The sequence below is a fragment of the Heterodontus francisci genome, chromosome 17 (assembly GCF_036365525.1).
Source record: "Heterodontus francisci isolate sHetFra1 chromosome 17, sHetFra1.hap1, whole genome shotgun sequence".
Classification (NCBI taxonomy): domain Eukaryota; kingdom Metazoa; phylum Chordata; class Chondrichthyes; order Heterodontiformes; family Heterodontidae; genus Heterodontus; species Heterodontus francisci.
In genome coordinates this window covers 40737579-40881757 of record NC_090387.1, presented here as the reverse complement: position 1 = coordinate 40881757, position 144179 = coordinate 40737579, and the positions used below count along the sequence as shown (strand labels likewise).

The following is a 144179-nucleotide window of genomic DNA, read 5'->3' as shown; positions in this document are numbered from 1 at the left end:
CAAGGTCAACACCACTTGTTGTGTAAAAATGTTCTTCCTCATGTCCCCACTGTACATCTTTCCCAAAACCTTAAAACTGTATCCCCTAGTCCTTATAGCATCAGCTAATGAGAACAGTCTTTCTTATCTAAACCTGTCATAATCTTGTGGACCTGTATCAGATCTCCCTCAATCTCCTTTGCTTCAAGGAGAACAACCACAGCTTCTCCAATCCAACTTTGTAGCTAAAATCCCTCATCCCTGGAAACATGCTGGTAAATCTCCTCTGCACCTTCTCAAGGACCTTCACATCTTTCCTAAAGTGTGGTGGCCAGAACTGGATGCAATACTCTAGTTGGGGCCTAACCAAAGCTTTATAAAGGTTCGGCATAATTGCACTGTTTTTGTACTCAATACCTCTATTTATGAAGCCCAAGATCCCATATGCTTTCCTAACCACTCTCTCAATATATCCTGCCACCTTCAAAGGCATATGCACATGTACCCCCACCCCCACCCCAGGTCCCTCTGCCCCTGCACACTCTCAGAACTGTGCCATTAAGAAAATATTGCCTCTCCCTATCCCTTTTTCCAAAATGCATCACCTCATACATGTTTGTATTAAATTTCATCTGCCACTTGTCTGCTCATTCTGCGAGCCTATCTATCTCCTGATTGCAGGCAGTTCATATCATCGTCACTGTTTGCCACACCTCTAAGTTCGATATCATGAGCAAATTTTGAAATTCTACTCTGTATTCCAATATCTAAGCCATTTATATATATCAAAAAAGCAGTGGTCCCAACACTTAACCTTAGGGAACACGACTGTCAACCATCCGCCAGTCTGAAAAACAATCATTTACCATAACTTGCTGTTTTCTGTCTTTAAGCCAATTTTTTATCCAAGCTGACACTGATTCCTCCTATTCCATGTGCTTCAATTTTGTTAACCAGCCTTTCATGAGATACTTTCTCAAACGCTTTTTTAAAATACATATAGACAACGTCCACTGCATTCCCTTCATCAACCTTCTCTGTTACCTCATCAAAAGATTCAATTAGATTAGTCAAACATGATCTTGAAGAAGGTGTCACATTTGCCACTCTCCAATCCTCTGGCACCTTCTCCATACCGAGGGAAGATTGGAAGATTATGCAAGCCCTTCCTCTATCTCCACCCCCACTTCCCTTAGCAACTGGAGATGCAAACTATCCAGACCAGGTGACTTGTCCACTCTAAGCCTGGCCAGCCTTTCCAGGATATTGTGCCTATCAATTTTCACCCCATCTATTATCGCTCCAATCTCCACTTCAGCTGCTATTTTGCCAGCATCCTCTTAGTAAACACCGGTACAATGTACTATTATTAACACTGGGATTTGTAATATGATTATGTTTTAAAAATTGTGATTTTTAAAAAAAAGTTTAAGATAGAGTCCGGAAAGTTAGGTTACCTTACACCACTTCGCAAAAGGATAAAGACAGAAGACTTGATTACCAGGACAACAGAGAACACAGAACAAAGACTTTTTCTTTGAAAAAAAACAGAGACTGCAGGAGTAACACCTGAAGAACAAAGGGTTTCACCCTCCCAGACTTTCAGATTGTAAACAAGAAGGTCAGTGATTCTGAAGATGCAAATGTACCAAGCAGCTGCTAACACCTGGGAACAATGGAAGGCCCCATTGGCTCTGGACTTTGCATATTGGAACAGGACAATAAACCATTGACTTTTGGATCCAGATAAATTTAACAGATTTTCTGAAGGCAGACAGGCAGTCAGAGAGGAAACCAGCAATTGCATCTTCAAGGCCGGCTGTAAGAAGGGAACTCAGTGGTTGCAGCCTCACAGCAGGCTGTAAGGAAGACAACCATGGTGGTAGCCTCAAGACAGAGAGAGAGAGGACAACTGCGCTCAGAAGCCTGACACAGCAAAAAGCTGTGAAGACTTGAATCTGTTTTGAAAGTTTAAGCTTGCAGAGAAGTAGAAGATCAGTAGGATTACTAGGAGTCACCTTATTCATGGACGTCAAGGTCAAACGTGCTCGGAGAAGTGAGCGAAGAGGACATTGAATTTTGAAAAGTCTGGGAGATTCAATACATTGCTACTGTGAGGACTTTGGGACTTCTAACCACAAAGGAATTTGCCATCGAAATGGACTGTGCAACATTTAAGTGTGGTGTGAGGTTTTCAAGTATTTTAATAAGTAACGAAAATACCTTTCATTGTAATTTGGGGTATTGGCTACATGCAAAGTACTATTTAGTTAATGGGGATTTCTTTTAGTTTAGTCGTCATAACAAAAGTCTTAAAACACAAAATCTTGTCATGTAATTCTTTAAATTGGTCTTTAAACGTATCTTGTATTTTTAACTTTCATGGTCTCACTGAGGTCGTAACAGTACTCTTTAAGTAGTCTAGCCTTGACCTGCGCCTCTAAGTGTATATCACCTTCTTTGTCCTTAATGGGACCCACTCTGGCTCTTACTACTCATTTACTATTTACATGCTGGTAGAAGATTAGTGGGTTATCTTTTATGTTAACTGTCATTCTATTCTTATATTCCCTCTTTTCCAGTCTGCTGCCACGGACCTCAATCCTTATATAATGTGATGCACCTGTCTGATAGTCACCCTCACCAAATGCCCTACATCCATTGAGTGAATACGTGACCTTCAGTCACTCAGAGATCTATTTTTTCACCTCTTTGTGGAAATAGGAGTACAAAACACAAGGGAGAGAGAGGAGACTGGAAGTGGCTTGTCACAAATTGTGCAGCATACAGATGCAGAACAGGAAGCCATGAAGATGAGGCACACATCTGTGTTCCTCTTAATTGGAGATTGTGATGGTGTCTTCTTGTGCAGATTGTGTTCCATATAACTGACCTGTTGAATGGACTGTTAGATGCTATGACTTTGGATTCAAAGATTGTGGTTTTTTTTGAGTCATTCACTGGAAATGAAACTGAAAGCCACAGAGGGTTCCAGAAGGACAAGGATGGTCAAAACAAGTTTGAAACACACGGTCTTATGATCAGAGACATGTGACTGGAGCTCAGGTTTCAGTTTAGAACACTGCAGTGTGTGTAAGAAAAAACAGCCAACTGTTATTTTAAAGAGACAAATTGGAAGCTGCAGAGAAGCTGCTTGGATTTGAAACAGGCTGCCAGCTGTGAGGACAGATTGCAAAGCAGCAGATTAGAGCTGCTGTTTTGTCTGCAAGCAGAGAAGCCTGGGCTATGAGCTGACCATTGATGAATATGACTTACAACAACTGTCTTGAATGATTTAAAGATTTATCTGTGGAACCATGCCATCAGGATGGTTGTGGGTGAGGCCAAGGTTGTTTGAGAGGCGGTAAGACTGAACCATCAAAGGAAAGATTACATAGCTCACTATTGACAGGACAATCATTACTTCCATATCTTAATCCTAGAGGACAGAACTTGGAAACCTAACTGAAGAAGTTCTTGATTTTGATGTACTTTGGGCCTGTTCAGCATCATCTTGCTGATAGGACTTCTCAGAGGACTCCTAAAGACTATTTTTGTTGCGTCACATGTAACCTTTAACATATATAGGTCGACTGTGATTTAACAGATAGTTCATGTTTAATTTATGTTGGGTTTTATTTGAGTGTTCAAGTAACATTTATAAAAGTGAAATCTTGTCCATTTAGCTTTTGTTTCCTAAATTGGGTTCAGTCGGTGGATTTGATTCTTTTGGTATGTTCGTGATCTCCACAGCAATCATAACAAGATGGATAGACTGGGAACTTGCAAATGTCTGGTAACAGAACTAAAAATATCTTTGGCACATATGCTGACTTAATTTCATCAATGACTGAACTATGAGAAGCCTGAATATGGGATCGTTAAGATTGTGACATAGCCACAACTAATTCATATCCCTTTTTATTTCCATGCATAGAGCAAGAATCATTGGAGATGTGAGGACAATTCCTGGGAGTACCTCATTCCTTCTGAGAGTGCACCATCACAGGTTGTGCAGCCACGCACTGGTGAAAATATTCATATTTCAAAGGTTCCAGGTCAAGCATTAGTTAGGTTTTCATCTGGTGATTCACAATTCACATGTGAACATGAGCAGACATTAGTGGGATGGTCAGCTGTGGAGAGTCTGCCTCAAGGAATGGCATCCTCTTTAAGCTCTGCTCAGCTGGACAGGCATGTTGATCTCCAAGGGTCATCATTGAGAAAGAGAATGATAGAGGTACAGAACAGCCATGTGAGTTACTGACAGATATGCCATGCACACTCTCTACAGCAGCAGAGTGGATGGAGGAGTCCAACTCAAACAGTAATGGATTGGTGGCGCAGATGATTGCAAGAATATCTGCTATGAAAGAGTGGCCACCACCATGGAGCTTCAGTAAGGCCTTCAGATGAGTCTATGCAGGCCATGATCATGATCATTTTAAATAGGATAACAGACACCTTATTGGTGGCCTTACAATGGGTCACTGATGTTCACCAAGCCCATCTCCAGCAGAGTGGTAGGATTGATGTGGCACTGGGTCAGGAGAGGGATGATGGTTGAAGGGCTGTTTAGTGCAAAGGGATGGGGCAGGGACAGAGGTGGGTGTTGATGGTGGTGGATTTCATTTGTTATTTTGTCCAGTCTGGCTAATTAAGCTCTTAGGGCATCCCTGGCATCCTGGACAGCAATGTACACCGCTAGTCTGGCACTGGGCGCCCCATCTTCATATTCTCCCTCCTCCTCTGCATCAATGTTCTCATCATCAGAAGATTCTTGATGAGTGCCTTGGTCATTCTCTACCTCTAATTCTCTTTGTTGTGCAATGTTGTGCTGGACAAAACACACAACTATGATTAACAAGTTAACATTGTTAACAAGTACTGACGGGTGCCTCCAGATCTATCTAGGCACCTGAGCACATCGTCAGCATGTCAATGGCTTGCTCGATGACACTCCTGGTGGTCATGTGGCTTTCATTGTGGCACTCCTGCATCTCATTGGTGGGATACCTCACCAGGAGTCATGAACCAAGTTTGAAGCAGGGTATCCCCTGTCTTCTATGAAAAGGTTTGGAATGTTGGACTGCCACATTATAAAAGCAACATGACAGCTTCTAGGGATTCTGACGCACAACTGCATAATCCTCTTCTGGTTGCACACCAGGTGTGCATTGACGGAATGAAATCCCTCTCTGCAAAACATTTGCTACAGGAAACTAATAAAGGAGCTGTAAGCCGTCCTTTTCAAAACATCCATGGCATCCCCCATCAGCAGCTGTAAGCAGTGAGGTTTTATTGATATCAGATGATCTGACCCCCGTGAAGAGCCAGTCAATTTTTCCTCCTTAATTTTCATTAGCGATTTTCCCAACCCCTGGAAAATCCATGATGGAGGCATTAAATTCAAAAGCCTGTTTAGATCAATTCAAAATTGTCTCATTACCATGTGTTAATAATGTAAATGGTTGTGCTAATTACCATCCAACTTGTCCCAATGATTGCATTGCCTCCGGTGAACATGTTACTCACCAACAGCCAAATGCACCTCCGCTAAACCCAGAAGTTGGTGCTTTGTAGATGGGTTACAGTCATGCTTCAAATGTCTACAATTTTTACATCCCACCCAAATCCTACCCACCCGCTCTTGGGGTTAAAATTACCCTTATGCCTCTATTTATAAAGCCAAGGATCCCGCATGCTTCAACTTGTCCTGCAACCTTCAAAGATTTGTGAACAGAAGCCCCCTTTTAGTTTATATTGCCTCTCCTCATTCTTCCTACCAAAATGAATCACTTCACACTCTTCTGTGTTAAATTTCATCTGCCATGTCACCAATCTACGTCAACAATATTCTTTTTGGAATTAAAATCGACACCTTTGTCAAATTTGATACTTTGGTCTATAGTTTTTATTACAGTATCTTAGTCTGTATTGTGAGAACATCATTGACATAGAAATTGGCTGAATGGTCTCAATGTTCTTTTATGCAGAATCAAAGAAATGGTGAAGGGGTGTAAAGGACTATTGGTGCTGAGAGGCTTTTCTGACTTTTCAGCTAAGGAGAATGAGGTCACCAAGATGTTTTTCTATCAACTGCTCCCTGGCCTCCATCTGCAATGCCTTATGTTCCCTGTCTTTCACGTGGTTATCGCTCAGCTAAATCCAATTCTATCTCTTCCAAAGAGGCCTCTTTGTGTTTCTGTGCCTCCTCCAATTCTAATCATCCTTGCATTGCCAGGGTGTGCAGAATGCAACAAACTACAATGATGCAGCTGCGTTTGCTTGGACCATATTATAGGGAATCCCCAGAGAAATCTAGGCACCTGAACCTTTGCTTCAAAATGCCAATGATATGCTCTATGATGTTCCTGGTGGTCTCAGGTCTCTCACTATACCTATGCTGTTCAGGTGTGGGGAGGTCACACATAGGTGACATCCATCTCTGTAGAACATATCCCTTGGTCCCCTAGCAGCCTTCCTCTGACATTCCTGGATAGGTGAAAAAGTGGGGAGATGGATAAGTTGTGCAGAATCAAGGTACCATGGCACTCTTAACCGATGAACACTGTGGGCTGAGTAAAGCATTCTACAAGCAAATTCCCTCATCTACTATCATCTAATAAATCCACTTGCTGCATACCCTGGTTACTCAAGCAGCTGCTGCTCCTCTTCTTCAAATGTTCATCTATCTAAAGGAGGAGGTGGTGTAGTGGTAATGTCACTGGACTAGTAATCTAATGCTCAGGCTAATGCTCGAGGGCCATGGGTTTGAATCCCACCATGGCAGATGGTGAAATATAAATTCAATTAATAAATCTGGAATTAAAAAACCTAGTCTAATGGTGACCATGAAACCATTGTTGATTGTTGTAAAAACCCATCTGCTTCACTAATGCCCTTTAGGGAAGGAAATCTGCCGTCCTTACCTGGTCTAGCCTACATGTGACTCAAACCCCCAGCAATGCGGTTAACTCTTAAATGCTCTCTGAAATGGCCTAGCAAGACGTTCATTTCAAGGGCAATTAGGGATGGGCAATAAATGCTGGCCTAGTCAGCAATGCCCACATCCCACAAATGAATTTAAAAAATTTTTTAAAACAGCTCCCATGATAATCAGTGAGAGCTTAATGAGAGTAGGTAAAGGGAACAAAAACAGAAAGAGGAAAACTAGAAGCTCCGAACTGTCTTAAAAATGCACTACTCACAATACCACACAGATCCTAGTGACTTGTATGCCTGCAGGTGAGTGGCCTTTTAAATATAACTTTTAGTTATGTCTGTTAGTTTGAGAAGTCAATCCCACTAGATTTTACAGCAGGTTTGCCACTGAGTGAGACTTCTAACCCAGCCAGTTAAAAAAAGAAAAAGTTTTATTCAAATGATGAAAGCAAAGCTTAGAAAGCTGACAGTTACTGTCGAAAACACTGCAAAACAATGCAAGTTTACAATTAATAAGAAGCAGTTTTGATAGCATTCTTTTGACTCTAATGTGTGCTATGGAACCAGAATGCGTTCGCTGAGCAAATTCTAAAGCAGATGAGGGATCTGATACAATTGCATTCTCAAAGGTAGCAGAACTCCCTCTTATCGACAAAGAAGGTTCTTATAAATCATTTGTATAAATGAGAAGACCTCCTCCTGACTCAACAAATTATTACAATGCCTCACCTCCCTTTTCATTACTGTTGTATTGATTTGTCAGGAGCAGAACCATGATTTATTAGTGCTTTTGAAAAAAAAGAGAGTACGTCATCCTAATATATTCTTGCTTTTGCTTTCATTGGCATACCATGAGTGTAAGAAATCAGTAAATCCGAATCTGACCCCAGACAGAATGACTTTCATACATACACTTATGTTCCTGTGTTTTTTCAAAGTACTGATTCAAGCTTCCTCTGCGGCTCCTTGACTAAATACTAAGTGACTGACATACAAACAAAACCCAGTTTCTGACCCTACTAACACTGTTCATTTTAAACAGTGTGGGAGCCCATGTCCGTCATCACCACTCTTCCACTGGGGCTACACATTTGCACTGTCCACTGTACACTCAAATTGGGCATGGTCTGGGAAAATGCAACAGAGATACAGCAGGTGCAAAATGATAGGAAACCAGACACCAGATGGAAGATGATAGGGAAGCAGGTGGCAGCACTTGAGGGTGTGGAGCTATAACTACAGAGATCTTGGTGGAGGGTTTACCTCAAGGTTCATTCCAGTTTTTCTCTGTATGCAAATGCATAGGGATTTAGGTAGTTCCTGTTGTTCATAACATCTGTGTTGGGAATTTGTCTTGTAACTTCCTTCTGAGGTAATCAGTCAAGAACCCAAACTTCTACAAACAGTGATAAAGCAGATTCACATTATTTAATCAGGGTATATAAATCTTTGTTTGTTGAATAGATTTTATTAATTATTTGTAGAACAAATACAAATAAGAACACATTGAAAGCCACCATCTTGGCTCCTATGAAAGAATGCACTTTCACTTTAAGAGAATCAGTTAGTCATATCATTTGGGTGAAAAGTTAAGTAAATCATGCAGTTATCTGTGGAGGACAAAATTTCTCCATCCATCTAAATTCAAGCCACCTGAAAGTTTAAACTTCAGTCAGCCATCACTTCTGTCAGCAAAGAAGGAAAGATTTCCACGGTTCAGTGACAAAATTTCAGAAAGAAGATGGTGATGCTTAGGTTAGAATATGAGGCAAGAACAAGAGCACATATACTAACATTTCACATTTGGGTTGGTAGACCAGGAAAAAAATTCTGCCACTGTGAAATTTGCCCCCGGTGAGCAGAGATAAACGTTCCGGTCTCTGAATGCAACCTTTGTTCAGTGCAATCTCGTCTGCTTGCTTATCATATTGGACATGCTCCTTCCTCTTCCTCATCCTGGACACTCCTCTTCATACTGATAAATTCTAAAGCACACACCTCCACAAAGTGAGAAACCATATCAAGATTGTATACAGAGCACAGCTTGTTGTGTTTTCTTCTCCTTGTGCCTAAGATTTCAGACATCAAGGCACTAACCACGCATCGGGGTCAGTTAACACACTTATTTATTTATTTTATTTAGAGATACAGCACTGAAACAGGCCCTTTGGCCCACCGAGTCTGTGCCGACCAACAACCACCCATTTATACTAACCCTACAGTAATCCCATATTCCCTACCACCCACCTACACTAGGGGCAATTTATAATGGCCAATTTACCTATCAACCTGCAAATCTTTGGCTGTGGGAGGAAACCGGAGTACCTGGCGAAAACCCACGCGCACTTATATATGGGTTCCTTATTTGAGGGTAGTGGCGTGGCATTACACTACAAGAGAACATCTGTACATGTCTGGTGTTCAGTAGCAGGCTCCCAATAAGACTCAGTCACGTGGTATGTTACATAATTTCCGCTCTAGCAAGGTGTACTGAAAATGTAACCACACCCACCTAAAGGTGTACTACAAGACTGCCAATCTGGCAACGCATTCTTTCACAATTCCAATTATCTGCTCTATGGCAATTCTAATAGATGCAGAGGCCTCACCTTGGATATAAGGAACTGTAAACTGTTGTTGCAGAGAATAGACCCCATCTCCAAGGTGTCATCTAGACACGTACCTTTCAGCAACAAAGAGTATTGGTATTTTGTACTGCCCCAAAATAAAGAAAGCATGACAACTACCTGTGTACTGAGAATTTGCAAACAATATAATGGGGGGATTTTATGTGGGTGACAGTGGTCTCGGCCACCGTCTCAAGTGCTGGCAAGAGCCCCGCATCACCTCCTCTTGGGAAGGCCTGCCACATTATGTGCCAATTAGGCACTTAAATGGTCAGCGGCGGGCTTTCCCCGGGATTAAGGACCCCGGCATTGGAAGTCCAGCCCACAGAGAGCTGTTGGCCAATCAGAGGCCAGCAGCTCTTTTAATGAGCAGCCCACTGCAGAAGCGGAGGTTGCTGCCAGTATTGGACCCACCAGAGGCGAGGGACCCAGGCCACAGATGAGACAGTGTGGGAGGGGTTTCGCAGGATGGGGGTCGCAGGGGAGGTGGATACAGGGGAAGTTGGCAGCAAGGCTAAGGGGGTGGATCTCAGCAGCTCCCCACTTCACGATGCCAGGTCCCTTGATCAGGCACTGTGCCTTTTAATGAGGGACCCCGCCGGGAGCCAGCAAGCAATCAGCACAGGTTCGGCCACTGCTGGGCTAATACTGGCAGAGGTGGGCCTCAAATGGCAACAGGCAGGAAGGCTATCCACAGGCTGTCCCGTTACAGACTTAATTGGGGTGGAGGCGGGAAGGTGGTGGAGTCTGGAAGGTGGTGGAGCCCTTCCCCCCAGCGCACCCCCCTCCCCCCCGCGCCCCCCCCCCACCCCAACCCCGTCACCATCCTGCCAATTATATGCTATCCCCGCCTCCAAACCCACCAAGGGTGAGAGCATAAAATTCTCCCCAATGTGTTGCAAATCACCACCAAACTGAATATTAATAGACTGAAACCTTTTATTTTCAGGGAGTTGATGGCATTTTAAAAAGGGGTTAATATGAAGGCACACAGACAATGACCCCCTGATACTATGGAAATTCTGTTAATCAAGCAGTCAGCCTCTCTTAGTGATGGACAATATCCATATGGAAGGTGATGAATGTGAGAAAACAATCAGTAATATGTTTAACACAATGATATACAGTCAATTGCCTTAGATGGAAAATGTGGACTGTGTGTAGGGAAAGCATGTGGCACAACTCAGTGCAACCTTCTCATGTATTACTTATTACTGAAGTTCAGATATCAGCATCTTCCTAGGCAGTAAATTTCCATGTGTGGGTAACTGCAGGTGAGTGCTAAATGCCTCCTATTATGTCTGATGAACCAGGCATTCCTTGTGGAGTGTCTCCTTATCATTCTCTCCCTCGTCAATGGATGAAATGATGGGGAATCATTATTGTTTCCTGCGGTGAATGTATTTAAAAATAAAGGAACATGGTACCATCAGCAATGCTGAGATTAGTTTCAAACTGTACCTTGTAAAAAATAAATGGTCTTGAGCCCTCAGTAGAAAACCAAACTCAAAGGATAGATTTACAACACTGAGACATCAATTCTCTGATCCTTAGAACCACAGAGGTCTACAGCACAGAAGGAAACCATTCTTTCCATTGTCTCCATCTACCTCTTTATTAACTTAATCCCACTGCCCTTCTATCGCCCCATAGCCCAGTAACTTCAATTGCTTCAAACATTTACCCATTTCCCCCTTAAACAATGCAATGGTGTCTGTCTCAAATATTCCCTGTGGCAATGAATTCTAACCTCCAATAATTCTCCAGGTAATGAAACTTTTTTCCCTTTGTTCTCTTGGACACTTAGATAAATGACCTCTTGTCACTGACACCCCAACTTTCAAGAACAGCTTCCCACTGGGAATTTGGGATTATTAAATTTACCGTAATATTATTATTACATCTTATTGGAGGGGTTTACTCAAAAAGAGTGCAAGGAACATCTGAAAGGCGTACCATGATCCCAATCCTGGGTTCTACAAAGACCTAGAAAGAAAGAAAAAGAAAAAAGATACTGAAAACTTAAATAGTAACAGAAAATGCAGGAAATGCACAATTGTCAGCATCTGTAAATATAAAAGTTGGGATAATATTTCAGGTGTAGCACTTTGTTGTTTTAAATGTAGATCCTTCAAAAAATTAATCCATGTTTGCTCTTTATGATGAAAACAACCTGTATACTCACAGCATTTTCAATTTTTATTTCAAGCACTAGAACAGGTATAAATAAAAGCAAAATACTGCGGATGCTGGAAATCTGAAATAAAAACAAGAAATGCTGGAAATACTCAGCAGGTCTGGCAGCATCTGTGGAAAGAGAAGCAGAGTTAACGTTTTGGGTCAGTGACCCTTCTTCGGAACTGGCAAATATTAGAAATGTCAAAGGTTATAAGCAAGTGAGGTGGGGGTGGGGCAAGAGACTCACTAAGCCCACCAACTCCCACAGCTACCTCGACTACACTTCTTCACACCCTACCTCCTGTAAGGACTCCGTTCCATTCTCCCAGTTTCTCCGTCTCCGAAGCATCTGCTCTGATGACAGGGTGGATGTGGCAAGGATGTTTCCTCTTGTGGGAGAATCTAGAACTAGGGGCCACTGTTTAAAAATAAGGGATTGCCCATTTAAGACAGAGATGAGGAGAAATTTTTCTCTCTAGAGGGTCGTGAGTCTTTGGAACTCTCTTCCTCAAAAGGCAGTGAAAGCAGAGACTTGGAATATTTTTAAGGTAGTGGTAGATAGATTCTTGATAAGCAAGGGGGTGAAAGGTTATTGGGGGTAGGCAGGAATGTGGAGTTGAGGTTACAATCAGATCAGCCATGAGCTTGTTGAATGGCGGAGCAAGCTCAAGGGGTCGAGTGGTCTAATCTTGCTCCTAATTCGTACGTTTGTATGTTCAACCTAGACATGAGCAACATGATTAGCAGACAAGAGCAGAAATAATGGGCTGGATTTTATTGGCCCCCCTGAGATGGGGTCAGAGGCGGGGGGTGGGGAACCCATAGAATTGCAATAGATGGCAGGGGCGGAGTGCCTTTTCGGCCTGGCACCGGGAGCCCCGCCTCCTCCACAAAATCTAGCCCAATGTCAGGCCTCATCTTGGTGGCAGCAAATGGGTATTTTCCAGTCATAACGGTGCTGACCTGCCTCAGTTAAATATCTTCTGTTCATTTCCCTGCAAGAACAAAGTCGAACTGTTAAAAAGGTGTTCCTTAATGGAGGTGAGAATATATGCTAGAAATTAAATATCTATTATGTATTTTTCATGGATTTACTCTGTGTTCAGTTATAAGTAAAGGAATGCTTGCAGGAGCAGCAGGTGAGTATGAAAGGTCTTGTAGTAACTCCTGCACATTGCTGGTATGTTGCAGATTGGGTTTTGCGTAGTAAGGGTAAGGCAGTTGCAACTGAGAAACATGATTATTACAGTACACTGTTGCAAACTATTTTATGTAGAAGAGATTAATAGCATTGTATAATACAGCACATAGTTCCATATATTACTGGGGATTAATTGTACATCCACAACTTCAACCACATAAATAAGAAACAATTCACACTTCAAGAATTTTAACTTCAGAAATACTCCTTTTACTAATGAATTACAATATTAGGTATTGAAAGTAATAAATCTATAGTGTAAGTTAATATTTGCACATTGAGGAATCAATCAGAAGAATTTAATCAGAAAAATCAAGCACAGGTAATGCTGGGACTTCTCAATCTTCTGTGTCTATAACAATTCTTTCAAACTAAAATCCCTAGAAGCAACACTTCATCAATTGAGCCACAGAATATTCTAACATTTATATTTTCCTGTATATCTTCAGATCTGGTGGCAACCATCTACATCACTCTAGTACCTATATTCCCTAGTACCTACTGTAACATCTAATCCATAAATTACAACTTCATGTTGGATTTTATGACCTTCATGAAGGTGTGATTTTTACATCAATGCAGCCAATAAATTGCCTTTTATACTACATCATTCATGAGACTTCACTGAAGAAGAATTAAGTACTGCTGAAAAAAATGAAACTAGTTTGTAATAAATTTAAATGTTACCCGACACATTATAATGAATAAAAAATACCTGGTAGATTTATAAGACAGTAATTGAATCTCAAAGTTCTAATGATATTAAAGTCACCCAGCTTTGGTTTATGAAGCGATTGATGGTCATCAGAGTACCCTTGATTTTCTTCTATCTCTGCCAGCCATCAAATATGTTTTGTTAAAAAATTACGAATAATATTACCTTACCTTGATGACACTAGCTACAATCAAACACCTAAAACTTTATGGGTGCTGCAGGTTGTTTTTATTCAATATGCTTCTGTTGCCACTAGATGGAGTCTGTGGACTAAGCTGCCACGAACTCAAAAGTATCATTTCATCCAGTTTTTGCAGTTTTGTGGTGAAGTTCTGTGTTAGCAGAATGAATCTGGAAGAATCACTCGACACTCAGGTCTGCTCCAAACGTCAAACAGTTTATTAAGTTACGTCGGCAGGGAGCAGGTCACTGGGCAGTCCAGATGCCTCTCCGCCGAACAAAGGAAAATCATCAATACTTATACATTTTCGAACAGTTACTCAGCCCATCCCGGCTGGACACTGTCCAATCATAGTGATTATAGATTATATACATTGATTATTAGAGCCAATGGAAGTGGTTACTCGGCATGGAGGGGCTGCATGGCCAGCCCATGAACAGATAGGGGATTACTCATGATGTTTTCCATTCCTTCTAATTCATCTACGCATACCACCTTATCTGGCCCTTGTTACAGGCTGGTATCTTTGTCAGCATTCCACAAGGACATCTGCTTTCCATTTAATGAGCCTTTATTCAGCTCCTGTGTGGAATGTGGTCAACTTAGCTAAGCCCCATGGTGCCTTGCAACCCCTCCACCGTTCGCTAAGATTATGTGTTAGTTTATTAATATAATATTCATATAATGTGTTGCAGGTGCCTCTGCACTGGGAATGGCCTTCAACACCCTGACATTGTATATAACTTGGTGAAAGACAAAATCATTTCCACATTTGATGCATACAATTATCATTTGTAAAACCAGACATGTTGGTAACTCTACCAACTTCAGCAGCCCCCAGCGTAGGAAATCAATGATGGTCTCCTTGTCAGATACATGGTTCTATTTGTGCTGGTTATATTTATGCTTTTTCACTTAAGATATTTTCTCTGATTCAGCTCCTTAGACCACTTCCATAGGTGAATGCTTTTGCTTACATTTCCAGAGCTTTCCTTTCTTTGCCTCCCCAATGTCTAGGTAAGTGTAGTGAGCCCCCAGGAATCTGACAGAAAACCCTTGTAGACTACTTTTGGCTTATAGATGTTATCATATGCACTCACATGATTTTTCTCAACATTGGAAGGCATTGGAATACTACATTAGACCATTGCTTAACCTATAAACTGCAGTAATGCCTTTCTTAGTGCCACACAGCCAGCTGGGTCAGACTGCCCTGGCCCACATCAAGATGCTGCAATCTGCCGCCAGGCCCTCACGCCAAAAGCTGTCAACGCAATCCACAATGGCCCTGCTCTCCTCTATCAAAACAACTGACAACTCCAGGATCACTATGGAATGAAAAGACAACCCCTGGCTTCTTTTACTACCAACCATCTCCTTAAAATCCTCTCCCTTGCCCCCACTACCTTACCTCTAAAAACAGTGAGAAGAGTTCATGAACTCCTTTGTCACTGTGATTGGAACCATCATTCAGCTGTCTCTGCTGTATCCCTCCTTTTTCCCTTGCCCACCAAAGTTCCACTAGCTTCCCACAAAGTTCTTTCTGCCCTGGCTCTGAATCCATGTCTTTCTGTAATCTCTCTCCTATCGCCCCATCATGCCCTCCCAAACTTGTCCGTAACCTTCTGCTGTCTTAAACATATTCTCACTAAACTGCTAACATCCCAACTTCCCTTCCTGGCCCCATGCTAACTGATATTGTAAAGGGTTACCTCTTCTTCAGCTATTGGCCCCCTCTCCTTCAAATCTGCTATCACCACCCCCTACTCAAAACAACCCTTGATCCCTCTTCCCCTGAAAACTACCACACTCTACTTACTCCATCATTGGCAATCATGCCCATCCACCTTTCAATCCTCAGTTTAACCTACCTCTTCAACCAAGATTTTAGTCAGCCCTCCTAATATTTCCTGCTTTGGCATGGTGTCAATTTTTGTCTGAAGACATTTCCCTGTGCTAAAGGCGCTAAATAAATGCACGTTATTGTGAATGGCTGAGGCAGTTGGGGGGATGGGGTGAGGCAAGTAGAAATGGAAGCACAAAAAACTGGGAAAGTGGTCAGGATCCTGAAGCCCAGGAGCACTGGAAAAGAAGAAAGCAGGTCAACTTGGGAGACAGGGGACAATTTTAAAATTTGCAGATGGCATGAAACTTTGAAGTGTAGTAAAAAATGAGGAAAATAGTAACAGCCTCCAAGAGGATATAGACAGGCTGGTGGAGTGGGTGTACACACGGAAATAAAATTCAACGCAGAAAAGTGTGAGGATATCGTTTGATTGGAAAAATGAGGAGACAATACAAGCTAAATAGTACAATTTTAAGGGGGGGGGGGTGGTTTTCAAGAACAGTGAGATCTTTGAAGGTGGCATTACAGGTTAATAAATCAGTTAATAAAGCAAAAACAAAATACTGCAGATGCTCAAAATCAGAAATAAAAACAGAAAATGCTGAAATATTCATATCCAAACAGTCATCGGCCTGAAAGATTAGATTAGATTAGATTAGAGATACAGCACTGAAACAGGCCCTTCGGCCCACCGAGTCAGTGCCGACCATCAACCACCCATTTATACCAATCCTACATTCCTACCAAACATCCCCACCTGTCCCTATATTTCCCTACCACCTACCTATACTAGTGACAATTTATAATGGCCAATTTACCTATCAACCTGCAAGTCTTTTGGCTTGTGGGAGGAAACCGGAGCACCCGGAGAAAACCCACGCAGACACAGGGAGAACTTGCAAACTCCACACAGGCAGTACCCAGAATCGAACCCGGGTCCCTGGAGCTGTGAGGCTGCAGTGCTAACCACTGCGCCACTGTGCCGCCCTTTGTTAACTTTGTTTCTTTCTCCACAGATGCAGCTGGACCTGCTGAGTATTTTCAGTGAATAAAGCATAATGGATCCTTGGCTTTATAAATCGAGGCATTGAGTACAAAAGCAAGGAAGTTATGCTATCCCTATATAAGAAACTAGTCTGGTCTCAGCTGGAGTATTGTATCCAATTCTGGGCACCGCACTTTAGGAAGGATGTGAAGACTTTGGAGAGGATACATAAGAGATTTACGAGAATGGTTCCAGGGATTAGGAATTGTAACTAAGTGGATAGACTAGAAAAGCTGGGGTTGTTCTCCTTATAGCAGAGAATACTAAGAGGAGATTTGATAGGTCATTAAAATTATGAAGGGTTTAGATAGAGTAAATAAAGACAAACTGTATCCAATGGCTGAAAGGTCGATAACCAGAGGGTGATTTAAGGTGATTAGCAAAAGAACCAGATCAAACATAAGGAAAAACTTTTATATGGAATATGTAGTTAGGATTTGAAATGTGCTGCTTGATAGGGTGGTGGATACAAATTCAATAGTAGCCTTCAAAAAGGATTTTTTTTATATTCATTCACAGGATGTGTGCATCGCTGGTTAGGCCAGCATTTATTGCCCACCCTAATTGCCCGAGAAGGTGGTAGTGAGCCACCTTCTTGAATAACTGAGTGGCTTGCTAGGCCATTTCAGAGGGCAATTAAGAGACTACTACATCGCTGTGGTTCCGTAGACACATGTAGGCCAGATGGAGTAAGGACGGCAGATTTTGTTCCCTAAAGGACATTAGTGAACCAGATGACATTTTATAACAATCTGGTAGTTTCATTGTCACCATTACTTATACTAGGGTTTTGTTCCACCATTTTTTATTAACTGAATTTAAGTTCCGCAGCTGCTGTGGTGGGATTTGAACTCATGTCTTCAAATCATTAGTCTGGGCCACTGGATCACTAGTCTAGTAACATAAACTCTATGCTACTGTACCTGTAATTGGATTACTACTTGAAAGGGGAAAAATTGCAGGGGTATGGGGAAGAGCAGAGGAGTGGAGCTAACTGGATTGCTCTTCGAAAGAGCCAGCGCAAACTCAATGGGTCAAATGGCCTCCTTCTGTGCTGTACTGTTCTATGACACCAAGGGTGCATACTGCTCCATTGACACAGTGGCCTGACAGAGGGTCCCCAACCCAAGAAACAACCAATTATTCCAATTCTCTCCTGGATGGCTTCAATTCCTCCCCCCTTCATAAACTTTAGCTAATCCTAAAACTTCTTGTTTATATACTGTACTGCACCACCCACATGCCCATCATCCATCTTCATTAACCTGCATTAAGTCTCAATTCCCCAACACCTCAAATTTAAAACTTGCATCTTTGTGTTTAAATCCTTCTTTGGCCTTGCTACTCCCTATCTCTGTAATCTTCTACAACCCTATAACCTCCTCCTTCAATTCTCCAACCTGGTGTATTCGTCCTCCCTTCACATCACCATTGACAGGCTAGCAGACAGACTGCGGTAGTTTCAAAAGTAGTTTCATCTTTTTTCAGCAGTACTTAATTCTTCTTCAGTGAATTCTATGGAGTATAAAAGGCAATTTATTGATGCAGGTCAACTACTACAGCATTTATATCAGGCTGGGTCAGGCCAAGTGTAAGATTCAGTACAGATAATGTAGCAAATTCAGGCAACTCTAAAAGAGCGGGAGGGAAGAAGGAAGGTCAAAGAGAGCAATCCAGGTGACTATGACTAAGTGGCATCATAAAATATGTTGAATCAAAGTAAAATTCAGTTCAATTTTCTGCTACTGTAATATTACTTGTTATGATCCCGTTAGGGACCATTAACGTTTAAAAAAAGAAAATCGAATTCCCACTTATTACTGAAAGAAATACACCACAGGATTTCATGTTTTAAACAAAAAACTTTATTGCACAAGAGGTAAACAAGGGAAACCACCACTAACTTACGTGATTTGGAAACATATATTTTAGACTTAAAATCTTAACAGGACATGAAGTTGTTATGCTTTAAACCTAAATCTCAACAGAACACTCCTGTTTGACTGTTACTTCCACCCCAAAAGTCCTATACACGTTATACAGGATCTTGGTTTGTTCTTTTCTCCTGGGGCCAATCCAAAGTATACCACAGCTCTTAAGAATATACTTTGATTCCTTAGTTTCTCAGTTATCATTCAAGGTATGAAATTACCTCCCAAATCTGGACTTCCCACCTTGAGCAAGGGTTGACCTCAAAACAGAAACACCCCTGGTTCCTGATGGCCTCTTTGCTCCTGAGTCCAACTGACTTCCAAAAGCCAACTGCTTTCTCTGAATCCAACCGCTTTCCCAAAAAGCCAACTACTTGTCTATCAGCCAGCACACAGATCAAAACACCATCAGGCACTCACTGCACCATCTATCTCCATAGCAAGTGGTACATATGGGATGTCCCAGATAGCAATTTAAGCTAATTACCTCCCCAATTCCCCTAACATCTCTTTGATTTCTGATATTTGCATGAATAATTGATATTGCTAACAATGACACAGCATTTTTTTCTCAACTTTCTGATTCCAACTGCCCAAATAAACAAGCCCACCGGCGGTTTTAAGGCTCTCTATCTCTATAAGCACACATGGAGAGATTTTTGAACTTTAAATCTTCTCTTTGTTCTGGGAATTCATATGAATAATTTAAACTCCTGATTGCAACATCTGCAGAAACACCGGCTGAATTTTAATAGCTCACCGTCAAAAAGTCCGCGGTGCACGCACGAGACGTGCACCGCGGAGCCGCCACAATATTTCATGCGGCAGCTCATTAACATGGAGGGGCGGACCGCCTGCCCCTGATGACATAGAGAGAGCGGGCGCACCATCCCAGCAACAGCATCTGGCGCCACTGCACAGATGCTGGCACAATTTTTAAAGGGTTTCAAGCCCTTACAGGCAATTTGAATATTTAAACAGAAATGGAGGGAATATTAACAGTTATAAGTTTAATAAAAGATCAAAGTCCCTCTCCCAACACCCCCCCCCCATGACCAAACACTTAATTTATTGTCTTTCCCACAGAAAAAAACTATTTCTTCCCATCCCGAACTTTTCCCCCGAACTTCGTTACCTTTGCCCTTCAACCCCTTCCCACTATCCTTTCAACCAATAGTAGGAGTTTTCCCTGCTCCTCCCAACCACCCCCCCCCCCCCACCAACGCCCTCAAAATTTCACTCCTCCCCTCTCCCCAGCAGTGCTACACCTCGGATCTCCAAACGGAGATCCGAAGGCGCGGGATCTCCTTCAACCAGCGGAATATCGGCATGGGTCGGATGTTGTGATGAGGTAAGTAATTATTCTTCAATAATAATTTATTTACATATGTTAATTAGATTTTTTTTGCCAAGCGGTGGTGGGGGTGCTGCCCCGAGGTCTCCGATAAAATGGAGTGGGGCCTTCCCGGCGTCGAGGTCTGTGGCAGGCCTCTCCCAGAAGGATTTTCCGAGCCCCACCGCCACAACCCCTCACGTCGGGGGTCAGTAAATTTCACACATCAAGAAGTTCAGAAAGGTTCCCATTGTATCGGATCTTCACACTTCCCATTATGACCTTATTAAATAAACATGGGCCCCCCTTTGATTTGTAACCACCCTAGGTTTGTTTGCCAGCTTCTCAAACCAGGTGTTTTCATTCGTCTTGCATCAAAAAATTCAATTTCCAAATTAAAAGTTATCTCTAGAAAATTAATACAAACCATGAACCAGGTGATCATAACATACTATAAACCCCAATATTTGATTTAAGATATATTAATATAGCATTGTGAATGGTTAAGTGTGAATAAATATATTAGTTATGATTGACCACATCAAACCCAGTAAGGAGATTACTGCAATTGTTCATCCCTCAGGTTCACACCTCTCAGACGGACTATAGAAAAGGAACTTCTTCAGGATTGTAAGAACCAAATCTGCAACCAGGAATTGCTATTAAATCATTGAGAGGATCCTTTTTTTAAAAAAAAAGCATCATAACATGCCATTTAAACTGTGTCTCATTTCTTACCTAGTTTAGCTAGTGGCTGGGCTCTGGTTTATGCTATTTTATCAAGTCTTCACACTGTAGTCAGTAACTAGCCTTGAATGCTGAAAGCCAGGTGGCAGGAGAAGGTAACTGCCAACAAGTTCTAAATTCCGTGACAGCTGCTTCATTCCCTTCTTCAATTACATTCTAGTTTATTACTTGCAGTATTTTAACTGGTCAGAGCAAGTCAATGTCTTTTTTTACTTTACTTTTTTAAATTCTTTTTGCAGCCAATGCTTTTTGTTATTCCACACCATCCAGTCAACAGATAGAGATCGCCAAACAACACTTTGAATAGTTAATGTGGATTTGAGAGAAGCAAAAAAGAGTAAAAACAGACAAGATAAAGTTATGCTTGAATTTGCCGCCTCTCAACCAAAGCTGCAACGCACATTACTCATAACCTGTTATGAACATATATTTGGTTTGACCTAGTTGAAACTTTATTTGAGGCTGCCAAAAGGTTGAGAATTTCTTGTTGCTGTTGGGTTACTTTATATGCAATAGTTAATAAGGCTAAGCAAGCTGAACCATATTATTAATAAAAAATATTTTTGGGGGGTGGGAAAATTTAGTATAACCTTAATTGTCTTCAGCCATTTAACATCTAAATTGACTGGTTAATATAAATGATCTGGAACATGTGTATATTTTAGAAGATGATAATAGGATGATTGTGGAAAGTTTTTGTGAACATATTTAACATGAATATTTTTATTAATTTTGAAAGAGAATTGATCTTATGAAGGCTGATTTATAAAGACCAAAGTACAGAAATATTGAAAGACTGCCAAACCAGAAATACCCTAAGGCTGAAAATCTGAGAGTCATGAACATACAAATATACGAATTAGGAGCAGGAGTAAGGCCACACGACCCCTCGAGCCTGCTCTGCCATTCAAGAAGATCATGGCAGATCTGATTGTAACCTCAACTCTACATTCCTGCCTACCCGCAATTACCTTTCACCCCCTTGCATATCAAGAATCTATCTACCTGTGCCTTAAAAATATTCAAAGACTCTGCTTTCACTGCCTTTTGAGGAAGAGAGTTCCAAAGATTCACAACTCTTGAGAGAAAAAATTTCTCCGCATCTCTGTTTTAAATGGGCAATCCCTTATTGACCCAATGGTTAATTTGGGATCACGCTCACCAGAGCTGACCCTAACACAGTTTGTACTGTGTGTGGCAAGGCAACACATTACATGGAACTGGCAGTACTACAGATGTAACTCTGGTGCCTACCTGCCCCACACATCTAGAAAATAGAGCTGTCTGCCATTTGGGGAGGTAGACGTGAGACCAAGAACACCCCACCAAAATCCCAGCTGTTTTATTTTTTTTTTAAAATATCTTTTCTTTGGCGTCTAGGCCAGGGATAGGCACCAACATGTTGCACCATGGACATTAGACAAAATTATTGACTCAGCCAAGGACATGGGGCCAATTAATCTGTATATAAGGTGTATTGCCAACCTAATGCCATCAAAACACAGTCCGATTTAAAATGCATTTCCCCTATTTAGTGAGATACATGGCATTGTTTTTGCTTGCACAAGTAGTCAATGTCTGCCCGCACACTTGATGTAGCGATGTGGAGAATCCAGATAGATGTCCAATCTGTCAGGAGTGATCTTGATCTCTTACTCTCCCCTCTTGCTCCCTCTCTGTGTCAATCCCTATCCCCTCTCTGTGTCCATCTCTCACCACCTCTCTCTCCCCTGTCTGTGTCCATCTCACTATCCTCTCTCTCCCCTCTGTGTTCATCTCTCTCCTCCTCTCTCTGTCCCTCCCCCCTTTCTCCCCATCTCTCCCCCACCCCACTTTCTTCCCCCACACTCTCTCTCTCCCCCCCACTCTTCCCTCTCTCTGTTCCCCCACTCTCTCTCTCCCCCCATTTTCTCTCCCTCCCCCATTCTCTCTCCCTTTCTCTCACTCCCTCCCCACGCTCTCTCTCCCCCCCACTCTCTCTCTCTCCCCCCCCCCACTCTCTCTCTCTCCCCCCCCACTCTCTCTCTCTCCCCCCCCACTCTTTCTCTCTCCCCCCCCCCACTCTTCCTCTCTACCCCCCCCCACTCTTTCTCTCTACCCCCCCCACTCTTTCTCTCTACCCCCCCCCACTCTCTCTCCCCTCCCCCACCCCACTCTCTCTCTCTCTCCCCCCACTCGCTCTCTGACAGTTACTGAGAGCAGGAATATTAGTTTCTGAACTTCAGACAGATTTGGGCTTTCCGGCGGGCTTTTAAAAAATGTCGGAACCCCCCCAGAAAACCCTGAATCTGTCCAAAGTTCAGAAACTGCTGTTCCCTCTGTCAGCACCTGTCAGTTGTGAAACTGACAATTGCAATATTTTTTAAAGTCAATCTGGTCGTAAAGAAGAAGTCAATGGGAAATTTCTCATCCCTGAAGTTACCAGTCACGGACCCCAAAATCTTTTACCACAGAGACCGGTGTTTGTGTACAGACACATTGCCGATCCCTGGTCTAGGCTACTTCCCTTAGCAGGGCTCATTAGTGGGGCCTATTTATGCCCATCTGGAAGCCGACAAGCCTCATCTCTCGCAGCATACTGGCCTCCAGTAATATGCAACGTCTCTTCTATGCCAGGGAAACAGGATTTCCCAGTCTAAGGAAACCCGCCTCTTGACTTTGTAAGGGGTGAGAAAAAGTTCAGCCCCTTTTAAGGCCAATTAAAACTCTCAGAGTTGGTAGCGACATGGGTTAACAGGGTCCTGCCTTTTTTGATGGATTCCTCCCCACCCATACTGGAGTTATGGCTAAAATTTCAAAATTCAGTAAAGTTCTTGCGTAACTTTTAGGCCCCTATATGCAATTATTGTGCCTTCTATACATTAGCAAAGACAACAAACATGCTTTTTGACTGAACGATTGCTGCACTGATAAAATTTAATGTATATATTTGCTTTTCCTTGTTTTGAGTCATGCAAGGCCTCTGATCCCTGATGAGTTATTTACTGTCAACTTCTCCTAACCGTGCCCATATAAATCAACATAACTACTTATCATAACCATTAATAATAACCTATTCCCAACCGATTGTGAGCATTCAGACCTATTGTAGTATCAGTTTGGAACAGCTCCTCACTTAGCACTCATGGATTAAGCTTAAACTGGTGTGCATATCAAGTAATTGAAAGAAAAAAAACTTAGGTGTTAAATCTTACATTACTTTTTGAAGACCATCTTCTACTATGGAATTATCAGAATATAAATGTACACTTCTGAAAGTAGACATTCTGGGAGACACCTAATTTACTAAAGTATATGCCATATGTTGGCAATACTCCTTCGCAAGATCGTTATTGGTGGTAATCAGGGAACACCTAGCAGACCACAAACACTCCTCTATATTAACTTTCACTTACCAGTAAAACATTAATCCTAATGACAGATATAACCACATCTGCTATCTATAACTCAAACACACTGAATTTACTCTTATCAAATTTAATGGCCCAAATCTTGCTGGAACAATAATGGCAAGTTCACAATGCACTGTGTTATTAATGTGAGAGTCTGCCAGCAAGTTCAGGCAACGAACAGATACACTGTGAGTTGCAAATTACTATAACTTGTTGGTCGATTTATGCAACTCTGCCAGTTACCTGGCACAAATGGCAGCTTGCTCTTAAACTACCCATTATTTTTAAGAACTTCTTAGATTAGCACATTGAACTCAAACTAAATTAAACTTGCCACAGAAAGTTAGACCTGGTACTTAACAGCATGAGTACCCTTTTAACAACATGGTAATTGACAATGCAATGCAAATCAACCTCCACGGTTCAGAAATGGGAACTATTTAAAATTTAGAGTCTCATTCCTGCATGTCTTAAATCCTTAGAGCTTTAAAAATCTAAATTTAAACAAAAAGCTTAATTTTCCTTTCTGTCTATTTTCTCTCTCAATAGATGCAACTTCCTTTTATACAGCACCTTTAATGTAGGAAAACATCCCAAGGTGCTTCCCTGGAGCATTATCAAACAAAATCTGACACCGAGCCACATGAGAGGATATTAGCATAAAAGCAAAATGCTGCAGGTGCTGGAAATTTGAAATAAAAACAAAAAAATGCTGGAAATACTCAACAGTATTGGCAGCAGCTGTGGACAGAGAAGGAGAGTTAACATTTCAGGTCAGTGATCTTTCATCAGATCTATTCTGGGATCTGGGTGTCCTAGTGCATGAATCGCAAAAGGTTAGTATGCAGGTACAGCATGTAATTGGGAAAGCTAATAGAATGTTATCATTTATCATGAGGGGAATTGAATACAAAGGTAGGGAGGTTATGTTTCAGCTATACAGGGCACTGGTGAGACCACATCTGGAGTACTGTGTACAGTACTGGTCTCCTTACTTAAGGATGTAAATGCGTTGGAGGCAGTACAGAGAGGTTTACGAGACAAATACCTGGAATGGGTGGGCTGTCTTACGAGGAAAGATTGGACAGGCTAGGCTTGTATCCGCTGGAATTTAGAAAAGTAAGAGGCGACTTGATTGAAACATATAAGATAATATAACGGGTCTTGACAGGGTGGATGTGGAAAGGATGTTTCCCCTTGTGGGAGAATCTAGAACTAGGAGTCACTGTTTAAAAATAAGGGGTCGCCCATTTAAAACAGAGATGAGGAGAAATTTTTTCTCTCAGAGGGTCATGAGTCTTTGGAATTCTCTTCCTCAAAAGGCAGTGGAAGCAGAGTCTTTGAATATTTTTTAGATAGATTCTTGATAAGCAAGGGGGTGGAAGGTCATCATAATAATAGAGATACAGCACTGAAACAGGCCCTTCGGCCCACCAACAACCACCCATTTATACTAACCCTACAGTAATCCCATATTCCCTATCACCTACCTACACAAGGGGCAATTTACAACAGCCAATTTACCTATCACCTGCAAATCTTTGGCTGTGGGAGGAAACCGGAGCACCTGGCGGAAACCCACGCAGTCACAGGGAGAACTTACAAACTCCACACAGGCAGTACCCAGAATCGAACCCAGGTCGCTGGAGCTGTGAGGCTGCGGTGCTAACCACTGCGCTGCCCATCGGGGCATAGGTGGAAATGTGGAGTAATCAGTTTAGCGATGAACTTATTGAATGGCGGAGCAGGCTCGAAGGGTTGAGTGGCCTACTCCTTCTCCTAATTCGTATGCTCATAAAGGTGTATTACGCTTTGTTTACAGAAAGCTTCAGGGGAAGTCAAGCCACTTTCACACAAAAACATAGTGATTTGATCAGTTCTATTTATGACTGGCAGTATTGTTTGAATTGAGAATTATTTAAATCCAGCAACTATTTGAGGGGCATTTAAAGAGTTTGAACCTTTCAAATCATTCAGTACAAAACTGAGATAGAAAGCAACCAACAAAAAAGGCAAAAAAAAGTCCAGAGAGAACACAAAAACACTGACTGCAGTAGAACAACGTAAATGTAAGCTGGAAACCAAGTTCGCAATCCAGACATTTCCCCACGTTTGTGGAATTTTCTGAAGTGCTCATATGTCAGCTATGTTGTGTCATACTCAATGACCACTGTAGTTTGGTGACTGTGAAGCACTTTGGGATATCTTTGGGAAAAGAATTCTATAAATGGATGTTCTTTCTTCAGTAATAAAAACAAAAAATGCTGAAAACACTCAGGAAATCAGGCAGTATCACTGGAGAGGAAGGTTGAGTTCTTTGTTCAGTCTGGTCCTGTAGTTTTCAGCAGATCTCGAATGAACTGGTTCCACCAAATGTATAAAAAAATTGCTCTGTATCTGTGCAGACAGCAGCAAAGTGAATCCTGGGGATCATACTGACCAAGATTAACAGACCTTTGGAGATCCTTGCCTTGACCAAGGGAAACATGATCTGAAATCACTGGGGAACTAATCTAAATAGGGTAAGTTTCAAATAAGTGAAATAAGACCGAAATGCCAGCAGGTGGGGCAGCACCTTTAAAGGGAGTAGAAAGGTTGTTTTTTTTGGGAGTGGACCCTTGAAACTAACTGCCTCGGAGGTTGACGTGACCAGAATTCTTATCTTTAGTAGAACTGACTTCATGGATCAAATACCAGGAATCCCAGAGGTTGCACTTGATCAAGTTCAGAGACTGACCAGGAAAACTTAACTAAAAGCAAAATACTGCGGATGCTGGAAACCTGAAATAAAAACAGAAAGTGCTGGAAATACTCAGCAGATCTGGAAGCATCTGTGGAGAGAAACAGAGTTAATGTTTCAGCTCTCTGACCTTTCATTGGAACTGAACGGCTAACAACCAGCGTAAACCCCATCCCTCCTTAACGCTACGTTACTATGACAACTACAGCCCCGCTCCGGCCGCGCTCTCCGTGACGTATCCGAAAGGCTCGCGGTAGACGCGGTATCGCGAGATTCCAACTTGGTGCATGCGCAGTTGTGGTAAGTGGTGGCATTTTGTTCGGATTTGACGTGAACGTGGTTTTGGAGATAGGGTTTATCAGGTAAAAAAAAGAAAGCTTACTTTCTGTTTCAGCAAGTGCTACAGATAGTCCTGCCTTAAATTACAAGGAGCATCCTGAGAGAATACTCTCCTCTTCTCCCTGTAGGAGCACAGGGATACCCGTCCCCCAATCTCGGCCTCCCCGCGGCCTGTGGGTCCAAGTGACTGACGTGTGATGTGTGGGGCTGGAGTTAGAGTGACAGGCTGGGCGCTCTGTGCGGTGCAAGCCGCTGCAATGCAGCTCGGCCACAGCATGAACAGCTCCCTTTTGGTTCCAAAAGCTGTAAATCGAAAATGATTCCCATATGTAGAAATGAATGTGATCGGATTGGACTTGCCTATTGACCGCTTTGTTTTCTTATTGGAGTTATACTTTCTGCCGAAAGTTACTTTTAATGCACATTTGGTTTGGTGGAAGTATATCCTGCCATGCTGGCAGCGATTAAATGCATTACATCCAGTGTGTATCTTGTACATCGAATTGCGTGCATATCAATTTAGGGATTGCTAAACTTCTGTGAACTCCCAGGTGACAACTACATTTACGTTGGAAAAGAAACTCAATCCTGTTTTGAAATACGACATTTCAGATGTTGGGTTAATCTCTACCTTTTATACCTTTTAATTTATTTTGAAGAAATTTTAATGTTTGACATTGCATTTGAACAGGATGGTAGTTATGTAACTCTCTCAATGTGTCTCAAAAGTGACGAGATCCATTGGGTTAAAGTCTCAACACATGGAACAACACCTAGGACATCCTTGCAATAGTTGACCTTGTTTTTCAATAGGAAGAGTGTTTTTTTGATGTCAGTGGGTAGTTTAGGGTGTAACATAGTAACTATTTCGCTCTTAATCCGGCCTGCTCCTTTTAAGACTACAGCTTATAAACTACTGAGGTCAATCAGAGGATATTTGTAATTGTGCATTTTGGGCTGCATGTCAGTGTTTTTTTAAGTTATTTTTCATCTGTAATAGAATATGATAGAATGCCATAGACTCTTTTTAAAGCATTGAAATGATTGCTGCTGTGAGGACATGTATTAATCTGCCATCCCTCCTTAAATCTCCAGCTGTCCCCTCAACTCCTATAAGAAGTGTGACAGGTGTGGACTTGTCATTAAAATTGAAATCATCCATTTAGCTGCCTCTGTGCAACCTCCCCCACCCCTGGCCCCAACCACCATTTTCCCTTGCCACCAAACTTCCCTCGGGGGCCCCCACCCTAGTTGCAAACTGCATCTTTCTCGAGCTTCTCTCCTATCTCCCATCATATGCTCTCTGATTTCATCTTGTCTATGAGGCTCATGTCCTGCTCTCTCAACCCTATTCTCTGTACGCTGCTGACCACCCTACTTCCCTCCCTGGTCACCACGTTAGCTGACTTTGTAAATGGTGCGCTCACCTGAAGTATTGGCTCTTATGACACAAAACTAGGTTGAATTGTGAGTTGTGGGGAGGATGCAGAGAGGCTTCAAGAGGATTTGGATAGGCTAAATGAGTGTGGAAGAACATGGCAGATGGAATACAGCGTGGAAAAATGTAAAAGTTTTGCACTTTGTTAGGAAAAACAAATGCAGAGTATTTTTTCAATGATGAGAGATTGGAAGTGTTGATGTCTGATGTTGAGGGATCAGGGTGTCCTTGTTCATAAGTCACTGGAAACTAACATGCAGGTACAGCAAGCAATTAGGAAGACAAATGGTATGTTGGCTTTTATTTAAAGAGGATTTGAGTACAGGAGTAAAGAAGTCTTGTTGCAATTGTATAGAGCCTTGGCGAGACTGCACCTGGAGTATTGTGTACTGTTTTGGTCGTCTTACCTAAGGAAGAATATACTTGCCATAGAGGGAGTGCAGCGAAGGTTCACCAGACTGATTTCTGGTATGACGGGATTGTCCTATGAGGAGAGATTGAGGAAACTGGGCCTACATTCTCTAGAGTTTAGAAGAATGAGAGGTGATCTGATTGAAACTTACAAAATTCTTACAGGGTTTGACAAGGTTGATGCAGAAAGGAAGTTTCCCCTGGCTGAGGGTGGGAGGAGAGATCTACAACCAGGGACACAGTCTCCAAATAAGAGGTAGGCTATTTGGGGAGGCAGTTATGTACTGGTAATGTCACTGGACTGGTAATGTCACTGGACTAGTAATCCAGAGCTCAAGCTGATGCTCTGGGGGCATGGGTTCGAATCCCACCACGGCAGATGGTAAAATTTGAATTCAATTAATAAATCTGGAATTAAAAGCTAGTCTAATGGTGACCATGATTGTTGTAAAAACCCATCTGGTTCACTAATATCGATTAGAGAAGGAAATCTACTGTCCTTACCTAGTCTGGCACTGGCCTATATGTGACTGCAGACCCACAGCTATGTGGTTGACTCTTAAATGCTCTCTGAAATGATCTAGCAAGCCACTCAGTTCAAGGGCAATTAGGTATGAGCAGTAAGTACTGTACTCGCCAGCGACAACCACATCCCACAAAAGAATTTTTAAAAATTTAGGACTGAGATGAGGAGGAATTTCTTCACTCAGTGGGTGGTGAATCTGTGGAATTCTCTACCTCAGAGGGCTGTGGAGACTCAGTCATTGAGCATGTTTAAGACCGAGGTCAATCGATTCCACGGCACATTGGTTAGCACCGCAGCCTCACAGCTCCAGGGACCCGGTTTCGATTCTGGGTACTGCCTGTGCGGAGCTTGCAAGTTCTCCCTGTGACCGCGTGGGTTTCCGCCGGGTGCCCCGGTTTCCTCCCACAGTCAAAGACTTGCAGGTGATAGGTAAATTGGCCATTGTAAATTGCCCCTAGTGTAGGTAGGTGGTAGGGAATATGGGATTACTGTAGGGTTAGTATAAATGAGTGGTTGTTGGTTGGCACAGACTCGGTGTGCCGAAGGGCCTGTTTCAGTGCTGTATCTCGAAATAAATAAATAAATAAAAAGATATCAAGAAATATGGGGATAGTGCAGGAAGACCAGCCATAATCTACTTGAATGGTGGAGCAGGCTCGTGGAGCCAAATGGCCTACTCCTGCTTCAATGTTCCTTTTCCCCTTCAAAACTGCCATCATCACCTGCTTCCTAAAATCCACCCTGAACACACTGTCTCTGCAAATTACCACCTCCCCTTTCTTCTCAACTCTTTGAATACGTTGCCTCCCAAAGCCATGCACATCTTTGCAATTCCAAGTTTGAAATTCTCCAATGAGGTTTCTGCCACACCATAGTACAGAAACGGCGCTAAAAGTTTTGTCCTGTGATTGGACTATCCCTTCAAGACCTCTGCCTTTGACATGGTCGGTCACATTATCCTCCCCTCCGTACCGCTGCTCCACTGGCCGGCTGAGTGGGATTGCCCTAGTTTGGTTCCACTCTTGCATACGCAAAGCATCTCCAGCAATGGTTTCTCTCTCCACACCCACACCAGTACCTCTGAAGTAAAGGCCTGCTCAGGTCGGGAAAAAGAACCCAACCCGAACCCAACCGATCCACAGTGGACCCAAGCCCGACCCGGCCCAAGTCCCTCCAATTTCGCCCCGAGTCCAACCCCACCCCACCCCACTCAGCCTGACCTGAGCCCGACCGTCCCTTTACTTACTTTCTGACTAGGAAGCTCCATGAAGCTGCAGCGCGTGCGTGATGACGTCATAGTGACGTCACTCGCTCACTGTGCAGACTCCATTTCGCCTTGGACTCCCAGCTCAGTTAAGTTTTTTTTATTTTTAATACTTACCGGCAGGGCACTTGCCGTGTGTGTCCGGCCCGACCCAACCCAGCCCAAAAGCCAGACCCAGAAGAGGGGCCCAACCCAGCACGTCATTGGGTCCCATCGGGTTCAGGTTGGGTAGCAGGCCTTTACTCTGATGTCCCCTAAAAATCTCTCCTTGGCCTCTTCCTCATCTACATGCTACCCTTCAGCATCGTAACGTTAGGTTTCACATTTATGCCGACAGCATGCGTCTGCTTCAACTTTTCCTTTGACCCTCTCCACTGCCTCTTGTTGGACATACAATCCTAGATGAGCCACAGCTTCCTGCAGTTAAACATTGAAAGGTCCAAAGCCATAGCATTCAGCTTTAGCCATAAACTTGATACACTTACCTCTGATTCCATACCACAACTGGCTACTGTCTCACAGAATCGCAGAATTGTTACAGCAGAGAAGGAAGCCATTCGGTCCATCGTGTCTGCACCAGCTCTCCTGAGCATTTCACCTTAGTGCCACTCCCCTGCCTTCTCCCCGTAACCCTGCACAGTCTTCCTTTTCATATAACTGTCTAATTCCATTTTGCATGATTCAATTGGACTGCCCCCATCACACTCTCAGGCAGTGCATTCCAGACCTTAACCACACGCTGCGTGAAAAAGTTTTTCCTCATGTCGGCTTTTGCTGCTTTTACCAATTACTTTAAATCTGTGCCCTCTCATTCTCGATCCTTTCACGAGTGGGAACAGTTTCTCCCTATCTACTCTGTCCAGACCCCTCATGATTTTGAATACCTCTATCAAATCTCCTGTCGGCCTTCTCCAAGGACAACTGTCCCAACTTCTCCAATCTGTCTTCATAACTGAAGTTCCCCATCCCTGGAATCATTCTTGTGAATGGGAGAGGCTGTTTACAAGTAAAGAGACGTCTGGCAAGTGGGAGGCTTTTAAAAGTGAGATAGGAAGAGTTCACAGCTGGCATGTTCCTGTTAGATGGAAGGGCAAGGCTGGCAAGTTTAGGGAACCTTGGTTGACGAGGGATATTGAGGGTCTGGTCAGGACAAAGAAGGAGGCGTATGTCAGGTATAGGCAGTTGGGATCGAGCGAGTCCCTCGAGGAGTATAGGGGATGTAGGACTACACTTAAGGAAATTAGGAGGGCGAAAAGAGATTTCCCTGGCAGATAAGATAAAGGAGAATCCTAAAATATTCTATAAGTATATTGAGAGTAAAAGGGTAGGTAGGGAGAGAAAAGGTCCCCTTAAGGATCAGTGTGGTATATCTATGTGTGGAGCCACGGGAAATGGGCGAGGTCTTAAATGAATTCAGACGAGAAGTATTTACCGTGGAGAAGGTCATGGAAGCTGGTGAGTTCAAGGGAGGGAACAGCGATATCCTGGAGCATATCAACATTACAAAGGAGGAGGTGTTGGAGGTTTTGTTGGGGCCCTGGCAGAGATTTTTGTATCATCATTAGCCAGGGGTGAGGTACTGGAAGACAGGAGGATAGCTAATGTTGTGCCTTTATTTAAGAAGGGCAGCAGGGATAAGCCAGGGAACTACAGGCCGGTGAGCCTTACATCAATTGTGGGAAAGTTATTGAAAGGGATTCTGAGAGACAGGATTTATATGCATTTGGAAAGGCATGGTCTTATTAGGGATAGTCAGCATGGCTTTGTGCGTGAGAAATCATGTCTCACAAATTTGATTGAGTTTTTCGAGGAGGTGACCAAGAGGATTGACGAGGGCAGGGCGATGGATGTTGTCTACATAGACTTTAGCAAGGCCTTTGACAATGTCCCGCATGGTAGGCTGGTCCAGAAGGTTCGAACACGTGGGATCCAGGGTGAGCTAGCCAAATGGATACAAAATTGGCTTGGTGATAGGAGGCAGAGGGTGGTAGTGGAGGATTGTTTTTCAGATTGGAGGCCAGTGACCAGTGGTGTGCCGCAGGGATCAGTGCTGGGCCCTCTGTTGTTTGTCATATATATTAATGACTTGGATGTGAATCTAAGGGGCATGATTAGTAAGTTTGCAGATGACACCAAAATTGGTGGTATAGTGGACTGTGAAGAAGGTTGTCTAAGGTTACAACAGGATATAGGTAAACTGGGAAAGTGGGCAAGGGATTGACAAATGGAATTTAATGCAGACAAGTGTGAAGTGATGCATTTTGGGGAAGTTAAACCAGAGCAGGACATATACAGTGAATGGCAGGGCCCTGGGGAGTGTTGTTGAGCAGAGAGACCTTGGGGTGCAAGTACATAGTTCCCTGAAAGTGGCAACATAAGTAGATAGGGTGGTGAAGAAGGAATATGGCATGCTTGCCTTCATCAGCCGTGGCATTGAGTCCAAGTGTTGGGACGTCATGTAACAGTTGGTTCGGCCGCATTTGGAGTACTGTGTGCTGTTCTGGTCGCTGCACTACAGGAAAGATGTGATTAAGCTGGGGAGGGTGCAGAAAAGATTACAAGGATGTTGCCTGGTTTGGAGGGCTTGAGTTCTAAAGAGAGATTGGATAGGCTGGGTCTGTTTTCCCTGGAGCGAAGGAGACTGAGAGGGGACATGATAGAGGTATATAAAATTATGAGGCATAGATAGGGTAGATAGCCAGAGTCTGTTTCCCATGGTAGGAGTGACTAAAATGAGAGGGCATAGATTTAAGGTGAGAGGGAGGAGGTTTAAAGGGGATCAAAGGGGTAAATTTTTCACACAAAGAATAGTGGGTATCTGGAATGAGCTGCATGAGGAGGTGGTGGAGGCAGGAACAGTAGCAACATTTAAGAGACATCTGGACAGGTACTCGAATGAGCAAGGCATAGAGGGATATGGAATTCATGCAGGCAGGTGGGATTAGTATAGATAGGCATTATGATTGGCATGGACGCGGTGGGCCGAAGGGCCTGTTTCTATGCTTTACGACTCTATAAATCTTTCCTGCACCCTCTCTCATGCCTTCACATCTTTCTTAAAGCACGGCACACATAACTGGACACAATACTCCAGTTGAGGCCGAACTCAGTCTGATACATGTTCAGCATAACCTCATTGCTTTTGTACGCTGTGCCCCTTTAATAAAGCTCAGGATACTGTATGCTTTATTAACTGCTCTCTCAACTTGTCCTGCCATCTTCAATGACTTAGGTGCAAATACACCTAGGTCCCTCTGCTCCTGCACCCCTTTTAGAATTGTACTCTTTATTTTGTATTGTCTCTCCGTGTTCTTCCTACCACATTTCTCCACATTGAACTTCATCTGCGACCTGTCCGCCCATTCCACCAATTTGGCTCTGTCCTTTTAAAGTTTTACGCTATCCTCACAGTTCACAAGCTTCCAAGTTTCGTGTCATCTGCAAACTTTGATATTGGGCCCTGTACACCAAGGTCTTGGTCATTAATATATATCAGGAAAAGCAAGGGTCCCAACAATGACCCTGGGGAGCTCCACTACAAACTTTCCTCCAGCCCAGAAAGCATCCATTAACCACTACTCTTTGTATCCTGTCACTCAGCCAGTTCCATATCTATGTTGCTACTGTCCCGTTTATTCTATGAACTACAACTTTACTCACAAGTCTGTTGTGTGGCATTGTAGCAAATGCCACATCAACTGCATTGCCCTCATCAACCCCCTCTGTTCCCTCTTCAAAAAACTCCATCAAGTTAAACATAATTTTCCCTTAAAAAATCCATGCTGGCTTTCTTTAATTAACCCACATTTGTTTGTCCATGTGACTATTAACTTTGTTCCGAATTATTCTTTCTAGAATTTTCCCCACCACCGAAATTAAACTGACTGGCCTGTAGATGCTGGGCTTATCTTTACACCCTTTTTTGAACAAGGGTGTAATGCTTGCAATTCTCCAGTCCTCTGGCACCACCCCTGCATCTAAGGAAGACTGAAAAAATTCTGGCCAGTGCTTCTGCAATTTCCAGTCTCACTTCCTTCAGTATCCTTGAATACATCTCATCAGGTCCTGGTGCCTTATCCATTTGAAGTACAGCCTACCCAATGCCACCTCCTAATCAATTTTAAATCCTTTAAATGTCTGAATTACCTCCTCTTTCACCATTGCCTGGGTTGCACCTTCTTCTTTAGTAAAGACAGATGTAAAGTCTTCATTTAATACCTGAGCTATGCCATCTACCTCCGTGCGCAAATACCCTTTTTGGTCCCTAATCAGCCACACTCCTCCTTTTATTACCCTTTTACCATTCATGTATCTATAGAACACTTTGGGGTTCCCTTTTATGTTAACTGCCAGTCTCTTTTCATACTCTCTCTTTGCTTCTCTTATTTGCTTTTTCACTTCCCCTCTGAATCTTCTATATTCAGCCTGGTTTTCAATGGTATTTTCTATCTGGCATCTGTCGTAAGCACACTTTATCTTAATCTCTATCTCTCTTGTCATCCAAGGAGCTCTGGATTTGTTTACCCTGCCTTTCCCCTTCGAGGAAACATACCTTGACTGTGTCCAAACTGTCTCTTTGAAGAGATAGTTTGACTTCAATTTATTCATCCCAGATCCATTCTTACACCATTGAAGTTGGCTTTCCCCCAGTTAATTAATCTTACTCTGTATTGTTCTTTTCCACAGTCAGCATAAACCTTGTGATACAATGATCACTGTCCCCGAAATGCCCTCCTACTGACACTTGATCCACTCATTCCCAGGAACCAGGTCCAGCAGTGTCTCCTTTCTCATTGGACTAGAAGCATACTTTTGTAGAAAGTTTTCCTGCACAGACTCTAGGAACTCTTGCCCCTCACTGCCCTTTACACTACTATTATTCCAGTCTGTGTTTGGATAATTAAAGTCCCCCATTATAACTACCCTATAATGTTTGCACCTCTCTGTAATTTTCTTGCAAATTTGTTCCTCTACATCCTTCCCACTAGTTGGTAGCCTCTAGACAGTACTGAGCAATGTAACTGCACCTTTTTTGTTCCGTAGCTCTTGCCAAATAGATTCTGTCCTCGACCCCTCAGGGACATCTTTTTTCTCCAGCACTGCAATGCCCTCCTTAATCAATACTGCCCCCCCCCTCCCCCTTTTCTCCCTTTCCTGTCTTTCCTGAGCACCTTGTATCCAGCAATATTTAACAGCCAGTCCTGCCCTTCTTTGAGCCAGGTCTCCATAATAGCCAGAACATCATATTTCCACATGTCAGTCTGTGCCTGTAACTCACCAATCTTATTAGCAACACTCCGTGCATTCACATACATGCAAGTTAACCCTGACTTAGACTTTATTACTTTCTCCCTTACTCTGACCGCACCTAATAATTAACTATTCCCTACTCTTGTGCTATATATCTCTTTCCCTATTCTGTGCACCTCTCTGATATTTCGTCCTGGTTCCCACACCCCTGCCAAGTTAGTTTAAATGCTCCCCAAAAGCACGAGCAAATCACCCCACGAGGAAATTTGGCCCAGCTCTGTTCAGGTGCAACCCATCCGGCCTGTACAGGTCCCAGTGTCCCAGGCATCTAAAGCCCTCCCTCCTGCAGCATCTTTCCAGCAACGCATTCATCTGCACTATCCTCCTATTTCTGTACTCACTTGCGCATGTTACTGGGAGTAATCCGGAGATTACTACTTTTGCGGTCCTGCTTGCTAACTTCTCAGCTAGCTCACTAAGCTCTTTCTGCAGGACCACATCCCTCTTCCTCCCTATGTCATTGATACCAATGTGGACAATGACTGCTGGCTGTTCACCCGTTTTCCCCCCACACCCTCTTGGGGTGCTCTGCAGCTGTTCAGTGACATCCTTGATCCTGGCATCAGGGAGGCAACACACTGTCCTGAATTCACATCTGCAGCCACAGAAACGCTTCTCTGTTCCCCTGACTGTCGAATCTCCTATCACTATTGCTCTTCCAGTCTTCATTGCACTCACCCCCCTGTACAGCTGAGCCACACGTGGTGCCATGGCCTTGGCTGTGGCTGCACACCCCAGATGAACCATCAATTTCCTCAGTATTCAGAACTGAATACCAGTTGGCGAGTGGGATGCATTCAGGGGTCTCCTGCCCTACCTGCCCCTTTCTTCTTGACTGTCTGGCGGTCACCCATTCTCTCTCTTCCTGCATACTCTTAAGGTGTGGGGTGACCACGTCTATTAACTTGTTATTCACAAAGCTCTCAACCTCACGGATGCACCATAGTGATTCCAGCTGCTGCTCAACTTCTGCAACCCGGAGCTCAAGCTGCTGCAACTGATGACACTTCCTGCATATATGGTTATCCAGGATATGAGAAGGATCCTGGAGTTCCCACATAGCACAGGATGTGCATTCTGGAGGTTGAAGCAGTCCTGCCATTCCTTTATCTGTTAGTTTGTAACCTTGCTACTGCTAATAAACCTTACTACTTTTATTAAACTTTTACCAATTCTAATAAATCTTACTAATGCGAATAATGGGAGGGAGGGGAAGGGGGTGAGAGTGGAGGTGCGGGAAATGGGCTGGACACGGCCTCCCAGAACCGCGACAGGGTTCCCCTGTCCTCACTTTCCACCCCACCAGCCTGCACATCCAAAGGATCATCCTCCGCCACTTCCACCACATCCAGCGTGATGCCACTACCAAACGCATCTTCCCCTCCCTTCCCCTGTCAGCATTCCGAAGGGATAGTTGCCTCCGCGACACTCTCTTCCGCTCCTCCATTACCCCCACCACCTCATCCCCTTCCCACAGCACCTTCCCCTGCAGTCGCAGGAGGTGTAATACCTGCCCATTTACCTCCTCTCTCTCCTCACTATCCAAGGCCCCAGACAATCCTTTCAGGTGAAGCAGCGATTTACTTGTACTTCTTTCAATTTAGTATACTGTAGTCGCTGCTCACAATGTGGTCTCCTCTACATTGTGGAAACCAAACGCAGATTGTGTGACCGCTCTGCGGAACACCTCCGCTCAATCCTTAAGCATGACCCCGAGCTTCCGGTCGCCGGCCATTTCAACACACCCCTCTGCTCTCATGCTCACATCTCTGTCCTGGGATTGCTGCAGTGTTCCAACGAGCATCAACGCAAGCTCGAGGAACAGCACCTCATTTACCAATTAGGCACTCTCCAGCCTCCCGGGCTGAACATTGAGTTCAATAATTTCAGAGCATGACGGGTCCCCCTTTTTATGCTTAGTTATTTTTTCTCTTTTTTTTCCTTTTTTATTTGGTTATTTTAGGTTTTTCAGTTTGTTTAGTTTGTTTCCACTGTGCTTATCCACTGTTTTTTTTTATGTTTGTGCTTGGAGTGCTCTGTGCTTTACAGTCATTCACACCCTCTCTGTACTAACGCTTTGTCTTTCAGCATACCACTAACATACCGTTCGCCTTTGCTCCATGACCTTCTGGTCAGTTATTCTCTCTGACCCTGTCCTAGCAACACCTTCACCTTTTGTTATCTCTTGCCCCACCCCCGCTTTACTTGCTTAAAATCTTTTACATTTCTAATATTTGTCAGTTCTGAAGAAGGGTCTCTGACCTGAAATGTTAACTCTGCTTCTCTCTGCACAGATGCTGTCAGACTTGCTGAGTATTTCCAGCATTTCTTGTTTTTATTTCAGATTTCCAGCATCTGCAGTATTTTGCTTTTATTTTAATATTTGGAACCTTGGGACTTAAAAATATTTAGTGCATTTCCACTTTGGGGGTAACAAATTGTAAATAAAACTGCAGTTTCCCTTAGTTTCAGCTGTGGAATTGCAGGAACCAGGCTTTGTTTATGTCCTAATTAGCTAAACTGAAGCCTTTTTCCACTTTATATGTTGTTTACTCTAGGTTCATTATGCAGCTTAAGTATTCTGAGTAGTCTGAAGTTGTTCTTAAGATGTCCGCCTGTAGTTTCTTTAACATTGACAGTGAGTCAATATAAGATTTAGATTATTGGCAGCTGTAAGTAAACACTATGCATGCAAAGGAGGAGACAGAGTATGCGTTTAGGATTACAGAACGAGCAAAAGTCCTCGTTGAATTCATAATTTATTTTAATCAGCTACGTCTCTGAAGTATGATGAACATGTTTGTTCGTAGGTATTAGCAGATTAACTCTAAATGCATGTAAAATAGAGCTACTTGAATTCATGCTCTTAGACAGGAGGTTGAACTTTAAAGCAAAAAGAAATCAGTATCTTTTTTAATATTGCAAAATACCAAGTATAAAAGTTCACCAACAATGATGTGATTTTTATTAAATGTGCTGTACAGAAGGAGTTATGTTAGGAACTGGAGCCTTGGGACCATTTGGATCTTCACACAAATTTTCAACACACACCAGTACAACAACTCAACCCTGTTAATGGCCAAAGAATTTAAATTTGTAATCTAAATCTGTTTTAGTAGCTGTTAATTAGTTGGTTAGAAATAATTCATGTTTTATTTGTTTGTCACGATCTGTCCAGTAAACTAATAGTTCAAGTAAATTACCTAGAAGCATCAATTGTTAACCTTTAAGGTGAGAGATTACTGTTAGATATTAATGGACGATGACATGGAATCATTGGAATCTTCCAGCACAGAAGGAGGCATTATCCCTTATGCTCAAGTTCTCTGTAGCCTTAGACATGTTTGGCTACCTACCTCCTTCAACACCTCTCCATTATTTAGCTCAGTATGGAAGGAGGCCATTCAGCCCAATTTGCCTGTGCCAGCTCTTTGAAAGAGCTATCTATTCATCCCACTCTCCTGTTCTTATCCCCTTTTTTTCATTTTCCAGAGTATATTCAATTCCCTTTTGAAAGTTACTGTTGAATCAGCTTCTGCCACCCTTTCAGGCAGTGCATTCCAGATCATCATAACTCAAAAAGAAATTCTACTCATCCACCCAGGTTCTTTTGCCAATTATCTTAAATCTGTGTCCTCTAGTTACTAACTCCACTGCCACTGGAAACAGTTTCTCTTACTTGCTCTATCAAAACCCTTCATAATTTTGTACACCTGTTAAAACTCCTCTTAATCTTCTCTGTTCTAAAGATAAGAATTCCAACTTATCTTGACTGTCCAATTAACTGAAGTCCTTCATCCCTGGTACCATTCTAGTAAATCTCCACTGTACCCTCTCTAAGAACTTGACATCCTTCTTAAACTGTGATGCCTGGAATTGGACACAAAGCTCCAGCTGAGGCCTAACCAATGATTTATAAAGGTTTCCAAACTTCCATGCTTTTGTACTCTGCCTACAAAGACACATATAAGGGAAAGCTAAATAGGTACATGAGGAAAAGAATATGTTGATGGGGTGAGATTAATTATGGTGGGCAGGGGCTCATGTGGGTCTTAATCACCAATATGGACCTGTTGGGCCAAATAGCCTGTGTCTGTGCTGTAAATTCTATATGATGCCTCTATTTATAAAGCCTAGGATCCTGTATGCCATTTTAACTGTTTTATCAACTTGTCCTGCCACTTTCAAAGATTTGTGTATGTGAACCACTCCCCCTCTGTTCCTGCACCCCTTTTTAAATTGTATCAATTAGTTTATATTGCCCCTCCTCATCCTTCCAAAATGCATCACTTCATACTTCTCTGCATTGAATTTCATCTGCCATTTGTCTGTCTGTTAATCAGGTTATATATGTCCTCCTGAAGTCTGCTATTATATCCTCGATGTTTACTTTGTTTTCAAGTTTTGTGTCATCTGCAACCTTTGTAATTTTGCCTCTTGTAGCCAGGTCCAGGTCATTAATAGATACCAAAAAGAGCAGTGGTCCTAATACCAAAGAGCTGTGTAACCTCGGGGAATGCCATTGTATGCTTCTCTCCGTTCTGAAAAACAGCTATATACCACTACTCACTGCTTTATGTCTCTTAGCCAATTTTGTATCCATGTGACCACTGTCCCGTAATCCCATGGGCTTTAATTTTGCTGACGAGTCTATTATGTGGCACTTTATCATGCACCTTTTGGAAGTTCATATACACAACATCAACTGTGCTGCCTTCTTTAATACTGTTATTTCGTCAAAGAATTTATCTATTTACAGTATGATTCCAAACCAATATTTTAACAGGCTGTAGCCTAGTTATTTGAAATAAGTTAATGGCCTGTATCTTCCTGTCAGCGGTGAAGCTGTGGCATATGCCGCTGACTGCACAAAAACTACGAACTTAACCTTGTTCATAGTTTGCAGGGAAAACTTCCTCTTCTTCCTGCAGCAGGACCTACCGTCAGGACAAGCAACATGTGCTTCCAGGGTGGAAGTGGAGAGGAGCCAGGGAGCGCAAGTGTTTTAAGATGCTTGTTGGTTTTAGATGATGGGTTCAAAGCATTGTACTCCTGAGCAGGCTCTGCGCCTGCTCGTACCTGCCCTAAAAAAAAACTACGTAAAAACAGCTGTAACTTCTGAGCAATCAGTCCAAATTCCTGAATTACAGATCGCTCCTCCTTTAGAAACCAGCCTGGCGGGACCGTCAAAGTGCGGTCCACCGGAGCCCGTTGAGGCACACTGCAACTTCCAGTTTTCGGCACAAGTGCGATGGCACAAGAGACAGTGGTAGCATGGATACATCTCACCGTTCGTCACCATTGGGTCCACAAGATCTAGACCAATGATTCCACTGAAATAACAGACAAATATACAAAACATGTGTCTGCTAATACCTGAAACAATAGTTTTTAGATCTTTTGAAATACTTCAAACAATATTTAAACAGAGGCTATTAAAATATCAACATTCCTGAATTCTCACGGTTAAAGTTAATTGTACATTCTTACCTTTGGTTAAAATATAAAAATTTGCGTAAAATTATGCTAAAATAAACTTTCACGGTAATTTTCAGTATAATTAGCGTAAATAAATGGGATGAGTGGAGCTACCTTTAAGTATACAAGCAGGGCTGCATGTGGTTAGGTAGCTTGAAGCCATATGGCCATGGACCTATTGAGAGGAGAACTGGGGACTGGAGGCCAAGCAGGCTTAGTCCAGGTAGGTGGATGGCTGAAAGCCAGGTTGCAAGGCTTACAGAAGGACACTGAGACATGCAGTACTAAGGGAGTGCTGCACTCTTGTAGGTGCGGTCTTTCGGATGAGATGTTAAACCAAGGTCCCGCCTGCCCCATCGAGTGAACATAAAACAGCTTGCAGCATTATTTGTAGAAGAACGTGAGAGTTCTAAGTGTCCTGGCCAATACTTGTCCCTCAGCCAACACCTAAAAAGATCATTTGGTCATTTATTTCTTTGTGCACGGCAAGGTCCCATAAATAGCAATTTGGTTCCTGTGTTTCCTATATTACAGCAGTTACTGCATCTTCAAAAGGACTTCATTGTCTGTAAAGCACTTTGGGTCGTCATGGGATCATGAAAGGCACTAAATAAATGCGAGTCTGTCTTCTTTCTTTCTGACAATAGCATATCCCAAGGATATGATGATAGCATCTGCCTGTGATCTGGACAAGATCTTTCCAAAGGCAGACTGAGTAAATACTCGGTGAGATGAGGCTCAGTGCGAATTGTTAATCTGTTGTATTTCTATTGGATGAGCTCACAGAACAATGGTTCGGATTTGGTTTCACTTACTGCTTTCAAATTGACTTGTCTTGGCGTAATAGAAAAAGAATTAATATACTACAATCACAGTTCATTGTTCATTTTCCTTGACTTAAATTTAATTTTCTAATTTTCCTCTGTATTTAATTCTTCTTGCAGCCCTTTTGATACTTGACTACTTCCAGCTTTCACAGCTTTTTTGTGTCTTTCTCCAGTGTCTGCTTTTAGTCAAACTGACTACCCTGTTTCACTGCCCCCTTCCCCCCACCAGCCCCAGAAGTGAAGAACCCACCAGCCTAACTTGGCAATGGCATCTGCCAAGTTTCAATGACAAGAGTTGATGGAGAAGTAATTAGCGTGAACTATCACTGGATATCAAACTGTTCCTTGTCTCCAGCATGCTGGTCAGATGCCCTGTTTGATAGTTCATTAGCACCTGACAGCACTGCTGTCCTGTGGGTTTAACACTGTGAAAGTTAAGTTTAAATCAGTAGTAGCATTTTTAACATATTACATCAAGATCCCTCTGTGGTGGCATAGTCTGAAATCCTATTCTAAAATATGTGCTCTTTCTCACAATGAATTTTAGTATTTGCTTAAGGTGTTAGTATGTTAATTGTTACCTTCTCCTCAAAATTTTTCCTTCCTCAGCTATAACTTAATAAAACGATACCCCCTCCCCCAGTCTTTTCCTACATCAAATTTGTAATTCTGACTGACGCTTTCCCTGGTGTCCTATGGTAAAAGATGTTTTTCCCATGTTTGAGTCTCCGACCAGCACTTGATTGTTCGTAATAGTCTGACCTAACAGGCTGTTTACCTCTGGCCACAATACCTGCGGTCATGCAGAAAATTGAAGCACCCTGTGGTCCTGGGGAAAACATCAGATGTATTAGCAAGCCAGGAAAACACGCATCCTCTGTTAATGTTACCATTAACATGGAACTTTTATTTAACTGGTAAACAGTATAAAAATGAAAAATTAAATATTTTTGTTCTGTCACATACATTTTCTGTCTGAGTTGCAATATGTTCTGGAAATTGTTACTCAGTGGGATTAGCATAAAAACTGAACCTATTTACTTCAATGTCTGTCCTTTGCTTTTTCACTCTCTGCGTCACAGGAACAAGAGTAAGCTATTCAGCCCCTTGCTTCTGTTCTGTCATTTAGTTAGATCATTGGCTGGTCTGTACCTCAGCTTCACTTAAACACCTTTGTTCTTTCTTCCTTGTTACCCTTACCTAATACAAATCGATCAATTTCAGACTTCAAAATTTCATTTCACCCAGCATCCACATAATTTTGGGAGAGCAAGTTTTAGATGCCCGCCACCCTTTGTGTGGAAAAACTACTTCCCGATTTCACTCTCAAATTATAAGGTTTTAAAAAGGCTTGCAAGATCTTTGGCTTTTTAGAGGCGTTAAGAGTACAAAAACAAGGAAGTCATGCTAAACCTTCACAAAACACTGGTTAAGCCCCATCTGGAGTGTTATGTCCAATCCTGGACACCACACTTTAGGTAGATCTCAAGCCCTTGGAGAGGATGCAGAAGAGATTTACTGGAATGATACTGGGAATGAGGGACTTCACTTAGGTAGAGACACCAGAGAAGCTAGGATTCTCCTTCAGGCGGAAATAGTTAAGAGATTTGTGAGGTGTTCAAAATCATGAATGGTTTTAGTAAATAAAGAGAAACAGTTTGCAGTGACAGCAGGGTCAGTAACCTGAGGATAGAAATTGAAAGTGATTGGTTTAAAAAAAAAAGAGGTGGCATAAGGAAACTCTTTTTACAGAGCAAGTTGTTGTATTCTGGAATGCACTGCCTGAAAGGGTGGTGGTAGCAGATTTAAGAGTAACATTCAAAACAGAATGGGATAAATACTTGGGAAAAAAATTGCAGGGCTATGGGGAAAGAATAAGGGGATAGAATTATTTGGATTGTTCTACCAAAGAACCAGCACAGACATGATGGTCCAAATAGCAGCCTCCTGTGCTATATCATTCTGTGATTTGATATTGATAAAAAGACTTTGGCTTTTAGCTTTGATATCTCTTGCAAGTTTTTTCATATTCCCCTTTTTGCATCTCCTCTCCCTGTGTATCCCTTTGTTGCTTTTTATAGCTCTCGCATCTCCTGGAATTTCGCTTTTCATTGCATTTAGCTTGAAATTGTCTTCTATTTCTTTGAACTATCTCTTAGTTCTTTTTTGCTGCTATCCCTTCTCACTTGTAGGTTGTTTTTGGTGGGTGGGAAAATAATCGATTAATGTATTATTGGGGCTTGTATTATGAAAAAGGCGACTGACTCATCTTCCATGATTCCTAAGTGGTGGTGACATCATGCAAATATCCAGTCTACATTTTGCTGTATTCTATTCTGCAAATCCAAGTCTTTAGGGAAAACTCCCAGCATACATCCAATCCATCTGGCATGAGTTGTCCTTTTTTTTCCCTACTCTCTCCTCTTGGGGTGTTAATCCCTGTCTGCGCTTCTCGCATGCTCGTGGTTGTTTCCCTCATGGTCTCCATCTCTCTCCAGTGGCTGGAAGTTTCAGTGCCCAGGTAAAGTTTCCAACTTCCATAGAAGTGCTATTTATAGACAACTTGTTACAGACATTTTTAACTTTAACTTGTTATCTGGGTAACTAGCAATATTTTTCACATTGTTCTTATGACTGCCCAAAATATATAAAAAGGCAATTCAGGTCAATACAATTTGAAAACTAATGTAAGTGTGCAACTGGATCAACATTTATCAAGTGCATCCCAGTGTCACTAGTTATTAATCAATGTAATCCACCCAGTAGCCTTAACATAAGCAGCACTTGCCAAATGCCTCAGACATCTCATCACACTTTGTTTTTGTGTGTTACAGAATCTGTTGTCCATTATTGACTAAAACACCTCTGTGACTATAAAAACAAGACTGTATTTCAAAGGTTTTAATGGATATAAAAATTTACCACTTTTGATAAACCAGTTTCAATCTGGCCGCAACATACAAAAGAGATAAAATGCGCCATCACAGAAGGAGACCCTGTGTGATTCCGAGATAAAATGGAACCAGTAGGCTGCTCCTTCTGGGCTGTGTTATCTTTATTTGCTCAGAACTTAACTGTTGGCTTTCTCTTTTGTGATCTGGTTCAAAGCTGTTGTTATTTGGCCTCACTTCAGCAGCTCACAGTTATTGCTTTGTTCTGCAATGATTGTATCTGTGGATAAGCCTGTTAGGTTGCTCTATCTTTTAAGTGTCTGATGTTATTAATATTAATCATTCCCTGAAATGATGTGGGCATACAGTTGAAATCCAGTATGTAATTCAAAGACGATTAATGAGTCTATTCATCCAAGGCACACCATTCTAGATGACTTTGTACATAAGATTAGACTTCAATTCATGAGTTTTCTTTTGTGAAAAGGCATGAGAAAAGTTATCTGATGAAGCCCAAATTTTAACAGTCATCCCAAATGCGTGTTAATATTTTCAACTTCATTATTGACTTGCTTTCTTCCCAGAAAATGGTCGAGTTAGGAGATGTCTGTTTTTGGCTTTTTATGAAAACACCATGGAAATTTTAACATCTTATTCTGCTTGAAGGCCCATGCTGCAATTGAAAACATTTAAAGATCTTATTACGTGACATAGAAAGGATAGATTGAAAGGTAACTAGCTCCAGATTTTCATTGCACTCCAATACATGACTTTTGTTGTTCTTACTCTGCATCATGCTATCAATTTGAGGGAACCCTAGTTGAACTAGTAATCTGATTTTTTTTAAACTAAAAACAATATTTTTTTAAAACATTGACTGCAGTTTGTGTACTTGACATACTTGGTCCTTTCATCCTCCCTATTGAAGTATAGGTGGGGATAGGAAAATAGCAGAATGAGGATGGGGTGGGAACAGATCTGGGCTGAATGAAAATTGTATGTAGTATAATTGTAATCCATGTTAGCTCAGGAGGCACAAATTAATCTTAGGCTGCTGAAAAAACAGGACCAGAGTTGATTGTAATTGGCCCATCAATTTGCATTTGACGCTAGGCTAAGTTTTACATACATTAGGCATCTATTTGATTTATATAATTTCAGTCAGATTACTTTTAAATAAATAAATAGATTAGTTCCTACAATTTAAGGGAAATTTAATTTTCAAACACAATTTGTATGTAAAAAGTTTGTCGTGATATAAATGCTTAAATAAGTTAGTTATTTTTGTGTTGATGTTTTAAGATTCATATTCTTTCTAACACTGTTTTTGAGGTTCAATTTATTGAAGTAATTTGCACCCACTCTCAGATTTAAGGGGCATGAGCTATGTTAAGGGGGCGGAGGTTTAGAAACTCAATTTTTGTTAGAAGCTGCAAGACTAAGAAACAGGTGTTACTAAAGTTTATATAGGCTTCCCATTATATCCCGACTTTTAAGATTCTACATTAGAAATGCTACTTCTTTCTTTTGGGCCTCCTTATCTCGAGAGACAATGGATACGCGCCTGGAGGTGGTCAGTGGTTTGTGAAGCAGCGCCTGGAGTGGCTATAAAGGCCAATTCTGGAGTGACAGGCTCTTCCACAGGTGCTGCAGAGAAATTTGTTTGTTGGAGCTGTTGCACAGTTGGCTCTCCCCTTGCGCCTCTGTCTTTTTTCCTGCCAACTACTAAGTCTCTTCGACTCGCCACAATTTAGCCCTGTCTTTATGGCTGCCCGCCAGCTCTGGCGAATGCTGGCAACTGACTCCCACGACTTGTGATCAATGTCACACGATTTCATGTCGCGTTTGCAGACGTCTTTATAACGGAGACATGGACGGCCGGTGGGTCTGATACCAGTGGCGAGCTCGCTGTACAATGTGTCTTTGGGGATCCTGCCATCTTCCATGCGGCTCACATGGCCAAGCCATCTCAAGCGCCGCTGACTCAGTAGTGTGTATAAGCTGGGGGTGTTGGCCGCTTCAAGGACTTCTGTGTTGGAGATATAGTCCTGCCACCTGATGCCAAGTATTCTCCGAAGGCAGCGAAGATGGAATGAATTGAGACGTCGCTCTTGGCTGGCATACGTTGTCCAGGCCTCGCTGCCGTAGAGCAAGGTACTGAGGACACAGGCCTGATACACTCGGACTTTTGTGTTCCGTGTCAGTGCGCCATTTTCCCACACTCTCTTGGCCAGTCTGAACATAGCAGTGGAAGCCTTACCCATGCGCTTGTTGATTTCTGCATCTAGAGACAGGTTACTTGTGATAGTTGAGCCTAGGTAGGTGAACTCTTGAACCACTTCCAGAGCGTGGTCGCCAATATTGATGGATGGAGCATTTCTGACATCCTGCCCCATGATGTTCGTTTTCTTGAGGCTGATGGTTAGGCCAAATTCATTGCAGGCAGACGCAAACTTGTCGATGAGACTCTGCAGGCATTCTTCAGTGTGAGATGTTAAAGCAGCATCGTCAGCAAAGAGGAGTTCTCTGATGAGGACTTTCCGTACTTTGGACTTCGCTCTTAGACGGGCAAGGTTGAACAACCTGCCCCCTGATCTTGTGTGGAGGAAAATTCCTTCTTCAGAGGATTTGAATGCATGTGAAAGCAGCAGGGAGAAGAAAATCCCAAAAAGTGTGGGTGCGAGAACACAGCCCTGTTTCACACCACTCAGGATAGGAAAGGGCTCTGATGAGGAGCCACCATGTTGAATTGTGCCTTTCATATTGTCATGGAATGAGGTGATGATACTTAGTAGCTTTGGTGGACATCCGATCTTTTCTAGTAGTCTGAAGAGACCACGTCTGCTGACGAGGTCAAAGGCTTTGGTGAGATCAATGAAAGCAATGTAGAGGGGCATCTGTTGTTCACGGCATTTCTCCTGTATCTGACGAAGGGAGAACAGCATGTCAATAGTCGATCTCTCTGCACGAAAGCAGAAAGAAGGTACCAGCCCTTCGCTTTGCAAGCTGGAACGTCAGAACTATGTGTCCTGGCCTGTCGGAAGACCTTACACAAATCAACGATTCTCGGAAGACCGCCATCATTAACAACGAGCTCAGTAGACTCAATGTGGACATTGCAGCACTTCAGGAGACTCGCCTCCCCGCGAGTGGCTCTCTAGCAGAGCAAGACTACACCTTCTTCTGGCAGGGCAGGGATCCTGAAGAACCAAGACAGCATGGAGTGGGCTTCGCCATCAGAAACTCCTTGCTCAGCATGATAGAGCCTCCCTCAAATGGCTCGGAACGCATACTGTCCATCCGACTGCTCACCACCTCTGGTCCAGTACACCTACTCAGCATCTATGCTCCAACACTCTGTTCCGCACCTGAAGCTAAAGACCAGTTCTATGAACAACTCCATAACATCATTAGCAGCATCCCCAACACCGAACACCTATTCCTGCTGGGGGACTTTAATGCCAGGGTTGGGGCCGACCATGACTCATGGCCCTCCTGCCTTGGGCGCTATGGCGTTGGAAGGATGAATGAGAACGGGCAGAGACTGCTTGAGTTGTGTACCTATCATAACCTCTGCATCACCAACTCGTTCTTTCACACTAAACCCTGTCACCAGGTTTCATGGAGGCACCCAAGATCACGTCGTTGGCACCAGCTAGACCTCATTGTCACAAGGCGAGCCGCCTTAAACAGTGTTCAAATCACACGCAGCTTCCACAGTGCGGACTGCGACACCGACCACTCCCTGGTGTGCAGCAAGGTTAGACTCAGACCAAAGAAGTTGCATCATTCCAAGCAGAAGGGCCACCCGCGCATCAACACGAGCAGAATTTCTCACCCACAGCTGTTACAAAAATTTCTAAATTCACTTGTAACAGCCCTTCAAAACACTCCCACAGGGGATGCTGAGACCAAGTGGGCCCACATCAGAGACGCCATCTATGAGTCAGCTTTGACCACCTACGGCAAAAGTGCGAAGAGAAATGCAGACTGGTTTCAATCTCATAATGAAGAGCTGGAACCTGTCATAGCCGCTAAGCGCATTGCACTTTTGAACTACAAGAAAGCCCCCAGCGATTTAACATCCGCAGCACTTAAAGCAGCCAGAAGTACTGCACAAAGAACAGCTAGGCGTTGCGCAAACGACTACTGGCAACACCTATGCAGTCATATTCAGCTGGCCTCAGACACCGGAAACATCAGAGGAATGTATGATGGCATGAAGAGAGCTCTTGGGCCAACCATCAAGAAGATCACCCCCCTCAAATCTAAATCGGGGGACATAATCACTGACCAACGCAAACAGATGGACCGCTGGGTTGAGCACTACCTAGAACTGTACTCCAGGGAGAATGCTGTCACTGAGACTGCCCTCAATGCAGCCCAGCCTCTACCAGTCATGGATGAGCTGGACATACAGCCAACCAAATCGGAACTCAGTGATGCCATTGATTCCCTAGCCAGCGGAAAAGCCCCTGGGAAGGACAGCATTACCCCTGAAATAATCAAGAGTGCCAAGCCTGCTATACTCTCAGCACTACATGAACTGCTATGCCTGTGCTGGGACGAGGGAGCAGTACCCCAGGACATGCGCGATGCCAACATCATCACCCTCTATAAAAACAAAGGTGACCGCGGTGACTGCAACAACTACCGTGGAATCTCCCTGCTCAGCATAGTGGGGAAAGTCTTTGCTCGAGTCGCTCTGAACAGGCTCCAGAAGCTGGCCGAGCGCGTCTACCCTGAGGCACAGTGTGGCTTTCGTGCAGAGAGATCGAGAAATGCTACTAGTGCCAATGAAAAATAAGATCTATGATACTCTAGAACCTTATTGACGGTAGAAATTACAAAACAGAATCAAGCTATTTGGCCCAACCAGTCTGTTGGTGTTTATTTTTCCCATTAATTCTAATTCCAGGTGTTTGCCCTGTTTGCACATTTCCATCTATACCGTTTTCATTGAACCACCTGTTGCAATCAGGTGAGGAGAGGTTGAATGCCTTCCCTCTTGTCCCTCTCCGTGTTTGATCACGATTACTTTTTTAAAGTGAATATACTTGCCAATTCAGTGAGTATTTAACTATATACATGCTATGATCATAAAAAGAACCAATCGGACAGGTTTTCTTGAGTTTAACAAAGAAAGGTTAGCTTTATTGTACTTAAATGGGTCTAAGTAAAATAATAAACTATGCTCCAACTTTCTCTCTCTCACACACGCACAAAAATAGGTTACAGAGTGGGGAAGGATAGATTGGTGAAATAAAAGGAGTATGCAGTCTGTGGAGGTTGATGACTCGGCTGACTTAGGGCTGAATTTAGTGGTCCTGAGACTTAAGGTTTGAAGATATGGACGGGTGGTTCGGTGGTTTTCCTGGAAACAGCGATGCGGATGATTTCCTTCATGGGGTCTCTGTCTGCAGCAGTGATAGGCCTAGGTGGTTACAGCCAGCAGGCAGGGTTCAAAGCTTGCAAGGTGGATTAGAGAGAGGAGGAGAAGGTACCCCACTTGGGTCATCTCTTGTCGGTGTCTAGCTGCTTGTCTGATTACTGCAGAGAAAGCACCATCTTAAGCACCCAGATGGTTGGCCTGTCACATGACTGTCACCCAGTGATTCAACATGGTGGTTACCAGTGTGTATTCCCTCTTGTAACTTAATCAGTCCATGTCTAGGAATTCCCTTCTCTCAACCAAGGTCCCATTGTTCAAGTGATTAGGTTTGTGGGTTCATCTCCGCCAGTCTATGTCCGGGTGATGGCCTTAATGTCTTGTTAATGGTAACAGGATAGGTAGTTCACTCAGATTCCTCCGGTCATGTTCTTAAGGAGATTTATGCAGAGAATTCGTCTCCACCTCAATACATTGGAATGTGGAGTACAGTGATGCAAATTGGGGTGGCCAGCTTAGCTGCTAGTAGAGTCACCTTTTATCTGTTTCTTTTTCTTTTAAATTTAATTCAGATTTCCAGCTGGTGGATTAAAAAAAATCATTCGACATAGCACATTTTTGTCACACACCTTTCTTGCCTATCCTTAATAGATAACATGGTTTCTGCTTCAATCAATTCTAATAACGTTTTCCACAGCCCCTCATTCCTCTATTTAAAAGCACGCTTTCTACTGTTCTGTGGCCGAAATTTCTTGCATTTAAGCTTATAAGTTTCCACATTTCTAGATGCCTCAATTACTGAAAAACGTCTATTTCTGGCTACTGTGTCGCATTTTAAGGGCCTCTAATGGAAACATCCTGTAATCTCTATTCTTAAAAGCTGCAATTTTTCAAGCCTTTATATTTGTATTTTCTTGTACTAAGCAGCATTCTAGTGAACCTGCATTGTACCCACTCTATTGCCTCAACGTCCTTCCTATAGTGTGGAACCCTGTCCTGTGAGACACTTCTACCCATTTCCCCCCAGTCTGAGAAACTGCCCATAATTCTTACTCTGTTTCCTGCCTCCTAACCAGTTTTGATCCAGTTTTCTACCCTTTCCCTAATTCTGTACCCCTTAATCTTCAACATTTTCATATGCTGTACCTTGTCAAAAGCTTTCTGAAAGTTCATGTGCACCATATACATTGTATTTTCCCCCATCCACCATATCTGACTTCCTCAAAGAACTCTCAGATTTATCAAGTACAATCTTCCTTTCTGAAATGCAACATAACCTCGCACTCTTTATTGTCATGGATCTATAATTTTTTTTCTCAGATTAGAAACAGTGTGTGTGCATTTAAGACTCTTTAAAAGCAGTGCACCTTTAAGGGAGAGAAGGTTCTGGAATTCCTGAGACAATGTGCAGCAGCATTTTTGTTTTCCTGGACAACAGCAGGAGAGAGAAAGATTAAGTGGTAATGTTTCCACTCGGCTTTGTGTGGAACTGGCAGAAACTGGCTGAAGCCAGTTAATTTTTAAGAGACTTTCCAGCAAGGCGTACTGAAGAAAAGGAGCTGTTTTATTCTCTCAGAAAAAAATTCTACAAGGAGCTACAAGCCAAGTTAATTCCCTAAGTAAAGATGAAAAGCCTTTTTTTGTCAAGAAAGCATTTGTATTGCTGTGCTCATCGTTCAAAGAACTGTTTAATGCTTGCTGCAGCTAAAGAGTTGAATTTCTATCTTCTGAAGGACTATTTTCATCAAATCCACATTAGAAGAACTCATCTATCAGGAATGTAACCTACAAAGACTTTCTTATTTATTCTTCAGAGACAGCTAATTTTTAAAAACTCCACTTTTAAAACTGGTTAACTGTTAGTTTTTGAGGGTGCGTGTGTGTGAATGCAGGAGTTAGGTTAAAATAAGAAGTTATAAGGTCTTTAGACATAGGTTTATCTTAATAGTGTTTACAATTTAATTTTTTGTAATAAATAGTTAATTTGTTGTCTAACGATACCTAGTTTGATCTGTTTCATTCTAGGGTTACTAGAGTATTTAATTTGACTGTTTTCTGATTGGGTGTGAAAGCATAATAATATGTTGCGACCTATGGAGTGACTGGACTAAATTAACAGTGCGTTGTTCCCACTGCGGTCGTAACACTACGTAGCTAAAACAATTAACAAATAAAAGTTAATACTGGCTCTGCTGAATGTGCCCAGGCTTGTTTATGTCAGTAGGATGGAGTCCTCCTGTAGCGGTAGCAGTTTAAAATGTTCTGAATAACAGCCACCTTTACTATTAATTTCACTATTTTCCCCCTTCAGTTATCAGAATAGCTGTGACTAACAGTGGTCTTAGCATGACTCTGAAAGGTGCATGTAAAATCACAACTGTACAACTGAATGAACAGACTGGAAGAACATTGCTATGTATTCAGTGATGTCAGCTCCTGGATTTGCAGCAGAGCAACTAACTTTTAAAATTTAGTCTGAACTAGAAAGCTGTGTAAATTCTGCATTTATTTTGCTACCTGATTCTGATACTGTCTATTATACAACTGCTGCAGGAAGTAGTTCTGCTTTGCAATTTGCCTTCTGAAAATGAAGATCCTGAGCCCAATGTTGCAGAAAAAAATGTTCTTCCTTTCATACTACACTTGAAATCCTGATTCCCTGGAAACCTCTAGCATCATTAACTGATCTCCAATACTTGTGCTCTTAGTTTCATTAGGCATATTGTAAGCACGTCTTCATTACATTAGTATATACTATGGGTTTGAAGTCGGAAAATCTGATGAAAGGCCACAGACCTGAAACATTATCTCTACTTCTGTCTCCACAGGTGCTGCCAGACCTGCTGAGTATTTCCAGCACTTTTTTAAATTTGATTTCCAGCATCTGCAGTATTTTGCTTTTATATTACCACCTGGTCTATCTGATATTTGAGAGCTGTCCTTCAGTAGCTCAATATAAGTTAATTAACTGTTAGCTTATGTTCAGGTTTTGGATACTTTGGCATCTATCCGTGAGTTCAAACATTACTGGAACATGCAAGCAATGGAATAGCACTTAATCTCCACAGTATATCTTTTGAGAGCCTGTTTCCTGCTTAATGTACTGTTAGGGGGGAAGATAGCTATAATCTCGAAACAATGTTTTGTCCATTTGGTTTTATTTTTTCATAAAGAGCATTGATTTCTAATAACAGTTTTTCTTAGTTCTTTATGTGATGATCACCTTATTCTCCCACCAATTCTCACCCCCGCCTCCCCCAAAAATTTCTCTCCTTGGAGATGGTGTTCTATATTTGAGAAAAAGTTAACCCATTATTCTGGGATAAATCATTGTGCATTTTATACTAGAGCAAATTGATTCTCATTGATGTAATTTTAAAATTAAAAGTTGCAAATATTTGCCGGTTGCCATATTTAAAATTATAACTGCTTCATTCTTCCATTCCTTTAACCAGTATTTTTATCCTTATTTTCCTGTCCTTGTTCTTGATTTTTTTAATCATGCTAACACCTTATTTTGAGATAGAAGTTCTGCTTACGTTTGTTAGCCGGCGATTCTTTGTCCATTTAACAGCACCTTGTGTTTATCTAGTACCGTTAACATGGGTAAATATCCCAAAGTACTTAAGAGGGCACCAAAAGCTTTCTTTGTCATAGAGGTGGATTCAAAGCATGATCTTAAAAGATAAGAGGTTGGTGGAAAAACAAACAGGTTTAGGGAGGAATTCCAGAGTTTGGGTCTTAGGTAACTGAAGGCACAGCTGCTGATGATGGGCTGAAGAGCAAGAGGGTAAGCATAAGAGGCCAAAGTCAAAGGAATGAAGAATTTAGGGCAGTAGCGGTAAGGCTGGAGTAGGTTACAGTGGTAGTGGAGAGTTGTGACTGTGAAGGGATTGAAACACGAGAATGAGAATTTGAAATTAATATTGTGATGGAGTCAGCATATGCAAACTGCTATCTGAACAGACGACCTGTTGAATGTACTGCTAGGTGCACTGACCTTGAATTCACAGCTTGTATTTTTTCTGAGACAGTCTTTTACTGGAAAATAAAACCAAAAGTTTCAGATTTCTAGGGAAATCAGAACTGGATGGAACCAGGTCAAACAAACAGTCATATGATCAGGGGTGTGATCAGAGCTATTCCAAGCTCAGATTACAGACTGCAGTGTTGAAGCAAGCAGCAAGCTGTTTTATTTTTTAAAAGACAAGCTGCTGTGATTGGAACCTGTTTTCTGGAAGCTGGCCCTTGGAAAATGTGAGTTGTTACAGCTGTTTTCACAGACCTAGAGTTGCTAGTGGAACCACACCATCAGGACTGTTGTGGGCAGGGCCGAAGATGTTTGAGAGACTGGAAGACTGCAACCCTCACCATCGACAAAAAGGTATCACATCTGTGTCTGCATCTTGGAAGACAGCATCTGGAGATCTACCTGAAAAGTTCAGAGATCTGAAGGACTTTGTGGCTGTAACTGGTGCTATCTTTGCTGAGAGGACGGCCCAGATGATCCAAGAGATCTGTCTTTGTTGCATCTGATAATTAACGTTTGTGTGTGTGTGTATATGTTATGAGTGGTTCCAATTTTTGTTACATTTTGGGAATTTGTTTTTTAAAATTGGAAAGGAATCTACAGATGCTAGAACTTTGGGTGTTGTTTTTTTTTTTGAAAAGGAGGTCACCAGAAGATTTGGACTGAGTTTGAACTGTAAACAGTGACTGGAAGGCACCTGTTTTCAAATAAACCAGCGGGGTTGTTTTTGACTTGGAGAGATGCTTACAAAGAAGTGACAAGCCAAGATTTATACTTGTCAGGCGGCTTGCTTTCTGAAACGTTTTAGTTTCAATTTGAGCTGTTAAAAAAGCCAGTTGGCTTGCCTGCAACAGAAGAAGACCCAGCCAGCTCAGCTCCCTCTCTTGAGAACAAGTCCTGTATCCAGTGTTTCAGATTCCTGTTTCCTCCTCTATTTGGAGAGACCCTGTGTGTTTAAAGGAACTTTGCATATCGAATGTGTGGAACTGAAACCTTGTTGCTGCATTCCTGCTATAGACCTCCGAATAGTTCCAGAGATGTAGAGGAAAGGATAGCGAAGATGATTCTCGACAGGAGCGAGAGTAACAGGGTAGTGGTTATGGGGGACTTTAACTTTCCAAATATTGACTGGAAATACTATAGTTCGAGTACTTTAGATGGGTCTGTTTTTGTCCAGTGTGTGCAGGAGGGTTTTCTGACACAGTATGTGGACAGGCCAACCAGGGGCGATGCCACATTGGATTTGGTACTGGGTAATGAACCCGGCCAGGTGTTCGATTTAGATGTAGGTGAGCACTTTGGCGATAGTGATCACAATTCGGTTAGGTTTACCTTAGCGATGGGCAGGGACAGGTATATACCGCAGGGCAAGAATTATAGCTGGGGGAAAGGAAATTATGACGCGATTAGGCAAGATTTAGGATGTGTAGGATGGGGAAGGAAACTGCAGGGGATGGGCACAAACGAAATGTGGAGCTTATTCAAGGAGCAGCTAATGCGTGTCCTTGATAAGTATGTACCTGTCAGGCAGGGAGGAAGTTGTCGAGCGAGGGAGCCGTGGTTTACTCAAGAAGTTGAAGCGCTTGTCAAGAGGAAGAGGGCGGCTTATGTTAGGATGAGACGTGAAGGCTCAGTTAGGGCGCTTGAGAGTTACAAGCTAGCCAGGAAGGATCTAAAGGGAGGGCTAAGAAGAGCAAGGAGAGGACACGAGAAGTCATTGGCGGATAGGATCAAAGAAAACCCTAAGGCTTTCTATAGGTATATCAGGAATAAAAGAATGATAAGAGTTAGAACAGGGCCAATCAAGGATAGTAGTGGGAAGTTGTGTGCGGAATCAGAGGAGATAGGGGAAGCGTTAAATGAATATTTTTCGTCAGTATTTACAGTAGAGAAAGAAAATGTTGTCGAGGAGATTACTGAGATACAGCCTACTAGGCTAGATGGGATTGAGATTCACAAGGAGGAGGTGTTAGCAATTTTGGAAAGTGTGAAAATAGATAAGTCCCCTGGGCCAGATGGGATTTATCCTAGGATTCTCTGGGAAGCCAGGGAGGAGATTGCAGAGCCGTTGTTGTTGATCTTTATGTCGTCATTGTCGACAGGAGTAGTGCCGGAAGACTGGAGGATAGCAAATGTTGTCCCCTTGTTCAAGAAGGGGAGTAGAGACAGCCCTGGTAATTATAGACCTGTGAGCCTTGCTTCAGTTGTGGGTAAAATGTTGGAAAGGGTTATAAGAGACAGGATTTATAATCATCTTGAAAAGAATAAGTTCATTTGCGATAGTCAGCACGGTTTTGTGAAAGGTAGGTCGTGCCTCACAAACCTTATTGAGTTTTTCGAGAAGGTGACCAAACAGGTGGATGAGGGTAAAGCCGTGGATGTGGTGTATATGGATTTCAGTAAGGCGTTTGATAAGGTTCCCCACGGTAGGCTATTGCAGAAAATACGGAAGTATGGGGTTGAAGGTGATTTAGAGCTTTGGATCAGAAATTGGCTAGCTGAAAGAAGACAGAGGGTGGTGGTTGATGGCAAATGTTCATCCTGGAGTTTAGTTATTAGTGGTGTACCGCAAGGTTCTGTTTTGGGGCCACTGCTGTTTGTCATTTTTATAAATGACCTGGATGAGGGTGTAGAAGGGTGGGTTAGTAAATTTGCGGATGACACGAAGGTCGGTGGAGTTGTGGATAGTGTCGAAGGGTGTTGTAGGGTACAGAGGGACATAGATAGGCTGCAGAGCTGGGCTGAGAGATGGCAAATGGAGTTTAATGCGGAGAAGTGTGAGGTGATTCACTTTGGAAGGAGTAACAGCAATGCAGAGTACTGGGCTAATGGGAAGATTCTTGGTAGTGTAGATGAGCAGAGAGATCTTGGTGTCCAGGTGCATAAATCCCTGAAAGTTGCTACCCAGGTTAATAGGGCTGTTAAGAAGGCATATGGTGTGTTAGCTTTTATTAGTAGGGGGATCGAGTTTCGGAGCCACGAGGTCATGATGCAGCTGTACAAAACTCTGGTGAGGCCGCACCTTAAGTATTGCGTGCAGTTCTGGTCACCGCATTATAGGAAGGATGTGGAAGCTTTGGAAAGGGTGCAGAGGAGATTTACTAGGATGTTGCCTGGTATGGAGGGAAGGTCTTACGAGGAAAGGCTGAGGGACTTGGGGTTGTTTTCGTTAGAGAGAAGGAGGAGGAGAGGGGACTTAATAGAGACATACAAGATAATCAGAGGGTTAGATAGGGTGGATAGTGAGAGTCTTTTTCCTCGGATGATGATGGCAAACACGAGGGGACATAGCTTTAAGTTGAGGGGTGAAAGATATAGGACAGATGTCAGAGGTAGTTTCTTTACGCAGAGAGTAGTAGGGGCGTGGAACGCCCTGCCTGCAACAGTAGTAGACTCGCCAACTTTAAGGGCATTTAAGTGGTCATTGGATAGACATATGGATGAAAATGGAATAGTGTAGGTCAGATGGTCGGCGCAACATCGAGGGCCGAAGGCCTGTACTGCGCTGTAATGTTCTAATTCTAATTCTAAAAAGACCTGTTTGACCTCTGTAGCTGTATCCCTTGGAAAGCCTACTCAAACTGATCAACATCACCTAGAAAGAACTGTTCCAGGAAGATCCCATTGACAGCCAGCGAGACACATTTGGGATGCCTAACCAAAACAAAGGACATCTTTCAATATCTTCTTTTCAGCCTTTTTTTAAAATTCTCTCTTTCTTTGTAGCAGCTGTAAACAAAAATTCCTTTTATTTTTCCCAGTGTGTATGAGGGCTAGGATAAATAAGGGGCATTAATACGTTTACTTCATTATTGGTTAAGACTTGGTTTATAATAAACTGCTAATTTTGTTTATTAAAGAAACCTGGTTGGTGTGCTTTATTCTGGGAAAAATAGAGTATAGGGTTGACCGTATCGCTAAGTGGGAAAATTTAAATATATGTTGTGATCTGTGGAAAAGTGGGACTGAATTAACTGAATTAATATGAAGATATAAACAACATTTAAAATAGAAAAAAGTAGAGTCCTTGCAAATCTACAGTCCAATGTTGCTCGAAGTCCTCACAGGATGTTGCTTTCCTTCTCCAGCGAATTTCAACAATTAACAACTTGCAAACACTTTCAACAGAATCAATCTGACTTTAGAGTTTTTTGAGGGATAAAAGATGGTCACAGTCTAACTACCCCTTCTTCAATTTAAATTACCAGAGAGCTCTGTTGTGGCTTGATGTTTTAGAATTTTGAGAAATAATAATTAAACAGACTAAAGTCCTCTTCTTCAGTTTAAACGGTTGACAGCTCTTTTTCAGATGTGCTCATCACAGCTGTCTGTGTCTCTGTTAGAACAAACTGTCTTCCACTAACAGTCAGTTCAAAACCGAATTGTAACAAATGTATCGCAAGAAACTCACTCCCAGTGGCTGTTTCCATGGTATCGAGAATGCACCCTTTGAATCACAGTCTCCAAATGGCTGTTTCTAAGGCAACGAAAATGCACTTTCCTATAACTCGTAAGGCTTGCCGGCTCTTAAAGCAATACTGGTCCCTTGCAAGCCTTAAAGGCAAACCGCATATTCCGGAAAAAAAACTACAGGACCATGACAATATATATATATCAACCGTGATTTAACTGTTAGTTCATGTTTAATTCATGTTGGTTTTGGTTTGAGTGTTAAAGTAAAAGTGAAATCTGTCCTTTTTTCTAAATTGGTGTCAGTTGATGGATTGGATTCTTTTGATTTGTGATTATCCACAGACATCATAACAAAACTGGGGGCTCGTCAGGGATGTATCCAAAACTGGGCTGTGAAACAGGTTCACCGGAATTTTCCAGAGTTTAAACGAACAAGATTTCACATTTACTTTTGGCTGCCTTCATTGGGAAATCAACATGAGTACCTTTGATGCTTAGGCCTTTGTGAAGAAAGATAATTTGTTTCATTGCTCTTTGAAACAGTTGACAAAAGATCATTTGAAGGCTGTAGCCGGGAACCTAGGGGTCAGCTTGAAATCAGGGGCTAGGAGGGCGGAGATCATTGAAGAATTGACTCTTCGCTTGAAGCTGGAGAAAGAAAAGAATGTGTCTGTTAGTGTTCAACTGAACTAGCCAAAATTGAGTTAGTAAAAGAGATGATGAGATTGGAAAGGGAAGAAAGAGAGTGAGAAGTGAAAGGAGACGACTTGAAATAGAGGATAAAACTGGAGAGGGAAGAGATAGAGAAGAAAGAGATTGAGATCAGGAAAAGGAGGTTAGAAAGGGAGAAATTAGAATTTGAGTTTTTCTCTCTCAATTCTTGCACACTCATTGAAGATAAAAGCTGAGATCCTAGAGGAGACTCCTCATAGTTTTGATTTGGCAAAGCATATTCACTTGGTACCTAAATTTAGTGAAGAGGGAGTAGAAATGTATTTTGTGTTCTTTGAGAAAATTGCCACAAATCTGGATTAGCCTAAATCATTTTGGACGGTGCTCCTACCGAGTGTTTTCATATGTAAAAATTTGGAGGGTGTACTTGCCTGTTTCAGAAGAGCACTCATGAGACTATGACCAAGTAAAGACTGCTATTCTCAATGCCTGTGAGTTGGGTACCAGAGCCGTACAGACAAAAAGTCAGAAATTTAAGAAGGAAACAAGGCTAGGCATATGTGGAATTTGCTAGGGAGAAGGAAATGGTGTTTGATAGGTGAAGATTGCAGAAGACTTTGAGAGCCTTAGGAAAGTGATTCAAAATTCAAAAATAGTGTCCCTTCAGGAATAAGGAAGAACATAAAATAGGTAAAATATGGGATGCCACAGTTGTGTTAGATGATTACGAATTGATTCACAATAGTAGTCGTCACAGGCCCCAGTCTGGAAACTTTCAGAGAAATTGGGGAGATAGGAAATTTCATAAGAGATCTGGTTCTGTTGAGAAAGATGGCAAAGGTAAAAATACAGGCACACTTTGGGTTAATAAAAGAGAAAGCCAAGAGGAAATGTTTGGTTGAAGGGACTGACATGCTATTTTTGAGGATAAGGGATAATGTACCTCAGTCACAGTCATGAAGAATGTCATGCTTGACTTTGGATAGGCCTTCCAATGGAAGGGAAATCGCAGGCTATGTATTGGAATTTCTGCCTCACTCTTTCTAATTCATAGGTTCCCCGTATTTCACTTTGGCCATTTAGATTATCCACCAAGCCCAATTCACTTTGAATAATAGTTGCTGCAATTCCATTTGCACTACACTAGCAGTTTTTTATATTTAGCTAATTTGCAATTAAGATTTCATTTTTAAGCAAAACTTTTAGATGGGTTTTATATTGCTTTCAGTTTATTATATTGCAGGTGCATTGGGCCGAAGGACCTGTTTCTGTGCTGTAAAACACTATGGCTCTATTTGTTGTACACTGGCAGCTTTATATTAGCTCCATACTTTTCACATGCATCTTCAGTAGGTTATGAAAACATTAAGTTTGGATGCTGCTCAACGTGTCAGTTGCTGGCTGTTTACACAGAATAAGTGAATGCCTTTTCCTTGGAATCAAGCTATGCCCTGTTTGGGCAAGAAAATACTCCTCAAGGACCAAGAGAATCTATCTTCGATTCTGTTTGTAAACATTAAAGACTGTAGTTAATGAGTTGTTTGATCCTGTAGAGGATCATTATGAAATATGAACTTTAGTCAGAAACTTATCCAATTATTTGTCTTATCAAATGCAAGATTTCAGTCATGCCCCCAGATTGAGTAAGTGATCTTGGCTTTCTAGAGTTAATTGCATTCATGATTTGTAGAGCCATACATCTTTAAAATACTTTTCTGTTAGTGCCTTCAAAGAGGCAAAGACATTGCCCATGTATACATTAATTCTTCCTTTTTTCTTTCCACCCTAATCTGCTGCCTCCAAAAAAAAATGAGTATGCTATCTCTGAGGCAAGCGGTCCAATTTGCAGGCAACCCCTTGGACAGTTCATGTTATTGGAAGTGATGGAACTCGAGTGCAGTCTTGTTGAACTAGAAATTAAACACTTAATGGAGTACCATGTTTTGAGTTGCAATCAATGACCCCTCTATCTGGGATGTACCGCACATTGAAATAAAGAGCCCGCTCACAACTTTGTGAAAGTTCAATTACTTTTAAAATGTAAGATGCCCATGGACAAAAAAGTAGTGTTAGACGAGTACAAGTGCTCAGTGCAAAGAAAACGTAGAGGGAACATTGTTTGGATTCCATTTGTAGTTGCAGTCATAGAAGATCAAGTATCTTTCAAGGGAATGCAATGTAATAAATAAACCTACATCTGAAGTTCTGGCTTGTTCCAATCATATTTGGTTTTGTTCTTGAAACTGTCAGTGTTAATCTGTGAAAGACTCCAATAGGCAGGCTTTGTTCTTAGCTGTCTTGCTGAGCCAAGCTGCAAAGCATTTCATAAGTATTGTGCATTTAACAGATGGAATTGAAAGTAATTTGCTATGTAAATACCACTTTTGGAAGAAAGTTAACTTTGCAATTGTGCAAAGTAGGGACTGGAAGGAGCATCTTTCCAAATTAATGCAAAAGCACTATCTCTCTCCTCTGGACATATTTGAAATCCAGCTTAGACATAGTGTCAGGTAAACCCCTCACCTGCCAAGACTGAGGTACACATTATTTTGCCACATGAACAAAAACTTAAAATTGCAAGCCCTGACTGGAACTACATTATGCATAGTACCAGACAATGTTGAAACAATGGAGACCCAGCAGTTGCTTCCCCCATACACACAAGTGGTCAGACCAGTTTTAGTCACATGACTAACTGGCTGTTGCAGAGAATTTGAACTTCTAACAAAAGATTCAGAGAGACTGTTACATATAAAGAGCAAGTCACATGACTAACCTGCTGGGCAACCTGGGAGTTTTTTTGAATTTGAACTCGCAAAAAAGGAATTGGAGCAGAGAACGCCATGTGCTCATGGACTGAGAACATTTCCTCTCCTGTCTGCCTGCTTTCATCTCTTCCCATGGAATTGAATCTTGTGAAAACATGTGAAACTCAGAGAGAAAGGTTTCCTACATGAACAAGGTTTTAAGAGGACTTCTGGGCCCCAACAAAATGCAAGACCGTATCTTCAATCAAGGACTACAGCGAGCTCGAGAAACAGTAACAAAAATATTGTCTCAAACTGTTCTACTTCTCCTTTCTGTCCCTATCTGCATGTTTATATCGCCTGTGCATGCTAGTGTGGGCGCGTTGTATATCCATAGGCGTGAACCGTATTAGAGTTTAAGTTTAAGGTTTAATAAACTTCATCTTTCTTCTTTCAACCAAAGAAAGCCTGTTTGTGCTCATTTCTTTGCCTTATAATTGGAAAGTTGTGAACAAGGATTCACGAAGGGGGAGCTCAAAACAATGTGTTTAAAATTAAACCCTATTACAATAAGACCAGGTGAAGATAATAACAGACCCCTCAACACCATTTGCACCTGGTCGTAACATAGGTGATAAAAGAACCACAGTGTCAGCAGCTGTCAGGAAGAAGAATTTGTTCTGTCAGAGTTCTTGTAGCTGCTGGTATACATTTTAGTTAAGAAAGAAGGAGCAAATTCCTAATTTTGCACTTCTGGCTGTCTGACATAAATGAATATAGAATTCTGGAACAGATCTCAATCACTCATAAAGAAAAATATTGTGTTCAGTATATAATGAAGTGTGTCACAGTAAGCTGTAAATTCTGGCCTTCTGAAGTTCTCTGAAAGCAGGCAATCCTTTTTTAAAAGCAAGAAATGCTGAAATCACTCAGCAGGTCTGGCAGCATCTGTGGAAAGAGAAGCAGAGTTAACGTTTCGGGTCAGTGACCCTTCATCGGAACAATCCTTTTGTTTTGGTTGTTGTAATGGATTTATTATTGTATGCAGGTACAAAAATGTAGCACTTTCACTACCTACTTACGATTCAATTGTTTGTCTCAAAATGCATTTTAAGACCGCTGGAGGGAATAGAATGAATTTGAATGAGGAGGAATATGGATAAAATTGCTGATGGGAGAAGAGCGTGAATTTCCCAAAAGAGCTGATTTTACCTTTTTAGTGAAGGAAAGTCCAAGATAGTTTAGGTGATAATTTGTAGAAATTTGTGACTGTTCGAGAAGAATGACTGGTAATTCTTATGCATGCTGAGAAAAAAAGTGGAAATTGGAATAGAATTCTTTAAACAAATAGATTGTGGTTCAGTCACTCTTACTATCAAATATGATAAACTCATCTGAATCTTGTGTCCCCTCTCTGTGTTGTACAGTTTTCCTGTGTTATCATCACCTTAAAGTATGATTTTATTCCAGAAGAACATTACTAAAAAGCAATTTAAATAGTTTGTCATTGTTAAGGTTAATGTGCGAAGCATTTCAACATCCCCGTTGTTTTAAAACTTAAAACCATTATTAAAAAATATCAGTAGGCCCTCTAGTTAAGTGATTTAATGGGATTTGTGATTTACAGGATATTAGTATGATATGTAATGTTTAAAACGTTAAATTGGGTTGGCAAATTAGTCTGGAATTTGATTCCAAAACAAAAATGGTCGAGGATGTAACAGTCAATTTACAAATATGTACGTGGAAATGTCAAATGTCAGCTTCCACATGATACCCAGCTCTACCTCTAGTCCCCCTCTCGCGATCCCTTTACTTCCCCTGTCTGTCAAGACTGCGTGTCCCAATATCTAAACGTTGGTAAACACAGTTTCCTCCAGCTAAGCATTGGAAAGATGGAACCCATTGTCTTCGGCCCTCTCTGCCGATTCGGGGCCCCATCAACAGCTGGTGTCATGTTCTGAATCAGAATGTGAATAACATCAGGCTGCAGTTGCTCCGAGCTGGACTTCCAACCGCATACCCTCTTTATTACAAAGACCAGCTACTTCCATCTTTATAATATTGCCTATTTACATCCTTACCTTAGCACATCTGCCACTGAAACCCTTCGTCATCTTCTAACTTGACTATCCCAATGCTCTTCTGGCTGGCCTGTCATCCTCCACCTTCTATAAACTTCAGCTCAACCAAACCTCTGCTGCTCATATCCTATCCTACTCAAGGACCTGTTCCCCATCACTCCAATCCTCATTGATCTACATTCCCAGTCTACCAAACTTCAAATTTTAAATATTCCCGTCATGAAATCCCTCCATAGCCATGCCCCTACTTATCTGTGTAACATCTTGCATTGCAACTAACCAACTCCCCATTCTCACATTCTGTTTTTGACTTTGACCCTCTGCACACTGTGATTCCCTTCGCCCTAGAGGCCTGCTACCCGACCCAAACCCGACAGGACCGGACGACTTGTCGGGTTCGGGTCGGGCCCATCTTCAGGGTACAGCTTTCTGGCTTGGGTCAGGTCGGGCCAAGTCCAGGTCGAGTCGGGTCGGGCCGGACAGGTGGTAAGTACCCTGCTGGTAAGTATTGAAATTTTAAAAACTTACCTGAGCTGGGAGTCTGGGACAAAACTGAATCTGCTCAGTGAGTGAATGACGTCACTATGACATCATCACGCATGCGCTGCAGCTTCGTGGAGCTTCCCAGTTGGAAGGTAAGTAAAGGGATGGTTGGATCGGGTCGGGCTCGGGGCAAAATCGAAGGGACTTGGGCCGGGTTGGGCTAGGGTCCACTGTAGTTCGGTCGGGTTTTTTTTTCCCGACCTGAGCAGGCCTCTACTTTGCCCCATCACTGATAGCTGAGACATCAGGCACCTAGGACCCACATCCTGGAATGCCATCCCTTAGACCCCACTGCTGTCTCTCCTCCATTTCCTCCTTTAAAACTCTCCTAATACTTCTCCATTGGCTTGTCCATTTTTTTTTTCTTATCCTATGGTTGTTCTGGAGACATATTTTTCTCTGTTAAAGGTGCTATATAAATACAAGTTGTCTGTACCTGGACTTCGGTATATACCATGGAAATTTGACAATGTAAGCATGGGAAGTTTAAAATAATTTTTTCACAAAAGGGATTCCCAGAATCTGTTCTTTGTGGATTCACCCAGAGGGTGGTGGGTGTGTGGAATTCACTGCCCAGATTGGTGGTGGAGGCAGACCCTCAACTCATTTAAAAGGTATCTGGACCTGCACCTGAAGTGCTGTAACCTAAAAGATTACAGACCAGGTGCTGGAAGGTGGGATTAGATTGGGCAGCTAGTTTTTTCAGCTGGCGCAGACAAGATGGGCTGAATGGCCTCCTTCTGGGCCGTAACTTTTCTATGGTTTCTATGCAGATTTGGAATTGGATCTGGTGAAAGGTTAAATATATTTAAGTATGAACTTTATTTTTAGTGTTTGCAAAAGTTAATAATAATGTGTGTTCTTAAGAGTAATAAGTAATTTGCGAGTGGATGTTTAAAAGTTAAATGCTTTTTGTTTTTTAGGTCTACTGGAAAAATCTAGCAGTATTGCACTGTTAGTACAACACATCAACAGGCTGGACAGTATGATTTCAGATGCTGTTGCAGAATCTCAAGCACAAAGCCATGGCTGTACAACAAAGCATAAGTGCGACGGACATCTCTTGAAGCAGATAGCAACTCGTTCATTTGTGGATAGTAAAATTGTATCAAAAATGGAAAGATCAGGCTCATTAATCCGGGTTATTGAAAAATTGAGCAAGATAGTGGAGAAGGGACGATCAAAGCAATGTTCTCTAGCTGGTCAAAAGAGGCCTTATACCAGCACTTCTGACACAAAAAGTACAATCTTTGAGCATGCTGACCACTGTGAGAGCACAGCCAAAAAACTTGCGGACACAAACAAGGATAAATTACAGGACGACATCACAGTTAGGCAGCCTTCTTTGAAGACAGAAGATCTGCCTAAGAGTTGTAACAGACTAGATCTGAAGACTCTTAACTCTGCAGCTAAAACTGAAGCTTCAAAGAGCTTCTATTGTACTATCTGTGGCTTTGTTACTGTACAGCAATCTGTCTATTATGCACATATACGTAGTCATAACAATACTGAGATCTATCCATGTGAGCAGTGCAGCTTTGCCACTACAGTTTCTAAAGATCTTGTCGAACACAAATATTTGCACAGGAAACTTACTCAATATCAGTGCAATTTATGCAAATTCAGTTCACTGACTTTTCCACAGTTAAAGGAGCACTTTGAGCAACATGGAAAGTCAAGTGAGGTGGTATTGATGTGTTCTGAATGTTGCTTTGTTTCAAAAAAGCAAGAAGAGCTTGAAGCTCATATTTGGTTGCACCTTGAGGATGCACAGATGCAGAGAAAACAGTTGTTGCCACAAATTCAGCAGCAGTTAGGGTCAGGTACTATAGGCAGTGGGGATAACAAAGATGCAAAATCAGGAAATGTTGGTTTGGACACTGAACCAGGCCCAAGAAAGTGGTATACATATGACCAGTACGGCATGTATCGGTGTTTGATTTGCAGTTATGCTTGTGATCGCCAGCGAATGTTAAAAACGCATGCATGGAAACATGCTGGTGAAGTAGATTGTTCGTATCCAATTTTTGAGGAGGTGTGTGAGCCAGCTACCTCAGCAGTTTCTTCCACAGCTCTCACAACTCATGAGGATGAACCAATAATTATTTTTTCACCAACAAGTAAATCAGAAAATGTGCACTGCACTGGTGCAAATCAATTGCAGTTTTGTGGTGTGACTCCAGTTACTGTAATGGACTCATTAGATTGCAAGCCCTCACTATCTGAGACTACTGTGAAAGAGTGTGATATTACCTTCTCAAAAGCACCCAGTCCAACAGTAGTGGAAATTGTTGAGGAGGAGTCTGTGATACTGGATTGTGAACAGGAAAGCACAATTTCTGATAGCCTTCTTTCCTCTGCGCAGATGATCATTAACTGCAGTTCTAACAAGGTGGGACATGTCAATGTTATAGTGGAGTGTGTCCCAGGAGCTGGAGACACTGTTCCAGAAAAGCACTTTCTGATGACACCAGATATTGAAGTTGAGAAGAGACTTATCTCTGAAACATCTCACATGATCTATTGTGAAGATTCTTCAGAAATATATCAACAAAGTAACAGTACAGCTGAAGTGGAAGCAGCTGCCTTGGGGTGGAATCCTGAAGAAAGTAGTAATGCTTTAAAACCAACTGAACCTGTGGCAGTTGATGAGAATGTTCCACCAGCCCGAAGGAGAACTAATTCTGAATCTTTGAGGCTTCATTCATTGGCTGCTGAAGCTCTTGTTGCAATGCCAATGAGAGCACCAGAATTAACCAGAGCAAACGCTAAAAATCCTGAACCTGATACAGGGCAGAGAAGTATGGAAGGCAGCACTTCCTTTCCTTCAGCTCACAGTTATTCCCTCGATGGTACTAGTAGTGACTTACAGCTTGATAAGGCTAAATCTGGTTTTTCTGAAGTACCAATCAAAATGGGCATCAGCATGTCATTACTCACTGTAATTGAAAAACTGAGAGAAAGAACTGACCAAAATGCATCTGATGAAGATATCCTGAAGGAATTACAGGATAACGCACAATGTCAACCTTCAAATGACCTGAATTCACCAGGCAACCTAGTAGAGTATATACCCAACACAGAGCGGCCTTACCATTGTCGCCTCTGTCACTATAGCAGTGGTAACAAGGGATACATAAAGCAGCACTTGAGAGTTCACCGACAACGGCAGCCTTACCAGTGTCCAATCTGTGATCACATTGCTGCTGATAGTAATAGTCTGGAGAGTCATATGATAAACCACTGCAAGACTAGGATGTATCACTGCAAACGGTGCAATGAAGCATTTTATTATAAGGTAAACTGACTCTTTATGAAATGGTTTCATTATCTAGGTATGTTATGCTTAATGGCTGGGATTTTACAGAGCGCCTGACATCGGGCTCCATGGTGGGGTGGGGGGTGCGGCCGGAAGATTGTTCCGGCAGTGGCCCGCGATGGAGCCCGACACGGGGAAGGTCGGGCCTGATCCTCCCAGCAGCGACGAGGCTCCATGGCAGCCCCCCCCCCCCACCCCACCGCCAGCTGCTGGGTGACGGGACTCTGCTTTCCATATTTACATGACCACAGTGCATAATTTTAAATAAACTTCCCTGCAATCTTGTGGTCGAGCACCTTCACTCTCCTGTCTGGAGAAAGCAGGCACTGCAGTAGTGGGGAAGGGGGAAACTTAAGACTTTTAGTTGGGTGGGGGTTTAGAGCGGGGTCAGATTTTCATCATTAGTGTAGGGGATAGTGGGAAGGGGGTGACCTCTGCACTTTGTTCAATTTAGTGTTGAGGGGTGGGAAAGTCATGTTTGCAAGATAAGTATTTTGGGGAGGAGAAGGGCAAATACTTAATTTTATTATTGCGGGGTGGAAAAGGGGCAATAGAACTTTGATAGGAACAGTGGGGGGGGGGGGGGGGGTTCACTTTAAAATAACTGGGAGGGCTGGCTGTCCGTTTAATAATGGCGCCTGCGCACAGGCAGTTGTCGCCATTGCCAGTGTCGGAGAGCCCGCTCCCTCCACGTGATTGGGAGGGGCATGGGCCAACCGGCGCATTTAAATTAGCCGTCGCGTGGTAGATCATGGTGGCGCACATGCTGGCCGCCATCTTTTCGCCTGCTGCCATTCCCAGTAGTGGGCGCTTAAAATCCAGCCCAATATGTGTTTATTGAAACTAAAGCAAAGTCATTTGGTTTTATTTATCATTCAAGGTCAGTGATACAGTAAAGCATTCTAAAGCTGTTAAATTGTTAAAGGTCCAGTTTGGATTGTCATTATTTGTAAATTGGGGACACTGCTTTTTTTTATTTAAAAAAGAACTGTCCATTTAAGTTTAAAGAACTACTTTAAGGAACTAATTTAGCAGTATTTTAGATAGCTAATTCAAAGGCTTAATCAGACTCTGCTGTTATTTAGAAGATGTTGGATTTAACATTGTAAAATAGTTTTATGGCTTTCTGCACAATTATTTCAGTTTTGCTCTTAAATGCTCAATAATCTCAAAGTTTCTTTTTGAGTCCTTAAATTCTATCCAAATGTATGCTTTTAAATGGTTTCTTTGTCCAGTGATTTATAACCCATTGTAATGCTATTAGTGTTACAGAAATGTTTTCTGTGGTGTGAAAGATAATCACTTTTAATTCTGGATCCTTGTTGTTTGGTATTTGTTGGGAGTCACCGTATATAAATCTAGTATGGCTTATTGCTTTTTTGACATTCTGGGCATCTTTCTGACAGAGTCAACTTCGGAACCATGAGCGTGAACAACATGGCCTGTCTGACATTTCCTCAGCAGTGGAAACAAATGATGAAAATACTGACCGTAGTAGAGGAGGGGAAACTGGAAACACACAAGAGGGTAATGTGAATATTTGTGTGTATATATTCTTATGTGCAAAAAGTGTCACTGCTTCAAAATTTGTATTTAAACGAGGCTATAACAACATAAAAAATAGCTTATATGCTAAATTGGGTTTTGTTTTTTACGATTCAATTTGTATAGTTTGCCTGTTTTAGGCACACGTGTTAGTTTTAGTTACAGAACCATCTGACACCATTTAAAGGAAGCCTTTAACATTAAGTGAATGCTAAGCTATTGCAGCAATGTGCTATTGATGCCTTAGAGTGTTTCCTGTTTACAGAGGTACTTAGATAATTGGGTTTCTGTTGGACCTGGAGGTGAAATTAAGAGGCTTTATTTCTGAACAGATGGCCTGCTTTCCAATCAAGTATCTATCCTTTTACTGAACAATATGTGGTTAGAAAAAGGTACAGATGTCTGAAGTGAGTTACCAGTGCAGAGTTCTTAACTGGCCTTGTTTCAACAGTGATTGACTTTCTTAGCCTGTAGCAACATCACATCTGCCCCTTTTGCCTATTAGTTTATCTAAGCTTCATCTTGGGGTGTTGTACCGACTCCTGTCCAGCAGAATCAATGCAGGATATTTTAAACCCATGAAGATGGGCAGAATATGGAGAGGGACGATGTAGTTGTAGTGATCAGGAAGGGGGATTGTGATATACTTGATCAAATTAGCATTGAAAGGAGGAAGTATTAGCTGTATTAGTGGGCTTAAAGGTGGATAAATCCCCAGGCCCAGATGAGATGTATCCCAGGCTGCTATGTGAGGCAAGGGAGGAGATAGCGGGGGCTCTGACACAGATTTTCAGATCCTCTCCGGCCACAGGAGAAGTGCCAGAGGACTGGAGGACAGCAAGTATGGTACCATTATTCAAGAAGGGTAGTAGAGATAAACCAGGTAATTATAGGTCTGTGAGTCTAACGTCAGTGGTAGGGAAATTATTGGAAAAAATTCTGACAGACAGGATTAATGTCCACTTGGAGGGGCAGGGACTGATCAGGGATAGTCAGCATAGTTTTGGCAGGGGGAGATTGTGTCTAAGAAATTTGATGGAATTTTTCAAGGAGGTGACTAGATGTGTAGATGAGGGTAAAGCAGTTGATGTCATCTACATGGACTTCAGTAAGGCTTTTGATAAGGTCCCACATGGGAGATTAGTTAAGAAAGTAAGAGCCCATGGGATCCAGGGTAATTTGGCAAATTGGATTCAAAATAGGCTTAGTGGAAGGAGGCAGAGGGTGATAATTGAGGGTTGTTTTTGCAAATGGAAGCCTGTGACCAGTGGTGTACCGCAGAGATCGGTGCTGGGACCCTTACTGTTTAGTGTACGTTAATGATTTTAGGCGTGAATATAGGATGTATGGTTGCAGACGACACGAAAATTGGTGGTGTCGTAAATAGTGAGGAGGAAGGCCTTAGATTTCAGGACGATATAGATGGGCTGGTACGATGGGCGGAGCAGTGGCAAATGGAGTTTATTCCTGAGAAGTGTGAGGTGATGCAGTTTGGGAGGACTAACAAGGCAAGAGAATATACAATGGATGGTAGGACCCGAGGGAGTACAGAGGGTCAGAGGGACCTTGGGGTACTTGTCCATAGATGACCAAAGACAGCAGCACAGGTAGGTAAGTTGGTTAGGAAGGCATACAGGATACCTGCCTTTATTAGCTGAGGCATAGAATATAAGAGCAGGGAGGTTATGATGGAGCTGTATAAAACGCTGGTTAGGCCACAGCTGGAGTACTGTGTACAGTTCTGGTCACCACACTATAGGAAGGATGTGATTGCACTGGAGAGGGTGCAGAGAAAGATTCACGAGGATGTTGCATGGGCTGGAGCATTTCAATTATGAAGACAGACTGTGTAGGCTGGGGTTGTTTTCCTTGGAGTGGAGAAGGCTGAGGGGGGACCTGATTGAGGTATACAAAATTATGAAGGGCATTGATAGGATAGATAGGAAGAAACTTTTTCCCTTAGCGGAGAGGTCAATAACTAGGAGTGCTGTAAAATCTGACTCTAATAGGGTTTGGTGTGGGAGTGGGGGCAGTGGGGTTGGTGGTTAAATTGTTAAAAATGTGAAACCTGACCTCCAACCCACTGTGAATGCACTTACTTCTGGTTTAACTGGCATGGGTTTGGGGTCTTCCAAGCAAATTAGACAGGCAGGTCAGTGATTTCAATTTGTTTGAGGCTACATTCCTCAGATTTTGACAGCTGCTTAAATTTATTGGTTGTTGACCAGGTTTTCCAGAGTTTGGAAAACCCAGCAGCTAAAGGAAGGTGGGAGCCGCCACATCCAGCTGCTAAGTACTTTTCCAGCACTTATTGTGGGCCAGAAGGAGCAGGTATGCATCCCCCACTTGGTCGTTCATGCATACCTGCCGTGACCTACATCCGCACACTCGTCTGACCCCCAGATGATCTCTACCTCCCCTCTTCCCCGCGATTTCCGTTTCTCTTCTCTCCCCCCCCACCCTCCCACAATTTATAGACAACCCCCCTCCCCTCCCTGCCATGATCTCTAGTACTGCTGCCGTCTGTTGCTGGTTTTCCCACCCAGTAGCCCAACGGTCTTTCAATTTGATATCCAACCTTTAAATTCAGCAGGACCTCCGCGTTCCTGGCATTTCCAAATTTCCCAGCTGCTGACACGCTTCACTGCATCCCTGTAAATATTAGATCTAGTTTGTACTAGGAAGGTTAAGCACACTCAAATGTCCCAATAAGAACTTGTACAGGACATGGTTTTCACAGGTGCCTAATTCTAGCTTTTGTCTCATGGGACTACTTCAAGGCCATGTAACTTAAGTGTTAAATCCCCTTTTATTGTAAGCTCACAAGGGCTGCTGTAGTAACTGGCTTGAATGTATAAATGCTATTGACTGGGGGTTAAATAAAATGCCTGCATAAGCTCAGAGGAGAATTTTAAAATTTTATTTGGCTTAATGGAAATTTTATGACAGGTTGTGGGTGAATATCTTCATTCAGTTGCTCTGCCGTCTACCATTGATTTGAATTTTGCACTTGGATACAGTTATGGAATGCAAATGGGAATGCTGGCTGATTGCTTGGGGAAATTTGTCATCTCAAAAATGTGCTATGGAATTTCAGATTCTGCCAGTTTATTTTGCAGTCCAATTATTTTGTTGAATCAAAGGCAACAAGGACTGCTAGAGGAGCTTCTGTAACCTGCAATGATCATTGTCCTCTGAGTAATCGTGATCAGTTGCCATATGGTCTCTCTCTTTCCAGTTCGTGTAGGTGTACTGTGTAGGTTCGTGTACTGTGCATTTAAAAATTATCAAATCCCTGTATTAATTATGCTTAGGTAGTCCAGTGCAGAATTCAATTTTCCAAAATCGCACAAATGCTCTCAACTTAGCATGGTTGACAGTGAGTGAATTGTCTAGCTCGAGACATCATAAGAAATAAAGAGTGGTTACTTGTTTCGGTATAAAATTTTGTGTACATACATGAGCTATAGACTTTGGTATGCTATAACAGTGCTGTTGCAGACTGTTGAGCAGTAGTGAGCCACAAATTACCGTGCAGGCATTGATGGAGTAATGGCTTCAATATTTTGACAGTCTGATTAGAGGCCCATCTCCATTTACAAAAAGCAGGATCATAACCTTTTTCATGTCTTTTGGAAGAGCATTGGTTTCCCAGGCTTTACTAAGTGGATCTGGAGTTGATTGATAGCTTTGTATCCAGCTACCTTTTTTAATAGTTCCTCTGAGATTTCTCTCAATCTGCGAGCCATTCAACGTTTTTATTTTGTTGACGGCTTTCTCTGTTTCTCCATATTTGTGGGTCTGTATGAATGTTGGAATAGGCACTTGGAGGTTTCGTTCTGTGAAGGAGGACTGAGACATTTATACGAACAATTAAGATGCACAAGCAGCTAAATTGGTATTTACATTTCTTTATCTTTAACTGCTTGCCAATTAAAGTAATTCTAACTCCAGATGGCTATTGTGCGATAAAGGTTATGATGACAATGCTATCCAGCAAACATTAATTAAAATGGTAGCTCCCATTATTTTCTGTCCAAAACTCTTTTCTTTTCAAACATTCCCAGATGATCCCTTTTTAAAATGTCGGGCATCCCAATGGAGTGCTGACATCCTGAAGCTGTCCATTGAGCAATGATGGGCAAGCCTTTTGAAGATTGATATTCACGACAATGTCCCTGCTGGCATGAATCTATGAGGATGGTGACAGAGAATCTGTCATGCTACTGTGAGAGATTAACTTTATTTTTTGTATCCTTACATTTCTCGTTAACCACGCTCTCCCATTCCCCGCCAAAAAAAGATACTAGCAAGCCCTGACACGCTGTCCTGAATATTATGTAGTCTTTAAATAACTGAAAGATACCTACATCAAGTGGACAGTGTATGTTTAAATCTTAGCTATACTGCTTTTTATGGCAATTCTGAGTTAATATCCTCAACAATTCTTATCACTAATTCTTTAACTCCTTTTTAATCTAGAAATACTGTCAGCTCAGAAACTGTACAAGTGTGATGTGTGTGACTACACAAGTTCGACGTATGTTGGTGTAAGAAACCACAGAAGAATCCACAACTCTGACAGACCTTACAGGTGTGTGCATTCAAAAAATCTAGCCAGGTACCTTGCTAAATTTTGCAAACATACATCTGAATGTATCAGGCCAGATTTTCATAGAATCAATGAATCATAGAATGATCCACTACAGAGGAGGCATTCAGCCCATTGTGCCTCTGCTGACTGTTTGGTAGAGTTATCCAACTAGACACACTCTCCTCCTCTTTTCCCCATAGCCCTGCAGATATTTTTCCCTTCAAGTATTTATCCAGTTTCCTGTTAAGAGCTACTGTTGAATCTGCTTCCACCACCCTTCCAGACAGTGCATTCCAGATCACAACTCACTGTGTTTTTTCAAAAAAAGGTTTCTTCATGTCACCTCTGGTTCTTTTGCCAGTCACCATCAATCTGTATCATTTGGCTAATGGCCTGTCTGCCACTCGAAACAGTTTCTCCTTATTTACCGTATCAAAGCTATTCATGATTTTGAACACTTCTATCAAATCTCTTAACCTCTTCTGCTTCAAAGACAGCCACCCCAACTTCTCGAGTTTCTCCGCATAACTGAAGTTCCTCTTCCCTGGTACCAATCTAGTAAATCTCTTCTGCAACCTCTCTAAGACCTTGATCTCCTTCCTAAAGTGCAGTGCCCAGAATTGAATACAGTACTCTAGCTGAGGCATAACCAGTCTTTTATACATGTTCATCATGACTTCTTTGCTTTTTTACTGTATGCCACTATTAATAAAAACCAAGGATCCCATGTGGTTTTTTTTTTAAACAGCCTTCTCAACTTTTCCTGCCACCTTCCAAGATTTGTGTGCATACACCCCAGATCCCTCTGTTTTTGCACCCACTTTAAAAATTGCATTATTTAGTTTATATTGCATCTCCTTATTCTTCCAAAATATATCATTTCATACTTCTCTGCTTTACATTTCATCTATCATATGTTTAGTCATTTCACCAGTCTGCCTCTTCCCTCGTTGCTAACTACATTTCTGAGATTCATATCATCTGCAAACTATGAAACTATATCCTGTATGTCCAAGTCCAGGTCATTATTATATATTAAAAAGAACTGTGGTCCTAATACCAATCTCTAGGGAACACCATTCTGAAAAAAACATTCACCACTACTCTTTGCTTTCTGTCCCTTAGTCAATTTTGTAACCACACTGTCACTGTCCCTTTAATCCCATGAGCTTCATATTGCTAACATGTTGCCAACATTTTTCTGATAAAAACAGTCTGAACAGTGCACACTTCTTGTGCAAATCAGGTAGCAACTTGTAGCAAGCAAGAGTACCCCGTGCATTACAAATACCCCAAGTTGCTAACTGATTAGTATTGTTCTACCATTAGCTTTGCAAAAACAGCATCTCACGCTTAACCTCGTGATTTTCATGAAGTTGCTGCATTTGCACAGTAATTACCCATTCAATTTGCCACAGAAAATTAAGTCTAGTAATTAACAGCATAAATACCCTTTCAACACTGTGATCATTATTAATGACTGCCAATCTATCTTGCACAGAAAATGAACAGTTGTAAGTGTGGAATCTCATTCCTTCAGGTTGTGAATCATTTTACACTATTTAAAAAATGTCAGTTTCTAAATTTTATTTGTCTCTTTCTCTTTCAATCCAGTTTTTCTTTCGCTCTCTTTTTCTGTCTGTACCTGATTTGATATTGAATTCACCCACTCTTTCAATCTCCTTCTCAGTCTTTCCTCTGTTTATTTCTGAATCCTTCAGCTCATTGGTTAAAGTGATCCCATTTGTCCCATTGTTTACCAAGGCCCCAGATGCCCTGTTGTCCCCGTCATACCATTATTCGCTTCCATTTTCAGCACCTTTGTGGGCAAAGACTTTTAAAACCTAAACATGCATAAACTAACTAACAGAGCTCAGTGTGATGTCCTGCTCCAGCAAAATCTGGGCCATCATAATTGTGATTGTTCAATGCTTTGTTACGAAGCTTGAACCATTCAATAAATGGTGTATATTTCCATTCCTTTCCTTTACTGCAGAGGGTATATTGAAGCATTATTATGATTTGCTGACTAAGCCAGTAATGTTTGAGACTCTATGGAGTTTTTGATATTCTGTACAAAAAGATAAACTGTGAAGCTGCAATACTGTACTAATGGAACTGGACCTAATCATCTATTAAGCTTGTATCTCTTCATAATAGCATTAAAGATGTTAGTATATGGCTGATAAAAAATGTTTTAATAGTGGATTCTGCCTTCTCTTCTACCTTTTTTCCCGCACCCCCAGCTCCATTGCTAAGTTTGGGCTAAAATCAGATACGAAACATATCCATAGAAAAATGCAGCACATCTGAACAAGTGCACACGGCTTCATTAAATGTTAGATATTATCTCTTAAAGACATAAGTCCTAAAGCATTGTTTTCTACCAATTCACCTGGTTCTATGCATGCATATCAATTGTCAACTTTTGTCAACAGCACTTCACAAATATAAGTGCAATGACCTCAATGATTTAGAATTACCTCTGTGATCTAGAAATAACCAGTTTACAAGAGGGCGGAGGTTATTAATCAATTCATTAACATATATGTTTTCTGGAGTTAATGTGTGATGACCTGCTTGCCACTGGCTCAGACCATAACACTAGAAATGTGTTAATAAGGCTATTAATAATGGGAGATTTCATATGAAATTGGATCCCAGACTTTCTCATTAGATTATTGAACTGCTAACTTAAATGGATTTTACTCATAAACCCTGTAAGTCTGACAAACACAGGAGAATACAATTCATTTTTACTGGTGGAATATGAAAGCTCAATGAGGTGCTATAAGTGACCATAGAACCCCTTGACTGACTAATGATCCATTTAATACATAGAGTATGAGATATCTTCAGATGTTTATTTTTTGGGTAAGGTTTCTGAATAAATGTTGCAGTTGCCACAGTATTGTCTATAGTAGACTCAGTGTTGCATTCGCTCAGCTTTTGCAATTCTGAATAGAAATTGTACTTCAGAAGTTTCATCTCTGATGTTTATGTATTTACCTTCGTGGGCTGAGTCACTATTCTAAGTCATATTACTAAGAACGATTTCTGAAACCTTGTTGAGCAGAGGTTTATTTTCATATTAGTCCAAACTGTTTATAAATTTTTGGACCAATTTTCAGATTTTGACCATAACATTAATATAACATTCAATTTATTGTTTATTCAACAAACAGCATCTCCAAAAAAGGATAAGCAATCTGTTTCTTTGTTTGGCCTTAAACCTGAAGGTGCTAGTTTCCTGTGGCTTCCCGAAGCCCACTTTGAATAATTTCTGTGTTTCTTCCTACTTTATAGTCACTATTCAAGAACAAGATTATACAAGTGTCAACAAAGGCATGCAATAAATAATTACTGTAGTGAGTTTGTAAAAAAATACATCTTAATTAAAGTAGCTTTGGTGCTCAAAACCTCTTATTTTGAAGCTACAGTTACAATATCTCAAAGGATTCAAATTTTTTTTCCCAAGGTTGTCAGAAAGAATGTCAGACAATTCCATTTTAACTATTGAGAAATTGTGATCGGCTTGTAATCTAAATGGGAGAAAATCATGAGGTCCTGCACTGACAATATAACTAATCCTCACTCCCTTTTCCCCACCAAAAATAAAAGTTTCCACCAGGAATTTGTATGTTGCCAGTACAAATTACATTGAGAGATTTTAATGTATGTTCATTGAAGAAAACATGTGGGCACAACTGACAATTAGCTAAATATGGAAAAAGTTTTGAGTATGTAGGTGTGATAAATTGTACCTTCTGAGTTTTGCACATTGATTCTCTGCAGTTCAGCCATCAGTTACAAACTTGGGTGGGTTTACTGAACCTGTTGATTATTACATACTTTGCCATCAGGAATAGTACAACTCTAGTGTTGTGTAGTGGCATTTTTTAAAATCTTAGTTTATCAATTTATAAACCTAGTATGAGATCTCTGTTATGCGGAAAACAGAGCTCTCACCCCCACGTACCTGATGGTCAGAATCAGTCACCTGGGGAGTAGTCTTCTAAACCTATCACTGAGCTGATTATAACTTGGAAGAAGGCACAGTCAGGCATTTAGTATGAGTCACCCAGCTGCACGATTCCACAGATACCAGGTTTAGGATAGTAGCTGCAGGATAACAACATCCTTCAAAAGTGTATTGTTGTAATTTACACTGTGGAATATATAGTAGTTTAAAATGAATGAAGTCAGGAAAAATTGATAGTCATTGTTTTTTGTCTTTTGATGGTCTGGCAGCATCTGTGTAGAGAGAAACAGAGTTAACGTTTCAGGTCTGTGACCCTTCATCATTCAAGTTCTGATGAAGGGTCACAGACCTGAAACGTTAACTCTGTTTCTCTCCACACAGATGCTGCCAGACCTGCAGAGTATTTCCGGCACTTTCTATTCTTATTTCAGAGTTTGAGCATCTGCAGTACTTTGCTCTTACTTTGTCTTTTGATGTTTGTCTTTATAGTTCTTGCACATACATCTGCAGCCCACTACATAGAAAATAGGAGCAGGAGTAGGCCATTCGGCCCTTTGAACCTGCTCCACCATTCATTATGATCATGGCTGATCATCCAACTCAGTAACCTGTTCCCGCTTTTGCCCCATATCCTTTGATCCCTCTAAACCCAAGAGTTATATCTAACTCCTTCTTGAAAACATACTTTGTTTTGGCCTCAACTGCTTTCTGTGGTAGCGAATTCCACAGTATCATATCAGTGGTGCTAGAGGAGCGTTTCACAATGAATTGTCGACTGATTGCATAAAATAGAATCCATGGAAACTGCATGTATTATTTTGTAATGAAATTGCATAGGTTTGCAATATAGCTATACGGAGAGTTCCATGACTCAGTCTCTCATTGTCACTTGTGATTGCAAGAATTCACTTTGGGTTTTTTTTTTCTTTTCCGAACCCTGCCTTCACATCCTTCCTAAAGTGTGGTGTGTAGAATTGGACACAATACTCCAGTAGAGGCTGAACCAGGGTTTTTTTAAAGGTCCATCATAACTTCCTTGATTTTGTACTCTATGTGGCTATTTATAAACCCTGGATCCCGTGTGCCTTCTTAACAGGTTTCTGAACCTGCCCTGCCACCTGCAACAATTTTGCACATATACCGCCATGTCTCTCTGGTCCTGCACCCCTTTAAAATCATACCCTTTATTTTATATTGCTTCTCATTTTTCCTACCAAAATTTATCACTTCACATTTCTCTGCTTTAAATTTCATCAGTCACGTGTCCGCCCACTCATCTGGCCTGTCTATGTCCTCTTGAAGTCTATCGCTACCCTCCTCACAGCTCACAATACTTCCAAGTTTTGTGTCATCTGCAAATTTTGAAACTGTGCCTTGTACACCCAAGTCTAGGTCATTATTATAGATCAAAAAAAGCAGTAGTCTAAGTACAGATCCCTGGAGAACCCCACTGTATACCTTCCTTCAGTCCAAACTCAACTGTTCACCACTGTTTCCTTATAGGAATATAAATAGTAAAGGATAGTAAGGCCATATCCACTTCATATACATGCTGCCATGTTCCCTTTTAATTCCCTGAGTTTCAACTTTGCTGGCTAGTCTATTATGTGGCACTTTATCAAACACCACATCAACCACATTATCCTCCACAACCCTCTCTGTTACCTCATCAAAAACGCAATCAGTTTAGTTAAACACAAATTGCCTTTAACAAATCCGTGCTGGCTTTCCTCAATTAATCCACACTTGTCCAAGTGATAATTTTGTCCCAGATTATCATTTCTAAAACTTTAATGCGCACTACTGAGGTTAAACTGACAGGTCTATAATTACTAGGTTTATCCTTGTACCCTTTTTTGAATAAAGGTGTAGCATTTGCAGTTCTCCAGTCCTCTGGCGCCACCCATGTATCAAGGTTATGGCCAGTGCCTCCACAATTTCTTCCCTTACTTCCCTCAGTATCCTCGGATGCATCTGATTGGGTCCCAGTGGCTTATCAACTTTAAAGTACAGCCAGCCTTTCTAATACCTCCTCTTTATCAATTTTTAGCCCATCCAGTGTCACAACTACCTCCTTTTTCACCGTGACTTCGACAGCATCTTTCTTGGTAAAGACAGATGCAAGTCATCATTCAGTACCTCAGCCATGTCCTCTGCCTCCCTGCGTAGAACTCCTGTTTGGTCCCTAATCGGACCCACCCTTCCTCTTATTACCCTTCTGCTATTTATATGCCTATAAAAGATTTTTGAATAGTTGTTTAAAGTGGCAGAAGTCCACAGGGAGTGGTGTGGCAGGTGTCAAAGGAGTTTTTGCCAACTGCAAGGCTTACACCCAAACCAGTTGTACCCAGTCATGGGTGCACTAGTAGGCATTCTCGCATGACTTGGAACAATAACAGAGGCCAATCAGAGAAGAACGAGCTGCTGGAAGGGGGAGAAGGGATCTCAGCAGGAAGTCATATCCACTCAGGAGGAGGTCTTGGGTGTCTTGCAAAGAATTAAGGTAGATAAGTCCCCAGGGCCTGATGGGATCTACCCTAGAATACAGAGGGAGGCAAGGTAAGAAATTGCTGGGGCCTTGACAGAAATCTTTGCATCCTCATTGGCTACAGGTGAGGTCCCAGAGGACTGGAGAATAGCCAATGTTGTGCCTTTGTTTAAGAAGGGTGGCAAGGATAATCCAGGAAATTATAGGCCAGTGAGCCTTACGTCAGTGGTAGGGAAACTATTAGAGAGGATTATTCGGGACAGGATTTACTCCCATTTGGAAACAAGCGAACTTATTAGCGAGAGACAGCATGGTTTTGTGAAGGGGAGGTCGTGTCTTACTAATTTGATTGAGTTTTTTGAGGAAGTGGCAAAGATGATTGATGAAGGAAGGGCAGTGGATGCTATCTATATGGACTTTAGTAAAGCCTTTGACAAGGTCCCGCATGGCAGACTGGTACAAAAGGTGAAGTCACACGGAATCAGAGGTGAGCTGGCAAGATGGATACAGAACTGGCTCGGTCATAGAAGACAGAGGATATCAGTGGATGGGTGTTTTTCTGAATGGAGGGATGTGACTAGTGGTGTTCCGCAGGGATCAGTGCTGGGACCTTTGCTGTTTGTAGTATATATAAATGATTTGGAGGAAAATGTAGCTGGTCTGATTAGTAAGTTTGCGGACGACGCAAAGGTTGGTGGAGTTACGGATAGTGATGAGGATTGTCAGAGGATACGGCAGGATATAGATCGGTTGGAGACTTGGGCGGAGAAATGGCAGATGGAGTTTAATCCAGACAAATGTGAGGTAATGCATTTTGGAAGGTCTAATGCAGGTGGGAAGTATACAGTAAATGGCAGAACCCTTAGGAGTATTGACAGGCAGAGAGATCTGGGCGTACAGGTCCACAGGTCACTGAAAGTGGCAACGCAGGTGGATAAGGTAGTCAAGAAGGCATACGGCATGCTTGCCTTCATCGGTCGGGGCATAGAGTATAGAAATTGGCAAGTCATGTTGCAGCTGTACAGAACCTTAGTTAGGCCACACTTAGAATATTGCGTGCAATTCTGGTCGCCACACTACCAGAAGGACGTGGAGTCTTTGGAAAGGGTACAGAGGAGGTTTACCAGGATGTTGCCTGGTCTGGAGGGCATTAGCTATGAGGAGAGGTTGGAAAAACTCGGATTGTTTTCACTGGAACGACGGAGGTGGAGGGGCGACATGATAGAGGTTTACAAAGTTATGAGTGGCGTGGACAGAGTGGATAGTCAGAAGCTTTTTCCCAGGGTGGAAGAGTCAGTTACTAGGGGACATAGGTTTAAGGTGCGAGGGGCAAAGTTTAGAGGGGATGTGCGAGGCAAGTTTTTTTACACAGAGGGTGGTGAGTGCCTGGAACTTGCTGCCAGGGGAGGTGGTGGAAGCAGATTCGATAATGACGTTTAAGAGGCATCTTGACAAATACATGAATAGGATGTGGATAGAGGGATATGGTCCCCGGAAGTGCAGAAGGTTTTAGTTTAGGCAGGCATCAAGATGGGCACAGGCTTGGAGGGTTGAATGGCCTGTTCCTGTGCTGTACTGTTCTTTGCTCAGGGAGCAATTCCCCTACCTAGACCTCAGCAAGGAACAATGGTCAGGGTTTTATGTGGCCCCCTGAGGCAGGGGGAGGCACAGAGTATCGAAATGGGTGGAGGAGTGGAAGGCCCATCGCCTCCCCATTGCCAAGTGATCTTCCCAGAGCGGGATAGGTTGACGACAGCCTTCCCACCCAGAGGCTTCAAGTGACCTATTAACAGCCAATTAAGGGCCTCTTCCTGCCACTACTGGGATCTTATCAGCGGCGAGGGTGCCTCTGGCATGCAGGGAGGGTGACTTGTAACACAAGGCGCACTCCCTGCGGACTTGGGGGGAGTGCGGGGGGGTTCCTCCTCCGTGGGCAATCTGTGGCCTACGGAGAAACTCTGCCAGGAACCACTTTACCCACCTCCCCCCACCCGCCCCGGGGCCTGCCTTCCCCCTGGACTGCGTGACCACCACCCCCCCCACCGACACTCCTCGCCAGGGCTTTCTGGACTGGCCTCGGTCACCCCGCGGCACTTGCCTGAAGTCTGGGGTTCCAGCACTGGGCCCGGGTCCAAGGTCTCTGCACAGTCTGTGGCCATTGCCTTAAAGGGACGGGGAGTCCCGGTTCCTGAAACTTATATTTAAAAAGACCGGGGGTGGGCGGGGGCCGGTTTGGCACAAAAAGGCAGAAGCCTGCTTTCCCCCCCGCCTTTTCAGCCCGGCACAGGAGCCCCACCTCCAACACAAAATCCAGCCCAGTATATGAGATGCCTGCGCTTCAGTAAGGACATCCTCACTGAAATTTAACACCTGCTGCAGCCACAACTGCAAGTTCAGTATAAGACACTAGTTCAGCCTCAGTTAGAGTATTGCATCCAGTTCTGGGCGCTGCACTTTAAGAAAGAAGTGAAGGCATTGGAGAGGGTGCCGAAAAGATTCACGCAAATGGTTTCAGGGGTGAGAAACTTCAGTTATGAAGACAGATTGGAGAAATTGGAACTGTTTTCCTTGGGGCAGAGAAGGCTGAGAGGAGATTTGATAGAGGTATTCAAAATCATGAGGGGTCTGGACAGAGCAGATGGGGAGAAACTGTTCCCACTCGTGAAAGGATCGAGAACGAGAGGGCACAGATTTAAAGTAATTGGCAACAGAACCAAAAGCGACATGAGGAGAAACATTTTCCCGCAGTGAGTGGTTAAGGTCTGGAATGCACTGCCTGAGAGTGTGGTGGAGGCAGGTTCAATTGAGGCATTCAAAAGGGAATTAGACAGTTATCTGAAAAGGAAGAATGTGCGGGGTTGTGGGGAGAAGGTAGAGGAATAGCACTAAGTAAATTTCTCATTCGGAGAGCCAGTGCAGACAAGATGGTCCAAATGGTCGCCTCCTGTGCTGTAACAATTCTGTGATTCTGTACTTTTAGGCATCTGGCTCCTTCTCGGCTGAAACTGGAGGTAACTGCAACATCTCGCAGTTTGCCATCCACTGTTGCATAAGGGAGCTCATTGAAGCTCTCTATTCAATGACTATATTACATTCTGTCTTGGCAGAGGGAAGCAAGTGGAGCAAGCAGCTTTGCGTGGATTGCAGGCTTCCCCATGGTACAGGGTGCCATTGGCTGCACTCAACATCTCTTTCCAGGCATCGCATGTCAATTCTGCTGTATACCAGAACCAAAAGGGATGTCACTCCCTCACTGTTCAGCTGCTGTGTGGTCATAGGCACTGAATCATACTGGTCAATGCCTGGTATCCAGGCAGCAGTCCTGATGCCTTCATTCTGCAGCAGTCCACTGTGCCACCTGCATTTGAGCTACCACGGCAAATCAAAGGTTGATTACTGGGCAACAGGAACAATCCACTGACAAAATGGCTGATGACTCCCGTGCAAAAACCAAAGCACACGTGCACAGCATGCCTACAATGAAAGCCATGCTGCCACACAAAATGTAATAAAGCAGACCATTGGTGTGCTGAAACAATGCATCAGCTGCCTGGAGCACTCCGGAGGAGCCCTGCAGTACTCGGCAGAACGTGTGTCAAGAATCGTGGTGGTTTGCTGCATGTTGTACAATCTCATTATCATGAGAGCACAGCCCTTGCCACAAGCTATACAGTGAGAATCTCAGGAGCATGAGGAAGCAGAGGAGAAAGGAAGGAAGCAACATAGACAGCCCTTTTCTGCCCAGGCTATCTGTGAATAACTCATCCGAGAGCAATACTAATAATCACAACCCCAAATCCCATTCACTAACAGTCCCACACCTTACCTTCCCTCTGTCATAAACTGAATCAAATGGAGCTACAAAATAAAATGGTATACGAATATAATGTAAAACAAGGTGTGTGACGTGAGGGAGACTAGTAAAATAGTTTCTCACTTCAAAATCTGTTTAAAAAAAAAACCTTATTGTTGGCCAAAGTTAATTCTATGCTTGTGTTATATAAAAAAAAAATTGCTGGAAATACTCAGCAGGTCTGGGAGCATCTGTGGAGAGAGAAGCAGAGTTAACGTTTCAGCTCAGTGACCCTTCATCAGAACTGGCAAATGTTCGAAATATAATAGGTTTTAAGCAAATAAAGCGGGGGTGGGGCAAGAGATAACAAAAGGCAAGGTGTTGATAGGACAGAGGGTCACAGAGAATAACTGACCAGAAGGTCATGGAGCAAAGGCAAAGAGTGTGTTAATGTTGTGGTGAAAGACAAAGCGTTAGTGCAGAGAGGGTGTCAATTGACAGAAAAATGAACAGCCCTGGCCCAAAGCACAAACATGGAAAAAGTGAGTAGGCATATGGTTAAAAAAAAATGAATGATGAAACAAACTAAAAGAAAATAAACAAAATTAAAAATAATAAAGAAAAAATAACTAAAAATAAAAAGGGGTTGGCTCGTCATGCTCTGAAATTATTGAACTTAATGTTCAGTCCGGCAGGCTGTAGCGTGCCCAATCGGTAACTGAGATGCTGTTCCTCGAGCTTGTGTTGATGTTCACTGGAACACTGCAGCAAGCTCAGGACAGATATGTGGGCATGAGAGCAGGGGTGTGTGTTGAAATGGCAAGCAACCGGAAGCTCGGAGTTGTGCTTTCGGACTGAGCGGACGTGTTCCGCAAAGCGGTCACCTAATGTAGAGGAGACCACGTTATGAGCAGCAAATACAGTAAACTAAATTGAAAGAAGTACAAGTAAATCACTGCTTCACCTGAAAGGAGTGTTTGGGGCCTTGGATAGTGAGGAGAGAGGAGGTAAAAGGGCAGCTGTTCCACCTCCTGCGATTGCATGGGAAGGTGCCGTGGGAAGGGGACGAGCTAATGGAGGAGTGGACAAGGGTGTTGCGGAGGGAACGATCCCTTTAGAATGCTGACGGGAGGGGAAGATGCGTTTGGTAGTGGCTGTCTTCTATGCTTGTGTTATTTGATTCTTCAAACAGATACTGCAACAACAAAGTCATTATTGCACAAAGTAACACTCAGCATTTCTACCAATTTTGTGTTGACGAAGCATACTGAATAGTTACTTTAAGTTGAGTGCCTTTCAATTTTGCTGCTTTGATGTCTGAGCACCTCATTGAACCCAGTCCTATAAAGGTATTCTATAAGGAACTCACTAGAATTAGTAAATAAATTATTACTTGTTTATATCATTAATTACGGTTTGAAGGTAACTTTTCATGTCCGTGGTGGCTTAGTGAGAAGGTTCAAGCTCCACTTTCAGGACTTGAGCACATAATCAAGGCTGACACTCCAGTGTAGTACTGAGGGAATGCTGTACTGTCAGAAGTTCCATCTTTCAGATGAGATATTAAACCAAGACCCTGTCTGCCCCCTCATATGGAAGCCAAAGATTCCTTGTCACAATGTTGAAGCAAAGCAGAGGCATTCATCTGCTGTCCTAGCTAATATTTGCCCCTCGGCTAACATCACTAAAACAGATTATGTGGACATTATCACATTGCTGTTTGTGGGACTTGTGTGCAAATTGGCTGCCACATTTCTTCCTTTGCAACAGTGTCTACACTTCAAAAGTACTTAATTGGCTGGGAAGCACTTTGGGACATCATGAGGTTGTGAAAAATGCTATATAAATTCAGTCCTTTCCTTATAAATCACTATTTTTTTGAAGTGCAAATATATTGTGAATGTAATCAATGTTGAATGTCCTTAATGGATTCAGTAGTTCAAATTTATATGTCTGGTTCTCCAACTGAAGTACACAATTTTTTATTCCATGGCCAACTCAGGATTTTCTTAACCTCCTTACAATGTAGAGAACTATAAATAGAACTTGTATGGAACAAAAACAGAAAATGCTGGAAACATGCAGCAAGTCAGGCAACATCTATAGAGAGGAAAGACGAGTTCATGTTTTGGGACCCCTTTTCGAAACTTTTTTGGTAGAGGCATAGAGGGATGAAGCTGGCACCCTTGCTGAGTATGTATTATTCAGGATCAGAAAGCAAAACACATATTGAAAATATGGAAAAGGGTGAGATTGAAAGGAGAGGTGGGTCAGAAGAAAGTGAAAGGGGATCAGGAGGTAGGCTAGCATCCAACTATTATCGCACCTTACAGTTCTTGCTACCTGATGGGAAGAAGAAAATTTTTTTGGTAAATACTGGATAAAATTATGGATGGATGGAACTGAGGACCCGGACAGCTCTGCAAGATTGAATTTTTAATTATGGGTGAATGAGAAAAAGGGTGAAATTTAAGCTGGAACCCAAATTCTGAGGCAGTGCTGAAGACAGGTGCTGAAAAGGAATTTTAGCAAACATATGATGAGAAACAAGACCAGAAAGAGATAGTGAAGGTGAACCATGTAAGAAAGACAAATCATGTCAGAGAGTAATAGAAAGCAAAAAAAAACTGCAGTTGCTGGGAATCTGAAACAAAAACAGAAAATGCTGGAAATGCTGAGCAGATTAGGTAGCATCTGTGCAGAGAACATTTTCAGGTGTGAAATCTTTGTCAAACCTAATATGTGGCGTTGTTTATGACTTCGGCATCTTTACCACAGTTAATTAGAATGTATAGAAAGATAGGGGAAGGTTTCCTCTCTCTGCAATGAAATTGCAGCCAAATGTATAAAGAATGGTTCACAACTTCATTACAAAGAAATCTTTTCACCACCAATGAATTCCTACCTGATGCACAATCCTTTTTAAACATTTGCTTTTGGAGAGTCCTATATGCATTACCCTCCTGAATTTGTAAAGAAGCAATGATTCCAATTATTTTAAGTTCTGTTGCTTTCCTATATAAAAAGTGAAAGTTTCTTTCCCTCAACCCTGGCACCCTTCACCTTGAACTCAAAGTATATACGCTCCCAATATTTTGTTACAGAAACAATCTGTTAGCATCCTTGAGGGAAGTGGTGAAGAGTTTTAGTTAAGCTCCCTTTTCAAGTTTATATGGTGTGAAAGTGAAGGTCAGTACTATATTACAGTAAAACAAATATTTAAAGATGCATGCTCATATTCAGTCCCTGATCCATTTACAGGTGCAGTAGTTGTGAGTTTGCTACAACAAACCTGAACAGCTTAAAGTGTCACATGAGGCGCCATCCACAAGAACAGCAGGTTGTTCAGTTGCTGGAACAGTACAAGTAAGTAAATTATGAGTGCAGTTCAGTAGTTGCAAGTGAATAAACAATTATTTTCTTTGATGGAAAATTATGTTTCAGTTTGAAGTTCGTCAAAACTGTAAGACTAAATCGAAGATAAATCAATCTGTGGCTTGCATTCACCTAGATACCAGACCGTAAGTTAGTTCAAGTATGGAATTTCAAGGAGCTGCCCAATTCAACACTTTGAAGGAATGGGGAGGGTTGGAGGGATAAGGGCAAGGGGAAATTATAGCATTTGTTGCTTATAGCATCCTAGCATTTGTTAATTTACTAACCTTTTTAAAATCTCTCCAGACTTCATGAGTTGTATTGAAAGCCCAGCTGAATCTGTTTGCTATTTCCAGATTTAAGTATGATACCCATTCCTGATGCTAATCCACCAATACTCTCACTAGCTTTTGAACTGTTAGACAATGAATCAAAGGTTCAGCAAACAATACTGCTGTTTAAGTGCGGATGTAAAATACTGAGGTAATTTTCTATAAAATACCTAATATTTGCCTTAATTGTTTATCACTAAACTATGGGTGAAACTTGCAATCCCTATATCGGGGTGGGAATAGAGGCAGATGGGCCATTTTCCTGGCGGCAGGCCAAGTTAATGGCCAATTATTAGAGGCTGACTAGAATTTTCCAGTTGGCCTGTCGGCCCCGTGGCATCAGGAACAGGCCAGCTGCCTGGCGGCAGACCAGGGGCGGGGATGGCCAGTGCTCCAGGCAGGCTTTGAGACTCTCCCCACCTACCTAGCTGTAGGCCACCTTGTGGAGGGATTTCCCCTCCATGATGGTGACCCAGCAGCTGTGGCCATTTTTTAATTTAAAAGTTTTCAAAGTTGCCAAGAGGGTGCCCCCTCTCTCTTACCTGAAACAGCAGGCTGCAGCTCCTTTTGAGCTGGAGGGCCCCTATTGGTCCTCCAGCTTCAAAAGCCTCCCTGTCGTCCTTAATTGGACGGCAAGCACGCCCTCTGGCCACTAATTGGCCAATTCAGAGAAAATCTCTGCATGGCTGTTCCCCACACAGCTCAAGGTCAGGACCCCCATTTGATCCTGGTGTCAGGATCTCGATGCAAAATCTTGCCCCATAAGTCTGAAGAGCATTTTAGCAAAGTACCAAATGTATATGTTCCTAATACACCCACTCACTTCACTAGTTCATTTAAATTGCTTTTTAATAATTGACAATGCCTTTGCAGAATGTATGCTTTGATGTGCAGATGCTATAATCTGGTGCAGCCACATAGTTGGAGAGTTCATTTTTGGGTGGGGCTACTGGTAAAAATAATCAGTGGAAGATGACTGGAAAAAATGCATACATTTATGTTACTAGTTTAAAATCCATTTACTCTGGTTCCTAAATTCTGCTGGAAAGTGTTGAAATATATTTACTAGCTTTAAGCAGATTCTTCCAATTAATGAATTTTAGATTTTTTCCCCTTAGTGTCCCTGAATAATAAGTATTTTGAACTTTAGAATGTATTGAAATATGGTAACCAGAGTGGAAGCTTTAAGTGGTATATCATTGCATATCCACTTGATTACATCATATGATATGTTGTATAATTTTGGGAATTCAGAAAAATTCTTCATACAATCGATCTGCAATTTAAAAATTTGACTTGCATTACCTTTGTAAAGTCAGAATATGAAATTCTTCTTTTCACCAGATTGAGCATCATGTTCAAAAACCTGAAAATTAGCCAGTGGCAGTGTAGTCATTTGAATATTAATCAAGGTTGCAATTCAGATGTATGACCCTATGGTTAAGGGCCTATTTCTGTAGCTGTGAGACTACTTGGTTATATTGGGTTTTATGAATATATTGAATTTACCTGGATGAAAACAAAATACAGATCAATTTATCTGGTTCTGTTTCCTGATAGGTGTTCTTTATGTGGTTATGTGTGTAGCCATCCTCCGTCTTTGAAGTCCCATATGTGGAAACATGCAAGTGATCAAAATTATAATTATGAACAGGTGAATAAGGCCATAAATGAAGCCATTTCTCAAAGCAGCAGGTGAGGATAAATGTATTTGATAGTGCAAGCTTTTAATGGTACTTTTGTTGTGAACGTTTGATTCAACTCTACAGAAGTAGTTGAACATCTTCAGATTTAGTGATTGGACTAAGCACTGTTTGATTAACTGTGATTTGAATAATTTTCAATGCTAGGTTACACAGTGTTTGTACAGGTAGGAGTTTATATTTATGGTTGTGTAGAAGAAAAGTGGGTTACTGAGCATGGAGACGTTCTTCTCTTTGGGAGTGGAGAGGAGATGGTCAACCCCACTAAGGCTCTGATTTTTGGTGAGCAGGAGGGAAGTAAGAAGGTAGACTCCCACTTCACACAGTCAATTTCTATTCATTCTCATTGGGAGGGGAGAAGAAGGTGGGGGGGTTAGTAGGTACAGAAAATAGGAGCAGGAGTAGGCCATTTGGCCCTTCGAGCCTGCTCTGCTATTCAAAAAGGATCATGGCTGATCATCTAATTCAGTACCCTGTTTCTGCTTTTTCCCCCTATCCCTTGAACCCTTTGGCATTAAGAAATATATCTATCTCCTTCTTGAATATATTTAATGATTTGGCCTCCACTGCCTTCTGCAGTAGAGAATTCCACAGGTTCACCACCCTCTGGGTGAAGAAATTTCTCCTCTTCTAGGTTCTAAATGGCATACCCCATATCCTGAGACTGTGACCCCTGGTTCTGGACTCCCCAGCCATCAGGAACATCCTCCCTACATCTAGCCTGTCTAGTCCTGTTAGAATTTTATCGGTTTCTATGAGATACCCTCTCATTCTTCTAAACTGTAGTGAATATAGGCCTAGTCGACCCAATCTCTCCTCATACGTCAATCCTGCCACCCCAGGAATCAGCCTAGTAAATCTTCTTTGCACTCCCTCCATGGCAAAAACATCTTTCCTCAGATAAGGAGACGAAAACTGCACACAATACTCCAGATGTGGTCTCACCAAGGCTCTGTATAACTGCAATAAAAGCAAAATACTGCGGATGCTGGAAATCTGAAACAAAAACAAGAAATGCTGGAATCACTCAGCAGGTCTGGCAGCATCCGTGGAAAGAGAAGCAGAGTCAACGCTCCGGGTCAGTGACCCTTCCTCGGGTCACTGACCCGGAGCGTTGACTCTGCTTCTCTTTCCACGGATGCTGCCAGACCTGCTGAGTGATTCCAGCATTTCTTGTTTTTGTTGTCTGTATAACTGCAGTAAGACATCCTTGCTCCTGTACTTCCTCCACCAGTGGGAGAGGAAGCTTTCTTCACTGGGGACGTGATTTTATTGTCGATGTGGGGAGGAGAAGGGTTTTGGGTGGTAGTGATAGAATGGTTACAGCAGAGAAGGAGTCCATTCAGCCCGTCTAGCCCATGCCAACTCTCTGCAAAAGTAGTTTAGGTAGTTCCACTCTATGCCCTGTCCCCGTAGCGGTGCAATTCATTTTCTTTAAGGCGCTTATCCAACTCCCTTTTCAAAGCCACGATTGTATCTGCCTCCACCCACTTCAGGCAGTGCATTTCGGATCCTAACTACTCACTGCATAAAAATGTTTCTCCTCATGTCACCTTTTGATTCATTTGCCATCACTTTAATTCTGTGTCCTCTGGTTCTTGATCCTTCCAGTAGTGTGAACTGTTCCTCTCTTATCTACTCTGTCATGGTTTTGAACACCTCTATCAAATCTCTTCTCAACCTTCTCTGCTCTAAGGAGAACAACCCCAGCTTCTCTAATCTATCCACATAACTGAAGTCCCCCATTCTCGTAAATCTTTTCTGCACCCTCTCTAAAGCCTTCACGTCTTTCCTAAAATGCGCTACCCAGAATTGGACACAATACTCCAGTTGAGGCCGATCCAGCGTTTTATGAAGGCTCATCATAATTTCCTTGCTTCTGTACTTTGCCTGTATTTATGAAGCCCAGGATCCCATACCCCTTTTTAACTGCTTTCTTAACCTGCCCTGCCACCATCAACGATTTTTGCACATATACCCCAGGTCTCTCTGGTCTGCATCGCTTTTAGTATTGGATCCTTTAGTTTATATTGCCTCTCTTTGTTCTTCCTACCGAGATCCCAATTCCAATTTTCTACTCGAGGAGGAAGAGGTTTGTAGGTGGGGATTCTCCTAACGACTGCTGAATTTTGGATTAGATAATTATTCTCTGAAGGCTGAGGTTGGGGCCAAGTAAACAAGTTGTGTTGAACTGTTCATTCCAGCAAGGCAAGTAATGGGGGGAGGGTGCTGGTGTTCAGGCACGGAAACCCCTCATCATACTAGGCCTCTTTACTGTATCCAGCGCATCACGTTTCAGGAGACGCAGACAATTGATGTAGTGTCTATGGGATGGCAGTCAGTGCATTGCTTAGTTCTAAGGGGAGATTAATGCCATGAAATTAAAATTTTTAGAGAATAGACACGCACTGGGAAGCTCAGCCCTAGGTAGCTATATTTTGCACTGCCACCACAGTCCCAAAAGAGACTGGAGGCCTGAGGAAAGCACTGGCTTAAAAAAAAAATTGAGGATTATTTCTAGCCTGGAGGGAGGAACATTAAAAAAAAGGTCTCCATCCTGTATTGCACCACTTCATAACCAAGGGGAGGAAAACCAACTGCTCCACCATGTCACCCAGTGGCTGGAGCCTGCTACTACATTGTCACAGGCTCCCATTAATGAGAAAACCGTATTTAAAATGAAAGATGTCGTCAGGTGCGGACACTATTAATATGGAACAAACCAAAGCACTTTTTTTTGAATGGAAAGGTTACAGGAAGTGCAAAAACTTACTTTCTCTGTGTGTATTTTATATCAAATCTCTAACTTGCTTTAGGTCTCAAGAACCTCAGAGGAAGCCTTCAGCTGAGGATGTTGAAGAAATATCATCACCATCAATTCAGCCTCCTCCTATAATTTCTGATAAGCTTGTGTCAACTCCAGAGACGATGGGCCACATTACTGATGAAACCAGAAGCCCTGAAAAATGCCAGAAGTTGAATTCAGACATAAATGTCTCTGATTCACCAGGAAAAAGTGGAAGTCAGACTCATGCTGGCATGGAGTACTGTGTCCTACTGTTCTGTTGCTGTATCTGTGGATTTGAATCCACCAGTAAAGAGCTGTTGATGGACCACATGAAGGAGCACGAGGGTGAGATAATTAACATCATCCTCAACAAGGACCACTGCTCCCAGCCTGAACAGAGCGGCTCTGACTAAATCAACCTGACGAACCTATATTTACAATACATATTGCCTCTTTGTGGATGAAGTCATGAGATAAGCTTGTACTAGTATGAACAAAAAGTGAATGTTAACATTTCAAAAAGTGATTCTTGTCTTTTTTAAATGTTGTAAACATTACAGTTCTCACCTTTGTAAGAACTTACTGCAAGTAAAACCTTACATATAAATAACCTAGATGCAAGCAAGATGCTCAAGGAACATTTTGATATTTCAATTTCTCTTACACTGCTCCACATCACGTCCTAAATACTGTCATTTTAGGCACAGATGGTATTTCTGTATTTATTAAACTTTTTTTATATTTATGCATGTAGTTTTTAGCTATTGCATAGAACGGTTAGATGGCGGTGAAGTTTTTGCATTCACAATGCACTTTGCTCATGGTGCTATTTTATAATACTGTCACTGAACAAATCTCTTCTAAGGACAGCAATAGGTGAAGGAGTTATTGAGGGGAAGCTTTGTCCTTATTAAATTTCGAACAAATGTTTTGTTCAAAGTTTTGGTTCATAACACAATTTTCTGGGGAGCTGTTCTTATCTGAGTCTACACAGGTATTCCTTTATTTAGGAATTGCAGCAGGCTGGCTTGAAACACAGTAGCCTCTGATACGTGCTCTACAATTCCACTATAAATAGAAAGGAAAAAAGCCTTATCTGTAGCTTGTCCCATGTTAACACTTTTTTTTTTGTACATCTTTAAAAGACTGTCATGCTTTAATCTGTCTTATTTTTTTTGTTCTGTGAATTCCTAATTTTACAACAGACAGATTATCTTTGAAATTCCATACAATATGTTGAGTTATTTCAAAGGGGTCAGAAAATTGGCTTTGTTGCAAACATAGCGTACACTGGCATTTTAAAACTTTTTTTTATTTGGAGGAGTGGATATTGCTAACTTTAGTTCAGTTTAAGGTTTGCGAATATTCACAAGGGTTGTGATGCTTCAGATGAAATATCTAGGCTTTGAGATCTCTATTTAAAGGGAGTATACAGAATCTTCATTTTAATATGTTGTATCACAAGTGGAAATTATTCAAAAGCATCTTTAATGGACTAATAGTTATAGAACCATTAACTCCTCAGACGTTTGTCCTGGGCTTTTGTTGGTAGAGACTACCACTTACATTAAAATAAATATTCAAATTTTGATTTGTAATGAGTCCTTGGAAAGTTTATAATTTTTGATTTTACTGCTTAAAATTATGATTTCCCTCTTTTTTAAAGAAATATTGCACTGAATCATATGTGCTGAACAAGCAGTATATGGTACCTTGCTAAGATTCAACTTACAACTGATAAAATAGTCCATTTGAGAGCACTTAGTCCACTTAAAATTTGGCTATGTAATTGAAGGTATCATACATTTTAAATTTATGCTGGATTTACTTTTAACAGACAAGAGAAAGTTGATGTGAATAATATTTAAAAGATGTAAAGATTTTTTACAATGAGTTAAGTGTTTTGCTTTTAATGCAGGTATTGTGACTGAATGATAAATGGACGATTTTACCTTTGAATTTACTGTCCATTTTTGACCTTGATTATTTTTTAAAATACCCTGAAATTTTAACTCTTCAGTTTGAGCAATAAACTGGCCTTATAAACAGCAATTAAAACAGTTGAAAATCTATTTAAAGTTTAAATATTTGAGGAAATATTTTGCTATTTATACCCAGTGGTATCTAAAATGAAGATATGTCCTTTGAGGAATATAAAGACAGCACTGTCTTCATGTACATATTTGGTTAAATTAGTACTTGGGTGTGAGAAAAGCTAGAAAAGTGATTTGGTTTCATCATGAACCCTACCACAAACAAGTAAAGGAATAATACATTTCAGTAAGAACTATTATGGTGTAGTGTCAACAGATAAAAGGAGGTTGCCAAACTCTTTCCCATGAATTTGCTGTCCCTTTTAAAACGTGAAGATTGTGTTTCAGCGAGATATCCTTGCCTACTGCAAGGTAAATATGTACTGAATATTCTGTGGCAAATGCATTTGATATTGCCCAGTAAAACTTACTGTATGTATTCAACATTAGTCACTTTCTTTGTTACTTGAAAGGAAATGCAAAGGTTATTGTGTTGAACTTTGCCTGACTTTTCACATTTTCAAAGCTTTGGCTATTGACAATTACTTTGCACCACAGATTGTGGAACTGAATGAAACATTTCATAGAAATCACTAAAATAGCCCATTTTCCACTGACTAAAATAGGTAAACGCAGTGCTGGGTTAAGCCCAATTTTTTTGGTTATATCAGCCGTATAAATTGGCATTATATGTGGGATTGTAATTGGAACCTGTTTGGAATGGTTTGAATGTTTACTTGAAACCAGCAGTTCGACCTAATCTTTTCAATGTTCTCTATTTTAGACAGTGTTTCAATTATATTGGAAAGCATAGAAAATTAATCACATCATTCTATCAGTTTCAACCCCTGTGATCGTGCAAATTATTTCTGCTACAATTCCACATATATAATACATCCTTTAGGTTTACTTAGCATTTGCCTCTGACAGTTTGGATCTTTTGTGGTCAGTGGTTAAAAAAAGTGCGGCTACAAAAGACCCAGCGTATGGCGTTAAAAGCTAACCATATTAATCAGTGCAGTGGTGCCAAACCTATTATAATATATATTTGGTAGCAATCAGTTGTTGCAGATACATTTTATAAGCAGCAAAAGCTATTGGCAATATTCAGGTCTTTTAACAAGCTTTATAGAAAATCTTTATCTGAAAACTAAAATTGCCAATATAAAACATCTTTTTCCTTTTATATTAATGGTAAAAATGAAGAAATTAGAAATTTGGAGGCTTTTTAATAGGTTTTATTAAAATTTTCTCCTTTCAATAACAGTATGATTTTGATTTTTTTCATGCGTTCATAGAAGCAACATACCTGCTTTGTAAGTTAAAATGGGTACTTTGCACAGTAACTTTCAAGTACTGCAATTAAACAAAAATCTATTTTTGTTACTGTCCTTGTGATGCAAAGGTTATTAATAGAATCATAGAATGGTTACAGCACAGAAAGAGGCCATTCAGCTGTTCATGTCCATGCTGGCTCTCTAAGAGAAAGTCAGTTAGTCCATCACCCTGTCTTTTCCCCTTAACCCTGCAAATTTTTCTCTTCAGATAACAATCCAATTCCCTTCTGAAAACCACGATTGAATCTGCCTCCACCACACTCTCAGGCAGTGCATTCCAGATCCTAACCACTCATTGCATTAAAAAAAAGTTTCTCTTCGTGTCGCTGCTGCTTTTTTTTCCAATCATCTTAAATCAGTGTTTTCTGGTTCTCAACCCTTCCTCCAATGTAAACCGTTTCTGTCTATCTGTCTAGACACCTCATGATTTTGAACACCTCTATCGAATCTCCTCTCGACCTTCTTTTCTCTAAGAACAGTCCCAGCTTCTCCAATCTATCCACCTAACAGAAGTCTCATATCCCTGGAACCATTCCCATCTTTTCTGCACCCTCTCCAATGCCTTCACATCCTTCCTAAAGTGCATTGCACAGAATTGGATGCAATACACCAGTTGAGACTGAGCCAGTGTCTTATAAAGGTGAACCATAACTTCGTTGTGTTTGTACTCTGTGCCTCTATAAAGCCCAGGATCCGGTATGCCTTATTAACTGCTTTCTCAACCTGCCCTGCCGCCTTCAAAAGTTTGTGCACATATAACCCCCAGGTCCCTCTGCTTCGGCACCCCCTTTAAAATTGTAGCCTTTGTTTTTTTATTGCCTTTCCTCATTCTTCCTACCAAAAATGTATCACCTCACACCTGTCTGCATCAAATCATATACCACATGCCCTCCCATTCTCCCAGCCTGTCTATGTTCTCGTGATGTCTATCACTATCCTCCTCACAGTTCACAATACTTCCAAGTTTTGTATCATCTGCAAATTTTGAAATTGTGCCCTGCACATCCAAGTCTAGGTCACTAATATAGATCATGAAAAGCAGTGGTCCTAATACCAGCCCCAGTGGAATCCCACTATCCTCCAGTCCGAAAATCAACCGCTCCCCCCTACTCTGTTTCTTGTCACTCAGCTGACTGCATATCCATGCTGCCACTGTCCCTTTTATTCTATGGGTTTCAACTTTGCTGACAAACCTAATATGTGACACTATCAAATGCCTTTTGGAAGTCCATGTACATCATCATCAATCCTCTGTTACCTTATTGAAAAATTCAATCAAATTAATTAAACATAATTTGCCCTTAACAAATCCGTGCGGGCTTTCCTTAATTATTTCAGGCTTGTGACAGTGACTGTTGGTTTTGTCCCAGATTACCGTTTCAAAAAGCTTTCTCGCCACCGAGATTAAACTCATTGGCCTGTAATTGCTGAGTATTACCCTTACATCCCTTCCCTTAATATGTCTCCTAAAACTCAGCAGTGTTTGGGAAAACTGTGAAGCCTAAATGGCCTGGCACTTGTGTGAAAAACAATAATAATAACAATAAAGGGCCTTGGTTGAGTGTGCTGCTAAAATCCAAACTGCTAGTGTCTGAGAATTTGTACATGGTGAATGGATCTGGAAAATTTCAGGTTTTGTCCCAATTATATGTATTTATTTACACAGTACATTATTTGGCCACCAGCGATTAAATGTCTGATGCAGTCTGGTTTGCAAGGTGTTTGTGTTTATATCGCTATTTTCAAACCAGATAAGAATGGTTTGCTTTCAAATTGCAATATAAATGGGACTAGGATTTTTGAGAAATTGAATTCATTGTGATAGTTGTAACCTATTGATAGACAAAGCAACATCCTATTAATGTAAATAAGTGAGTTCAACTTAATGTATGCAGAGTACTTGACACTGTGTAATGTCTGCTGCATTGGTAAAATCTCAAAATCTTACATAAATTCTACTACTGACTAGAGAAACATTATTAACCTATTTTACATTAAGTTACCAGTGACTGACACTGGGCTAGAGGACATACTAAGGGACAGGGGAAGAAGAATATTAAGTCAATAGCTAGAGGTTAAAGAACTGCTTAAACAGCTGTATACATGTTGTTCCATACATTTAAGAATCAATTATGGATATTCGTGTTTCCAGGTTATAGTGGCCGAAAGGATAAAGGTAAGGATCTATCTGAATATTGGTGTCAAAAGACTTTTGTTCCTCTTGAAGCCGAATTCAGCTTGGCTCGTAAGGAGTTTACGAGTACGTCCTCATTACTGAACCCTGAGCTATTACAAGATTGACTGAAAGATTAAGTTCTGCGCATCATTGGTAGAGAGAAAACTGTAAACTGCCTTACTTTACAAAAGTTTATTTTATGTGATCATGCCACAAGTATATGGTAAGGAGAAACTTGCTTTTGTGAGACATTATTGGATTTAACTGTTAAAAGGTATAACCCAGAGCCTTTATATCCCAACACAAATGTCTTTTTATTCCTGTTAGTTTGCATCCCATTCACATCTGATGTTATATTTTCGATTTGTTTTTTGCTTACATTTCCAATCATAAAATAAATCCAAAATCTATGAAAAATATTAAAAGCTTCATAAGATGGCCACTAGCACCGTACTTGGATAGTTTGAAGCACTTAATTAAAATATAATATATAATTATTAAAGATCCATGATTGTACAAGGAAAGTTTCAAATTTGATATCTGAACGGATATGACAAACTGTTTGTTACTTAAGAATTATTTTGAGTACATGTACCTTTTCTTCCCAGGTGTCACCAACAACACTAAAACATTTTGTTAGCCAAAACATAGCACTCTAGAAAACTGACAATATTTTTTGATAATGGAACTGTATGAGTGTACGCGTGTAGGAATGTGTATTCAAGTTCGATCCGCACGTTAAGCTGCATGCCTTAATGCCAAAAGCTATATGGATCTCTTACTATAGAACTGATCAAACTTTTCTGTGTTAACAAAACCAGACCTGTAGTACCTCTAATTATTGTACTTCTTAAAATGTTGTGTAACATTAGCTTAATTTATTTTACTTGTAATGTTTGTCATCTATTATGTTTTATTCAGTATACCATTTGTAATTTGGTAATAAATCTTTGTCTTAAAAAAACTGAACAAGATACATTCGATATATCACTTTTTTTTACTTAATGTGTTATCTCCAAATGCAGTTCTGCTTTATTCAGGGGAGAGTTAAGTGCTAGCTGGTCAGAGCTTTGTGCTGTGATCGTAGAATTACGTAGCAACATGGAAACAGGTCATTTGACCTAACCAGTTCATGTTATTGTTTTATCTGCCAGAAGCAGTGGTCCTAATCCCATGTGCCCATATCACTTTATTCCCCTTCCCTTTAACCACCCATTTAGTCCACGCCTAAATGTTAACCTGGGTGTTGAATTTCAGATGGCAATGGTTCAAAAGCTTTATTGCCATTTACAAAAATATGATCCTTGTTATTCTTTAGCTGGCTTTGCATACAGCTTGAACAGTGAAAGATTGATAAATGTATTGGGAGAATGCATCGCATGTGTGAACAATAAAAAAGGGATTTTACTTCTGCCAAATCGCATGGTAAAAATGAAAACGCAGTCTACTACAACTACTACTTTTGAACTAAACTTATAAATGTAAAACTCATTTAACCTCTCCTGTGACTGAAAATTGCCTTTATGAAGCAAAATATTTTTGTTATGCTTAACTCTAAAATGTTTTCACACACACATTGAAAACAACGTGTCTATGTTCCATTAGTGTCCTAAGCGGTGTGTTTTATTGAGAGGTTATACATGTGTTACCTGACCTTGTGTACACTACTCTTTGGCAGCTTGACTACAGGATATATGAATTTTATAAACTGAAACAGGAAGCAATTTGCAAGAACAAAATCAGGGTAAAATGAAATAATATGACAAGTGCTTAAGCTTGCTTCTTGCCACCTAGTTGCCAGAAACAACTTAATTTTCAAATAATGTAAAAAAAAGTAAAATATATTAATTCAGTGCTCTACTTATATTACTTTAACGAATGTTAATTCTTTCAAAGAAAGTGTCTTGCCCACTAAAGGCATGTCCTATTCATAACTTTAAACATGGACTGTATTAAGCATCCATCTCTTCACAGTTCATCTCATCCCTCAGTAAGCCAAATAACAGACAGCCACGAAAAGCCTTTGGCAGAATTTAGGTGAAATCCTTTCAAATTTTTAAATGCACAGTGGCGCAGTGGTTAGCACCGCAGCCTCACAGCTCCAGGGTTCTGGGTACTGCCTGTGCGGAGTTTGCAAGTTCTCCCTGTGACTGCGTGGGTTTTCGCCGGGTGCTCCGGTTTCCTCCCACAGCCAAAGATTTGCAGGTGATAGGTAAATTGGCTGTTGTAAATTGCCCCTTGTATAGGGAGGTGATAGGGAATATGGGATTACTGTAGGGTTAGTATAAATGGGTGGTCGTTGGTCGGCACAGACTCGGTGGGCCGAAGGGGCTGTTTCAGGGCTGTACCTCTAAATAAAATAAATAAAGTATATACGAAAGTAATATATCTTCAAGGACAAAAAGTGCGTTTTGAAAACTGGCAAAGAGGGTCTTAAAAACAGAACGTTCTTCAGAGGGACAAAAATCGACTGAATGTTGTGCCTCAAATTCTAAGTCGGAAGTAATTGGTTTTATATATATATATATATATATATATATATATAAAAAGATCTATGTTGCATCCCATCTGACTTTGTATATTAAACCATAACACACACTGACAGGATATGCCATTAAAGCTATTATTTTTGTATTGTCGAACAACACAAGGGAACGGTTTCCTGTAACACAAAACCATTGTTTAAAAAGTCTTGACACTTTAACAAAAAGGTCAATCAGCAAAAAGCACATTGTAGTTGTGAGAAATATTAAAAGTCCTGTAGAAATGATAGTAAAATCTCCAGAAGTTCTACTGGTGCTAATTTTAATGCAAGGTTTTGAAAAACACACAGCTATACTTCCTTTTCGTCAGAAAGCTGAGCGATTAATGAAAAATACTACATTGATCGATGGGTAAGTAAATTATATTCCCAATTGTGTCGAAATTGCATATTGCACTTTGTTTTAAGATTTTCTTCACTGAATCTGAAAAATGACAGCTTATATTTTCAAACTTGATTATGTAAATTGCTGTGAGTGTTAATATTTGGATTAGCATAGGACCCTGCACTGGGTTTCAAGTGAATCTGGAGCAAAAGCAAATATTTGCATTTTGTGCCCTGATTACATGTTACAAGGTCGTCAAGACGGACACATCTAATCAGTTATGGTACTAAGTCAGTGTTTTTACAATTATTTTAGGCATGTGAAAGTTGGTCCATCAAATTAAGTTTAGGATTCTTGACTTACTGGCTCCAAAATGGTTAGATGGCCTTGTACAAACAGAAATCCATTGCCAGTTTGAGTTGTGAGCACAATTAACTAAAAAAACAAATCACCTAAGCAGGCCTATCATTTCCTAGCTTCTCTCTCTCTTGTCCTTCTTAAATAGTGGTGTGACTTTGGCAATTTTCCAACCCAAAAGGGACAATCTCTGGATTGGGTAGTCACTATGTGATCACAATAGCAAACAGTGGTGGGTTTAAATCCCTGATATGCAAATAATAGATACTAAGAACATTTGCAAGCAGCATGGTAAGTGACACAACTTGCAATAAATAAATGTGTGTTCCCAATATGTTGCTGACTCCTTATAACGCACCAAACCTCATCAAACAGTGATGCTACGAAGATTGAGGTTGAGAGCTTCAGTAGCAGCCACTGCTTGCCTCTCTACAATCCAAAAAAAGTAGGCATTAAACCACTGAATATGTGTTCACAAACCTGGCCTCCAGGTAACGTCTTCCTGCTTCTGTTGTCCCAAGCCTCAGAATTCTCATATGAATTAGGCAAAAAGCTGTTGTCAGCATGGTGAAAAAATCTACAGAGGGCAGCTATGATATGCTAGCTATCTTAATCTTCTAAATGTCTAAGGTAATGTATCCAGATTACTCCTCAATTGCTTGCCTTGAGGTTGAAAGGAATATTAAGTGGGTGAGTTGATTTCATGCTGTTGTCACATATCTTTGTTCATTATGAGTGATTATATATAAAGACTGGAGTTTCAAAGATGGTACTATTCCCTCCAGAAGAAGTGTACTGTGGTTCTTTTCCCAAGTTTATCAATTATCTGCCATCTACACAGGGTTCGGAGCAGCACAGTAGTTCAGCTTATAGCGGTAAGTTTTCATCTTCATAGCCTGGGTAATATGGCAGAGCAGATCGCTCACCCCTTGTAGATTCTTTCTTTTGGGCCTCCTTATCTCGAGAGACAATGGATACGCGCCTGGAGGTGGTCAGTGGTTTGTGAAGCAGCGCCTGGAGTGGCTATAAAGGCCAATTCTGGAGTGACAGGCTCTTCCACAGGTGCTGCAGAGAAATTTGTTTGTTGGGGCTGTTGCACAGTTGGCTCTCCCCTTGCGCCTCTGTCTTTTTTCCTGCCAACTACTAAGTCTCTTCGACTCGCCACAATTTAGCCCTGTCTTTATGGCTGCCCGCCAGCTCTGGCGAATGCTGGCAACTGACTCCCACGACTTGTGATCAATGTCACACGATTTCATGTCGCGTTTGCAGACGTCTTTATAACGGAGACATGGACGGCCGGTGGGTCTGATACCAGTGGCGAGCTCGCTGTACAATGTGTCTTTGGGGATCCTGCCATCTTCCATGCGGCTCACATGGCCAAGCCATCTCAAGCGCCGCTGACTCAGTAGTGTGTATAAGCTGGGGATGTTGGCCGCTTTAAGGACTTCTGTGTTGGAGATATAGTCCTGCCACCTGATGCCAAGTATTCTCCGAAGGCAGCGAAGATGGAATGAATTGAGACGTCGCTCTTGGCTGGCATACGTTGTCCAGGCCTCGCTGCCGTAGAGCAAGGTACTGAGGACACAGGCCTGATACACTCGGACTTTTGTGTTCCGTGTCAGTGCGCCATTTTCCCACACTCTCTTGGCCAGTCTGAACATAGCAGTGGAAGCCTTACCCATGCGCTTGTTGATTTCTGCATCTAGAGACAGGTTACTGGTGATAGTTGAGCCTAGAACACACCCAATTTTAATAACATGGAATGGAAAATTGATGGAGTCTACAATGGCCATCCATGCTACCAAATTACTGTCCAGGTGGTGAATAACCCCATGTTCTCCTTGGTAAGTGGGAACAAAATCCTGCATGGAAAGAGCGTATATCCCGTAGTTATATGTTACTGATATGATTTTTTTTTCAATTGTTTGGTTTGAAATCTCAAGTATGTTCTGACACAAATGTAATTTCTTTGTCTGGCTTCAATTATCATTTTGGCTTCTGTAGTGCTGGCTGCATTATGAACACAATATTAGTTTTGGATGGCTATTTCTGCAAGTTACAAGAATAAACATCCTTGTCTGGTGGGCTGAGGCAACTGAGTTTTAGTTTCCAACAAATGCAGTTTAATTTGTTAATGTTGATTGCTCAATTATTAGTGCTGTTACATCAAATATCACTTTGAAAGCCAACTGCACAACATGTTAATAATCAGTTATCTGAGGTAATTCAAAGTACTTGACCAATAAATCAAGCTATTCCATTCAATTCCAAACCTCATAGGGTAATTAATATGCAATGTAGCCGTTTTGATTGGTTGTGTATAGAGGAAAGGCATGGGTTGACCCTGCAAGAGTGAGTGCGCCAATGAGTCTTTGCAGTGCCTTTGATGGAAAGTTCTCTGGCCAAGGTTCCATTTGTGCGCTCACCTGAAGTTGCTTAGCTGGTCGGTCCATAGCTGGCAGAGATTGGACTATTGCAATCCTGTGGTAATGTTTTACCATGTAAGAAGTAGTATCTGTTTTCAATATATGTTGAAATATCGCAAAGTATTTACAGCACAGAAACAAACCATTTGGCCCAAAAGGCCCATGCTAGTGTTTGTGCTCCACATGAGCCTCCTCCCACCCTTCTTCATCTGACCCCCATCAGCAGGTCCTTCTATCCCTTTCTTCCTCATGCTTATCTAGTTTCCCCTAAAATTAGTTTATGCTATTTACCTCACTCCTTGCAGCAGTGAGTTCCATATTCCAACCACTCTCTGGGTAAAAACATTTCTCCTGAATTCCCTATTGGATATATTAATGACTATCTTATATTTATGGCCCCTAGTTCTGGTCTCACCTGCAAGTGAAAACATTTCTACTTCTACCCTATCAAACCCTTTCATAATCTTAAAGATCTCTATCGGGTCTCCCCTGACCCTTCACTTTTCCAGAGAAAAGAGCCCCAGCCTATAATGATGGGTGTAACCTCTTGTTTCTGGTATCCTTCTAGTAAATCTTTCTTGCACCTTTCTCAGTGTTTCTATGTCCTTTTTTATCATGAGACCAGAACTATTACAAGCATGGTCCGACCAAGGTGCTTTACTAGATTAACATCGAGTCATAGAGTAAATTACAGCACAGAAGGAGGCTGTTAGGCCCACCGAGTCCATGCCAGCTAAACATAGAGCATTCCAGTCAGTCCCATTTCCCCATAGCCCTGCAAGTATATTTCCTTCAAGTATCCATTCAATTTCCCTTTGAAATCGTTGATTATCTCTCCCTCCATCACCCACATAAGCAGGGAGTTCCAAATCATTACCGTGCACTGCATAAAAAAAGTACTTCCTCACATCTTCTCTGCATCTCTTGCCCAAAACTTTAAATATGTGTCCTCTAGTCCTTGTATCATCAGCTAATGGTAACAATTTTTCTTTGATTACCTTTATCCAAACTTGTACACCTCTATAAAATCTCCCTACAATCTCCTTAGCTCCAAGGAGAACGGTAATGAGAAGCTTTTTATGTTGTCTGATGCAACATAAATGAGATGCGTGGAATCCAGTTGATTGAAGATCTCAAAACAGGTTTATTAAACAGCTAACTAATTTATGCACTGCAGAGCTATGTATTTACAGGACTTGCCTCTTGGTGTTACAGTTACAGAGCGAGCCTGGCATGTAGTCACATGACTACCTCCTGGTACTCCGCTGATTAGCAAACTAAGATCTTAAAGGTACATTACTCTTAAAGGTAATCACACAACATCCCCCTTCTTTCCAAAGACAAGTCTCATATGCTAAAAGTAAGAAACATATTAAATTAGATGACATCAAAATTATTTACACATGGATAAAGATTATGAACTTTACAAATATAGAGGCTCAACAATCCATATATCGTCTTGGTGGTTTGATAACTCTTCCAGATCTGGTTATGGTATAACCTTCTGGGGATGTGGATTTCACCCTCGGCTGTCCTGGCTTTGCAGGCATGTTGTCAATGTGTTGGCTGCCATCCTGTTGATCTGTTGCACCCCACCATCTGAACATGCTCCCTCGAGTCCGCCGTGTGCAGTTGGGGTAATGCACACCTCTCTCAGTTGGCTTTGGTACCTTCTCACCAAATGTTGTACTCTCATAGGACCTACGCTCACCGCACACTCCAGACACCTCTGCAGGTAACCACGTTTTCACTGTGGGGTGTGTGACCCTGACCTTTTGTCCTACATGTAGCTGAGGTAGTTCCGACCCTGCATGTCGGTCATGCACCATCTTCATTCTCCCCTGTTTTTCAAGCAGTGTCTCCTGCACCTCAGAGAATTTGGATAGATAATGGCTTGGTAGAGTCGTCCGCACTTGTCTGCCAAACATGATTTCTGCTTGTGATGGTAAGCCCATATCCATAGGTGTAGCTCTGAGGTGGAGCCTGGCAACACGAAGATCTTGTTTCATTGTCCTATACTTTAGGATAAGTGCTTTGACTGTGCGAACCATTCACTTGGCAAGACCATTAGACCTAGAGTAATGTGGTGAGGCCGTCACATGGTTTACGCCCCATTTGGCGCTCATATCTCTGAAAGGTTTGCCCATATACTGTGGCCCATTATCAGAAATGATTTCTTCAGGTGCGCCGAATAGACTGAATATAGCACTTAATATGTCTGTGACGACCGTGCTTGAAGTGTCTTTTACCTGTCTGACAATTAGAAATTTGGAGAAATAGTCAGTGACTACGATAAAGTCTTCTCTATTAACGGAAAATAGGTCAATGGCGATTTTGGACCAATAGACCGTGAGGGTGTAGAGGTTCTTTGCGTTGTTGTGACTGGTGGCTCTGTCATGCCTCACACATCCTCACTAACCTTTTGAGACATTACTAATCCATGGCTAATAAACAGTGTCTCGTGCCAGTCGTCTTGTTCGCTCTATGCCCATATGGCCTTGGTGAAGCTGTGACAAGATGTCCTGTCAGAGAGCTTTGGGCACAATCACTTGTTTTCCCTTGAAGGTGACACCTCTCAAGATACCAAGTTTATCTCAGTCTGCAATAACACAACAAGAACAGCCCCAGCTTTTCCAACCTAACCTTGTAGCTAAAATCCCTCATCTCTGGAGCCATTCCAACATATGTTATGGTTTTTAATTCTAACCCTCTAGAAATAAACTCCAGTGCTTTGTTTGCTATTTTTATGGTTTTATCAACCTGCGCCATTACTTATAGAGTCATTTGTCATAGAGTTATACAGCACAGAAACAGGCCCTTCGCCCATCGTGTCTGTGCCGGCCATCAAGCACCTATCTATTCTAACCCCCCAGATCTATGTTCCTCTACCCCATTTCGACACTTATTTTCCAAGGTGTATGTGATCTCCTTATTCTATTTTGGTAGGAAGAATACCTCATTTATCTATATGGACTGAATGCTCTTCATTACCTTTGCTATGTTAAATGTCTATTGGGTTTCAGTCTAATGCTTGACCTGATACAATGTATATTCAATCTGCCTACCAAAGATAAGAATCACATGATGACATGTGCCTTTGAGTCAGCCAGCATACAGTGACAAGTCTTTTGTTCAATCTTTCAATTGTTTACCCAGGTATCAGGCAGATTTTGGTATTTCGGGGATGCAAAGTCTGCTCACAGGAATGATTGGTAATGTTAAACCAGAGTAAAATATCTTGTATAAAACCCAAAAATGAAACTTTCGATTTCTGCATCTGTCAGGAACCAGTTAACTGAAAAAAGCAAGTAACTTGCATCAGTTCAACATATCTGCAGAAAACTTGGTACATACTTGGAAACTCACTTGCATGGGGACACTTTGCATGATGCTTTACCAATCCACACTGTGATGCATCTGTGTACTGATTTACTGTACCCATGTAAGAATTCATTTTTTCTTTTAAAAGGGACATAACTTTCATTATTTCAGACACAATGACTTGCCGTGGCAGCTAAGGAAGAGGGTTCACAATGATCTTTCTGCAATAGACCTTAATACTTGGAATATTACTCAGACCAACATTGAAAAGCTCCGGACTGGTTTGCTTGGTGCTCAGGTAGTAGATTCTTCTTCAACTTTGATGTGTTAAAAATATATTGCTATAATCTTATGGTGTGTTTGGGGGTGGGGGGGGAGTATTGGTGGTGAAGGGAAATAACTTAGGAAATCATCTGTACCATTAATAAGTTTGCAGTACAGTAATGAAGGTGATCATTTCACATCAGCCCCACACTTCAGCATATAAAGCCTCATTATAAACCAGGCCTTTAATTCATTGTTGCTCTCACCATTGCTGGAAGCAATCCATTCACAACAAGAAAAGTTTTGTTTTTCGAGTAATAACATTCATTATAGTGCAAGTGGAAGTCATTCCTGTTGCCTTCACCTTTACCAATGTTCCAAAAATGTTATGAAAAAAAATACAGGCTGTGTATTTTAATATTCACTAATGTGGAATATCATTAGAGATGCATAATCATGAATTATGTCAGGATAAGTACTTCTATTACATCTTTCATATTAAGAAGATGTGGAAATGGACAATTACAATATTTTTTTAAAATTAATAGAAAGAAGGACTGAACAGGACAAAATGCAAGCACAAAATAGGGTGGCGCAGTGGTTAGCACCACAGCCTCACAGCTCCAGCGACCCGGGTTCGGTTCTGGGTACTGCCTGTGCGGAGTTTGCAACTTCTCCCTGTGACCGCGTGGGTTTCCGCCGGGTGCTCCTGTTTCCTCCCACAGCCAAAGACTTGCAGGTTGATAGGTAAACTGGCCATTGTAAATTGCCCCTAGTGTTGGTAGGAGAATGGTGGGGATGTGGTAGGGAATATGGGATTAATGTAGGATTAGTATAAGTGGGTGGTTGTTGGTCGGCACAGTCTCGGTGGGCCGAAGGGCCTGTTTCAGTGCTGTATCTCTCTATGACTCTATCTATGACTGCCTTGTTATCTGACTTTGCTGGTCCAATATCACGTGTTTCTGCTTTGTTACATCAGTTTTGGGTTGCTTATGTGCCCTGTAATGCACAGAATAAAGATGCGGTCCGCCACACTCTGGAACAAATAGATGTGATAAAAAGAATGGTACATATGTTTCCAGAAGATTTTCATCTAACGACAACAGCTGATGGTATGTCATTATTTGGTCCATATTTGGATGAGGAATGTAAATACATTTCTGTCCTTGCACAACAGGTGCTATTTTAAATGTACACAATGTCTGCACTTTGCTAGAAAACTGAAGAAGGCAAAAGTGAAGGGGAAATTCACAAATATTTCATTGCACTCTTGTGATTTGAAGAACACATGCAGGTGAGATTTGTGAATTGGGAAAGCTGAGGAATTGGGTAATTAATAAAAATGAGGTTGCGGATTTAAGCAATGGTTTGTGACTTTGAAATTGGGTAGTGCTATCTTAAGAGACATTTTTACCATGTCCATGTTTAGACAAAATATGACAGATGTAGTGTTTTGAAAATTGCAATGTGCATTTTGTCCACTTAAGGCTACCATATACACATATACCAGCAGAGGATGTTGGTAAGGGAATAAAGGAATCCATGTTTTTATACAGCAAGCAGCAGTTCTATGTCTTACTAAGTCTGACTGAATATTGCTGTTTAGTCCCATGAACATCACAATGGCAATCAAGATGGTGAAAAATAGAAAACATTTCTTTCAGGCACGAAACCTTTGGAAGGTTGTCTACTTTCTGCAGGCAGCATTTTAAGTTAGAGACTCACAGAACACATTGAGGTTGTTAGACACACACAGAAAGCTTGCACAGTGTACACACACGCACTGATCTCACCAAAATAACCATCCAATCAATAAAAAAGTCAGATTGTTATAGAGAAGTTTTCTTTGAAAGGAACGCAATCCCAGATCCCTGATCATGCACTATCACTGTATTGCTGATCATTGTGGTGTTGTCTATGCCCAGTCTACCACCTTTTGATGTGCATTCAGCACAATCATCTGTATTCCCATGTTGGCAAAAGTGGCTGTGACATTTCGAAGACGCAATGGCAGGTTTTGCAGTTACCGGTGACAGAAGGAAAAAGGCCTTACTTCTCCACTATGGAGGTGAAGAATTGGAAGATATCATTGAGACAATTAACTTGGCAGAAAATGCACTAACAACCTACTTCACACCCAAGAAAATGCCATATACAAAATAATTGTCTTCCGACGTACGAAACAAAAAGCAAACAAGACAATTCACCAATATTGCATGAGATTGAGGCAGCTAGCAACCAAATGTAACTTTAGTGATGTTGAACATGTCAAACAGGAAATCAAAACACAAATAATCAAAGGTTGTCTCTCCTAGTCAACTACGCCAAAAAGCGCCCAAGAAAGACACAAAGCTGTCAGAGCCGTTGGAATTAGCAAGATCGCTGTCACTGAGTCCAGACCGACTGAAGTCGAGGCTGCCAACCACACTCCAAATTCAACTCCTGTGATCACTGTTTATTGCTCATGTGTCAGGAAATCACCTGCAAAGTAACAACAGCAATCTCACAGAGTTGAGACCTATCCAAAGAATATATCCACTGTGGCAGTGCTTACCCACATTGGATAGAGTGTCCTTCTACTGGTAAACAGTGTAAAGCTTGTGGAAAACCCAAACATTTGGCTCGTATTTGTCACTCATCTGCAAAATCAACTACTAAGACCAATACCAACAGAAGGATGTCACGTATGCGTACCACAGCAAAAGGGTGAGAATGTAGCCAATGTAGAAGCGGACGATCCTGAATATACTTCTGTGTGCGCTCTCGGATAAGCAAACAGGCGCATGTGACCGTGACCATGCGAGGACGTAGATGCTCTCACATATACAGGAGCATCTGTCAATGTCATGGGAGACAGAAAGTTCAACAAAATTCAGGATTGCCCATTCTCTCTAAACCAGGGAATACAAAAATTTTTCCTTACAATAGTGACAAAACATTGAAGGTTCTCGGGACTTTCAAAATGCTAGCCTAATTCAAAGACACTAGAATGAAGGCTGTATTCTATGTCATATCTGGAAACTGTGACATGCTTATCAGATTCCACACAGCAGCAGATCTGCACAAGATTGCAGTCACAGATGTGATTTCTGCGCATAACTATATTCCTCACTGCCAGCTTCACTGGTGTCAGCAAACTGAAAGGTGTTGTATGCAAGTTGCATGTAGACCCTAATGTGCCCCCAGTCATGCATCAATGGTGACGAATACCTTTTCATGTCGGAAAGCAGACAGAGGAGGAACTTCAGCACCTACTTGACCTTGACGTTATTGAGAAAGTTGGGGATGAGCCTACCTCTTGGGTCTCACCCATACGAGTTGTCAAGAAACCCAAGAGCGAGAACCAGATTAGAATCTGCATTGATATGCGATCGCCAAACCAAGCCATACAACGAGAAAGGAAACTTGACACCAACAATTGATGACATCATAGAGAAAGTGAATGGTGCTAAACACTTCACTAAACCAGACCTCAAAAAAGGCTACCATCAAATTAATCTTGCAGTGGAATCGAGATATCTTGCTGTATTCTCCACTCGCATTGGACTTTTCGATACAAGAGGCTCAACTTTGGAGTCAACTCAGCAGCTGAGGTATTTCAGCACATGATTCAATCTGCACTTCAAGGACCTGAAGGCATGCTGAACATCAGTGATGACATTCTCATCTACGGTCGCAGAAAAAGTTAACTCTGGACACGCCTACCTGCATGACTACAATGTCTCAGAGCATGTAGCCTCACCTTGAACAAAAGCAATTGCTTATTCAATGAAAGCAGAATTTAATGAAGAGTGCAGGAGGGCATGCCAGGAGCAGCAACAGGCATACCTAAAAAGGAGGTGTCAGCCTGGTGAAACTACAACACAGGACTACTTGCATGTCAAACAGCAGAAGCAGCATGCAATAGACAGAGCTAAACGATCCCACAATCAACGGATCAGATCTAAGCTCTGCAGTCCTGCCACATCCAGTCATGGATGGTGGCAAACAATTAAGCAACTAACAGGAGAAGGAAGCTCCACAAATATCCCAATCCTCAATGATGGGGGAGCCCAGCACATCTGTGCAAAAGCCAAGGCTAAAACATTTGCATCTGTCCTCAGCCAAAAGTGCCGTGAATGATTCATCTCTGCCTCCTCCTGAGGTCCCCAGCATCACAGATACCACTCTTCAGCCTATCCAATTAACTCCACATGATATCAAGAAATGGCTGAAGGCACTGACAACATTCCAGCAATAGTACTGAAGAGTTGTGCTCCAGAACTGGCCGAGCCCCAAGCCAAGCTGTTCCAGTGCAGCTCCAACACTGGCATCTATCTGGCAACATGGAAAATTACCCAGGTATGTCCTATTCACAAAAAGCAGGACAAATACAACCCGGCCAATTACCGCCTTATAGTCTACTCTCGAACATAAGCAAAGTAATGGAAGGTGTAATCGACAGTGCTATCAAGCAGCACTTAATAAGCAATAACCTGCTCACTGTGCTCAATTTGGGATCTGCCAGGGGCCACTCAGCCCCTGCCCTCATTACAGCCTTGGTCTAAACATGGACAAAAGAGCTGAACTCCTGAGGTGAGAGTGACTGCCCTTGACATCAAGGCAGCACTTGACCAAGTATGACGTCAAGGTTCCCGAGCAAAACTGGAGTCAATGGGAATCGGGGAAAACTCTCCGCTGGTTGGGGTCATATCTAGCACAAAGGAAGATGGAGGTTGTTGGAGGTCAATCATCTCAGTCCCAAGAGTTCCTCAGGGTATGTCCTAGGCCCAACCATCTTCAGCTACTTCAACAATGACCTTCCCTCTATCATAAGGTCAGAAGTGGGGATGTTCACTGTGCAATGTTCAGCACCATTCACGACTCATACTGAAGCAACCCATGTCCGGATGCAGCAAGACCTGGGCAACATCCAGGTTTGGGCTGATAATTGGCAAGGTACATTCTTGCTACACAAGTGCCAGGCAATGATCATCTCAAACAAGAGAAAATCTAACCATCTCCCCTTGGTGTTCAATAGTGTTACCATTTCTGAATCCCCCACTATAAACATCCTGGAGGTTACCATTGACCAGAAACTGAACTGGACCAGCCACATAAATGATGTGGCTACAAGAGCAGGTTAGAGGCTGGGAATTCTGTGGTGAGCAACTCACCTCCTGTCTCTGCAATGCCTGTCCACCATCTACAAGGCACAAATCAAGAGTGTGATGGAATACTCTCCACTTGCCTGGATGGGTGCCGCTCCAACAACACTCAAGAAGCTTGAAACCATCCAGGACAAAGCAACCCATTTGATTTGGCACCCCATCTACCACATTCAACATTTACACCCTTCACCACTGACACACAGTGGCAGTAGTGTGTACCATCTACAAGATGCACTGCAGCAACTCACCAAGGTTCCTTCAACAGCACCTTCCAAGCCATGACCTCGACCACCTAAAGGGACAAGGGCAGCAGTTGCATGGGAACACCACCACCTGCAAGTTCCCCTCCAAGCCACACACCATCTTGACTTGGAACTATATCGCCATTCCTTCACTGTCGTGGAGTCAAAATCCTGGAAATCCCTTCCTTACAGCACTGTGGGTGTACCTATACCCCAAGGACTGTAGCAGTTCAAGAAGGCAGCTCACTGTCACCACCTTAAGGGCAATTAGGATGGGCAATAAATGCTTGCCTTGCCAGCAACGCCCACATCCCAGGAACAAATAGAAAAAAAATTCTTAGGTCATGTGTTGAATGGTGAAGGAGTATCACCTGATCCACGTAAAGTTGAAGCCATTGCAAATGCTGCAGATCCTAGAAATGTGCAGGAAGTCCAGAATCTGCTAGGACTCATGATGTACTGTAGTTGCTTCATTCATGACCTCGCTATGTTGCCTGCCCCCCTAAGCGATTTGATACAAGGGATCATCAGCACACAAACAGTACAACAGATCAAATTATGGCTGTCAGCAAACTGCACAAATGACTCTTTCGACCCTGTGAAAACCACCCAGCTAGTTGTGGATACAAGCCCGGTTGGTTTTGATGCAGTTCTCGTGCAGACAGACGACAAGTAACTCATCAATCTTTGCGATGGCAAGCAGATCACCAACGCCTATAGAGCAACGTTGTTCGCAAACAACGGCACAGGGCGACACAGTGGCGCAGTGGTTAGCACCGCAGCCTCACAGTTCCAGCAACCCGGGTTCAGTTCTGGGGACTGCCTGTGCAGCGTTTGCAAGTTCTCCCTGTGACCGCGTGGGTTTCCGCCGGGTGCTCCGGTTTCCTCCCACAGCCAAAGACTTGCAGGTTGATAGGTAAATTGGCCATTGTAAATTGTCCTAGTGTAGGTAGGTGGTAGGGAATATGGGATTAATGTAGGATTAGCATAAATGGGTGGTTGTTGGTCGGCACAGATTCAGTGGGCCGAAGGGCCTGTTTCAGTGCTGTATCTCTAAATAAATAAAACAGAGAGAGAAACCCTCTCAATCACATGGGATATCTTACACTTTCATCTTTACTTGTATGGAAGCGAGTTTGAAGTAATAACCAATCATCCGCCACTTGTGATCTTGTTCAACTATCCACATAGCAAACCATCAACTCGAATAGAACATTGGATACTCAAACTACAAGAGTACGAGTTCCATGTTGAGTATCAGCCAGGCAAGCTCAACCCAGCAGACTACCTTTCACGACATCCGATACCATCAGTCAGTCCTACTTGTTGTGAGGAAAAGGTTGCCGAACAGCATCTTAACTACGTAAGCCTAAATGCGGTGCTAAAGTCGCTAAAACTAGCTAACATCAAAGCAGCAATAAAACAACGATGTATGAAGGCTATGGAATCATGAAACAGGAAAGACGTAATCAAGAGACCGTCTACAAGCAAAATCACTCACGCTGAAAAGCCTTCACAATGTTCAAAATGTGTTCACCATTATAACTACATCTGATCTCGTTATGCAGCAACTGTATTATCATTCCACAATCATTGAGGGAATGTGTTCTCGATATTGCACATGAAGGTCACAGGAGAATAGATGAGACCAAACAACTCCTCAGGGAAAAGGTATAGTTGCCAAGAATTGACTGCATGGTAGAGCACAAAATCAATTGATGTTTGCCATGTAAAGCAATCAGAATGTCAAATCCTCGTGATCCTCTCAAGATGTCTGAACTACCTCCAGGACCATGGATTGAAGTTTGCATTGATTTCACAGATTTGCCCACTGGTGAACACTTGCTTATTATCATAGAGTCAAAGTCCTTTACAGCACAGAAGGCTGTAAATGCCGGCTCTCTGGTCTCTGGCACAATCCAGTCAGTCCCATTTCCCCACTCGATCAGCTTAGCCTTGCAAGTTTATTTCCTTCCTGTGCCCATCCAAATTCCTTTTGAAATCATTGATTGCCTCCACTTCTACCACCCTCTTGGTAGTGAGTTCCAGGTCATTACCCCTTCTTCTTCTTTGGCCTCCTTGTCTCGGGAGACAATGGGTAAGCGCCTGGAGGTGGTCAGTGGTTTGTGGAGCAGCGCCTGGAGTGGCTATAAAGGCCAATACTAGAGTGACAGACTCTTCCACAGGTGCTGCAGATAAAATTGGTTGTCAGGGCTGTTTCGCAGTTGGCTCTCCCCTTGCGCTTCTGTCTTTTTTCCTGCCAACTGCGAAGTCTCTTCGATGCGCCACACTTTAGCCCCGCCTTTATGGCAGCCTGCCAGCTCTGGCGATCGCTGGCAACTGACTCCCACGACTTGTGATCAATGTCACAGGAATTCATGTCGCGTTTGCAGACGTCTTTAAAGCGGAGACATGGACGGCCGGTGGGTCTGATACCAGTGGTGAGCTCGCTCTACAATGTGTCCTTGGGGATCCTGCCATCTTCCATGCGGCTCACACGGCCAAGCCATCTCAAGCGCCGCTGACTCAGTAGGGTGTATAAGCTGGGGGTGTTGGCCGCCTCGAGAATTTCTGTGTTGGAGATACGGTCCTGCCACCTGATGCCAAGGATTCTCCGGAGGCAGCGAAGATGGAATGAATTGAGACGTCGCTCTTGGCTGACATACGTTGTCCAGGCCTCACTGCCATAGAGCAAGGTACTGAGGACACAGGCTTGATACACGCAGACTTTTGTGTTCCGTGTTAGTGCGCCATTTTCCCACACTCTCTTGGCCAGTCTGGACATAGCAGTGGAAGACTTTCCCATGCGCTTGTTGATTTCTGCATCGAGAGACAGGTTACTTGTGATAGTTGAGCCTAGGTAGGTGAACTCTTGAACCACTTCCAGAGCGTGGTCGCCGATATTGATGGATGGAGCATTTCTGACGTCCTGTACCATGATGTTCGTTTTCTTGAGGCTGGTGGTTAGGCAAAATTCGTTGCAGGCAGCCGCAAGCCTGTCGATGAGATTCTGCAGACACTCTTCAGTGTGAGATGTTAATGCAGCATCGTCAGCAAAGAGAAATTCCCTGATGAGGACTTTCCGTACTTTGGTCTTCACTCTTAGACGGGCAAGGTTGAACAACCTGCCACCTGATCTTGCGTGGAGGAACATTCCTTCTTCTGAAGACTTGAACGCATGTGAGAGCAGTGGGGAGAAGAAGATCCCAAACAGTGTAGATGCGAGAACACAGCCCTGTTTCACACCACTCAGGATAGGAAAGGGGTCTGATGAGGTGCCACTATGCTGAATTGTGCCTTTCATATTGACATGGAATGAGGTGATGATACTTAGTAGCTTTGGTGGACATCCGATCTTTTCTAGTAGTCTGAAGAGACCACGTCTGCTGACGAGGTCAAAGGCTTTGGTGAGATCAATGAAAGCAACGTAGAGGGGCATCTGTTGTTTGCGGCATTTGTCCTGTATCTGACGAAGGGAGAACAGCATGTCAATGGTCGATCTCTGCTCGAAAGCCACACTGTGTCTCAGGGTAGACACGCTCAGCCAGCTTCTGGAGCCTGTTTAAAGTGACTCGAGCGAAGACTTTCCCCACTATGCTGAGCAGGGAGATTCCACAGTAGTTGTTGCAGTCACCGCGGTCACCTTTGTTTTTATAGAGGGTGATGATATTGGCATCGCGCATGTCCTGTGGTACTGCTCCCTCATCCCAGCACAGGCAAAGCAGTTGGTAGAGTGCTGAGAGTATAGCAGGCTTAGCACTCTTTATTTTTTCCGGGGTAATGCTGTCCTTCCCAAGGGCTTTTCCGCTGGCTAGAGAATCAATGGCATTACTGAGTTCCGATTTTGTTGGCTGTACGTCCAGCTCATCCATGACTGGCAGAGGCTGGGTTGCATTGAGGGCGGTCTCAGTGACAACATTCTCCCTGGAGTACAGTTCTAGGTAGTGCTCAACCCAGTGGTCCATTTGCTTGCATTGGTCAGTGATTGTGTCCCCTGATTTAGATTTGAGGGGGGTGATCTTCTTGATGGTTGGCCTAAAAGCTCTCTTAATGCCATCATACATTCCTCTGATGTTTCCAGTGTCTGAGGCCAGCTGAATATGACTGCATAGGTGTTGCCAGTAGTCATTTGCGCAGCGCCTGGCTGTTCTTTGTGCAGCGCTTCTGGCTGTTTTCAGTGCTACAGATGTTAACTCGCTGGGGGCTTTCTTGTCGTTCAGCAGTGCAATGCACTCTGCGGCTATGACAGGTTCCAGCTGTTCAAAGTGAGGTTGATGCGTAAAAAAGTTTTTCCTCACATTCCCCCTGCATTTCTTGCCCAAAACCTTAAATCTGTGACCCTAGTCCATGTACCAACAGTTAATTCTCAACTTTAAACATGCTAAGAGACAAAAATGAAATCCATAGTTATATATAAATGCCACTCATTACAGTTTTCACAGCATAATTTATTTATTGATACAGCACTGAAACAGGCCCTTCGGCCCACCGAGTCTGTGCCGACCAACAACCACCATTTATACTAACCCTATAGTCATCCCATATTCCCTATCACCTCCCTACACTAGGGGCAATTTACAACGGCCAATTTACCTATCACCTGCAACCTGGCGAAAACCCACGCAGACACAGGGAGAACTTGCAAACTCCGCACAGGCAGTACCCAGAATCGAACCCAGGTCCCTGGAGCTGTGAGGCGGCGGTGCTAACCACTGCGCCACTGTGCCGCCCATAATGGACAGAGTTGTGAAATCTAACACCCAAAGCACCAACAGAAATATCAGAATATATTTTCATAAAAATGAAATTTGACTCAATTATGGTAAATGGCCTTAATTTATCCCATACATGCCATACTATCCCTATTGTTATAAGGCTGTATTATCTGACTGTCAATACTGAGAGATCTACAAACTTACAAAAAATTGACAGATATAATATTTTTAATATTAGATTCCTAACTCCACATGCAAAATAGAAACTACCAATGCAAACATGTTACACTGTAATCACACTTTTCCACCAGTGGAGATGCTGCAAAACAACTGCTGCAAGGAGGCTATAAATAAAGTGTAATGATGACTACAGCAGTTTCCTAATCATGGAAATAGTTATGTCAACTTCATCAAAAGCAGTCATCCCATAGCTTGACCAGATTTTCGCCTTGTTTGGAATCCTTCAAATGGTGAGAAGTGACAATGAACCCTCATTCAACAGCAATCAGTTTAGTAAATTTGCAAACTACTTAGGTTTCACTCATCGACAAAATCATACTCTGTTGGCCAAAAGCTCGTGGAGAAGTCGAGAGATTTATGCGTACCTTGAAAAAGTGATGCAACTACAGTTAAGAGCAATTACAGAGCAACTGCTCACTCGACTACAGAAAAACCTCCAGCTACACTCAAGTTTGCATGTCCTATGTGAACATGTCTTCCTGGGCTACCCTGCGGAGCTAATGATCAACACGTACACAAATGCGATCGCGAACAGAAGGATTGAATGAAAGTAAATGCACAGCAAAACATGAAATTAAGAGCTACACCACTAAAGCCAGGAGATAAAGTACCTGTGAAACGTGATGGTCATATTGGAAAACAAACAACCCCTTATGACATCCAACCATTCGTTGTGACCAAGACAAAGATCAATGATCACTGCTAAGCTCGGTTCGCAAATCATCACACGAAACGCATCATTCTTCAAGTCACTGAAAACGTCATTTGTAAGCATTGAATCCGATTCCAACATTGATATCTCAGATGAAGAACATGAGTCAAATGAGACTGCACCTGATGTCAGACGATATCCTACCCATGAGAGAAAATGTCTGCCATACTTAAGTGATTGTTACGAAGTGAACTATTGTCAGTTGGTGAACAAATCTTCCATCTCATTGTATATGACTGAGTTCATTGTTGGATTAATACAAAAGTCAGAATATGTAATAGTATTACTGGTGAAGTTGAATGTTCAAGTAATGTTTAAGTTTATTGTTTACACTTCTGGAAAAAACCATTGAAACATGCTATGCCTTTCATATACTAAGCAGAGGAGGGATGTAGTGTTTTGAAAATTGCATTGTGCATTTTGTCCACTTAAGACTACCATACACACATCAGCAGAGGTGTCTGTAAGGAATGAAGGAATCTATGTTTTTAACAGCATGCAACAGTCTGTGTCTTATTAATTCTGAATATTACTGTTTAATCCCAAAAACATCACAGCTATAAACTTTAGATAACAAGGCATCAGCAATAAGGTTGCTATGGTCAGTATATAGGAATAACGTTTTTGGAGTGTGTAACAATATTGTTTAATTCTATTAAAGGAATCGTGGATGTATTTAAGAGTGGTAAAATAGCCAGCCTTATTGGAATGGAAGGTGGACATGGAATTGACAGCAGTCTAGCAGCTTTGCGCATGTTCTATGAACTTGGAGTCCGTTATCTGACATTAACACACACCTGTAATACACCATGGTAAGAAAATGCTTAATTATACAAAAATAGTCAGTTGTGAAATAAAAACAAAGTGCTGTAAATACACAGCAGGTCTGGCAGCATCTGAGGAGAGAGAAACAGTTAACATTTCAAGTCTGTGACCTTTTATCTGTTTATTCAGTTGTGGCAGTGCCCAGTTTCCTCTGAGTTGGAAAATATTGAATCACACAGTAACATCATTAATTGTACTGATGCTATGGCTGTAAGTAGAAATAATGGGCCTGCAAAAGTGTCTAAGCAATTCCCTCCTCCAGTATAAATGGAGACTTGTCTAGCTGCCTAGCATCCGGGTGGTAACTACTCTGAATGTCTAGATCCCAATTCGTCTTCCTATAATTTGGATATTTAACCACTGAGAAATATATTGTCGAAGCACAATTAATAAAAGCAAAACTGCAAACTCTTGTAATTAAAAAGATTAAGTGGAGTCATTTCGGAGTGAATAGAAAACAGTTGCCCAAGTCATGCATCGTCCATAGCTGAAAGACAGCCAAGAGGCCTGTTCCCAAATCTTCCCAAAAGTTATTTTGAAAACTGACATAAAGAGGCATGTGCACATGTGCAGTACAGAATGATTCTCACTCTCTCCGGGAACTATTTGCTATCTGCTCAGCGTCTCTTCATGGCTAGGCTTGCAAACTCAGTATGTTGAGAATTATTGGCATTAGTTCATGATACATTATGTAGGTTTTTCAGCATACTGTGCCAAGTGCAGTCTCTGGACTTCATTTTTTACTTTGTACAAATACATGCAGAATGCATCTAATGTAAACATTTCATTTATTTTAGCTTCCCTCATTTTTCAGGGCAGACACCAGCAGAGTGGACAGTGGCTTTGTAAAACCTGGTGTCAATGGACTGTCTGATTTTGGAAAAGTTAGTAAACTATATATAAGGCTATAAAAAGTTGATTTTGATTTACATTATAACATTTATTGGACACTCCCGATTGGTGTCATTGAGAGCCATGCCAAAGTATGTTGCGACTGTGTAGAAAGAAAGCGTGCATAATGATGTACTATGTCAGAGTTCATGGTCCTTATATCAGAGAATATAGTTGTGATGTATATGTAGAGATTATGGCAAAAAAAAGTAAAGTTTGTATCAAGACATGTTGCTCCTTATGAATCCCTCAAACACTTAACAAGTGTATAAGGTTTGCCAACATTAATCAGTAGTAATAGGTTTTGTATCTTACAGTCTGTATTCTATCTGATTAGTGTGAATAAGCAGGAGAATGAAACCAACTTGTTCATATAAACCTTACCAAAAACCTTGTAACAAAACCTTGACCACAATCTTTCAATACTCCTTGGATATGGGAGTGGTGCCATAGGACTGCAAATGTTACACACCTGTTCAAAAAAGGGAAGGGTGGGGGGGGATAAATCTGGTAACTACAGGCCAACCAGTCTAACATCAGTGGTGGGAGAACTACTCGAGACCATCATTAAGGGACAAAATTAATTCTCACTTGCATACAGCCACAGCATGGATTTATAAAAGGCAATTTTTTTTGTGTCTGGCAAACCTGATTGAGTTCTTTGAAGTAACAGAGAGGGTTGATGAAGGTAGTGCAGCAGATGTTGCTTATATGAGCTTTCTAAAGGCATTTGATAAAGTAACACATAACAGACTTATTCAGAAAATAGAGCAAATGGTATTAAAGAGATGGTGCGAACTTGGGTATCTAAGTGGCTAAGGGATAGGAGACAGGGAATAGTGGTGAACGGATGTTTTCTGACTAGAAAGAAGCATGCAATGGGGTCTGCCAGAGGGCTATTAGGATCATTGCTTTTCTTGTTATATATAAATGGCCTGGATTTGGGTATAAAGAGTGTAATTTAGAAGTTTGCAAATGATATGAAACTTAGTAATGTAGTAAATAGTGAGCAGGCGGATATAGAGTGGCTGGTGAAATGGGTAACACATGGCAGGTGCAATTTAATGGGGATAAGTGTGAACTGATGCAGCTTGGGAGAAACAACATGGCGAGGCAGTATAATCTAAAATGGCACTATTGTGATGGGTGTGCAAGAGCAGTGTGACCTTGGGGTGCGTATTCACAAAGCCTTGGAGGTGGCAAGGTAAGTTCATAAGGCAGTTAAGAAAGTGTATGGGATACTTGACTTTGTAAATAGGGGCATTGAATACAAAAACAAGGAAGCCATGTTAAACCTTTACAAATGGTTAGGCCTTACCTGGAGTATTGTGTACAATTTTGGGCACCACACCATTGTAGGATCTCAAGACCATGTCAAGGTTTGCCAGGGTACCAAAGATGAAGGGTATCCATAATGATAGGTTTCCCATTAACCTTCTTTGCTCCAGGGAAACCAAATAGATGTATTGAAAATTATGAGGGATTTTGAAAGAGCAAGTAGGAAGAAACTATTTCCTCTGGCAAGTGGGTCAGTAACCAGAGGTCATAGATTGAAAACAATTGGTAAAAGAACTAGATGGGAAATGAGAATTATTTTCACACAGAGGGTTATTACCATCTGGAATACACTATCTGAAAGGGTGGTGGAATCAGATTCCATAGGAATTTTCTAAAGGCAATTGGACATATTTGAAGAGAATTAGTTTGCAGGGTTATGGCAATAAAGCTGAGGTGGGGAATAAATTGGACAGCTCTTTCAAAGATCTGGCATAGATACAATTGGTGAAATGGCTCCCTTTGTGCTGTAAGATTCTATGGGCTAAATTTTCCCAGGCCCTTGAGGTGGGGGAGGACAGAGGGCAAGCCAATTCTGAAGAAAAGACTTCTGGCTGGTTTGCCGATGAGTTTTCACCTCTGGCCGCTTTTCCTGGGGCGGGCTGGGTCCAATGCAAGCAACCCACATGTCTGTGACAGGATCTGAATTAAGGTTGTTGAATGACTTTCACACCACACGGCAATTTTGCTGGTGTCGTATGAGCTCCCCGCTGTGTCCGCACCCCAGCAAGTGAAAGGAGGTGGCTGCACAGTGGGAGGCAACTGTACAAGGCATTAGTGAGACCGTACCTGGAGTATTGCGTACAGTTTTGGTCCTCCTACTTGAGAAAGGATGTAGTTGCATTGGAGGCAGTTCAGAGGAGGTTCATTAGATTGATTCCAAAGATGAAGGGTTTGTCTTATGAATAGAGATTGAGCAGTTTAGGCCTTTACTGTCTGGGGTTTGGAAGAATGAGAGGAGATCTAATTGAGGGATATAAGATGATTAAGGGGATTGACAAAGTTGACATAGAGAAGATGTTTCCTCTTGTGGGGCAATCTAGAACGAGAGGTCATAGTTTTAGGATAAGGGGTAGCAAATTTAAAACCGAAATGAGGGCAAATTACTTCTCTCAAAGGGTCGTGAATCTGTGGAATTCACTACCCCAGAGTGTGGTGGATGCCGGGACATTGGGTAAATTTAAGGAGGAGATAGACAGATTTTTAATTAGAAATGGGTTGAAGGGTTATGGAGAACGGGCAGGAAAGTGGAGTTGAGGCCGAGATGAGATCAACCATGATCGTATTGAATGGCAGAGCAGGCTCGAGGGGCTGAATTGCCTACTCCTAGTTCTTATGTTCTTATGTAAATGACCTATCCCCCCCAGAAAACCACTTTCTAAATATGCTGAACTTTCACCCTCTCACCTTCAGCACCTTTGACTCTCAATCCCTTCCCACCAGCCCCACAACCAATCAGCGTAGTTTTCCCCACTCACCCACCCACCCACCCGCCCCCTCCTTTCTTCGGAGGCCTGTTGGAAGGTTTTATACTGAGAATTTCTTGTAGGATCTCCCAGTTCCTTACTGCATCATTTTTAGAAAGGAATGAATTGCAGGATCATTTATTGGCTGTTGGTAATTTTTCTTAATGACTTGATTGATGGCATTCAAAGGAATCTGTTCCAATCTAATGGTTTGGTGTCATGAGCAAATTTATTAAAGAATGTTCCATCCTTTGTTATTCATTAATACTGTGAACAGAAATTAACCCAAGGCTAAATTATTCTTTTTTCCCCACCACATGCTACCTATTTCCAAACAATTTTTCAATTCAGCTAGTTAATTTTCCATGTGTCTTAATTCAATTCAGAATCAAAGTAAGTTATGTTCATGGGATAGTCTACTTCTGCTTGAAATTTTATGATTTTTGTGTTTTCTGGATGAATATTGGTAGCATTGCATAAAATATTTGAACTTTTCCCCATTATTGATGTTCTACTGACTGGTTTAGCATACCCAGTCTCACATTTCATTATGTTTATGATTATTAGGATAACATTTGCCAAATTTCAGTTTTCAGGTACAGTCTAGTATATATGGAACCTCCTGAAGTTATAACCAGAGCGTTTGCTGTTTTCCTAAGGTCTATCCCATCTGTTCTAGGCATGTTAACTTTGTTAACTTCAACATGTTATAAAATTGCTTAGTCAGTCCAGTCTGAGCCATTCATGTATGGACAAATAAATTACAAGTTAACCATATCGCTCTATTAAAATTTGGAGTCCAGGGCCTTGAAAACATCGGTGATGAGTGTGTCTGAGTATAGGGAACCATTTGCAATGCCAACTAGAATGAGGGCCAGGAAAATAAATTCGGTGGTCAAGAGTTTTGTGGGCACAGGGTTGAGGGAGCAGGAGGTTGTTTTTATAAATGAGATGAGCTTGGAAAGGGTATGGCAGAAATGGGGGATAAACTAAAGAGGACAAGGGTCAGGGTAAAGGCTTCTTCATACTGTTATGACTGACCGCTCCAGTCAAAGCTCCCAATCAAAATATACGATTCTGATTGTGGTGGGAGAAACGCACTGTTAATTCAATCTCGTCGCTCCACAGATCGCCTAACATATCATTTAAAACTTTCCAAATTAAAGAAAGGCCCAGCCAAATTGTACCATCAATTAACCCCGAATGAGTCTAACCAAACCAGGTGTCTTTAAATCAACAAATTAACTCTTTAATTAGAAGAACTAAATTCTTAAACACTATGAAGATATAAACAACATTTAAAATAGGAAAAATTAGAGTCCCTGCAAATTTCCAGTCCAATGTTGCTTGAAGTACTCACAGTCGTCCGATGCGGGAAAAAAGGTTCTTCCACAGTAGAACAGTCCATAGTATAACTTCAGCAGTAGGTGATGCTTTCTTTCTCCAGTAAATTTCAACAATTAACGACTTGCAAACATTTTCAATAGAATCAAGCTGACTTTAGAGTTTTTAAGGGATAATAGATTGTCACAGTCTAACTTCCCTTTCTTCAATTTAAGTTACCAGAGATCTCTTTTTTGGCTTAACTTTCTTAGAATTTTGAGAGATAATTAAACAGACTAAAATCCTATCCTTCAATTTAAATGCTGAGAGCTCTTTTTTCAGGTGCTAAACACCACAGCTGTCTGTGTCCATGTGTCCTCTGTGTCTGTGTTCTGTTAGAACAAACTGTCTTCAACTAAAAAGCCAGTTCAAAATTGAATTGTAACAAATGTATCGCTTAATACTCACTCCCTGTGGCTGTATCTATGGTAATGATAATATACCCTTTGAGTCACAGTCTCCAAATGGCTGTTTCTGAGGCAACAAAAATGCACATTCCTATAACTCCTGAGGCTTGCTGGTTCTTAAAGCAATACTGATCCTTTGCAAGCCTTAAAGGCAAACCACATATTCCCGGAAAAAAAAACTACAGGACCATGACAATGCAGATAAAATTTGCAAAACCTAAAGGGGCCATAGTCTTAAAAATGAGAGCCAGACCTTTCAAGGGTGAAATTAGGAAGCACTTTTACACACAAAGGTTGGTTGAGGTTTGGAACTCTCTTCTGCAAATAGCAATTGATGCTAGATCAATTGTAAATTTTAAATCTGAAATTGATAGATTTTTGTCAATCAAATTTATTAAAGGATATGGAGCAAAGGCAGGTATATGCAGTTAGGTCGCAAATCAGCCATGATCTCAGTGAATAGTAGAACAGGTTTAAGAGGCTAAATGGTCTACTCCTGTTGTTATGCTCCTATCCTCCTCTAATGTGTCTCCTACATTGTCTAGCATTGTGGAACTGCCCGCGCTTGGTTCCACTCTTATCCAATCGTAATGAGTGTACCTTCAGTAATAGCTTTTCTCCTGTACTCGCACGGATAACTCCAGAATCCCTCAAAGATCCATCCTTGGTCCGTTCCTCTGCACCTTGGTAACATTATCCACAGACCTAATTAAGGGAGGGGGTCTATTGTAACTGTGCCATTGGGTAGGAAACAGACGGCAGTGGGCCAACTGCCTATTTAAAACCCCATGTGACTTTACCTCCCATACACTTTTTGATCCCCCAGTGCCTCAAATTTAAGGTAATGTTGTCTTTCATGGCCTCATCTCTCCCTACCTCTTTAATAACATTCCCTCACCACCACTCCACCCACCCAAACTCTCTGGTCCACTAACCCCAATCTCTGGTTGATCTCCTCCTCCCTTAGCCCCACCATTGGTGGTCATGTCTTCTGCCCCCTAGGCTCCACATAACTGCAATTCCATCCCTGCACCCTTCTAACTCACCATCTCCCTCTTCTCCCGAAAGACCCTTCCCAAAATCTACATCCTTCACCAAGGTCTTGGTCACTCCTAACAGTTACTTCTGCACAACAATAGGTCTATGTTTTTCCCCACACATCAGTAAAGAACCTTAAGATGTTTTTCTACATTAAAGAAGCTATGTAAACACAAGTTGTTATTGTAGTATAAGGATGTAAAGGGTTAATACAGAAGACTGAGAGAGACCCCTCCCACTGTCAGAGTGATGATGCAATAGTCACATGAGATAGGCTAGAGAAGACGAAGGTACAGCAGCACAGAGGATGCTAGCGTAGGTGGCTTGAGGAGTGTGTATATAGAATAATGTAAATAATAAACAGTTCTGAGTTAACCTTAGCCTGAGACTTTCTCTAGATCATCCTTGAAACGCTACTGCAGATGCTATTAATAACAATACAACACACAACTATTGTTCATACAAAAAAGAAAGGAAATACCAGACTTGTGTTAAATGTTTGCTTTATGTGCCTTTCAGAAAGTTGTGAAAGAAATGAATCGTCTGGGAATGTTGGTTGATCTGTCTCACGTCTCTGAAGATACAATGTTGGCTGCACTTGAAGTATCAGCTGCTCCTGTCATTTTCAGTCATTCCTCTGCATTTGCTTTATGCCACAACTACAGGAATGTGCAAGATAATGTTCTACGTAGACTGGTATGAGTAATCATGGGCAAAATTTAAATTTTCTATACTATTTAGTATTTAAAATAAATACATTGGGCCAGGAAGGCTGAGGGGAGCTCTGATTGAAATGTACAAAATTGTGAGGGGCCTAGATAGAGTGGAGGTGAAGGGTCTATTCACCTTAGCAGAGAAGTCAATGACGAGGGGGGATAGATTTAAAATGATTGGTAGAAAAATTAGAGGGGAGATGAGGAAACACTTTTTCACCCAGAGGGTGGTGGGGGTCTGGAAGGACAGTTGAGGCAGAGACCCTCAACTCATTCAAAAGGAGTCTGGATATGCACCTTAAGTGCCGTAATCTGCAGGGCTACAGACCAAATGCTGGAAAGTGGGATTAGAATAGGTGGATCATTTTTCAGCCGGCACAGACACGATGGGCAAAGTGGCCTCTTTCTGTGCTTTAAACTTTCTATGATTCTAGGACTTGCTGGAAGAATAAAGACAATTGAACAACGCACAGCAATATTAGTGGAAAAATTAGTCAGCAAGTTCAGGGGATTAAGAAATATGCCATAAATTTTGTATCTCTGGAACATGTTGGTCAATTTGTCTCTTACTCGCCACAAAGTTATGTCTAGTAATGAATAGCATAAGTACCCTTTTAACAAGGTAATAATTGTGATTTTTTTTTTACTCTTCCTGTCTGTCTCCTTCTCTCACTCTCAATTAAATCTTTGGTTCTCTTTATTTCAATGTTTGTATTGGATTTGACTCTAATTCATCCTCCTTCTCAGTCCTGCCTTGGTTTATTTCTCACTCTTTACATCTCATGGCTCATTACCTGCACCCCCTTCCCCCCATTCCATTCCCCCCTTCCCAGCTCCACACTCTCAGCTCACCCCCCCCCACCCGCAGCCCCCTCACAACCCCTTCCCAGCCCCCCCCCCTCGCACCATCTCTTCCCCCTGCACCCCCCCCACCCCCTTACAGCCCCCTCCCCAGCTCCCCCTCGCACCCCCTTCTCTCCACCCCTCCCCCTCGCAGCCCCTCCTCCCACCGGCATCATCCTACACCTGTGTAAGGGCCCTAACAACCCCACTGCCTTGTGGGCGTCTCGGGAGAGACCAAGGCTAAGGGAGTAAACCCTAACAGAAAATCCGGAGCGGAACCCCGTAGGCGGTCATGTGTCACCTTTGGCATGTTTCCGGCAGTTCCTGCAGCCATACCGGTGCCAAACGTCGTGCTCTGCATTCCTTTGGACCCCACCAAAAAGGCCGAGAGGGGGGTTTTGACGATTGGGCAACTCTCAACCTCCATACATTCGCCCAGGCATGCAGCATGGAGAGGTCACTCCATTGTTGCCTCACAGCGACTGAAACAACACGAAAGGCAGCAGTTACGGGTTATAAGTCCAGCTAAATTGGCGTAGAGATTGGGCGCCACGGGTTGCCTTTGTCGGTGGGAGAGGTCATCGCACCTCACTGGACAGCTACCGCCCGCCTCAAACCGGGCAGCCCCCGGTCAATAAAGTTCTGTGCCACCACAGTCCAACTGCTTCAATGGGTGCTTGGAGCTCAGGGTCATTGCCCGAAAAGTGGACTGCAACACCGCACCAAAGAAGGAAAGACGGTACCAGCCCTTCGCTTTGCAAGCTGGAACGTCAGAACTGTGTGTGCTGGCCTGTCGGAAAACCTTACACAAATTAACGATTCTCGGAAGACCGCCATCATCAACAACGAGCTCAGTAGACTCAATGTAGACATTGCAGCACTTCAGGAGACACACCTCCCCGCGAGCGGATCTCTAGCAGAGCAAGACTACACCTTCTTCTGGCAGGGCAGGGATCCTGAAGAACCAAGACAGCATGGAATGGGCTTCGCCATCAGAAACTCCTTGCTCAGCATGATAGAGCCTCCCTCAAATGGCTCGGAACGCATACTGTCCATCCGACTGCTCACCACCTCTGGTCCAGTACACCTACTCAGCATCTATGCTCCAACACTCTGCTCCGCACCTGAAACTAAAGACCAGTTCTACGAGGAACTCCATAATATCATTAGTCGCATCCCCAATACCGAACACCTGTTCCTGCTGGGGGACTTTAATGCCAGGGTTGGGGCCGACCATGACTCATGGCCCTCCTGCCTTGGGCGCTTTGGCGTTGGAAGGATGAATGAGAACGGGCAGAGACTGCTTGAGTTGTGTACCTATCGTAACCTCTGCATCACCAACTCGTTCTTTCACACTAAACCTTGTCACCAGGTTTCATGGAGGCACCCAAGATCACGTCGTTGGCACCAGCTAGACCTCATCATCACAAGGCGAGCCTCCTTAAACAGTGTTCAAATCACACGCAGCTTCCACAGTGCGGACTGCGACATCGACCACTCCCTGGTGTGCAGCAAGGTTAGACACAAACCGAAGAAGTTGCATCATTCCAAGCAGAAGGGCCACCCACGCATCAACACGAGCAGAATTTCTCATCCACAGCTGTTACAAAAATTTCAAAATTCACTTGTAACAGCCGTTCAAAACACTCCCACAGGGGATGCTGAGACCAAGTGGGCCCACATCAGAGACACCATCTATGACCACCTAGGGCAAACGTGCGAAGAGAAATGCAGACTGGTTTCAATCTCATTTTGAAGAGCTGGAACCTGTCATAGCCGCTAAGCGCATTGCACTGTTGAAGTACAAGAAAGCCCCCAGCGAGTTAACATCCGTAGCACTTAAAGCAGCCAGAAGCACTGCACAAAGAACAGCCAGGCGCTGCGCAAATGACTACTGGCAACACCTATGCAGTCATATTCAGCTGGCCTCAGACACCGGAAACATCAAAGGAATGTATGATGGCATTAAGAGAGCTTTTGGGCAAACCATCAAGAAGATCGCCCTCCTCAAATCTAAATCAGGGGACATAATCACTGACCAACGCAAACAAATGGACCGCTGGGTTGAGCACTACCTAGAACTGTACTCCAGGGAGAATGTTGTCACTGAGACTGCCCTCAATGCAGCCCAGCCTCGACCAGTCATGGATGAGCTGGACGTACAGCCAACCAAATCAGAACTAAGTGATGCCATTGATTCTCTAGCCAGCAGAAAAGCCCTTAGGAAGGACAGCATTACCCCTGAAATAATCAAGAGTGCCAAGCCTGCTATACTCTCAGCACTACATGAACTGCTATGCCTGTGCTGGGACGAGGGAGCAGTACCTCAGGACATGCGCGATGCCAATATCATCACCCTCTATAAAAACAAAGGTGACCGCGGTGACTGCAACAACTACTGTGGAATCTCCCTGCTCAGCATAGTGGGGAAAGTCTTTGCTCGAGTCGCTCTAAACAGGCTCCAGAAGCTGGTTGAGCGCGTCTACCCTGAGGCACAGTGTGGCTTTCGTGCAGAGAGATCGGCCGTTGACATGCTGTTCTCCCTTCGTCAGATACAGGAGAAATGCCGCGAACAACAGATGCCCCTCTGCATTGCTTTCATTGATCTCACCAAAGCCTTTGACCTCGTCAGCAGACGTGGTCTCTTCAGAATACTAGAAAAGATTGGATGTCCACCAAAGCTACTAAGTATCATCACCTCATTCCATGACAAAAGGAAAGGCACAATTCAACATGGCGGCACCTCATCAGACCCCTTTCCTATCCTGAGTGGCGTGAAACAGGGCTGTGTTCTCGCACCCACACTTTTTGGGATTTTCTTCTCCCTGCTGCTTTCACATGCGTTCAAGTCTTCTGAAGAAGGAATTTTCCTCCACACAAGATCAGGGGGCAGGTTGTTCAACCTTGCCCGTCTAAGAGCGAAGTCCAAAGTACGGAAAGTCCTCATCAGGGAACTCCTCTTTGCTGACGACGCTGCTTTCACATCTCACACTGAAGAGTGTCTGCAGAGTCTCATCGACAGGTTTGCAGCTGCCTGCAATGAATTTGGCCTAACCATCAGCCTCAAGAAAACGAACGTCATGGGGCAGGACGTCAGAAATGCTCCATCTATCAATATTAGCAACCACGCTCTGGAAGTGGTTCAAAAGTTCACCTCCCTTGGCTCAACTATCACCAGTGACCTGTCTCTCGATGCAGAAATCAACAAGCGCATGGGAAAGGCTTCCACTGCTATGTCCAGACTGGCCAAGAGAGTGTGGGAAAATGGCGCACTGACACGGAACACAAAAGTCCGAGTGTATCAAGCCTGTGTCCTCAGTACCTTGCTCTATGGCAGCGAGGCCTGGACAACGTATGTCAGCCAAGAGCAACGTCTCAATTCATTCCATCTTCGCTGCCTCCAGAGAATACTTGGCATCAGGTGGCAGGACCGTATCTCCAACACAGAAGTCCTCGAGGCGGCCAACACCCCCAGCTTATACACACTACTGAGTCAGCGGCGCTTGAGATGGCTTGCCCATGTGAGCCGCATGGAAGATGGCAGGATCCCCAAAGACACATTGTACAGTGAGCTCGCCACTGGTATCGGACCCACCGGCCGTCCATGTCTCCGTTTTAAAGACGTCTGCAAACGCGACATGAAGTCCTGTGACATTGATCACAAGTCGTGGAAGTCAGTTGCCAGCGTTCGCCAGAGCTCGCCAGAGCTGGCAGGCAGTCATAAAGGCGGGGCTAAAGTGTGGCGAGTCGAAGAGACTTAGCAGTTGGCAGGAAAAAAGATAAAAGCGCAAGGGGAGAGCCAACTGTGTAACAGCCCCGACAAACAAATTTTTCTGCAGCACCTGTGGAAGAGCCTGTCACTCTAGAATTGGCCTTTATAGCCACTCCAGGCGCTGCTCCACACACCACTGACCACCTCCAGGCGCTTACCCATTGTCTCTCAAGATAAGGAGGCCAAAGAAGACTTCTCATTGGCTAAGGAGATATGTTGCAAGTCTCAGATGCCCTTTTGTCCTTGCCACGCATCCTGCAAGTTATGACGCAAAACATTTTTGAGTTGAAAGGTGCCGGAAAATGTCTAACTAACTCTAACTCTTTATACATCTCTTTGAAGGCAAATTTTACCTGAATTTTACTTAAATTATTACCAAGAGATATGAAAACATAAATGGTGGGTTTCCATAACGATATCAATGTTTTACAGACAGAATTGCATTTAGAGATTGAAATGTCGGAAACTATAAATTGTTTGAAATCTTGAGATGTGTCATTGCCTTGCAGAAGATTCTATGCAAAATGTGAATTTATTTTTTGTACTATATTATTAATTGCCATTTGAGCTGGGAAGGATTATGTCATGACTGATGACGAGGGGTGGCAAGCTCGTGCAATCACGTGATTTCATATGCAGTGGTATGATGAACAGTAACATTGGGACTCATTTTATTGATTGTTGCGGGAAATGGCTTAGCTTCAGGGCTTTGCAATTACATAACAGGATGACTGCCGTTAGATTACTGTGACAGACAATTGTGAAATCCATGCATCTATATGCTTTTGAAAAGAATGGTTGCTGATTTGGGTGGGGGGGGGGATGGGCGGGGGGAGAAATATTTAAACGGATCCTCTATACATACACCATAATTTATATGCATCACCATTTGCCTTACAAGCAACAATTTACACAGTGGCATTACTAACATTGAATGTTAAAAGAACATAACGTAAGAAATAGGAGCAGGAGTAGTCTCTTTGGTCCCTGGAGCCTGCTCCGCCATCCAGTACTATCATGGCTGATCATCTACCTCAACTCCACTTTCCTGCCTGCTCCCCATATCTCATGATTCCAAGAGATCAAAGATCTATCAATCTCAGTCTTGAATATACTCAACAATGGAGCATTCACAACCCTGTGGAGTAAGCAATTCCAGATTCACAACCCTCTGAGTGAAGAAATTTCTCCATCTAAGTCCTAAGTGATTGGCCCATTATCCTGAGGCTGTGCCCCCTTGTTCCAGACTCCCCAGCCAGGAGGAGAAACTCTTAGTGTCTATCCTGCCAAGCCCCTTCAGAATCTTGTATGTTTCAATGAGATCACCTCTCGTTCTTCTAAACTCCAGAGTATACATACAATTTACTCAGCCTCTCATCACAAGACAACTCTCTAATTTCAGGAACAAACCTAGTGAACCTTCACTGTACCACCTCCTAAAGGCCTGCTCAGGTCAGGGGAAAAAAAACCCGTCAGAACCACATTGGACCCGAGCCCAACCCAGCCTGAGTCCTTCCATTTTTTCCCGCGCCCGACCCGATCCAATCCAAGCCCATCCCGACCACCAGAATGTTCACTTTACCTACCTTCCGATTCCGAATCCGTTTTTCACTTTTTCAGTTTGTGCAGATAAGCAACAAAAACTGTAATTGGACTTGAAAGAAAGGTTGTTTTAAAAAATGAAGATTGGAGCCACGAAGTCAGTGATTGTTTGGCCACGAGTTCAACAGAAACCTATGGAGTTGTGCCCAGACAGGTTGTGCCACACTGTACCAGTATCTGTATTGCCTAAAATAAACACAGCAATTGCCCGAAGGCTCAGAAGATATCCTTCTCCATTACCAAGATTCCTGCTTTACAGGTTGAAATACTTGCTGCAAACTTATCCAGTAAGCAGCTGAGATGCAGAGACCAGGATGGTCCTGAGTGATTAATTATTATAAAATATACAGTATATAAAAAATATAAAATGATCACTGTCAGGACTCTAGTCTACACACATACAGTACAGTACAGTATGTGTGTAGACTAGAGTCCTGACGGTGATCATTTTATATTTTTTATATAAATACTGTATATTTCATAATTAATCACTCAGGACCTTCCTGGTCTCTGCATCTCAGCTGCTCACTGGAATCCCTTGCAGCAAGTATTTCAACCTGTAAAGCAGGAGCTTAGGCAACATATAATATTTTCTGAGCCTTCGGGCAATTGCTGTGTTTATTTTAAGCAATATAGATACTGGTACAGTGTGGCACAACATGTCTGGCACAATTCCATGGGATTTTGTTTAACTCGTGACCAAACAATCACTGACTTGGTGGCTCCAATCTTCATCTTTTTAAACAACCTTTCAAGTCCAAGTAAGACTGTGTCCCCGACCCGGACCCAGCCCGACCCAAACCTGAAAGCCAGACCCGGAAGAGCAACCCGACCCGAACCCAATGCATGTCATCAGGTCCTGTCGGGTTTGGGTCAGGTAGCAGGCCTTTACTGCCTCCAAGGCAAGTAAGAATATCCTTCCTTAGATATGGAGACCAAAATTGTGCACTGTACTCCAGTGTGATCTTATCAAATCCCTATACAATTGTAGCAAAATTCTTATTCTTGTACTTCAATCCCCTTGCAATGTAGGTCGACCTGCCTTTGGCTCATCACCTATTACAGTTAAAGAACTAATTTGACACATTGAATACTTTATTCCTTAGGACTCTAAATGTGTATAAAACCATGGATACTGAAGGATTACACCAAAACATTAACCCAGCTTTCTTTTTCAGATACGGATTTATTCACTGTGCATTTCATTTTAGATTTTTAGTATTTATAGTTTTCTTTTTACCCCATAAACATATACATTATTTTACCAGGCACATTAGCTATAATCCATAATTTATTTCTGATATTAAATGAATAACATTAATTTGATGTTGATTTTTCATTTCTGCAGATTGTTACAACCCGATAAGAAAGGTGTCTAGGGTTCCCTCTCAGCCTTCACCTGGTCTTACTGTAACAGGGTTAAATTTTTACAACACCGTGTTTTTAGCTCCCCCTTGGTGAATCCTTGTTTACCATTTTCCAATTATAACGCAAAGAAACTAGCACAAACAGGCTTTCTTAGGTTTAAAGAAGAAAAGTAGAAATTTAAACTTGCACTTAAAGTTTAATTTGGTTGACGCCTACGGATACATGACGTGCCCACACTAGCATGCATACGCGATACACACATGCAAATAGAGACAGAAAAGAGCAGAAGAAAAATAAAGTGAAAAAGTTTGAGGCAATATCTGAAGAGTTTTTGTTACGATTCTTCGAGCTCACTGTAGAGTCATTGATTGTAGGTAGATCTTGCTTTTCATTGGGGCCCAGTATTCTTCTTAAACCTTGTCTGCTGTAGGAGACTTTTCTCTCTTGGGGTTCATGCGTCTTCAGGAGTAAACAGAAACTCTCCGTTCAAACTGTTTGTACAATTCCGAAAACTCCAGATTGCCAAGCAGATTAGTCATGTGACTAACTGGTCTGACCACGTCTTGGATTGTATCACTTTAACAGTCTCTGGAATGCTCCTCTTACACATAATACCTGGTGATCAAGGTCCACTGTGGGTTGAATGTGTCAGGGAATGGTCCTTTGTCCTTCCAATCACCATCTGTTAATATGCAAATGATTTTTCCAGCCACGGCTGATCTGTTTAACAAGTCCTTTCTTCACTCCAGTAGCAGTGTAAAATCAATGTTCATGACAAAATTAATGTGTCTCATTCTTGGCAGGTGGGGGCCTAGCATGCCAAGATATTAAAATTCTAAATGATTGTCTTGCAGCCATTAACTTGCAAACAATGGATTGAATTGAAATTTAGCTCAGTTCATATATTAGTCATCATTATCTAATGCAGTGCTGGGTTTTGCTCGAATTAAGAAGTACTCATGATTCTATGATGCGAGTTACTGGATCATACCACCTAAAAAAAATTTAAAGTAACTTCTGGTGTCCTGTGATTTTATGTTCAAATACAGTTTAATTGCAGAAATTGTCTGTTTTGTTTATTTTTCAGGCAAATAATTCAGGCATTGTGATGGTAAATTTTTATCCTAACTTTATTTCTTGTAACGGGACTGCTACCTTATCCCAAGTGGCAGGTTAGTATGACCTGTGACCATTTTGAATGATGAGACCAGATGAAATTCTCTGTGTATTGTTTACTATTTAAATTATTTATTGTTTTAATTTTAGACCATCTTGACCACATTCAAAATGTGGCTGGTTCAGATCACGTGGGCATCGGTAGTGACTTTGACGGTTTTGAAAGGTACCTAGATGGCAGTTGATTCTGATTTTGAGCCTAGAATTATTTCTTTGTTGAAATGGGAAGAAATATAATCATGTCTTTTGTTTTAATTTAAAAGGGGTCCTATTGGTCTGGAAGATGTTTCAAAATATCCTGCTTTAATTGCTGAGCTTCTCCAACGTAATTGGACGAATAATAACATTAAAAAGCTGCTTGGTTTAAACTTTCTACGAGTTTTTAAGAAAGCTGAAGAAGTAAGCAATTTTTCAACAGATTTACAAAACTGAGTTCCATTATATATAAGAATATACAACCTCTATCCTGTTTAGTTAGAAATTGTAACCATAGACATTACAAAAAGTTAATTAAGTTGCATTTTAATAAGAAATATATTATAGTATTTTATTATAAATGCAAAAAATGTATTTCCTTATTAAGCCCAAATCTCTCAACACCAATGTATAGCAGTTGTTACGACCGGGTGAGAAATGTGTCTTGGGCTCTTTTGCTTTCTTTAGCTGGTCTTATTGTAACAGGGTTTTATTTTAAACACACTGTGTTCTGAGCTCCCCTTTTGTGAATCCTTGTTCACAGCTTTCCAATTATAAGGCAAAGAAACCAACACACCAGGTTTTCTCAGGTTTATTAAATTTCTTAAAACTTAAACTGTAATATGGTTAAAGCCTACAGATATACGCGCGCTCATGTTAGCATGCACACACAATATACACATGCAAATAGGGACAGAAAAGAGGAGAGGAAAATAGAGTAGAGAGGGGTTTCAGGCGATATCAGAAGAGTTTCTTGTTTACTGTGCGTCGAGCTCACTTTATTGTAGTTAGTCTTGCTGATCGTTGGGGCCCAGTGTTGTTCTCAACCTTGTTCATGTAGGAGACTTTTCTCTCTTTGAGGTTCACGTGTTTTCAATGGATTCCAAAGCTGGTGAGAAACGAGATGAGAGCAGACAGGAGAGAGGTTATCTCAAACCAGGAGCTTTCTGATTTCAAACACTCTGTTGGAAGTTCAAATTACAACAGCCAGCTAGTCATTTGACTAAATCTGGTCTAACCACATCTTCTGTGTTTTGTGGATTCTGCTTTCTGAGCAGTCCAACTGGAATGCTAGCTCCCCTCACCTTCAACGTCTGATAATCAAAAGTCCATTGTTGGTTGAATGGGTCAGCGCATGGTCCATTGTCCCTTGTTCCAACAGTGTCTGGTACCATGCAAATGTATTTCCAGTCAGGGGCTTGCAATTTTAAGTTTTAATATCTATGACAATCTAGTGGTGCAAGACCCCTTGGGGCCAAGCAACCATAATATGATAGAACTCTTCATCAAGATGGAGAGTGATGTAGTTGATTCTGAGCCAAGAGTCCTGAATTTTAGTAAAGGAAACTACGAAGGTATGAGGCGCGAGTTGGCCATGACGGATTGGGAAATGTTACTTAAAGGGATGACGGTGGATAGGCAATGGCAAACATTTAAACAGCGCATGGATGAACTGCAACAATTGTTTATCCCTGTCTGGCGCAAAAGTAAAACGTGAAAGGTAGCCAAACCATGGCTTACAAGGGAAATTAGAGATAGCATTAGATCCAAGGAAGAGGCATATAAATTTACCAGGAAAAACAACAGACCTGAGGATTGGGAGCAGTTTAGAATTCAGCAAAGGAGGACCAAGGGATTGATTAAGAAGGGGAAAATAGAGTACGAGAGCAAGCTTGCGGGGAACATAAAAACTGACTGTAAAAGTTTCTATAGGTATGTGAAGAGAAAAAGATTGGTGAAGACAAATGTAGGTCCCTTACAGTCAGAAACAGGGGAATTTATTATGGGGAATAAAGAAATGGCTGACCAACTAAATGCATACTTTAGTTCTGTCTTCACAATGGAGGACACAAATATCATACCAGAAATGTTGGAGAACACGGGGCTTAGTCAGAGAGGAACTGAAAGAAATCAGTATTAGCAGAGAAATGGTGTTGGGGAAATTGATGGGATTGAAGGCCGATAAATCCCTAGGGCCTGATGGTATACATCCCAGAGGACGTGGCCCTAGAAATAGTGGATGCATTGGTGGTCATCTTCCAAGATTCTATAGACTCTGGAACAGTTCCTACAGATTGGAGGGTAGCTAATGTAACCCCACTATTTAAAAAGGGAGGTAGAGAGAAAGCAGGGAATCATAGACCAATCAGCCTGACGTCGGTAGTTGGGAAAATTCTAGGGTCCGTTATCAAAGATTTTATAGCAGAGCACTTAGAGAACAGTGGTAGTATCGGGCAGTCAGCATGGATTTACGAAAGGGAAATTATGCTTGACAAATCGACAAGAATTCTTCAAGGATGTAACTAGTAGAGTTGATTAGGGGGAGCCAGTGGATGTACTTTATTTGGACTTTCAGAAGGCTTTCGACAAAGTCCCACATAAGGAAAAGCACATGGGATTGGGGGTAGTGTATTGCGATGGATAGAAAATTGGTGGGTGGACAGGAAACAAAGAGTAGGAATAAATGGGTCTTTTTCCGAATGGCAGGCAGTGACTAGTGGGGTACCGCAGGGATCTGTGCTAGGACCCCAGCTATTCACAATATACATTAATGATTTAGATGAGGGAACTAAATGTAATATCTCCAAATTTGCAGATGACACAAAACTGGGTGGGAGGGTGAGTTGTGAGGAGGATGCAGAGAGGCTTCAGGGTGATTTGGACAAGTTGAGTGAGTGGGCTAATGCATGGCAGATGCAGTATAATGTGGATAAATGTGAGGTTATCCACTTTGGTAGCAAAAACAGGAAGGCAGATTATTATCTGAACGGCTATAAACTTAGAGAGGGGAATATGCAGTGAGACCTGGGTGTTCTCGTACACCAGTCGCTGAAGGTAAGCAAGCAGGTGCAACAGGCGGTAAAAAAAGCAAATGGTATGTTGGCCTTCATAGCGAGAGGATTCAAGTACAGGAGCAGGGATGTCTTGTTGCAATTATACAGGGCCTTGGTGAGGCGACACCTGGAATCTTATGTGCAGTTTTGGTCTCCTTATCTGAGGAAGGATGTTCTTGCTATAGAAGGAGTGCAGCGAAGGTTTACCAGACTGATTCCTGGGATGGTGGGACTGACGTATGAGGAGAGATTGAGTCAGTTAGGATTGTATTCGCTGGAGTTCAGAAGAGTGAGGGGGGATCTCGTAGAAACCTATAAAATTCTAACAGGACTTGACAGGGTAGATGCAGGAAGGATGTTCCCGATGGTGGGGGAGTCCAGAACCAGGGGTCATAGTCTAAGGATATGGGGTAAACCTTTCAGGACTGAGATGAGGAGAAATTTCTTCACCTAGAGAGTGGTGAGCCTGTGGAATTCACTACCACAGAAAGCAGTTGAGGCCAAAACATTGTAGGTTTTCAAGAAGGAGTTAGATATAGCTCTTGGGTCTAAAGGGATCAAAGGGTATGGGGCGAAAGCGGGAACAGGCTACTGAGTTGGATAATCAGCCATGATCATAATGATTGGCGGAGCAGGCTCGAGGGGCTGAATGGCCTACTCCTGCTCCTATTTTCTATGTTTCTATATTCATGTGGCGAAATAATGTGGGCCTCAGTCTTGGCAGGTGGTGGGGTTTGCCTGACACAGTTTTCTAAACTAGGGTGCTTGTTCAGGTGTTCATATTTATATTTTTGGTGAAGTTTAGACAATTATTTTTCAGACGTATTTCCTCCTTCTTTGAATTTCCTATCATGTCTCTGGTGCAGGACTTGCCTGAGAATTATGCCAGTGTTGCCCTCTAGCTGGTTACCAGTAAAAACTACATAGCGCAACTCCCTGATTATTCCCAACAGCAGCACAACTGGCATTAGGAACTCAATGTATAGAGAATAGTAGGCATAGTACATCTCAATTTATTTTGTTATGGTTTATCGGGGGTCTTTAGAAAATTTGGCATTTTTAATTGCTGAAAGAATTAATACAAGAGCATGTTTAATATCACTATTTGGATTAAGTTCCGGCAATAACCTGGCAAAATGAAAACTTCTAAGATTAAGATCTCTGCTGATACAGACAGATTCCTGGATGTTTTAATCAATTATGATAAAATCTTAAAGCGTTAGATAACATATATTTAAGTAGTCATCGCACGCTCTTGGTAATGTTTCTATTTTAATAATGCTATTGATAGATAAAGGTGCCTGTAATGTTTTCATATGGAAAAACATTTCCAGTGTAACTGAGACCAAGTTAATGAGATAGCATTGGAGGATGATACATTTAAAACTAGGATGATTACTGTGGACTGTAAACAAAACAAAAAGTCAGTTTCCCCTTCATATTCAGAATTTTACTTTTTTTTGCAAGAGGATTACTTTTACAACACACAGGTGTGATAAATACATTAGAGGAATTGCTAATGTGAACAGATTTTAACCTAACCCAATGATCTTACTGCATATTGAATGTGTAATGTTTTACATAAATTTAGTGCCATCATATTTTTCAAAATTAAGAAGAACTTTATTAGAGGAATTACTCAAGGAATGCAAAAGAAATTGGTCAATGATGGTGGCATCTTCATGGTAACCAATACAGAGCAATACCAGAGAAAGTCTCAAATGATACTGACAGATGTTTTGACCAAGGATTATTGTCACCGATTCGAGGTTTCCTTGCCAAGATCGTTTACTCTGCTGATTACTAGAAGAAATGCAAGCCCTCCATTTTCACTTCAAGCATCTCCTTTCTTTCTCTTGGGCTGGAAGTACTACACAAATATACAGTACAGCATTATAAATAGTAAATTTCTTCGCATTTAGCAGTTTTAAAATCATTGGCCCAGAATTTTCTGGAAAGGGGCATCTAAGAACATAAGAAATAGGATCATATGGCCCCTCCAGCCTGCTCCATCATTCAATACAAGTATGGCTGATTCGTGACCACAGCTCCATTTTCCTGCCTGTTCCCGATATCCCTTGTTTCCCTGAGAGACAAAAAATCAGTCCATCTCAGTCTTAAATACATTCAACAATGGAGCATCCACACACTTCTGGGGTAGAGAATTCCAAAGATTCACAACCCTTTGAGCGAAGAAATTTCTCCTCATCTGAGTCCAAAATGATCGGCCCCTTATCCTGAGACTCTGCCCCCATATTCTAGATTCCCCAGCCAGGGGAGACAATCTCTCAAGCCCCTTCAGAATCTTGTATGGTTCACCTGTGTGCCCTGTTAGCTGCTGTACCCTTGAGCCCAAAAATGTTTTGCCCACTAGACTTAACTTTCTGTAGCTAGTTTAATGGGCAATTAATGTTCAAATGCAGCTGGTTCATGAAACTCACAGGGAGGTTAAGTACTAGATACCCTTTTTGTGAAGCTAACAGTGGAGTGGCTCAAACTGGTGAACAACTTGTGCCAATTCCCAATTCACAGGGTATGTCTTCCTTGCTACAAGTTACTCATCGATTTGCACATTAATAGCAGCATGTACTATTCAGATGCTTTTTTCCCCCCAACAAATTCTGGGCCATTGCATTTTAAGATTTTCTGTATTAAACTGAATTACATCACAAGTGTATCCATAAGGTTAACTAGATCAATTTGTGTTTTGCAGGTAAGCAGACAGCTTCAGAAAACCAACATGCCATCAAATGATGTCATTGATCAGGATAAGGTGCAGAGCCCATGCAGAACATTTCTCGGCTACCCATCTGCAGCTCCTCCCCTTCCCTGCACTATTATTCATGTTATCAGCACAGTTATGTTCATTGTTTTCTAAATAGTAATCAGAACTTAATGTAATAATTAGAAAGATGCAATATTAGAAATAGATTTATAACATTAAACATATAGAGCAGGAAGTTCACTAAAAGACAATTACATCTGTACCTAGGAAATGAGCTGGCAAGAAAAAAGATTTACCAATTCATACTACTAATATCACATGTCTTACTAAACCTGTCCCTAAACATTTATATAATAAAAGCAAAATACTGCGGATGCTGGAAATCTGAAATAAAAACAAGAAATACTGGAACCACTCAGCAGGTCTGGCAGCATCTGTGGAAAGAGATGCAGAGTTAACGTTTCGGGTCAGTGACCCTTCTTCGGAACTGACAAATATTAAAAATGTCACAGGTTATAAACAAGTGAGGTGGGGGTGGGGCAAGAGATAACAAAGGAGAAGGTGTAGATTGGACAAGGCCACATAGCTGACCAAAAGGTCATGCAGCAAAAGCAAACAATATGTTAATGGTGTGTTGAAAGACAAAGCATTAGTACAGAAAAGGTGTTAACGGACTGAATATTGAACAGCAGCAAGTGCAAACATGAAAAAAAAACAGTGGGTAAGCAAACTGAACAAACTAAGATGAAATGAAATAAATGCAAAAAAAAAAGGGTTGTAAAAAATGTAAAAAAGAAAAAACAACTAGAAATGAAAGTAAAATGGGGGGTTGTCATGCTCTGAAATTATTGAACACAATGTTCAGTCCGGTAGGCTATAGTGTGCCTAATCGGTAGATGAGATGCTGTTCATCGAGCTTGCGTTGATGTTCACTGGAACACTGCAGCAAGCCCAGGACAGAGATGTGAGCATGAGAGCAGGGGGGAGTGTTGAAATGGCAAGCAACCGGAAGCTCAGGGTCCTGCTTGCGGACTGAGCGGAGGTGTTCCGCAAAGCAATCACCCAGTCTGCGCTTGGTCTCCCCAATGTAGAGGAGACCACATTGTGAGCAGCGAATACAGTATACTGCATTGAAAGAAGTACAAGTAAATCGCTGCTTCACCTGAAAGGAGTGTTTGGGGCCTGGGATAGTGAGGAGAGAGGGGGTAAATGGGCAGGTATTACACCACCTGCGATTACAGGGGAAGGTGCCATGGGACGGGGATGAGGTGGTGGGGGTAATGAAGGAGTGGACCAGGGTGTCGCGTAGGGAACGATCCCTTCGTAATGCTGACAGGGGAAGGGAGGGGAAGATGCGTTTGGTAGTGGCATCACGCTGGAGGTGGCGGAAATGGCGGAGGATGATCCTTTGGATATGGAGGCTGATGGGGTGGAAAGTGAGGACAAGGGGAACCCTGTCACGGTTCTGGGAGGGAGGGGAAGGACTGAGGGCAGAGGTATGGGAAATGGGCCAGACATGGTTGAGGACCCTGTCAACAACAGTGGGGGGGAATCCTCGGTTGAGGAAAAAGGAGGTCATACCAGAAGTACCGTCATGGAAGGTAGCATCATCAGAGCAGGTGCGTCGAAGACGGAGAAACTGGGAGAATGGAATGGAGTCCTTACAGGAGGTAGGGTGTGAAGAAGTGTAGTCGAGGTAGCTGTGGGAGTCGGTGGGCTTATAATGGATATTAGTAGACAACCTATCTCCAGAGATGGAGACAGAGAAGTCGAGGAAGGGAAGTGTCAGAGATGGACCGTGTAAAGGTGAGAGAAAGGTGGAAATTGGAAGCAAAGTTGATAAAGTTTTCTAGTTCGGGGCGGGAGCAGGAAACGGCACCGGTAGTCATCAATGTACTGGAAAAAGAGTTGGGGGAGGGGGCCTGAGTAGGACTGGAACAAAGAATGCTCGACATATCCCACAAAAAGACAGGCATAACTAGGACCTATGCGGGTACCCATAGTGACACCTTTCACTTGAAGGAAGTGTGTGGAGTTGAAGGAGAAGTTGTTCAATGTGAGAACAAGTTCAGCCAGGCAGAGGAGGGTGGTGGTGGATGGGGACTAGTTGAGCCTCTGTTCCAGGAAGAAGCGGAGAGCCCTCAAACCATCCTGGTGGGGGATGGAGCTGTAGAGCGATTGGACATCCATAGTGAAGAGGAGGCGGTTGGGACCAGGAAACTGGAAATTGTAAAAATGACGTAGGGCGTCAGAAGAGTCACGGATGTAGGTGGGAAGAGACTGGACTAGCGGAGAAAGGATAGAGTCAAGATAGGAAGAAATAAGTTCAGTGGGGCAGGAGCTGGCTGACACAATGGGTCTGCCGGGACAGTCCCGTTTGTGGATTTTGGGAAGGAGGTAGAAGCGGGCTGTCCGGGGTTGTGGGACTATGAGGTTGGAAGCTGTAGGGGGAAGATCTCCAGAGGAGATTAGGTCAGTGACAGTCCTTTGGACAGTAGCTTGATGTTCGGTGGTGGGGTCATGGTCCAGAGGGAGGTGGGAAGAAGTGTCTGTGAGTTGGCGTTGAGCTTCTGCAAGGTAGAGGTCAATACACCATACAACAACAGCACCACCCTTGTCTGCAGG

The 144179-nt window shown here is 42.1% G+C and overlaps 2 protein-coding genes across 4 annotated transcripts; both read left to right on the top strand.

Annotated features, from left to right (window-relative positions):
• Positions 1–27153: 27153 nt before the first annotated feature.
• On the top strand, positions 27154–99607 carry znf507 (zinc finger protein 507). Of its 3 annotated transcripts, none has more exons than XM_068049330.1 (7): positions 27154–27160; positions 66146–68520; positions 69948–70068; positions 74569–74680; positions 88205–88309; positions 90211–90345; positions 93170–99607. In XM_068049330.1, the coding sequence occupies exons 2-7, from the start codon at positions 66208–66210 to the stop codon at positions 93552–93554; spliced, it is 3171 nt and encodes a 1056-aa protein (XP_067905431.1). In that variant the 5' UTR covers positions 27154–27160; positions 66146–66207; the 3' UTR covers positions 93555–99607. The 3 variants fall into 3 exon arrangements, with proteins under 3 accessions (XP_067905431.1, XP_067905430.1, XP_067905432.1); XM_068049329.1 differs by lacking the exon at positions 27154–27160 and adding an exon at positions 27161–27222; XM_068049331.1 differs by lacking the exons at positions 27154–27160; positions 90211–90345 and adding an exon at positions 27161–27222.
• Positions 99608–101433: 1826 nt separating this feature from the next.
• On the top strand, positions 101434–141956 carry LOC137379187 (dipeptidase 1-like). The gene is made up of 10 exons (XM_068049901.1): positions 101434–101581; positions 107830–107956; positions 108902–109034; positions 119643–119793; positions 120621–120690; positions 126846–127022; positions 135712–135796; positions 135891–135966; positions 136064–136199; positions 141543–141956. Exons 1-10 carry the CDS (start codon positions 101454–101456, stop codon positions 141705–141707), a joined length of 1248 nt encoding a protein of 415 aa, XP_067906002.1. The 5' UTR covers positions 101434–101453; the 3' UTR covers positions 141708–141956.
• The last annotated feature ends 2223 nt before the right edge of the window (positions 141957–144179 follow it).

What these genes read in the sequence shown, in the direction of transcription:
- znf507 (XM_068049330.1), top strand. Translation starts at nt 66,208, where the DNA reads ATGATTTCAGATGCTGTTGCAGAATCTCAAGCACAAAGCCATGGCTGT. An exon ending in AACTCTGACAGACCTTACAG is followed by an intron (nt 74,681 to 88,204) that starts GTGTGTGCATTC and finishes ATCCATTTACAG; the next exon opens with GTGCAGTAGTTGTGAGTTTG. An exon ending in CAGTTGCTGGAACAGTACAA is followed by an intron (nt 88,310 to 90,210) that starts GTAAGTAAATTA and finishes GTTTCCTGATAG; the next exon opens with GTGTTCTTTATGTGGTTATG.
- LOC137379187 (XM_068049901.1), top strand. Translation starts at nt 101,454, where the DNA reads ATGATAGTAAAATCTCCAGAAGTTCTACTGGTGCTAATTTTAATGCAA. An exon ending in CACACCTGTAATACACCATG is followed by an intron (nt 119,794 to 120,620) that starts GTAAGAAAATGC and finishes CTCATTTTTCAG; the next exon opens with GGCAGACACCAGCAGAGTGG. An exon ending in TACCTTATCCCAAGTGGCAG is followed by an intron (nt 135,797 to 135,890) that starts GTTAGTATGACC and finishes TTTTAATTTTAG; the next exon opens with ACCATCTTGACCACATTCAA.